Source organism: Pinus tabuliformis, chromosome 7 (genome assembly GCF_031772625.1).
Source record: "Pinus tabuliformis cultivar Carrire ecotype Pingquan chromosome 7, CPIR1, whole genome shotgun sequence".
In the NCBI taxonomy this organism is placed as follows: domain Eukaryota; kingdom Viridiplantae; phylum Streptophyta; class Pinopsida; order Pinales; family Pinaceae; genus Pinus; species Pinus tabuliformis.
In genome coordinates, this window is record NC_142293.1 from 1,261,867,891 (window position 1) to 1,262,012,069 (window position 144,179).

Genomic DNA, 144,179 nt, shown 5'->3' on the forward strand with positions numbered 1-144,179 from the left:
GTTTGATGAATTCCATTTTCAAACCCACCCTTAGAAAATTTGTGTTAGTATTTTTTGATGATATATTGATCTATAGCAAGTCTTGGAAGGATCATGTTCAACATGTTGACAGGGTGCTCAAACTGTTGGAGGAGAAACAATTGAAAAAACCTCCAAATGTTTCTTTGGAGTACAGGAGGTGGAATATCTGAGTCATATTGTATCTCATGAAGGTGTTAAGGTAGACCCTAGCAAAATTAAAGCCATTAAGGAATGGAAAATCCCCACATCATAAATCATCTACGAGGATTTCTCGGGTTGATAGGGTACTATCGCATGTTTATTAAGAATTATGGGAAAATAGCAACACCTCTAACGACATTACTGAAGAAAGATGCATTTTCTTGGACTCCAGAAGCAACAAAGGCCTTTAAATATCTTAAATAGGAAATGTGCCAAGCACCGGTCTTAGCTATGTCAGACTTCACAAAAAACTTTATTGTGGAATGTGATGTCCCGGGAAATGGAATTGGTGTTGTTTTAATACAAGAAGGAAGACCCATTGCCTCTGAAAGTCGTCCAATCAAAGAAAAGTATTTACACAAAGCTATTTATGAGGAGGAAATGTTGGAAATACTACATGCACTTAAGAAATGGCAACCTTACCTAATGGGAAGACACTTCAAGGTAAAAACGGATCATGATAGTCTTAAATACATTTTAGACTAAAGATTATCTTCAGAAGAGCAACAAAAATGGTTCACAAAGATGTTCGGTTATGACTTTGAAATCATCTACAAAAAAAGGAAGCAAAATGTTGTTGCAGATGTACTCTCAAGAAAGGATGAGGATGTGAAAGCATTGCTTTGTGCCATCTCTATCATCCAACCAGATTGGATAAAAGAAGCAAGCGATGAATGGAATAATGACGAAGAAGTGTGGGCACTCATTCAAAAGTTGCAGCAAGATCCCAGTACATATGATAAATTTAGCTGGAAATATGATTCGTTATGGTACAAAGATCATTTATACCCCTGTAAGAATTCCCAACTCAAACAAAATATTCTTCTGGAATTGCACACCTCTCCCTTAGGAGGGCACTTAGGATTTTTAAAAACTTACCATAGGGTTAAGAAAGAATTTTTTTGGGATGGCCTTAAATCTTATATTCAAAGGTTTGTGGCAGAATGTTTGGTTTTCCAACAAAATAAAGTTAAGACAATTAAGACCTCGGGTCTGTTACAACCTTTATCCATTCCAAGTCAACGTTAGGAGGAGGTTTCAATGGATTTTATCACAGGTTTACCCAAGTCCGAAGGAAAGAATGTCACCATGGTGGTAGTTGATAGACTTACCAAGTATACACACTTCTATGCATTATCTCATCCATTTAAAGCTCGCATAATTTTTACTGCATTTATGGAAACAATCCAAAAGCTACATGGAAACCCAAATATAATTGTAAGCAACAGAGATCCCATTTTCACTGGAAATTTTGGACTAAATTATTTTCTTATCTGGGTACTCAGTTAGTTCATAGTTCATCTTATCATCCTCAATCTGATGGGCAAACTGAGATAATGAACAAATGTTTGGTAGGATATCTTTGTTGCTTTGAATATGATAAAAAAACACAATGGGTCAAGTGGTTGCCTATGGCTGAATGGTGGTATAACACTTCCTTCCATATTGCAGCAAAAATGACCCCATTTATGACACTTTATGGGTATCATCCACCATCCATCACAACATCTTTAAGAGAAAATTCTAAGGTTCAAGCAGTGGAAGATCACATCGAGCATCAACAACAGGTTCTCCAACTCTTAAAGGATAACCTCACTTTGGTGCAGAATAGAGTGAAACAACAAGCAGATCAACATCGCAGTGAAAGAAGTTTTGATGTAGGTGACTAGGTATTTCTACGACTACAATCATACAAACAAATGTCCCTCAAGCAAGCTAAGAAGGATAATAAATTATCACCAAAGTATTATGGTCCGTACAAGGTGTTGCAAAATATTGGTGCCGTGGCATACAAATTGGAGCTTCCTACATCTTCTTGAGTGCACCCAGTTTTCCATGTTTCATGCTTAAAGAAGGTTATAGGTGACAAGCTCCAGTTCAAACAATATTTCCAAAACTTGATGAGGAAGGAAAAATCATATTGGAACTTGAAGCAGTCACAGAAACAAGAACTCGACAGCTACAAAGTCGATCAATTTTAGAGTATCTCATCAAGTGGAAGAGCTTACCTGCTGAAGATTCCACATGGGAGGATGAGAATTTTATACAGAAGCATCCAGAACTACTCAAGCATTGAGGACAACACTTTTTTGAAGGAGAGGGGCATGTTAGGTACCTATAATACTAGTGATTCCCCCATAACTATTCTCATTGTATCCCCTTATTGTTATTGTTGTGCCCCAGTTGTCCCCACATTATTATTATTGTGCCCCATAGAAGCCCACTATTGTTATTGTTCTACCCTTATATTATTATTGTTATGTTGGCTTTGATTATATTGTGACTCCTTAGACTTCTATATATAGAAAGGAGGTTTTTTCATTTGAATCATCCAAGAATTGTTCATTTGTGTAATGTAAAGGAGTTTTCCCCATCGAAGAGGCTTATTTTGAAGTCGTTTATATATATTTTCTTCTATTTTCTGAGTGGGTTGCATAACAAACAAGGACATATCAGATGATCATCAATCCAAGTTCAGAAGACTTATTTTAATCTATAATCATGGGTCTCCTATTCATACAGCTCAAAACCTCTGAGATAGACTCAATTTTACAATTATTACGCAAATAATAATAGGCGTTGGGATCTCATCAAGGTCTGTCCCTTTGAATGGGAGGCCTCTAAAATCATCCTCAATCTTGTAAATCATGCATCAAGACTATCATAGATCACAAAATCAAACTATATTAGGAAATCATATATCTATTACTCTCATGACAAGTCATCATCAGCTATTCAATTTGGCTTTACAATCATATATGAACATGTTGTCAATCATTCATCAAGGGTTAATGTAATACAATTAGGGTAGCTTACAAGAGTACCTCCATTCGATGTCACATCTCTATTATGTTATACAATCATTTCCATCAGTGTCTTATCATCAAATCAGAGCATCCAATATTGACACATTGTTAAATGTTTTTAAGTCATCATAGCAGTTACAACTTATCAAAGCCTTATCAAGATCAACATGAAGACAATTAGTAAATCCTGAGTATCAATATTACAACCACACTATATCCATCAGGGTTACGATACTCATTACAAGCATTGAAAACAATATCAAGTTACAATATATCAAATTCAATATTTCCAATTATGCTTTATCTTTAGAGAAAATTAGGATATCAAATATCGATGAGATTTAAACTATAAAAAAAGCATAAGTATATCAGATGTACTGGGGATCAAACTTACTCCAATATGTATCTAACCGGAATGCATTACACATAGAATACTTTATGAATCAAGACTTTTCTGAAGGGCACTATTCTAGTCATACCTCAGGGCTTAGCTTGCCATCCCAATATTACAGTTAAATTGTAACAAGTATACATACGTCGTAATATTCAGATACCTTAGCAACTTTTAGCACTTGATTAGCATATATACCTTTTCATCTTGCATATGCACAAAAATACTTTCCACTTGCTCCCTGAATAAATTTACATCAAGTTCCTTTTCTTGTTCTAGCTTCTTGTTCTTGCTCCAACTTTTCTCTTCTTGCACTATATCTCTTTTCCTACACTATTTAACCTCTGGATGATCCTCAAGAAAGATCTAATTATCACATCTTCATCAGGAAGTTGGATGTATTCAAATAAATATTCATGCAGGAAGGGCAAGCAATAATTAAAACGATAAATCTAAACAAGAGCAGTGTCATAAAGAAATAACATAAATCTAGAAGGTACTTATCTTTAAGGAAGCATTAAAAAAAATTTGAGGTCTAAAATGGGCCTCCTAAGGAATATTATAAAATAATAGTGGGAATAATAAAATAAGATTAGATTACATCATCAAATTTTAAAGGGGAAAAAAAAAAAAAAAAAAAAACAAAAAAACACTATTTTTTCAACTCGTATTTTCAATTTACCTCCCTACAATTTTACTTAGATTTCGAGCAAGAACACTCAATGGATGCGGAATTTGATTCCTCATCCAAGGATTACCCATGTTGCATACTTTTGATGGACCCTTCTACATGAAAAATGGAAAATGCACGAAAAAACGTGATTGCAATACCACTTTTCTTGTATTTCTCATTTTTCATGTAGCAAGGTCCATCAAAAGTAGGTAACATGGGTACTCCTTGGACGAGGAATCAAATTATGCGTCCAATGAGTGATCCTGCTAGAAATCTGAGTAAAACTGTAGGGAGGTAAGTTGAAAATACAAGTTGAAAAATACATTTCTATTTTTTATTTTTAATCTTTTTACTTTTTTACTCCAAAAATGGTGAATCATTCGCCATGGTTAACATCATCATCTTGAATCATTCTGGTTCTTATAAAGTTGATTTTGGTTGTACATTTTTTTAAGCCCATTTTTTACCTTAAAATTTCTCTAATGGTTGAATGAGGTGATCAACTCCCTCTTGATCCGCCCTCCAAGAGTCATTATTGTCCATCATCCACATGTCAATGTTGCCTTCAGAAGAATCCCTATCATGAGATCCCTTAGGTAATCAACATATATCAACAAAAGAGGAGATGCCTCATTTTGGCAACATCAATATTTTCAATCAACTTCATCGGCAGCTAGACCTAATTTTCAATAACATGTCATCTCCTATAGTGAAGCTATCCCATCTAGGGTTATATTGAATCTATCACAGGTGCTATAACAAATTCTCACTGATCATGCTAGGGTTTCAAGATTGTATAACTCAAGCCTTCATCATATACAAGCCCTTCACTCTCTAGGGTTTCTTCTAAACCCTAACATCATGTTATCCACTAAACCCTAATAACTAGGTTGCCTAGGGTTTCCTTCAAACCCTAGCATTCTTTTATGTCTCTTCTATCCCTTTCACTAATTCACTGGTTTCTTTCTAAGGGTGATCTCAATGACTTTTCTTCAACCCAACTTTGATAATATGTTAATTTTTCTTAGGGCTATATTGTTCTTTGCTTTAGGTAATTTCATTTCATCGTTTACATGTTACATTCACCCCCTAACATCTATTCATCATTGGAAATTATACAAAAATCACAATAACATCAGTGATGCAATGGAACAAAAAGGAACAACAAAAGAAAAACATGCACAAATAGGGACACCGGGATTTAGTTGGAGACCAGAGAAAAACCCCATAAAGGGGAAAACTCAAAATTTAATTCTTCTTCTATTAGAGATTCATCATTTTTTCAACTGAGATGCAAAGTACATCCATACATCATCACATCAGGGGCCACACTAGGCCATACGAACCACTTTCATCGGTTCACCCTAGGCCATGCTAACTGTTGTCATCGGGCCACCCTGGGCGATGCTAACGACTACTACAAAATATATAATGACATATATTGATACCTCTATTCTCTCTGCACTATAATGTTGTTATAAGATCATACCACTACTAAAATTGTATATATAAGATTCCATACCAATACAATGTTGCAACACCAATATCTTTTTCTACAATGCCATACTAATATTGTGCAAAGATACCATATGTAGAGGAACCATGCCATCGAGGATCCAAACATAATGCGTAGAGAGTGTCATACATAACGCGAAGATATATGTAATAAAAACACAGAGAAGTTGTATGTAGATGTCATATATCATTGTGTGCCATACTAACATTGTTTTACATCTATGTATGATTCCAAACCAATAGGGATATTATAAGTGACACAAATGTACCAAATCATACATACATAAGAGACCATGTACTAGTGAGAGACTACAATAATGTGTTAATTTGGCAGCTCGGGGACAAATTCCCTCCTTTGGAAAATCTTCCTCATTAAGAAAAACCCCTCCTAGCCCTTGGAAGAATTTAATTTGGTTAAGGAAAAACATGTTTTTAATACGAAAGGCCACATGTGCACAAAAGGAAAAATCGACCCAAAAAGAAATTGGACACTCTTGGATGGCTATAAATACAAGTCAGGTGACCCTCATTTGGAGATCATCATTAAGCATTTTTTTCTTCTCTCTTCTTTGATTTGGCTCGCGGATATTGGTCCATACAGGTCCTAGATTAGAGGGTCTGAAGTTTTCATGTGCAAATTAGGTTTTGTTTCACAGTCACAGGGTTATTACAGTAAATCTTCGGTTGTAGACACAAGCACATAAGCCTCTACGTGCGACTGAAACACTTCAGCCACACACATAATCATTTTCTCTGTGGATGATACCTAGGGTTTCAAGTCATAGTTGACCACAATTTCTCAAAGTTGATCACGAGCTTGTGAACAGTGTTTTTGATCAGTTGTGTTGTTGGGTTCATCTCTTGGATATTGTTTAGTTAGTTTTGTTGGATATTTTTGTTATTGAAGAATTAGATCATTGTACTCTCTCTTTGTTGAACATTTTGTGACAATCTAATAAGAAGAATAATTTGAAAGGGTTTTCCCCCTTGTGGGGTTTTTCCCTCGTCTCCTACCAATCCTGGTCTCTCTATGTGTGAATGATTTTCTTCTATTGTTCCTTTATGTTTTTTTCCATTGTTGATGATATTATTCTTTCTACATAATTGCATATGATGTAATGATGTTACAATGTTGTGGGGTGAATTCAATGTGTAAATGATGAAGTGCAATTATCTAAAGCAAAGAACAATATAGCCTTCAGAAAAATTAACATGGTATCAGAGCTGCGATGAAGAAAATTCATTGATATCACCCCTGTGAAGACACCTTTGATCGAAGCAAGAGAAGATGGAGGAGACTTGAAGGAAACCCTAAGCAATTTGGTTATTAAGGTTTAAAGGATATCATGAGGTTAGGGTTTGGAAGGAACCCTGGAATACAATATAGCCTTGAGTTCTGCAGTCTTGAAACCCTAGCAAGATCAATGAGAAGTTGTTCTAACACTTGTGACAGATTTAGTGTAACCCTAGTTAGGCTAGTCTCAATTAGGCCTGGTTGTTGATGAAATCGACGAAAATATTGTAGGCAACATTATTACATGGATAATGGACAATACTATCTTGAAGGTTGGTTCAAGAGGGAGATGATCACCTCTTGTCAAAGATAAGTACCTTTTAGATTTATGTCTTCATGACATTATTCTTGTTTAGATTTATTGTTTTGATTATTGCTTAGCCTTCTTTCATATTTGAGTATTTGAATACTTCTAACCTCTAGATGATATGTGATAAGCAGATCCCTCTTGAGGATCATCTAAGTTGTAGGAAAATATGGTTAGTGTAGGAAGTGAAGAGCTAGTACCAGAAAGGGAAAAAAGTACTTGAGGGAAGTTTTTGAAAGTCTTCAAAGTTACATACAAAAATTACAATATGCTAGTACTATAACTGCCAATGACAAATAAGTGTTACAAGTTGCAAAGGTATCTAAATATTACAAGGTATGTATAGTTTGTTGTTTTAGTGTTATGATTTAGCTGCAAGATTGGATGGAAAGTTAATCCCTAAGGTATGTAGAGAATATTACCTTCATAAATGACTAATGCATGCATATGAAAGTAAGTTTGATTTTTGGTACATGTGATATATTGGTTCTCCTAATATTTGGCAAGTATATTACATTTTATTAGACATGGTGGATTTCCAGATTTTATAAAGCTAGGTAGAAACATTGATTTTGATATATGGTAATGTGATATTATTGTTAATGCTTGTGATAAGCATGGTAACCCTGATAATAAAAGTAATACTTGGGATCTTCTTGATGACCTTGGTTAGGTTTTGATAAGCTCAGAAAATTTGACATTGTATGCCCTAACTTATGGTTGAGTAATGTGATAAAGAAAGTGATGGTGTGATTATGATCCTTGAAGTATAGAGATACACTTATATGACACTAATAATTGATGAATATTTGATTATATGTTCATTTGTGATAATAAAGCAACTAATGACAATTTGTTATGACTATGATTTACATATGTTTAAGATCCTAACTCTGTGATCTAACAATTTTGTTGATGCATAACAATATTATGATAGAAAGGTTGATGTCTTGATTCAGAGGGAGAAGTTCAATGAGATCCCAACACCTATTATTATTTGCAGTCAATGAACAAAAGACTCTTGATTACTGAAGCAAGGTTGTTGAACATGAATAGATGATCATCTAATGTTGTTAGTTTTGGCAAGTTCTGGTTTGAGCTGAGAGGGTTTCTCCTAGTCCAAGCCCCAGTTGTTGGGAGAAAGGCTTAAGGGTGTAGCTATAGGCCTCCCAACCACAAAAAAAAAACACCGGTTGAGCTTGTAGGATACAAAAACTAAAATCTTATGCATGAAACCAGGAACACACCAAGAGTATGAAAAATCTACAAACATGAAGGAGATGATAGATAGTTTTATGAGCAAGGAACAATGAGATCTACATAATGTTTGACTTGTTGCAGAGAATGTGAATGTCTTAACTTATCTTGTTTTTGAGGGGATCTGTAGTATGCACATCGGTATGTTTTTTTTCTTGATTTGATCATTGGAGCTAATATGACAGCACATGATTTCTCCTTAGTATGTAATGTTTTTTATTATAGAAATCTCACAATAAATGGATGGCAAAAACTTATATGGCTTATGAATTTAGTGGCAAAAATTATTCATATTATGATCATGTGGATGACTTGATAGAGTTTAGTTTGATATCACTTGGTAAATGACAGTTGTTGACATAACAATAATGTTGTAACCTAGTACTTGAGTATTAAATCTACCTAGATTGAAGAATTTGTCAGTGATATTTTTATGGATTTGATATCAACTCGATTTGGCATTTAAGGTTTGATAGGCAAACTTGATTGATTTGATTTGTTTGAGTATATTGGTTTGGTCAGTGTTATGTTTGCGGAAAGCATTGTATGCCTTGAAGCAAAATCCCCGATCCCGGTATGTCCACACTAATAGTTACCTAGTAAAGCTTGGAAGTAGCGTTGATCCGAATATCTACTTCAAGGTGATCCAACGTATGCCTTTGATCTTGATTTTATGTGTTCATGGTCTATTCGTGATACGTAATGAGCCTTTGATGATCAAAGTAAGAGGGAGTTGGCCTCTGAGTTCGAAATAAATGATCTTGGCATGTTGCATTACTTTTTGGAATTAAAATTTTGGCAAAGACCTAGATAAATCTTCCTTTCTCAATGAAAATATGACATGAAGCTATTGGGGAGATTTGGAAGGACAAAATACAAAGCCTTAGACACCCTGATGGAATTGAATTTCAAGAAATTATGCAGAGATGTTGCTTCACCTGACTTGGAAGATTCCTCTGAGTACCGAAAATTGATTGGGGCATTGATGTTCCTTGAGAACATGTGTCTGATATATGCTTTGCAATGAACATTTTGACTCAATTCATGACTGAGCCCCTTCATGTACATTGGGTCGTTGAAAAGCACATTTTGAAATATTGGCATAGGACGATCAATCTTGGTCTAAGATATACAACAAGCAATATACAATTGCATGGATGCATTGATGTTGACTAGGTTGGAAATGTTATTGATAAGAAGAGCACATATGGGTGTTGCTTTAGCTTAGGATCTGCAATGATATCTTGGATGAGCAGGAAATAGAAGTTTGTAGCTTTAAGGATGATCGAGGTTGAGTATAATGTTGCTAGCATGGTTATCTACATGACAATTTTATTAAGGAATCTCTTTGGAAAGTTGTTTGAGCAGGTTTTAGATATGACAATAATATGTTGTAACAACAAGAGTGGGATCTGATTGGCAGAGAATCCACTATATAGTTGGATATGAGATATCTTCATATATTGATACATTGCTTAATCTTGTGGTTGTTGCCTCTATGAGAGTGAGAAAGGATGAAGAAGGTATCCTTTTATGATATGTATTTGTTCTAACATAATATTTGATTTGATGACTTGCATGAACATGAAAACAAAGGATTGTTTCTCTTGGTAATGCATAAGGCAGTGTGACTGAACCCTTTACTGAATTGTTCGAGTCGATACTGGTTATCAGCACGTTGATATGTTTATGATCTACAAAGAGAAACATGGATTGATGAATGAGACCCCCCTGAGTAAGGGTTCAGGCTGATCGAGGACACTAAGCTAGTTGTCCCCCCCTGTTTGAGCTCGCGGGGTGAGAAATTGAGCCAAAAAACTCCCGGGGTCGAGGGAACTCTAGATAATAGGTGTGTGTGATCCCTACTCTTGTAGTAGGTCGGGTATCTCCCTTATTGTCACCCATAGGGTGTGCGTGATCCTTGTATGTTTTGACAAGTTGGGTATCTCCCCTATCTTGGTCTAGCAGGGTATAGCCCAGTTGGCATCATACCCACAAGTTGGGTTTCTTGGGATTATCCCTCCCCATTTGGTCAATGGGTTCAGGAGGATTGGGGGTGTGTGATCCTTACCTTTGGTAAGTTGGGTATCTCATCCAAGCTCAGAATGTGATGTAGGTGTTCTACCACATGACTCTTAAGGGTCATTGGGTGGAATATCAACATGCAATAAGATGGTTGTGATCCTTACCTTTGGTAGGTTGGGTATCTCATCCAAGCTCAGAATGTGATGTAGGTGTTCTGCCACATGACTCTTAAGGGTCATTGGGTGGAATATCAACATGCAATAAGATGGTTGTGATCCTTACCTCGTATAACAAGTGGTATCTTTCCCATTGATTGCATAATGGGATGGTTATGTTCCTTTCTTGGTAAGTGGTATCTCACCTATTGCTCGATGTAGGTTGGTAGTCATATGCTCCCTTATATGAGATGACTTGGGGTGAGAGTGTCATATAAGATCTTGCCCATTGTCGCAGACATGAGGTGAGAGTGTCCCATAGGATATTCCTCATTTTCCTTGGATTCCAGATTGAGTTGAGCTCCCTGATGTGGTTCAAGGTTGAGCAAGGCTCACTGATGTTCTTCTGGATTGAGCTAAGCTCTTTGATGTTGTTGGGGGTTGAGTTGAGCTCCCATATGATGTCGAATTCTTCTTTTAGATTTGAGAGTGTTCAACATATGAGCAAAGATAAGCTGAGATGAGCAGAGATGAGCCAAGTTGAGTAGTGACAACATTTGTTAATGAGATACTTATGATGGGACTTATGTTGAAGTCGATAATTTCTCCCTAGTTGAGAGGGAGTGTTAATTTGGCAGCTCAAGGAAAAATTCCCTCCTTTGGACAATCTTCCTCATCAAGGAAAACCCTTCCTAGCCCTTGGAAGAATTTAATTTGGTTAAGGAAAAATATATTTTAATATGAAAGCCCACATGTGCACAAAATAATAGGTCATCCCAAAAAGAAATTGTACACCCTTGGATGGCTATGAATACAAGCCAAGTGACCCTCATTTGGAGATCATCATCAAGTACTTTCTTCTTCTCTCTTCTTTGGTTTAGCTCGCACAGATCTGAAGTTGGTTCACAAATATTGGTTCAAGAAGTTCCAATATTGTAGTGTTCGAAGCTCACACGTGTAGATTAGGGTTTTGGTTAAAAGTCGCATGTTTGTTTAAGGAAATTTTCGGCTATAGTCACACGCACAAAAGCCTCTTCGTGCATCCCGAACTCTTCAGCCTCAATCATGATCATTTGTTTTGTGTCACTGAGACTTAGGGTCCTAAGTGACAGTGGACCACAATTTCTGAGAGTTAATCACAAATGTCGACATTTGACCGCAGGCTTGTGAACAATGTTTTTTATTAGTTGTGTTGTTGGGTTCATTTCTTGGATATTGTTTAGTTGGTTTTGCTGAATAATTTTGTTATTGAAGAATTGGATCATTGTACTCTCTCTTTGTTGAAGATTTTATGGAAATCTAATTAGAAGAAGAATTTGAAGGGGTTTTCCCCCTTGTGGGGTTTTTCCCTGGTCTCCTACCAATCTTGATGTCTTTATGTGTGAATGTTTTCTTTCTATTGTTCATTTATGTTATGTTGCATTGTTGATGATATTGTTCTTTCTACATCATTGCATATAATGTTATAATGTTGTGGGAAGAATTCAATGTGTAAATGATGAAATGAAATTATCTAAAGGAAATAACAATATAGCCCTAAGAAAAATTAACATAACGTAAATTCATTGCCATTACAGGAAATTAGCAAGAACGATGCCATAAGAGCGAAATCCATAAGTGTACGAGAGAGGGAGGTCATATTACATAGGTATGCAAAATCATGGAATGCAAGTCATTACAGAGATATTGTATCAAGAGCGAGGTCTAATGCCATTACAGTGAAACCATACATAGAGAGAGAGTTGCGCAAGACCATCTACGAGACTAATATAGCAAGTGTGAGTCTTGTAGCCACATGTCAAGAGCGAAGATCTAGTGGAGAATGCTAATCCTCAAGAGCGAAAGTCCTATGGCAAATGTGAGTCAAACCCTTGCAAAAAAATACAGAGAGAGGCCATATCCTAAATATCTTAGAACCATATATACCATCCGAATTGTGTTATTTGGAGATTACCTCAACAGGGTGTTTATACTAATTTTCTAATGCGAAAAGTTGCCTCTTGGAGGCAAGCTGACATGAGGCCGACTTGGGAAAATTCCAAATTTTCAAATTGATAATCTTTTGGTCCCAAAATGAATTTAATTGATAATTAATATTTGCTTGTTTGACTGAGTGCAAGATCACAATAGGTGGTGCAAGATGGGAATTTTTCCTTGGCTACCAATTTCAACAGATATTAAAAATAAATACCATCATGAGGTTACACATATAGCTTGCTTAGAAGGATTTTAATTGTACTCACTCATTGTATAAGCCACGATCGAGGTGTAGATTTGAATTTAATACAATATTCTCATCACGATTATTACCAAAAAAATAAAAAGATAATTTTTTTTATTAATATCACATATCTTTATTTGAAGATATTTAGTTTATAATACCACGATGTTTAAGACATGTTTTTTAAATATGTTTATGATATTAGGTTTAATCTTACTATTAAACTAACTTGCTTTTGTAAATAAACACAAGATTAGTGAGATCAGGTTTAATAGGATTACAGAGTTTTTTAAAGATAATATTTAGTTGAAAATGCAAAATTAAAATAAAATTGACTCTGTTGATGAGAAGGGTGGTGCTAATCAAATGGGTTCATTTAATTAAGGAAAATTAACCACAACTAGATCATATTCTGAATTGACCCTAGTATGTTATATGTGATGTAAGAAACTTGATGTATTACAATGATTGTTGTGCATATCTTGATTTCTTTATGCAATGTATTTCTCCAGATGAATTTGGAATAATCATCAACAACTATATCAATGGAGATTCATTACCAGTCTTATGTATTCCATTATCGTTCATGCCTATGTTGACACAACACAACATTCCTATAGATATCTATGATCATAGTATTTGGGAGTTCAATGATCATTCAAAATTGTTTTAAATCACCACAACAAGAAGTTTCATGATGTTTAGAATGATATTTGAAGTTTCATGATGTTTAAAATGATATCAGAGCAATCTGACATTTTGGAGAAGTTTTCAAAGAATTGTAATGCCTTAAAAATATACATTGTAATATCAAAACACATTTATATTTAAGTAAATGTCATAGAAATATTGTTTTTACTTCAATAAAAGGTAAATATGTTGTAATGTAAAAATGCATTTATATCATAATGGTAAAAAATACATTGAATGCTACATCTCTATACTAAGAGTTTCCATGAATTTTTGGTTGGTTATTATTTGTAACAAAATGGGATGATCTCAAGAAATAATATTGCTTAAGAAATGGCATTATAATTGAATCTATGTTTTATTTATGTTACATGTTTTAATTTTTTTTATTGTTTTAATTTTTTTATTGAGCCGACATTTAAATATTTACACTCATTTACAAGCACTACAACATCTCCCCCATACTAGACTATAAAGTACCTCTCAATGCAACAAAACGGCTTTGGCATCCTCTCCATAGCATTAAATTATGCACAATGTCTGATGAGAGTTATCATATTGTTTATTCATAAGTCGGTCTTATATTCATGTCGTCTCCATCATGTCAGTTGTTATGAAAGGACGTGTCTTTTGATTCAAAGTAAAATATGTATTAATAAGAACTCATGGACCTTCATTTCTTTAACCGGAATTCAGTCATCCATCACAGAGGCACATGAACAGTTCACAACACGTGAACTAGGAGCATTAAAGAAGATTCATGAAGGCTTTTTGGGTTAAAGATTATATCTATCATTTGGATCTGTAACAAGCATAGGGTCGTGCCTTTGGATCTGTTTTAGGAGCCTTCTAAGACATATATCCATGGATAGGTGACAAATTAAAGGCTTAGAAAATCACAGAATAAGGGATGGATCTCTTGTCTAGAAATGTCTCTCCTTACAGGCAGCTACAGAGCTAGACCTAGCTCAGATCTGAGATCTTTATAGCCTCGTGGAGCTCAAAACTATGGGTAATGTAGCCTCAGTGGATCCCATAACTGTGAGTATTGTAATCTCAGTGGAGCCCAGATCTATGGGCATTATAGCCTCAGTGGAACCCAGAATTATGGGTGTTGTAATCTCGGTGAAGACTAAGGTAGATCAGAGGCTTTGGCATCCTTCCCATATCATTAAATTCTGCACAATGTCTGATGAGAGATCATATTGTTTTTGTCACTAGACATAATGACTTTGTCAATGATCTTAAATTTGAATCACTATAGTGTTAGAGAGAACGGTGCATTTACCACTTTTTCTCAAAACAATTTACTCAAACTATCCCAAAGATTTTGGATGTTTGTTCAAGATCTTGATAGAATCGCCATATTTCGCTTGGCAATGCAATTTGGTATACAAAATTTGGCAGCTTTAGTTAGAACAATCAGCAGTTTGCCTGGTTTTAATAATCGTAATCATATACATATCCACATAATGCACAAAACATGAGCTCATGTAAATCAAGGATACTCGCAACACATGGAACATATTTAATAGCCGGTTAAAACATATTTCGTTAATGCACTCATGAGTCACTTGGAATTGGAATTATATAATTGTGCTTAGTGAACTATTTCTGACATCAGCTTCAATTAGTCAACATTTTCCATATTCTTTTGTCATCCTAGAAAAATTATACCAAAAAATCTATCCTGCATTTAAGACTTACGAATGAGTAAGTGCACCCCTTTTTTGGTTCGTTTGTACCGGGGCAGGAGCACGTCTCTCTGGTTATTAGAGCAAACTAAATTAACATATACAAAATTAGCAAAGTGCAAAAGTTATTGGTACCAATCAAGGAATAGAAGAGTTAGAGGAATAACCACCAAGAATAGAAGAAGAAAAGCTCGACTGCTACTGTTGCGTTCTATGGCTTTTATCAATTCCTTGTTTCCCTCTTTGACATTTGTTGTGGATTCAACTGCCTGACAAAAGAATGAAACTCATGAGCATTTCAAAAATAGAAATCCAGGGAGACACCATAGAAAGATAGTTTGTGTATGCATGTGGCGTGAAAACAAAGGAAAAACACGCTACAAATTGCACGCATTACTTCAACACATTACTCAAATGCAAATTAAAAGCCCATTACAACTCCATTTGATAGCCATAATTCATAATATAAAAAAAGGAAAATACATATTTAATTACCCTGTGTGTTAACCTTGTACATGATTCTTTAGAGTGTATAAAGAATTCATTAGACATTTTTGATCATGTATAATGCCCAAGAAAGGGAAATATGAGAAATCACGTAGTTTCATACATGGATCACTAGGCCCCACGCCCGCTATATCTATATAGTGAACTACATTGGTTGTACAAGCTATATCTCTCCATACATTGTAAAAGTCTTTCCATTGTTTCAGCAGGTTCTATTTTCTAAAAGACTGCAATTATCTACAAAGGCAACAAAAGCACTTTCCTGAAATGCTTTGTATTGTCAAACATGTACATTTACAACTACATAAAAAATGAACTCAAACATGAGATAATCTTCTTAGATCCCCAAATTTAACCTTCCATAAACTTTCCAATAAAAACAGTCATTCTCATGTAAAATGAGCAATTTAGCAAATGTTACTTATTTGAGTGGACAAGGAAAATACAGAACCAAAGATTCAGGCATAAGCCTGCAAGTTATAACTTAAGAGTAGCTATCAGTGTCCCAGTTTTCTGCACCTAGAGGCTAGAACACAGGCACAAAAACTAAAGTTTCGAGGATTAGTCTGTAATGAATTCTTAAGAAACAACCAAAAAGATTGTGATCCTCGAGTCATGTATTGTCTATACAGGTAATGATTGGTGTACTATTCCAGAACCTCGCTAGAGCTGTTTCTCGCTGTAGATGTGTTAGAATTAAAACTGTCAATGCCAAAGATATAGCAGCATCTTGGACCCAAAGTAGCATATATACTATATGATATCCTTGATATTTTTAACAGAAAATATTAATATACAGAATAAAAGGACATGCATTTTATAAAAAAAATGGGATGTGAGAACAACCACTATGAGCCAAGGCTGCAAGGCAAAAAACCTAACCTATCAAAACGTGTGATAATGGCATCCAATTTTAACGAGTCATAGTGAGTCCCACTGCTTATGACAGGTATCAATAAACATCATTGAAACGGGGTAATTGGCCTGAGTGAATGGACATATCAGGAAGCAGCTGGAATCGAACCTATTGCAAGAAGGGGTGTTGTTGTCTTCAAGAGGCAGCTTCCATCCTTCAGCTGCGTGCTCAGGATTTGATGTAATGGGTTCCCATCCATCATCATCCTGCATGGGTACTTCAGGATGCTCTGGTTCAGAGATGCCTATTCCATGAAATATGACCATAGGAATCAGATCAAGACAAGAAGACCAGGATGCCCTTGTCCAACAAGAAAGATCCATCAACCATGCCCTGAAACCTTAGGATGTGGAAAACAAGCCAAGGAGGTGGGTGTTCAAGAAGAATGAATGTCTATTGTTGTAAATATCCCTGTAGAAGAAGCTGGTTGCTCCATCACAAAGGCCACATCTCAAAATGAGGCTCAATTCCTGCCAAGGCACTCCAAAAGGTGAAACGGAAGAGAGAGTTCTGGCCAAATGGTTGTCTAATCAGCTCCTCCAACATGGCTCCATGTCAATACCTCGTGCAAATTCCCCCAATGTGCTCCATGAACTTCACTGTCTATCTTGTTAATTATGGTCAGCAAAGTAAAATAAACGTGGAAGATGAAGGCACTCTTGCAAGATGATCATCATAACCAATCCAGCATGCTAAGGAGCATCATCCTGAAGCAAAAACTATCACCCATCATCCAACAAATTGAATCAACATGTGAGCATCAATCATCAAATGAGGATGTCATTGTCTACAAACAATAACAAGGTGCATCTAATCTCCAAGAAAACAACCAAGATTACCAAGATCATCATCCTCATGCTCCATGAAGAAGGACCACTATCCTTGAGCAAAAAAGAAAGGTTTGTACCCCGGCAAATATGTCTCTACCGCTCATGTCAATATGATGCATAACAGGTTGCAATAATGTTCATATAGGTGGAGTGGACCAAGTGGAGCACATGGCTTAAGAGGAGCATTATGATCCTTGAGGGCTTGTAGGAGGAGCATTGGACACATCTCGTGAAGCACCCTTTGCATTGGACCCTTGCTTGTGTATGACATCACCTTGGAGCTTGACATGTGAACCATTTTAGTGTAGCACTTCATATGTGTGAGCCCATTTGTGGTTTTGTAGGTTGCTTGTAAGGGTTTAGGCTCACATATGTATTGTTATCTTCCCTTACCTCTCATACATATCGAAGAAGAATAAAGTCAGTTTACACCATCATCACTATACTCCTTTCATGAGAAAACACTAGGATTTATTTGTTGATATTCTAGGGCTCTAGCTAGAATAGCTTTTTTTCAATAGATAACTACTTCCAATGATTAGTTAGCATTAATTCCACATAGCATTCAATATCATTAAGCAGTTATACAAAAGAAAATTTCAACCAATATAACATGAAAGAGCAGTAGAGATAACCATGAGATAAAGACAAGAGACACAAAAATTAGGCTTGAGGACAAGGAAAAACCCACAAGGAGAAAACCCAGAAATCTTTCCTTACGAGAGATAGAGAATTCAAAGTTCATGAATATGTCAGAAACAACAACATCACAGCAATAGCCAAACCAATAACTAAGAACAAGATCAAGTGCCAAGCCCTCCTTTTGAATTTTGGCCCCCTTCTTTTGCTTGTAACTATGTTGGATCATATATAAACAAGACACCAATCGATGTACAAATGAGGAGAGGAGGTCTCCTTTATAGTCTTCAAAGGGGGTCGAATGGGTGCCTCTTAGGGGCACAACCGACTTGAACAATACGAAGCCAACTTAAGTAATTTGGAGGCATAAATTCAAATTCAACTTTTTTTTCTTTTCATGATGAAAATAGCGACCATGGTTAACATATTTCCAACATTATTATGGACAAGAGGGAGACCATCTTTGTTGGAGGATCGTTGTTAGATACTAGGATTTACCCTTGTAAAGAGGATATTGGAGATGATCTCACTATAGCATATCTTCATCATCTTGTGTTAGAGATGTTTTCTCTTGTCGTGGAGGTGTTACCACTCAAACCGGTAGGGGGCCTAAAAGGGGTTCCTAAGAAGGCAACTGTTAGGTCAAGGGCAACGATGGAGTCTTAGCCCACTGTCACCACAGCTAAGTCTCCTTTCCCTTTACATACTTTCAACGATGGGAGGAGTCCTGGTAGTGTAGGAATCACTTTGTAAAGTAGAGGTCAATGGATAGGTGAGAATTGACCTTAAAAACCCTTTCCCAAGGATGGAGTGAGGAATGAAACTTGCTTGCTCTTTAAGCAAGGGACTTGGTCCACCAGGGGTAAGGGGTGAGGGTTGGAGGGTTGAGGGAGAAAGGATAGGCTTATAAAGGAGTTTCTCAATCCCTATAGTCCTTGGAAACTTGGACTCCCAAATGGCCTTTGACAAAGTCTTTATTGAGAAGTGGGACCACACAGGGCCAAGTGGACCCAACCCAAGTTCGGGAATGCAATGTAGCAACCAATGATGTTCCTATTCTGGACAAGGTGAGGGGAAGGATCAAACAAGAATATTTACTTCAAAAGGTTGAATTGATCCTAGTGAGGTCTAGCCTTGGGGATGCCTAGGAAAAATTCGTTCCTAGATCTAGGGCTTGGGATTCTTGGAGATTCCACTGTTAGAATTGCCTCAAATTTGGAGGAGAGGGAAGGGACCCACTAGCGCAGTGGCCTGTAGGAGATCGAAATTTTTCCTTGGGTCAATTCCGGGGAAACTGATGCCCTAAGTGACCTAATGGGGCTAGACTTGGGGAAAAAGGGGAAAATGGTAAAAAAGAGGGTTAAAATGATCACCTTGTTAAGGGACCAGTGCCTAATTCACTTAGGGATATGGAGTCAAGGATGGTGATGAATAAGAACTTGGTTTCTTGATCAAGGAGACCCAGAAAGTCAACTTCATTCAATGTAAGAGAAAGAAAAGAAAAGTGACCTTCAAGCGTTTATGCTTTAAAGAAAACGATGCAAGCTTATCGAGACAAACAATCTCTAGGACATTTCATTCATATAACATTGGCCCATACATTAAATTAGCTAAAACATGCTTAATTCCACATTTCAGTTATGCAGCAACTAGACCTAATTTTAGCAGTGTGCGGCAACAAGAATAATAACATCAAAATTCGCTTACAACTTTATAGAGTATATCCAACTAGCATTTCATTCACAAGACCAAACTCCAAAATAAGATAAATAGCCCAAATCCATACGTCAAAATCCATCCATCTCCAAAAATATCCCCCAAGGAAAAAGTACGAAAATTCTCTATGACTAGAGAGATCCCAAATCAAGTGATGATCCAAATGAATGTATCTAACATAAATATATAGCCTCCTAAGGAGTTCAAATTCGCCTATGGGCCTACATTATCCCCTCATGATAAAATAATGTGCAAATAATAACCCCTATTGCTGACAAACCCACCAAACTAGCTCATAAGTGTAAAACTAAGCTCACAAAAGGCCAAATAACAATATGTGCATGTTGTAGGGCCCTCCAAAAGCTCGATTATCTTGAAGTGCCATATTGAGGAACAAATTCATCGGAATATTATGGACAAGGCGGTCGTCCCTTGTTCTCCAAGTAGTAGTCTATGAACATCCATGAAGATCCGTGGAGTGTTGTCTGCTGCTGTGGAGGCCCACGGCTCTCTATGCACACCCTACATGTCATTAAAATACAACCAGTCATTAAAATAATTGGGTAAGAGAGCTTACAAATCATGGATAACAAAGTGAGTACTTCATAATGGCATGCCCTTTCGTAGTGGGTCTTGGCATGTGTTAGTGCCTCCACGCTCCAAATGGGGTTAGCCAAGTACCTTATGAGGTGGTTTCAGCCCTTAGAGGGGATAGTATGTCCAAAGTACATCCCTCTAATGGGGGTTGCAAGTTACAAATAAGTAAGATGGAATAAGGAATGAGAAGGGCAGTTTTGGGCCACATAGTGGGGCATAGGGGTATCTAGAGAAGGGGAATCCCACGCCTAGGTATGTAATGTATAGGAGGGAGCAGTCGTGGTACATAAGGTGCCCCAACCTTGATTTTTTCACCCTTCTTTATATGCCTTTTTCCTTTTATGAATTTTCTTTAATTAACTGCTCGGGCCCAAAGGATAAGAGCATGATATGTAAGATATAACAGTGATTACCCCTTTTAGGTAGGGTGGTTCATTGCCTTCCAGGGGTTGGGACAATCATGGGTTCTTGAATGATAAAGGAGGCTCATCTAGGGCCTATTGAACCAAGGTGATGGCCATGGATTGGGGTAGAGCTCATGTATTGGCTTTTGCCCACGTGCTAACTATTTTGTCTCGGCCATCTTTTACATTTTGTGGTACAATTTCCTGTTAAACGTGGCCAATTATGCCTTTTCTTTTTCTTTTAATTGCTTCAACCTCTGAGGCATCATTGTAGGCCTAACCCAAGTTGGGGGCAATGGGAATGTGGATCCAGGTGGGAGAAATGATGAATGGGGGTATAGTGAGTGGAAAGGGAGTAATATGTGCGGGTAAAAGTGTAGGACCACGCACCCAAAGTTGTACCGCCCTAGAACCAAATGGTCAATAAAAGAGATCCCATGGGACTTAGATTCAAGGGTAGCAACCAAAAGATATCAAGGAGACAAGAGTACAAACTAAGCCAACTCTTTCCGCCAAATCCCCTTATCAATCCATACCCAGAAGTATCCATGATAAGTAAACCCAATACTCAAATATCAAATGACAAGACATACCTTTAGATTCCAGAGGTCCACCTTCAAACATACAATCAATATAGATGAGTGAGGGACCACATGGTTGGCTCAGGTGGCAGAGAAATAGTACAACGAGCTAATAGTAGCCATCAAGGGGCTGCTGACTGTAGGCTGAGGCTCATCATGGAGAAAAAATTTCTACTTGGGATATCACCCAAAAAGTGGTGGGTATCAAGACGCACTAGGGTTTGATGGATCTTTTGGAAGATATTAAATACTAGGGTTAGGGTTTCATCTCTTGAAAACATTGGAGCTAGGGTCTTGTGATTAAACCCTAGATTGCACTTGTTGAGAAGTGGAGGAGAAGAGATGTCTTGCCTAGGAGGACTTGTTGGTGTGATGCTATTGGAGCTCCTTGTTGTTGGCTACAATTTACTTGGTTTTCCCTAGCTAGAGAATAGTACCAGCCTTGGGATGAGGCTATTGTATTTAAATGAAATTCATATATATATATATATATATATATATAGCGAGAGAGAGAGAGAGAGAGAGAGGTCTGAAATTGTCTTGTTGCAAATTTGATTTCAAGCTATCATTGTCTTCATGTTATCTACTCACTTGGATTTCCTTCTTGATTGGGGTTGAAAACAAGTGAATACTAGTTGTTTCTATAAAATCTATTTCAAATCAGCCCTAAGGCTTCAAATTCATGGGGACTAGATATGAGAAACTTTTTGGAAAGAGGTGAGTCTCTAAATTTACATCAAAGTCTTGAGTGTTATCCAATGTTGAAATTCTGAAGTTCTATATTGCAACAATTACTTATTCCAAAACTTTTTTCTTTTGCAATATTAGTTAAGCAATTGTAGATAGTGTTAGTTTTTGTAGTATCGGATGTGTTCTAGCCACGAAATTTTGTGGAGAGGCCAAAATACACGAGATCTCCAAAACCCAAAAATTGTTTCTGAAAATTCCACCTAGAAATGACTTAAAGAGATTATTAGTCAGTATTTAAATATTTCCTAAGTCTAAAGTTAAGAAATATGATTAATTAATCAGAATTAATTAATTCATGGTGAGAATGTTCTAGAAAAGTGCATGGATCGATTTCTTGTTAATCATAGCCATCTATTAAGATTTAATCGTGGTCGTTGAAGTCTCAACGAAGGACTATAAGAAGAAGTCGATGGGGCTTGGGGAATATACACCAAATCAGTTGAGCATTCAATTTTGTTGGGAAATCGATTTCTAGAGTAGCAATTATGTGTTGCCAGAAGTGATTTAGTGAGATCAAAGCAGTGAGAGAGGGGTAGAGATAGTGACGCCAAAGGAAGATCTTCTAGTTTCTTTGAGTACATTGCAGAAAGGCGGTGATTGCCACAAAGAGGCAACGGAGAGCCCTTTTGGGGAGATTTCCGTTTTGCTAGGGAGGAGAGATTCTGAGCCAGGAACTTGGGCAGAGGGTCTGCAAGAAAAGGGTATCAATTTCCCAGACAATAGCTGACGAGACAGTGAGAGGAGAAGTAGTTATGAGCTTGAGGGACGTAGTAACTGCGTAGGTTGACATAGTGACTACACAGAAGGAGCAAGGAGCAGCTCAATTCAAGCCGAGGTCAATGTTGGATCGCCTATGGAGTGAGAAATTTCTCTCTCTAGTTATTATTGCTAATTATTTCTCTATTTGGATTGCTGGTTTGAGCATCCATAGTTTGTTCTTAGATTTCCACTACTTCATAATATTAAAACCCTCATTTGCTGCACCGGTTTTCCTGAGTTGGGTTTTCCGGGGACTTAGTCCAAAATTAACGGTGTATTTTGTGTGTGTGCACCTATTTCTTCCAGCATTTTCATTTCTTCTGCAGTATTTGTTTTGCGAAGGTTGCAGTGTATTTTTTTCGATATTTGTCGTAGCACACAACAAATAATTTGTTTAATTAAATTAACAAATAGAAGAAATAACATCAGTAGCTACAATAGGATTCAGGGTTAGCCGAATTTTCACATGGTATCAGAGCGCAGATTGTAAGCTGGAGAGCTCATTAACAGAAGGGAAGAGGAATTTCATAGCTCTGCGTAAGCAATAGTTCGAAACCCTCAGAGGCAGTGCAATTTCTTGGCCAGGAGGGTGAATTTCTTGACGAAAATCGATTTCTCTGAGAGAGCGATAGAGAAATTGGATTTCTCCAGTTCGAGGATTACCAGAGGCAGAGTGAGCAACTAGTATTTTCCTTGCAGAGCAGATCTCTAGCTGGATGCTGTATTTTGCAATAGTTACTAGTGCAAAATAGTGTGAGGAAGAAAGAGCACACACTGAGGGAAATTTTCCTCGGGAGACTTCTAGCTTCAAAAGTTCAGTTTTCTCTTGCAGATCAGTCGTTGTTGTGAGCAGATTTACTCACTCTAGTTGGGAGTGCATAGAGCCTAGCAACAGCTGAGTAGAAGAGGAGGAGGATTTTGACATTTTTTGAGATGGCCATAGATGGGCCGGATCCATGGAAGAGTAGCAGATTAGATCCAATTGCTGCAAATTTCTCACATGGATCAATATCCTTGTTGTGGGTGCCCAACAGAATTGGTAGCAGGAGGATCACAGTGTCAGCAGGTGCAGTCAGTCATTTTGATGATAGTTGCATCACTAGTTGCAGTCAGTACCTGAGAAACGGTTGCAAAACTAGTTGCAATGACACAAGTAGTGTGAATTGCCTAGTGGCAGTATGCAGGTGTAGTTCCTGCCAGGAGATTCCCAGCGCAAAGATATGCAGTCCAACTTCCAACGCAGGACAGTGTGAGTTTCCAGGAGGGAGCAGAGAGATTTCCCATAGGGAGATCGAGACTCAGAGGGAGTCTAGTTTCAAAGGGAGCAACCCTATGGAATATAGTACTTCAGGATCTGGGGAGATTAGACTCATTATTGGAGTAGTTGCAGCAGCACTGCAGAAAGCATCAACAGAGCAGTAACAACAACAGTATGAGTAGATTAGATTTCGCGATGTTGATAGCCATACCCCTAGGAGTCAAATGGGGTGACTTGGTATTGTAGCCTCAGAGTGCTACAGATGGGCAAGATTCTTGAGGAGGTCCACCTCTTCAATCAGTACCTTGCTGCAGGGACCCATAATATTTCAGTAGCAGGATGGATCAATGATAGTAGATGCAATCAAATGCCAGAGTGAGATGCAGAGTCTAGTTGCAGTCAGATACTGGGGAGTGTAGTGCAAATATGGCACAATGCAAAGTCAACAAATGCATAGATACCTCAATGACAACACATATAATAGCAACAGTCAAAGACTCAGGTGATAGATGCATCATATTGATCATAGTTGATTCAGTATTTAGGATGTTTTTTCAGTTGCAAATGTTGCAGTTGCAGCAACAACAGATGGAGAGGGAGTTGCAGTGTTGACAACAGTTCACCAGAGTCAGCAGCAGCACAGATGCAACACATATCAGAGTTGCGCAGTGGTTGGTGGGCAGCGGTAGCCAGACATCAGCACTGTAACAGGAGATGATGCGGAGACAGGTTGTTGCTACAGGGGGAAACAACACTAGAACACATTCCTCACTAAGAGGAAGTGTTAGTTTTTGTAGCATCAGATGTGTTCTAGCCACAAAATTTTGTGAAGAGGCTAGAATACATGAGATCTCCAAAACCCAGAAATCGTTTCTGGAAATTCCACCTAGAAATGACTTAATTAGATTATTAATAAGTTTTTAAATATTTCCTAAGTATAAAGTTAGGAAATATGATTAATTAATTAGAATTAATTAAGTCATGGTGAGAATGTTCTAGAAAAGTGCATGGATAGATTTCTAGTAAATCCTAGCCATCGATTAAGATTTAATCATGGTCGTTCAAGTTTCAACAAAGGATTATACGAAGTCGATGGGGCTTGGAGAATACACACCAAATCAGTTGAGCATTCGATTTTGCTAGAAATCAATTTCCAGAGTAGCAACCTTGTGTTCCCGGAAGTGATTCAGTGAGAGAGGGCAGAGATAGTGAGGCTGGAGGAATATTTTCGAATTCCGGCAAGTACATTGCAAAGAGGCAGTGAGATTTCCGTTTTGCTGGGGAGCAGGAGATATTTTGAGCTAGATGCTGGGTAGAGGGTTCCAAAGGCAAAGCGTATCAGTTTCCTAGACAACAGCTGACGATACAGTGAGAAAAGCAATTCCAAGCTCGAGGGACGCAGTAACTGCATAGCCTAACAGTGACTACGCAAAGTGAGCAAGGAGCAACTCAATTCGAGTTGAGGTCAATGTTGGATCGCCTGTGGAGTGAGAAATTTTTCTCACTAGTTATTATTGTCAGTGCTTTCTCTATTTGGATTGTTGGTTTGAGCATCCACAGTTTGTACTCAGATTCTCACTACTAAATAATATTAAAACCCTCAACTATTCCACTGGTTTTCCCAAGTTGGGTTTTTCCAAGGACATTGGTCCAAAAATAACGGTGTATTTTGTGTGTGTGCATCTATTTCTTCCAGTGTTTTTATTTCTTCTGCAGTATTTTTTTTTGTGAAGGTTGCAGTTTATTTGTTTTGATATTTCCATAGCACACAACAAGTAAATTGTTTAATCGAATTAATAATCAGAAGAAATAACATCAGTTGTTGCAATAAGATTTGAGGTTAGCCGAATCTTCACAGATAGAACATATACCATATAAACCACATGCAAAATAGAAGACAACCAAGAACACAAGGAGACAAGGGCAAAACCCAACCAGATTCTTCTTTTATTAGAAATCAATTGTTCAGCAAAGATATAGAATACAATGAGAGAAAGAAGAATTTTACCAAATATGTAGAAGATATCTGATAGCAGTAGCTAATGCAAACACTGAATCACATTGGCTCACCCAGATCTACTCTTACTCTTCAAGACTCTCTCTCTCTCTCTCACAATTCTTCTCTAGTCTCTCTAACTCTCTCTTTCTCAAGTTCGTACTTCTCCTTTTAGAATTCACAAGTGAGTAATAGAGAGGATGAGAGGCACAAATATATAGGAAGAGCAAGGAGGTCAAATTCATGAAGGAGTAACTCCCATGCCTTGAGGAGGAGTGACATATGACAAAATAGGAGTGTAACTTATGTCATAAGGAGATACGCTTGCATTAGTAACTCATGCCATCAAGAGGGAGTATACATCCCTTAGTAACTTATGCCATCAAGAGGGAGTACGCATGCCTTAGTAATTCAAGCCATTAAGGAGAAACATAACATATGCATTAAAGAGGTGTAAGAGGAATATTTTTATGATGAGCCAATAAAGTGTGTAAGAGAGTAAGAGGTGCGTAAGATCATTACAGAGAGAAAGGAAGAGAGAGTAACATATCATTGAATCAGAGAGAGTTCGATTTGCCATCAAGGAGAGAGAGAGATGTGAAGTGGCATGAATGAGTGCCAAGTAGGAGAGGGTGACATGGAATTTCATTTATATATATATATATATATATATATATATATATATATATATATATATATATATATATATAAACAATTGAGATTGATAAAGGATAAGTTAGGTGATTTTTCGTCATATATATAATTACCAATTAAAACAAGGTGACTTACTAATTTTGGAAAGTCATGGTTGCAATGATAAACATGACTATATTTTTATAAAGTCACTCTAGAATAGTCAAAAATGAAATTTTAGTCAAGGAAATTCATCCCTTAGCTGCCAATTTTCAACACTCCCTCTCAGTTAGGGAGGAATTTCTCCCTGACACGTGGATCTCTGCTTTGGAACAATGATGGTACAATCTAATGAAGAAGAATCATCATAGGGGAGATTCATCCATCACCCTATATTCACTGGGGTGGATAACCCACTTGACAAGTCTCATCTCTGCTTGGGGGATAACCTACTTGTCAAGGATCTCTCTCAACCAAGTCATATCTCTGCATGAGGGGATCCACATGTCAACACATGACGAGGATCTCGCACATCCAAGGCTCATCACTGCTTGGGGGGATCCACTTGTCAACACATGACAAGGATCTCGCATATCCAAGACTCATCACTGCTTGGGGGGATCCACTTGTCAACACATGACAAGGATCTCGCACAACCAAGGCTCATCATTCGTTACCACTATGAAAATTTGGAGACCCAAATCCCTAATGCAGCAAACTGATATTACTTCTCCTACTTGTTAATTCATGCAAGTTATTTATTGTGTTACACTGTAAATATAGAAGTAAATACGACTGCAACCTTCACTAATTAAATTATATGTGGAAACAAGAACTGAGCGAGAAGAAATAACCACACACAATTGACACCATTGATTTTGGACAAATGTCCTCGAAAAAACCTAATGTGGGAAAACCGGTGCAATAGCTGAGGGTTTGTATTATTATGCAGTAATTCTTAATACAATTCTTCGGATGCCCAAACTAGCAATCCTATATATAGATCTAACTGAACAAGAGATAGTGAGATGATCTCACCCTGTCACTGGAAAATCCGGCACTGATCTGCATTTGAGATGAGCCTTTCCGTTGTCTCTGTGCAGCACTGGATCACACCTATGCAGTTACTGTGTCACTGTTGTTGGGACTGTGCTGCACCTCCTCTTCATCTCCTACCAGCTGGAAACTTCGGCCCTCTAGCCTCCCGGTCTCACACCCCTGCTCCAACACTAGATCCCAACTGTTCCCCAGTAGAAATACAGACTCCCTCTGAAGCTCTGCGCTGCCTCTCCAGACTACTCTCTGCCCTCTCTGTCTTGCACTCACCGGAGCAGGAAAACTTCCTCCAGAAAACTATCCCTTCCCCTCACTGCAAGAATCTCCTCAATGATCTCTCTGGCTGCTCTGCGCGGCTCTCTTGAGAAATTGATCTCTTGATCCCGCTCGATGTATCTTCCAAATGCCCATCGAAGTCCTTATAATCTTCTCGTTGAGTAATCAACAACCTAGATTAAATTCTAATCAATGGCTCAGATCATATTGACTCGATCTCTGTGTTTTTCTAGAAGATTCACACCGAGTTTTATTAACACCCTTTAATTATTTTAATTGTTTAGACTTAGACATCCATTAAAAATAATTAATTATTTTAACAAAACTGTCTTTTGGTGGAATTTCCCAAAACGATTTTTGTGTAGTCTGGAATACATGTGTCCTAACCTCCTTACAAATTTTGAGGCTTAGAGCACATCCGATGCTACCAAAAATCAGCAACCACCCGCTTTAGAAAAGGTCACATCCATCAGTCCAAGTTTCTCTCTAAAAACCAAGAACTTCCCTTTCGACAAAGGCTTGGTAAGAATGTCGGTGATCTAGTCATCAATTGCTATATGATGGAGTCTTACTATTCCTCTGCACCATATCCCAAACATACTGATATTTGATCTCAATATGCTTGGACTTGTCATGGAATACGAGATTTTATGCATGTTGAATCCCACTCTTATTGTCACAGTAAATCACTGTTATGTCTAGAACATGCTCGAACAACTCTCCAAAGCAATGTTGCAGGAAGCGTCCCCCCCCGCGGTTCCAAGGCCCGAAGTGCGTGCCGTGTGGATGCATCCAGGAAGCGTCCTCGGAAGTGCGCTTTGTACGACACTTCGGCAGTATGAAGCATGGCACTTCGGAGGGCGAAGCGTACGCTTCCCGTACGCTTCCATACGATTCAGGAAAAGCGTTTAGAAAATCTTTTTTTTCAAAAAAAAAATTAATTTTAGGTGAGTTTGCTTGTTGGGGGTGGGTCCACCTTGGCTTAGGGTGAGGAATGAAGGCAAAAAAAATATAAAAAAAATATATATATATAAATATAGCAGATGCTCACTCATGGTAATGTTAAATTCTTAAAGTAAAAGTGACATTCTCCTTTATTTTTCATTTTCATCCTTTTACTTAAATTTTTAACATTACCATGAAATGACTCAAGATGTTTGAGAGTGGTTCCAACCTCATTGGACTTCATTTGGAGAAAATAGAATTTCATATCCTATTCAAAATTCAGCAGACTTAACAGTTTTCAAGAATTCAGGATCAATGGGATTGTGGCATTTCATTAGATTATATCAAGTATGAAGGTATGCGAGTAGCATTTAATCAAGAGCACCAAGCCCTATATGTACCCTAGTGTTGGTGGTGTTAATTGTTGAACTCCTTTGTCACGCAGCATGCCCTTAGCAAAAAAATACCTTTCAATCAAGTCAAAATCATCGATCAAGCATGTTAAGCTTTTTCTACCATATTTTAAGTCTTGAATTAGGTAGTTTGATCAAAATTGGGCATTGATGACTAATATCCCTAGACAATCGAGGTAGAGGCAAAGGCTAGACAAGAGGAGAAGAATCTAGATTCTAGATGGTTGATGCATCTAAATGGTTGATGCTCAAATAATTAATCATTAATGTACAATGGATGTTATATCTATCTTGATTTATGCAAAAATATGCATGTTTTCATGTCTTCTACAACTAATTTGGTATTTGGGATGTTTGTTTTGAGTATAAATGCAATATATATATATATAGCAAACGCTTCGCTTCCTAGATTTTTGGAAAATGACGCTTCCGCGTCCCCGCTTCCAAAAAATGTCCCCGCTTCGTGCAACATTGCGCCAAAGAGATTTCTCAGTTATACTGCCTCACAACTAGCCATGTTAGCAGCAATGTACTTAGCTTTAGCCATGCTAAGGGCTACAAAATTTTTCTTCCTGCTCATCCAAGGTATCATAGCAGATCCCAAGTTGAAGCAACACCCAGATGTGCTTTTTCTATTAGTAGAGTTACAAGCCCAATCAACATCTGAGTGTCCATGTAGTCTTATATCACCGATGGTATATTTCAATCCAAGATTGGTGGTCCCATGCAGGTATCTTAGCACATGATTTGCATCAATCCAGTGTGCATGAGATGGTTTAATCACATATTGGCTCAGAGTATTGACCGAAAAACATGTCTAGTCTAGTGTTCACTAAGAATAGCAGTGCCCCAATCAGTTGACGACAATGTTCCACCAAGACTCCGATGCGGGGAGACGCACAGGGGGGACATGTGGGAGTAACCTCAAATTTTAAATAAATTTCGGGGGTTGCAGGGGGACATCGGGGTATATCATGTGTATATATATATATATATATATATATATATACACACATATACACATATACGCATATACACATACACATACACATACACATACACACACACACACACACACACACACACACACACACACACACACACACACACACACACATATATATATATATAATTCAAGTTCATATTCATTGTTCAATACTGAAAGCATAAATATCAAAAAGGCTAATAGTAATATGGATACCAATACATTGAAAATTGAAATTTGATCCACACATGAAATTTAAATTCATAATTGAATTTAATAATGGCATACATTGATCCATCCTCAACATTCATTTTGATACATACATCATTCATATGACATACTCATTATTCATCCATACCATGAGATTCAATAAAAAAAATCAATAATGAAATATTCAAATACATTGATCCATATCATTCATCATTCTACAATCTGCATTGATTTAAAAATTAAATTCATCATTCATCATTCTAGAATCTAAATTGAAAGCAAAACATACTAGTATATTACCATATATTATACGCTAGACACTGAAGTTTTGAGGGGGGACGCCCAAACGCACCCCTTTTAGGGAGTCTTGTCCCCCACACTGGGGAAACACACTCCCCAAAAAAGGTGCGTGGAGAAACACACCCCCAATAGACTCCCCATCCCGGGTGCGTGGGGTGCGTGCACCCAACCCTGTGGAACGCATCCCCGTGGAACACTGGTTTACGATACTTAGAAGAATTTGCCAAATCAAGACCGATAGCTTCACCACATAGCTTCTTGAAGTTCATCTCCATTGGAGTATTCATGGATTTACATTCTATCATAGAAAATATTTCAAGAAGCTTCACAACATATTTTCCTTCAGAAAGGAAAATCTCACCAAGTTTCTGCCATACACCAAGACCTTGAAAGTAGTGCATTAAGTAGAGATCTTTTATTTCAAATTCGGAAGCTAACTCTCCCTTACACTAGAGAATAAGACGTTCACTACTTGTGAGAAATAAATCATCCACATATAATACTAAAATCAAAAGGCATACCTTGGACAATCTTGAAGTAAAGATTTGGATCTACATTACTTCTAGTAAAACCAAGCTTCATCAAGAATGTCAATGCGGGCACTGAGCTCTTTGCGCTTGCTTTAAATCATAACGGGCTTTCTTTGGTCTACACACGAGTTTTCTGGTTAGGTACTTCAAAGCCTTGTGGTTGCTCCACAAACACTTCTTCCTTGAGGTAGACATGCAGAAAAGTTGTCTTCACATCATTTGATGAAGAGACCATCCTTGGCTCACAGGTAGAGCCACAATGGATCAGATGGTTGTATAATGTGCAATCGGTGAAAAGATCTCATCATATCCCATTCCCTCTTTCTAAGAAAAACCTCTGAGCACAAATCTAGCTTTATACTTTTCAACACTGCCATCAACACCATGTTTAATTTTATACAACCATTTAGAAGACACAATATTTACATTAGGGTCTTGGAACCACTTCCCATACATCATTATGAATGATGGACTCATATTCTTTAGCCATTGCATCTTTCCACACTTGAGCCTTCACAACTTCTTCAAAAGTGCATGGTTCAGTTTGAATAATGTTGCTCATGATAACAACATATCCTTAGAACCGGCATGGTTTCTTGCTTTCTCTAAAGATTCCTCTAGGAGTAGCATGTTTATCAACATCTTGAAGGGTGTCACGAAGCCATAAAGGTCTCATTTTAGTAGGAGGATCAAAAGGATCCATGGGCTCCATGGTTCATCAGTTGTATTAGGTTCAGGCTCCAGATTTTCTTGTATCTCAAAAGCATCATAATGACTATCAACATTAGCAGGAGGAAGAGGAGTGTCTCTTGCCTTTCCAAGAGTTGCATCTTCATCAAACATTACATCTCTGTTAAACTCTGTATTTCTTGGTCCTGATACATATATTTTGTAAGCTTTAGAATTCTCACAATAGCCAACAAATGTACCTTTCTTACCTAAAGCTTCCAACTTGTTCCTCTTCTCTTTTGGGACATGGAAGTAGATAGGGCAACCAAAGATCCTCAAGTGCCCAACTTTGTGCTTTTTACCAGTGAAGACTTCTTCAGGAGTCTCATTGTTTAGAGCACGATGAGGAGATCTATTTTGAACATAGACAACTGTGTTCGTAGCTTCTCCCCATGGAAACTTTGGAAAAATCTGATAATGTAACATAGCTTTGACTGCTTCCATGATAATTCTATTCTCTCTCAGCCACACCATTTTGTTCATGGTTATATGGAATGGTGGTCCCTTTTTTGATTCTATCTTCTTTGCAAAAGTCAATGAAATCATTGGAAGTGAAATCTCTTCCATTGTCAGATCTGAAGATTTTAATTTGCTTTCCAAATTGTTTTTCTTCTAGAGCTTTGTAATCTTCGAACATGTTAAATTCTTGACATTTATTTTTTATAAAATAAATCCATGTCTTGCGAGAAAAAACATCCACAAAGATTATATAATACAAGTAACCACCCAGAGAAGTTATAGGTAGTGGTCCACATATATCATAATGTACAAGATGCAATATGATGCAAGAACATTAGACCAAGCTCGTGATGAAAAAATGGAGGGAGCTTAACAATGTGGTGCACTGGCCACACGTTGAGCTAGAAAATCGATTTTGCCACCTTTGATGAAATTTTAAATACTTAATGTAAATACGAAATTCGAATAAGTTGAAGAGTCTAGGAATGCAAGGGTCATTTTTGTTGTTGTCTTTTTGACTTCCCTCAGTTAGAGAGAAAGGGAAGCGAACTAGTTGCAAAGATTTGTGCAGAAAAGGAGGCATCGATTGGAGAAGAAGGGAGCTCTTCTCCTAACTCCGAGTCTGTAAGTTCGAAGTGAATGAAAAGAAGTTGCATTTGTGTGTACTCATAAAGTCTGTATTTTCCTTTCTTTGGTTCCCAATCGACCTATGCATGTGCCTTCACTTAAACATCAAAAGAATTTGTTCTGACCATTCATAAAATGCCTTGTGCGATCGAATTCAGCTTGGAATTGTAATTATATGTGTGTATTTCGCTTATTGTGACCTTTCAAACCAACCATATTTCGACACATTTTTTTTATTGGAGGGTGGCCCATTCATTAAATAAGGGAGAACCCGTGATGAGGAGAGGCAGGAGGAGATCATTCATGAGAGTGAGCGACGTGTTAAGACGGTTGAGAGTCAAGTCTACAGAAGACCGAGTCATTTTGTCTTCCAAGAGCCAAAAACAGAGTTTCTGGAAGCGCTACGAAAACATTTCGCAACGCCTACAGGTTTGTTTTTTAAAAATGCACTATGAAAATATTTCGCGCATTCTACAACCAATTAGTTTCCTGCACTGTGTTCGAGCTAGTTTCGTCTTTCAGTCTGCCCTGTGCCATCAATTTTTAGTATCAGAGGAGGTTTGAGCTAGAGCCACGTCTGTGGTAGAGCAATGTTTCACATTGGTGGTGTTGTCTAAGACAAAGGGAGATGGCGACGCGAGCAAGAAGAGCATGAGGTCGTGGAGGGAGACTAGTAGACAAGAGGACCCTGACGCTGGAGATGGCAGTAGATCAAAGGAAGAAGCTACAACAGAAAGGACAACACCTGTGGATGAAGCTCTGGAAGTGAAATTGTTGAGGTCAGTGTTAAGCTCAAGTTCGAGACCAAAACCTGAGTTGTCTACCTATGAAGGCAGCCTGGGTGTTAGGGTCCCACCCTAACCCCCTTATTTATGTAATGGGATCGAGTCTTAGTCAAGAGTCAATAAAGCCCATATTAATAATTGTAAGTCGTTAACCCGCAATTAATGACGGGACCACAGTTAGTTGCAAATGGGTCGTAGTATTAGATAGATGGTATTAATAAAACCCATGGTATTGATCCTTGGTATTGCATGTATTGATCCTTGGTAGAGATTCCCTGCGAGGAGCATCGTGTCTTATTTTTGTATCGAGCTCTGCTCTATTGGAGGTTGCCCCCTCGAAGAGGCCAGTGAACATTGCTTTCTGAATAATAAAATATTTGCTGTTATCTCTCACTGTTCTATGTTCTGGGTATCTTTCTTCGCCTATTCTGTATTTGGGTATCTTTCTTCGCCTATTCTGTATTTGGGTATCTTTTTGCAGGTTAAGAGCATAACAAGTGGTATCAGAGCACTTTCTAGGGCCGGTGGGATCTCCATTTCGCAGCAAATTTTTTTTTTTGGCTAGAGACGTGTTCCGGCGTCTTTAAACCATGGGATCTGTCGTTGAGCGCATAAACCTGCGGATTTGGGGAGGCATGCACACAGGAAATACAAGATGTGGTTACGCTTGTTGGACTCCCTTGTAACCCCTGTGGGTACCCCTTCGAGTAGTAACGCATTAGACAGAACCGCGTACGGACTGTCTTCCAAGTACCTTCTGGGTATATCGGAAGCCCCTTAGCTCCTCTGCAACCTCGCCATAGATAAACCTTCGACCGTCTTGCTGCTACAGTGCACCGAGAACAGCGCTTACCTTCTGGGTATATCGAAAGCCCCTTAGCTCCTCTGCAACCTCGCCATAGATAAACCTTTGGCCGTCTTGCTGCTACAATGCACCGAGAACAGCACTCGGAGAGATTACTTGCCCGTACGATAGGGTAGTCGGGTTGTACGGCTAAGGGTAGGGTTGATCCTCCTTAGTTAGAGCCCTGAAACATTGGGCCGAGTACTACTGTCAAACCCTTATGTATATTGCGATCTGTAGCACCTGACACTCCTCGAGACCATAGTTCCCTTTTCTATCTGGGGATCACGCATCATATCTGCCAGATCAGCGCTCAAAGAGGTGCAGCAGCAGCAGACATCAGTCCCGCAGATCTGAGTTAGCAGACTAACCATTCTGATCTATTAAATCCATCAGATCCACAGCAGCAGCGTGTTCCGCCGCCTAGAGCTATCCGATCCGCCATTCAGATCTCTCAGATCCACCAGATCTCAATAGTTGTCTGGGGTTCCTATACCGGGGTATAATTTTCGCAGGAATTTTGGCTGCATTGACATTTTGCGAATTTGGCGACTGCAGTATTCATAAGGAAGGAGTAAAACTCCATTAGGAATTTTCAGGAAAAAAAAAAGAAGAAAGAAAAAAGAAAAAAAAAAGAACACTATTGCTGAGGTTCATGAACTCAGTTCCAGGTGCATTTCAAAAAACCAAATACAATTTCACCCGCTTGCTTTCTGCATTTGAGCAATTCTTTTCTCCAAGTTCAATACACTGAGGTAGTGGTTAATACTTATTATGAGGTAGTGTATTACAAAGTCTTTTTATTTGTTACAATGGTTTTCTATTTTTCTAAAACCTGAGCAATGAATGATCTTGGATTTGAGTCTTTTGAGAGAAGTCTCCAAGGTGGTTATTGTTGTATTTGGGTTGGTGAGAACAAAGCATCAGTACTATCTTTATGTGACTATATCATTGGGTTCCTTGCTTGGCAGATTGGGTGACCTAGTTTTCTTACTAAGCTTGCTAGCTAGAGGTAGGTATGTTGTGTCGGGGCATTATGAAGAAGCTACGTGGAAGAAATATAACTCTCCTTCCTATACATTACTTGTAGAAGACCTGTGCTCAAAGGAAGGAAGCTAAAAGAGGGAACATTTTTTCCTTCATTAACATGACACAAAATTGTTTGATACTTCCATAACTCTCCTCAGACAAATTCAGGAGCTCCACCGGGACTGGAAATGGCGTTGGAGTTACAACAGATCGTGCAGGTTGACGTCCAGTGTGGTAACAAGTAAAATAGGGCAGAGCGGGGTGGAAACATATTATTGCTCTGTAGAAATCATGGAATAGAGAAAGAAAAGCTATGAAACTATTCCTCGAAGGGCAACATGGTCGCATCCCACTATATTTTCACACATAAATCTAATAAAATCACGCAGCCTTGTGTTGGAATCCAATATATAGAAATTCAAGGTGTAAATACCTCTGCAGGGCTCTCGTTGTAGAGATATGAATTAACATGGTCAAGAACCAGTGAAGCAGTTGTGGGTAGCTCTAAATCTACTCTCATATCTAGTACTATGACTCCATTTTCCATGAGTCTAGGGAAAGTCTACACATACCAAAAAAAAATAATCCTTTTTAGTAAAGATAATTGCTACAGTGATCAAGTGAAAGTAACTCACTCCTCAGTTGCATGCACTCTAGCCTATCTTTCATAGGGGGTTCGATTCATTATGATAGAATAATTCCAGATCCTAACTTGTTGTATAACCTACTTGCTATAGAAAGAATATGCTATGGAAAAGTAAGAGAGCCCAAGTTTGATAAACATATTCCAAGTTGAAGAGGCAGGCCTAGTAGCATAGTACCTCACAATCGTTTATGTAGTCTGCACTCGTTGTGATAGCAATCATCGTTTATGTCATCGTGTGAAAGTAGTCATCGTTTATGCCACCGCAACGTTACTATACACCTTCCTCTATGAAGGTTTGACAACCCCAGCATATACTACTGTGTAATTGTTCTTGCTAAGCATAAAATGTTCCTTAATTAAAGTTACATCACCATGGATACACAGTTGGAGTTGGCTGACAAAATATACAAGGACATATTTGGCTTGACGATTTCAGATTGCACACTTGGAGTTGTTCAGGATAACATCCAATGACATATTTCACGTGTCGATTTCCTTGGTTTTCGTGGGCATGCAAAGTGTAATCCATGCACGAAGGTGGGTTCTGTTTCTTTTTATGGGCATGCACATTAATGTGGTGGCTTTCATATTGACACATTCGAGGCTATAATTTCACTTTATAATATTTTAACCTCTTATAGAGGTGCAACTGATGTAATAAATGGCATGTTTGATTCCATTTCAATTCTTAGGAAGGAACGTTGGCCCTATCAAATGGCTAGGCAAGGACGCTGGCACGATCAAATGCTTAGCAAGGAACCAGAACTGGGGGTGCCACATTTATCTTATTTATTATACACTATCTCTCATTGCACTCCATTAGTCGAGGAGTCATGGTTTATATAGTCAAAACCTAATGAGAATGACATTTTTTCACCCCTCTGAACATTCACCTCAACGTTATGTTTGCTTTGATAGGTTAATTAAAATTTGATTCAAGATAAATGTAAACTCTTTTTTGTTTCCCTTTCGATATATGACATGTTACAACTACCTTATGGTACACCAGAGAAAGGATATATCTACGGGAAAGAACACACAATTATCCTCCGAGGACATGGTAGAATCCACAATTCAAAAGTTCCCATGCCAAACTCATGTGCAAGGAAACAATGGTCATTTTTAGACGTGACATAAAGATCGAGGCCTATGAAGGAAGAAGTGAAAAACGTGTAAGCGAGATTAAGAGATTCAGTTATATCCGCATATGCAAAAACGCTATTGAAAGGTTTCATTATACTTAATTTGTGATCATCTAACATTGCTCGGAATTATATTTCTACCAAATGTGGATTGATCAGATCTTTGAACTACAAAGAATTAATGGCACACACTTACAAGCAAGGATTCCCCTGCTTGAGTCATTGTGAAGCGCTAGGCTTCGTTTCAACTAACAAGCAACCCACTATTTACAATTTTAGATCTATTGGCTAGGGCTTGGTTTCAACTACCAAGCAACCCACTATTTACAATTTTAGATCTATTGGCTAGGGCTTGGTTTCAACTACCAAGCAACCCACTATTTACAATTTTAGATCTATTGGCTACGGCTTACTTTCAACTAACAAATAGCTCATTGTTCACAATTTCAAATATAGGGAGAAAACCATAATGGAATTCTAATAAAGTTTATATATGAATTTAAGATTATTTATAATTAAAATAAACAAAAATGGTTTTCTTACTTATATTTGAACAAAAAAAATCTAGGAATAGTTGAAGATTTAGCCTAGGCAAACTTTGGAGAAGAAAATTATTGACCAAAAAACAATTGAAGTAGCTTGAGAAAATGTAGTTCAACAACTTACCAAATTTTTTAGATAATTACAACACCTAAATCTTTGAAAAAACCGTAAATTAATTAGAATTACAATAACATCACATTAGATTACAATATCTCTTCTATACCTATCCACACAAACATTAAATAGTACTTTATTATTATTATATTAAACATAAATTAGAATAATAATTATGCATACTTCCAAATAAACCACCATAGATCCATCTTTACTCTGGATGTACCAAGCCCCGCCAGGGATCAAATCTTATCTTTTTTGACTTTATGCTAGTTGGCATATTAAGATATTTGATCCCTCTCGAGGGTTAGTAGATCTAGATTAAAGATGGATCTATGATGGTTTAATTTCACCCTTTATATAGTCTACATTCCATGTGAATACTATGGGTCAATACCATTGGTTCTCTATACCATGTGTCATCTTTATTTTTATTAATATTAATATTAGGGTTAAGAATGTTTTTTGCATAGTATTAATAATAATTTGGCGCATGGTATCTGGCCCATATGCTTCACCTAAATAAAACCTTTTTTTAGTATTTGTAAATATAAAGTGAGATCTACCCCATACTGGGTAAGTGAGATCTACCTCATACTGAATATCTACCAATTCACTATATACAATATAATTATAACAAATATACAATAATAACAATAACAATTTACTACATGCAAAGTAATTACAACAAAAAAAAAGTCACCTCATGCAAACTAATTACAACCGGAAAGTCACCGCATTCAAAGTGCAAAGGGTATACTACATAACATAATTATGTATACTCGTAACATATTTCTATCAATGTACTAACAATGTTACATTACTTATCACTCTCACATCCCATCGCCTATGTAAAATTGACTAATTTTTCCGTTTATTAAGCCAAAATAACGAGAAATTTTGTGTCATAAAAATTCCCATCCCATAGTATAATACTAAAATTTGCAAAAACTACTAAAATGCCTAAGGAAATGTGTATACTAAACATAGTGTTTGCATTAGACAAGAACATAAATAACCCAACGGATTTATACTCAAAGACTTAGACAACAATAGCGAGAATAATTCACAAAAATAGATAAATGGAGAAACAACAAGATTACTTAATCAAAAACAACAGAATAGATAAAACAATCACTGGAGAATAGAAATCACTTTGCATTACATAATAGGCTTGGGCCTTGGGTTGCTTTCATTGGCCAGAGAAATTACAAATTTATAGAAGTAGAAGAGGGATCTAAAATCCTATGTGTGATTCAGATGGAGATCTAGAATGATCTAGAAACCACTGGCAGTATAGGAGGATCTAGAATCCTGCATGTGATTCTAGAAACTAATAGTGGTGTAGAAAGATCTAGAATCCTCGAGATCTAAAAAAATCTGATCTAGAATCCTCTGTGAATTTGGCTTCACACTTAACAGTTTGCAGCAAATCTAAACCTAATGACATGCTATCAAATTCATGTTCAAACGAACCAAACCAAATTGCAGAAAGCAAAGTACTCTGTCATTGCAGAGTGATTTAACGATTAATTTTCAGAACGATTTAACGATTAATTTTCATTCGGAATGTTGAAAAGCTCACGCATCTGTTCAGCGGTTTTCCCTTTCAAGTCCAAAAGATTTGTGACCACCAGGTAGTGGGCAGCCTTTGTAACTTCAAACAGTATGGCGCGATCTTCTACAAGAGCTTTCACGAACTCCTCATCCCACGTTTTGACGGCATCAAGCGATACAGTGGGGGCATCAAGAACATGGTATCTGCAATATTGAATAACGCGACGCAGAATCTTGGCAGAAACGAGAGGCAAAGGAATGGTAATGTTGGTGCCCAAGTCCCCCATCATTCTCTTTATGATGCCTGAAGACGATGCCACCTCTGTTTCCACCTCAAATATTTTCCCATCGCAGCTCTGCAATTTCACAATATCATTGTTATTATTATTGCATACTTCCTCGGCCATCGGCGTGGTTGATTGATCCATGATCTGAGCAAGTGGACAGATAGGCACGATGAAGTGAAAAAGATTGGATTGCTCTGAGATTGCGATGAAGTGAAAAAGATTGGATGATAGTAGCGAGATTTTGTTACAATATTTATATAGAGAGGGGAATTCATATGAATGGAAAAAGTAACGATCACGGATTCTTCCATATTTATATAGAGAGGAATTCATATGAATGGAAACAGTAACGATCACGGATGGTACTCTTCCATATTTGCGGCCGACACAGGTGGCTGCCATGTAACGGCGGTTATTTAGGACCCTTGGGTTACAATGAGATCAATCGGTTAGGACCGCAGCTAATTTTTGGTTGCTGCGGTGGTTTGTTCCCATAGTTCCGAGGGAGGGTAATCTTCTTAACCGGATTCAAATTGGTCCTATGATTTTGACTCCTTGACATATGGGTAAAAGGTGCATATTCTCTTAGTGGGTAATCTTCTCAACCGGATTCAAATTGGTACTATGATTTTGAATCCTTGACATATGGGTAAAAGGTGCATATTATCTTAGTGGGAACTTTTCTTGGGGCATTGGATAAGGAAATCGTAAATTTGATTTGGTGAAAGAGTTAAAGCTATTAAGTTCAAGGTGATGGTTTTGGTGCCTTATGATATTAGAGTGCATGAATTATATGTGATAAAGTCTTTCAAAAGGTTTAAAATTCTTGAGGATTCTCCATTGTAATGTGTTGCAGAGTACTTTAGACTCATGGTTTATGCATATAGTTTTGGTGGAGAGTGGTATTAGAGTCCATGGATTACATGTCATGGAGTCTATTAAACGAGTTAGGGATTTCCCATTGTAATTTGTGGTAGAGGGCACATGATTGCATTTAAGCCATATAATAATAATACTAGTAGCTAGTTTTTCTCAGTTTGGGTTTTCTAGGGGTTGCTTCATGCCAAAGCATGCTTTCATTTAAGTCATAGGGATCTCGAGTTGAAATATGTTTTATGGGTTATTGTTGCTATAATAATTTTCTCTCACATTATCTTTAATAATAATAATAATAAATCTATAAGCTCGTTTTTTTGAGTTTACCTTTTCAAGGTTGAAATCTGTTTAATGTGTTATTGTTGTTATAATTATCTTCTCTCACATTATCTTTATTTCTAACACTTGAGTGAAACCTATTCACATATCACCTATTCACATATCATAATAGCCTGATCGACGTTGCCTTTGAAATCGTTGCTAGATTGAACAAAACCTTAGTCAACACTCAAGACACCCAAGTCTCGTGATTGACGTTTCCTTTGGAATCATTACTATATTTAGTTTTAATTGATTCATATAATATTTATTTAATTTTGTAAGAGGTTAAATATTCTACAATTTCCATTTATTCTAGATGATTGTTTTTAAAGTAAATCTGATTTCTTTGAATTCCACAAATTATGTTAAATGAGAAACTTCCTCCTTATTACTCTCTTCTCCATCAACCTAAGTGATGTTTCAAGATTTATATTGGTGGGAGGATATAGGGAAGTTGTTTTGTTGAGATCCCATGGGAAATGATCATGTTACCAAACCTATAACCAATATAAGCATCTATAGTGGCCAAGCATGGCCTTACCAAGATTAAAGGATATCCTACCATAGAAGACTTGGATTGAAGGACCATGAAGTCGATGGGATATCCCCATGAATGTACTACGATCACTACATCTTCCAAGATTACTTTTATTTTAATAGTTGATCTATCAACAATTTATAGCACTATGGGGGTCTTCCTGAGATCAAAAAGTACTAGAGATTCCATGGTTTCATGAATCATAACATTGATGGAATCCCTAAGGTCAATCGATGTGATTGTGATGAGAGTATGGTTGATATACACATTAACCACTAGGCTCCTAGGGTTTGAGTACTTTGTCATGAGAACTCCCCCATCATAAGGTATGATAGCTTTCCCATAACGTGAACAGTTTGAGGATCCTTTCCTTTTCTATTGGGCTTCCTTAGAAACAACTCCCTTATCAATTTCGACTAAGTAGGAATATCATTGATTTCTTGGAATAATGATATGCCAACACACATATTTGTAAGCTCACCTTGAAGATCAAATTCAGGATGACTAATTTGTTTCTCTAGGTACAATCTTTCTAGGTAAGGAGGAACCCATGGTTCTTGGTGAACTTGGTTTATTCTTGAGGTATCTAGAGACTGAACCGGTTCCATTTCTTTATTCAGAATTTCCTCATTGAGATCTTCAATATGTATAATAGGATGTTCTTTGTTTAAGGTCTTCTGTAATCTCAAGTGAATATCATGGCAATCTAAGGAAGAGAAGGAGTAAGTTGGGTAAGTTGTAAGCCCACTACCATGGCCTAGTTGGGATGCCTTACCATTATTGGGGATATAAACAAGGTAAGCAAGTAGTTGTGGTCAAGGAGGGATGATGTCAATGGTTGCATTAGTGTAGAGGGAAAATTTTGTACATGAGTTTGAATTATGGCCTATTGAGGCCCTCCAAAATTGGGATTCATCAACCCTTGTTTCCAATCTCACACTACTAAATATTGACCGAATTTACGATGACACTTTGTCATTTTTGCAGAGATGTTTCGTCACTATAATGAAAAAGGAGATTTGAGGAAACATCATTTTCAGTGCAGTTGTAATTTCAACATCTTCTTTTTCATCAAAATTATGATGATAGTAATCATCGACTGTCTGAAATCTGTTCATTGAATATACTCATCAACATTTTGTTGAAAGTTTGATAAATGCTCCTATATATTTGTTGCAAACCATCATCAGATGACCTGCTGAAAGTCAACTTTTTTTGAAAATTTTCCCATTGTGACAACATACTATGTTGTCAAAAATTGCATTAGAAGATTGTCGTCAGTGAGAATTTTACCGAAATATTTTCTGACAAATTTGCGATCGTTATGATGTTTGTGTTGTCCAAATGTGAGTCGGAAGATCAACAATGCTGCAAAATTTTCGGAAAGATATTACGACAAACCTACCATGGTTGCGATGTTTCTACCATTAGAAAGGGGGGTCAAAAGAATGATGTCATCATATATTTTTAAAAATATATTACAACGAACCTCCCATAGTTGCGACATTTGTGCCGTCGGAATGGGTGTCCGAACGCTGACACTAGGACATTGGAAGGCCAAGGGAATTTTGAAGGAAACGACATTATAAGACTGACATCATTGGAAATTAAAAAATGAACGAGCTTCCATCTAGATATTCAGAGGCTCTAAATAAAACTCTTTGTTAACTCAGGCACATATAAGATTAAATGTAGTTCAAAACATCACCTTATGTATAGTGGAATGGAGTTTTTTAGAGAATAGAAAAAGGTCCTATATAGTCCTTGATGCCAACATTGTTGTTAAAGTTTATGAAAATACTTATAAGAATGGTCCTCCACAAAAAAAAAAAAAATGCCTCTAATGTTATTTTTTAGAATGATTTACACAAACTGCTTCAAAATGACACTTTAAGGGAGTAACTAGAATGAGATGATTCATGACCATAACAATTACCCCATAAAAGTTTGAAATTCAATGAGTGCCTGAATCCCCTCCCTGTAATTGATTTCTAAGATAGTGGAATGTATGGTGAGCAGAAAAGGGTGGGCTTTACAATCAATCATAGTCACTTTGAAAATAATGGGGAATTAAGAGATCATTATACCTAACAAGCCCTTGTCAATATTGAGGTTGAGGCATAGATACATGGAAACCAACCTTTATATGAGAACTCTTTTATTTGAGTAAGGGAACAACAACTATAACTTAAGGTTGTAGTAGCAGTTCCATAAAATAATCCCTTGTATCTTGTTGGAGTGACTATGTGTTAAAGTTGCAACAATTGATGCTTAAGATTGCATGAGCTATGACTTGGGGATGTAGCATCTGCTACTTGGAATAATATATATATATATATATATATATATATATATATATATATATATATACACAAGAAAATATATATATTAAGATATCATTATACTTGAAAAATTCCTTTTCAATATTGAAGTTGAGGCATAGATACACAGAAACAACATTTATACGATAATTCTTTAATTTTAGTAAGGGAATAGCAATTGTAACTTAAGGCTGCAACAATGGTTCCATAAATAAGTTACTTGTATCCAAGTGCAACAATTGTGCATTAAAGTTGCAACAATTGTGGCTTGAGGTTGTAGGAGTTGCGACTTAGGGATGCAGCATCTACGACTTAGAATAAAATAGTGTATATATATATATATATATATATCATTATACTTGACAAGTCTTTGTCAATACTGAAGTTGTGGCATAGATACATGGCAACAACCTTTATACAGGAATCCTTTTATTTGAGTAAAAAAATAACAATTTCATAAAACAATGGTTGGCATTTAGTTTCAGTAAATGTGTGTTAAAGTTGTAACAATTTTGGTTTGAGGTTGTAGGAGATGTGAATTGGGGATGCAACGTTTATGACTTAGAATAAAACATATATATATATATATATATATATATATATATATATATATATATATATATATATAGCCATGACAATTCCTTTTCAATTCCTTTTTGTATCGAGTTGGAGCAATTGTGTGTTAAAGTTGCAACAATTGTGGCTTGAGGTTGCAAAAGTTGTAACTTAGGGATGCAACATGTGTGACTTAGAATAAAACATATTATATATATAGATATATAAACATATATATATATATATATATATATATATATATATATATATATATATATATATATATATATATATATATATATATATATATATATATATATATATATATATGCATGTGTGTGTGTGTGACGATAATATTTATTTTTTTTTTATTATTATTATGTTTTTCTCTTTTTAACTAGTGTGATAAAAAATAAAAATACCCAGTCGTAGGTGTGGGTGCATTTGGAAAGGTATGGAGACTAATCGATTCAGAAGATACATGGCATCAACACCCAACTCCATGTCTATTTTTTGAATATGGAAAACACATAATAAGAGATTCATACCTAGATAGATTAACAAACTCTGCAAAGTGGTATTCACCTATAAATTCCAATTTTCTTCTCTCTTAATCAATTGTAGCATCATGTTTGGCTTTGAGCATGGTTAACCCTTTCTTTGACATCAATGACAAACCTCTCAACAACACCATGAAAACTACAAAAACCCTTGCTACAATTATAAAGCTCGATTTGTCCAAAGCCTTTGATAGGGTAATTGGATGTATTTGATGCTCATTATTCTTTGATCTAGTTTTAATTTAGAGTTTTTTCAATTGGATTGGCGTTTGTCTAAGCTCATCATATTTATATGTAGTTATCAATTGGGTCAAGCTTTATATTTTTCAAATCGTCTAGGATACTACGATGCAAGTTTGTACCTCGAATCCTTTGATGTTTCTTATTATTAACAAGGACCTCAACAATTCTAGAAGGCAATCAGAGGAGCTTTATAAGCCATTAGCAAATGCTATTATTTTGATCACTCAGACATTTACATATGCTATTGTTTAAAAACCTTCTATTGGTGGATGATGCTATTCTATTTCGTGCAGGATATAGTAAAGAGGCCTAGTATGTGAAGCTTCATTAGAGCTCTAAACTCATTTGGGGTTGCATTGGGCATAAAATTAAACTTACACAAGTCTACCATCTCTTTCAATGATTTGAAGGATATGTTAGAAAGAGAAATCAACCAAGTGCACTCATTTCAAATACTTGGGATTTATGCTAAGATTTAATGACTAGAGGTATGAATATTGGTTCTTTCCATATCAAAAAGTGGGGAAAATAATCACAAGATGGTTATCCTTGGGTGCCACATTAACCTTAATAGATTCCATACCACAATATTACACTACAATAAAAAAGGACATTGGTGAGGGTCAAAAAATGTCACCATAAGATCATTAGTGACGGTCAAAAGAGCCTCTGTCACCAAAAATTGAACATCACCAAAGGTGGCATCGCCAAAAGTCTAGATGTTGTGGTGACATTCAAGGTTCATCATCAATAATGATTTATAATGACAGATAGTGACCATCACCATTTCATATGAGTAATGGTGACGAATCTTGGCCTCTGTTACAAAAAAAATTGAACATCACCCAAGGTGGTGTCACCAAAAGTATAGGCGATGTGGTGACATTTAAAATCCATCACGAATAATTATTATAATGGCATACACTGACCCTCACCATTTCATATGAACAACAACTATTTATAGTGATGTTCATTTCATGGTTGTCACTATTGATGCATATATATCGTGGCGTTCGTTGACCATCACCATAAGATCAATAGTGATTGTCAAAAGAGACTATGTCACCAAAAACTTATTGTTGTCATTCCATATCAATATCAGGTGATGATGGAATCGAACCACCAACCTCCTGCTTGTAAAGCAGGTGCTCTTCCATTGAGCTAGCACCCTTTAAAAAATTAGACTTTAGAAAATTAGACCTTGAAGTTTTATAAGTTATAAACTCTACAAATTTCATTAAATTATAAACAATTTTAAAGTCTTAGCAATATTTTACTAAACAAGTGAAATAACATCGAAGCTACATGCATCTACCTAATGGTTATGGAAGTTGTGAAAAATGGGTGGAAGGAAAAATGGTTATATATAAAATACTCGAGAGCGAGTTTCTCATTCCCTCACTAGTTCAAAGCTTTTGGAACTGGGTGGCATGATTTCTATTTCCCTGGAAGCCAAGATACATATTTTCGTGTTGATTTGAGTTATGTGTTCATAAGGGCTTGGTTTTCCTTTTTCAAAGTTGGACATGTTGATGCATCTTTCTAGGTTATTTTGCTGCCAACCTGGACGAGTTTAGCCACTATTTGGATGCCATAATATTGTTGTGCGTTGAGGCTACATATGACTCTAAAGAAGCTCGCTTTTGTGTCTACTGGGAGTTGTGTTGGGACATGAGCCTTTGTTGGTCATTTGGGTATCTGTGGTCTCTTTCTAGTGACAAAATCCACTAATTATTCTCAATTATCAACTACTAGATTAAGTGGTCTATTGTACCTCGGAGTTCTTGTTTCATATTTTGCACCTGGGCAGTATCTTTTTCCTTAAATAAACGTTGGGATGTAACTCAAGGTGGATTGATATCTATTTTTGTGTCTTTATTATTGGTTACCTCTATGATCTATTCATTGTCTATTCAAGTTTTCAAATGAGAATAAACTAGTCTGTGAGAAAAAATTGTTGTATGACAACATTAATTTAATTTCTGAAAATATAAGTTTGTCTTAAAGGTTTGTTGATACATGTGAGGTCCTAAATACATAACCCAAAGGCATAAATTATAAATTTATCACCTATAGCAGCATATAACCAAACTTTTTGATGAAAAGCATCATTGAAAAGGACACTCAAACTTGGAAATTTTTATAGAAAAATTGGAAGTATTCTTAAAGTGGGATATTATAGTGGTACCAGATCTAATTTTCTTAGCTAGCAATGGGTCTCAAACCAAGAAGTATCAACAAAGGGGAGGGAATTCCAAAATGTTTTCAAATCAAGAAAAAATCTCATAGAAATTCGATGAATATAGTGATGTTTTCCTAAAGATGATAGAACTTATGGAAGCATGGGTATCATCAAAGGCAACAAGGAGGAAAAATGATTTCAGAACTAAAGACTTAGCACACATAATCGAAGGGATAGATAAAAAGGAGACAATAGTGGAGGATCGAGAGGCAGATGAAGCTTTGAAAAATGAATTTGAAGGGAGAAAAGGAATAGTGAATGGTGATTTTGCATAAAGCTATGCTTAGAAAACATTTCACTTGAATGGAAAAGTGCGTGGTCAAGTGACAAGACATGATTTTTATCCTGATATTAAGGTTTTCACTACCAGTTCTACCGTCGGGGAAACTTCTAAACTCCCACAACTGACTAAGAAAGTAAAAAATTTGAGCCTACAAATATTTGATCAAATTCAATTTTCTATCCATGGAGCATTAAGTAACATTTCACTTGAATGGGAAAATTCATGGTCAAGTGAAAAGACATGAGTTTTATCCTGATATTAAGGTTTTCACTACAAGTTATACCATCAGGGAAACTTCTAAACTACCACAACTGACTGAGAAAGTCACAAATTAGAGCCTACAAATCTTTGATCTAATTCAATTTTCTATCCATGGAGCATTAAGTAAGAACCCTTGTCATCTCAACCATTATGATTTTCATAGGGAGCGGAAAGCTAACATAAGAGAAACTCTAAACTTGTCCTAACCATAAGCTATGGATCTAAGATAGGGGAACAATATTCCAAACTGTCTAAAAGCACAACCACAGTTTTTGATAGGGGTAAGAATGTAGTTGAGAGTAAGGAGAAACATAAGGGAAGATGGGGTCACAAGTTGAATGGACCATCTCAAAAAGGGAGTCACTGTGGCCACAAAAAAATGAGTTCTCTTCGAAGGCAACAAAAATCCATTTCAAGGCCTCAGGGGTTTGTTTCCAACATGGAACAATGATATGAAGATGGTGTTGCATCTATTGCATGTAGATTAGGATGGGTAATAAAAGTCATTGTTCTTGCCATTGTTTTTCGAGAGTCATGTATGCCTAGATCCCCAAATAATTTGATCAATGATGATGATGATGGTGTTTCTTGGATAAGCCTTGGTGGTGAGAATCCCTCGATTCGAAGAAATTCATATTCCCAGACAGGACGAGCTCTAGAGCTCAAATCATTGACATCTTTCAGACAAACTCCAGCTAGTGAACTCTATTAGATTGCACCACAATGGGTATTTGAATACAAAAGGCTTGTGTAGGATAACAGTAGGCAGGTTTGGAAGGTAGCACATGATGATATGGCTAATCTTTCTTTTACTATTGGGATATGTTTTGGTCCACATTTGACATTTGTAATAGGTGCATGGTGGTTAGGTCAGTTTGATCCCTCCACAAAATTATCTAAAGTTGTAAAGCGATGCTTCTAGGTGGCCTTTCCAGTCCAAGAGAAAAAATTAGAAGCTATGATTTTCTGTGGTAATGAGATTTTTCACTACTTGGATGAGAACTTGAAGCTTATGCCACAAACAATATATGACAAAATAGCTCTAATAGAAGAATTGAAAGAAATGCATGAGATTTTGTGTCATCCTCTTTGCTTGCATTATCATCTCTTCTTGATGTTTTTATTGGGACATATATACAAAGGTCAACTTCTGAAAATGGAAGTTTTTCTAATGGTATTCATCTAAAGAATGTTATAAAGGCAAGATCTGGAGCTATCAAAGCAGCAGAGAGGATTTGTTGTACTCACAAATTCTTTCAGAGAATTTTGAAGTCACAAAGTTGTAGAGTTCATAGGGTTGTCTACCAAGTGTTGTTGAGTTTTGTGAAGTACGTTCCCCAAGTTTTTAGCAAGGGAGACATGAAATTCCAACAAGTATTGTCCTTGGACCATTTCAAGAAAGCATCCAACTTGTCATTCTTCTATGTGGAATATGTTGTTGTTATTTACAGGAAAGTTTACGGAAGCTTGGAGGGTTGCTCATCTTCAGAAAGTCATATTACCTCGAGTATGGTGTTTTCTTAGACCTGATTGCTATGGGTCAAAACAAGTGTCATATCCCTGCCTGCTACCTATGTTAGGCTCTGTTCCTCCTAGTACAATTTCGAAAGAACAATTCTTTATTGATTTCTTTCGAGGCCTTTGGGAAGGGAATTCTATGTGTCTTAATCCACCGGCTAATCGAGTTGCTCTTTTTAGAGCCATGAAAGAATGATTTATGTGGACTGTAAACAATGCATCAAGGTATGTCAAATATGGGTTACGCTCTATTGAAGTTTTTCATGTTAGACTTATTGAATACATTATTTTTAATCTTTTATCGTATGGCTACATCACAAAGGAAAATTATATATCAATAACGAAGCACTAGTGGGTAAAGATGATGCTTTAGCCACAAAGAGTATCCAAACTGCAACACAAAACATCCAAGTTAAGCCACTTCCCAATTATTCCAAGAGTTTCATGCAGGAGTCGAGGAACTATATTATTGAAATTTTATCAAGCATCTCTACTTTAGATCTTAGCTTGCTTCATGCCTTCAGTGATCAGTTCCAAATATAATCGCTAAAAATCATTCAGCTATTTGGAGATGGTGCATCACTTGAATGCAATTGGCGCATGGATCAATTTTTAGAATTTTTCTCTTTATTGGGAACATGTTTGATGGACAAGGCTTTGGGAAAAGAGGAAAAACCCTTGCAATCCTGCAAGCCATGACTGTGGGTATTACTCACAATTCCCATATAAGTATGCTTCCTTGTGGTTACTCATCAAATTTGGGGCCATGTCTATCAATGATACTTCATGCAACATTTAAAGTACCAGAACTAAGACAAAAGACACATATATTTTCTCCAAGGGGACGAAGCTTGATGGGGCGCCTTGATGATAGTAAAGCATTGAAGCAAAGAGAGATGTTCATTCAAGTTTCTTGCACACCGGGAAATAATAGATTCCATGATTCATGGTATTTTTCTTTCACTCAAAACCACCGGAGCTCTAGAACAAATCTCAAGGAAAAATAGTTGTGGTCAAAAAATTGTGCCTTCACCCATGTGATGTAAAAAACATGTATGTTGTGAACACTCTCAAACTTCATCATATGGTCGATTACATATTTTTTCTGCAACAAGGTGAAGGGTCTCATCCAGATAAGTGTTCAGGAAGTGATTTGGATGGTGGTTTATATTATATAAGCCTGGACAAGTTCCTAATTCCATCTCAACAGAACTGGCCCAAGGACTATAACGCTCCTCCTATAGGCTTATTAGATCATGGTGTTACAATTGAGGAAATTCAAAAATATTTTTCAAATCTTATGCTTAATGAAACATTGGGAGTTGTGGCTAACAGTCATATTGTGTTTATTGATTACAGTAAAGAAGTATTGAATCTATGGATAAAAACTTGTAGGAAAGATGTGTCAACATTGTATTACTTCCTCCATGGTGGTATGATCCCTAATAATATAATATTTGATGGAAACAAGGAATTTAAAGGAGTTGCAGTTCAAAAAGGGTGGTAATAGAATTGGACTTCTAGTATTTCTCATAATGTCAACAAGGATGCTGCCAATAAGATAACAACATTGACATTTCAACCAATTTCATGACATCTCAAAAATTGTTTGGTAGCTTGGGGCACCTCTTCTAAAAATCGTTTGGCAGCTAGACTTATTGAATGCATTATTCTTAAGCTTTTATGGTATGGTTACATCACAAAGGAAAATTATATATCAATAATAAAGCACTAGAGGATAAAGATGGTGCTTTATTCACAAAGAGTATCCAGAATGCAACACAAAACATCTAGGTTAAGTCGCTTCCCAATTATCCCAAGAGTTTCATGTAGGAGTTGGGGAAATATATTATTGAAATTTTATCAAGCATCTCTACTTTAGATCCTAGCTTGCTTCATGCCTTCAGTGATCAATTCCAAATAGAATCACTAAAAATCATTCATCTATTTGGTGATGGTGCATCACTTGAATGCAATCAATGGATGGATCAATTTTTAGAATTTTTCTCTTTATTGGAAACATGTTCGATGGAAAGGGTTTTGCCCAACAGAGGCAAAGCCCTTGCAATCCTGCAAGCCATGACTGTGGGTATTACTCATAATGCCCATATAAGTATGTTTCCTTGTGGCGACTCATCAAATTTAGGGCCATGTCTATCAATGAAACTTCATGCAGTGGCTAAGTTACCAGAACTAAGACAAACGACACATATATTTGCTCCAAGGGGACGAAGCTTGATGGGGTGCCTTGATGATAGTAAAGAATTGAAGAAAAGAGAGATGCTCGTTCAAATTTATTGCACGCCAGGAAATAATAGATTCCATGATTCAGGGTATTTTTCTTTTACTCAAAACCATCAAAGCTTTGGAATTAACAAAGCTCAAGGAAAAATAAGTGTGGCCAAAAAATTGTGCCTTCACCCAGGTGATGTACAAAACCTGTGTGCTATGAACACTCTCAAGCTTCATCATATGGTCGATTATATATTTTTCTTGCAACAAGGTGAAGGGTCTCATTCAGATAAGCGTTCAGGAAGTAATTTGGATGGTGGTTTATATTATATAAGCTTGGACCTTCAAAAAATCTTGTCGTTTTGGTAGTAATTGTTATCACCCCAAGAAACTCACCTAGGTTGTATATTAGTGATGCTCAAGAACATTAAAAATTCAACAGTTTTGTTGGATAAAATGATGGATAAATGGAAGATGTGCAGCACCTTTAAGCCAGATAACCACTCCTATTATGATTTGCCCCAGACATGGGTGAAGATCCCCAAACTACAAGGCTTTCAACCACTAACTACTCGCAGCTTAAAGTAAAAGTGATGATGGAGAAGACTGATTGCACCAGCAGATACACAGTGCTCTGTGATGGCCAGCTGCAACTGGTTAGAGGATCTGTAAGACTATTATTCAATAAACAGTGAGGATGACAACTCTCTGTTATTAGAACAATAGCAACCTGTAAACAATTTTCAATGAACCACTAAATTTTAACATAGAGGTGGGATGACAGCCCTTCAAATGCCAAATATTCACAGCACATCAACAAAATGCAAAGCAGGATGGTGGGCTCCAGTATTGTAGCAATAATGCTACAACTCCTGGAGCTTCCTGTCTCTTAATTTTATCAACCCGGTAGTTCGTACAAACTTGGAAGTGACGGTGCTGTATGCACAAGTACTAGCTCTTGTCGTAGCTGTCACTTGGTCAGCTGGCACAAGTCCGCTAGGGCTCAAGCCAACTTCTATAGGCTCACAGAAGAAGCTTTATGAATGATGGACGAAAGCTAACTCAAGGGAGACTAGTCTAATTGCAGAAAGTAACTGGAAGCCAATAAAGCATGAAAACCCTAGTAAACCCTAATTTGACTAGCTAGACCCTTACAATGCAAAATTGTGAATGAAACTACTACCGATGATGCCATTACTTGCAGTGAACTGAAATACATGCATCTAAGCTACTTGCATCTGAAAAATCATGTTTTTGTACTTTTTCATTAAGTGGTTGGATTTATTGTGATGATGCTTTTGATTAGGGTTTGGTTGTGCAAGAGCAGTTGGAATGGAAGGAAAGAATGGGCAAGGTTCGGATGGCTAAGGGAGGTCCCAGAGGGTCTCCAGCATCAGTCCACAGAAGCCTACCATGTTCGGATGCTCAGCAACCGAGTTTGCAGGTTTCTACAGGAAATCTGCAGGGGATCCTACAGGAAACTCAGGGGTTTCTACAGGAAGTCTGTGCAATTCTACAGGATGATTGGCCGTGGAAGTTTTGGAAGATGGTGAAGTTTTGGAGTGGTGTGGAAGGATCGGTGAGATGGAGATGGAGCTGGTGATGGCTCAGGAGCAGAGAAATCAGATGGAGGAAGAGTGCATGCAGAGGTTTGATGATTGGAAGGATGGGATCAACGAAAGTGTAAGTAGATGGAGCTAAGTGAATAATGGATGAGTTGGAGGGTAAATGAGGTGGACAGAGGCTGAATAGGACTTGAGGAGAGATCAAGATGAAGAAGAAGAAAGTGGAGTGATAAGGAGCACCGTAAATGAAACAAATGACTTATGCACCAAAACGAGAAGTTCATTAACCTATGATAACTGTGCCATGAAACCTATGAACAGAAATGGAAAACAAGAAATGAAACTTATGCGTGGAAGTGAAATGTAGAAGTACGGTTCAATGTCAAAAATGCATGGATGGATCTTCAATGAAAATGTTTATGTTGCAGCTTGCATGGAAAAGAGAAGAACTGCGTTTCTTTTTGGTGGTTGGTCATGGACTGCACCCCAATCCCTAACAGAGATGGCAGTGAGCCTTTACAACCTTTTTGCTGGAGCTCCAATGATTTATAACTATCCTCCCATCGAACTTAAGCAACTGAAAGCACATCACCATAAACTAATCCTATCTGAACTTATGAAAAAGACTAAACTAACAAACTGTAAATTCGAATTGCATGTGAAAGTAAACAAACTCAAAGTGTTGGAACGAAATGCAAACACATTACAACACCGAGGAGATCTATTGCTCTCAGGTTGGGCCCTAACCTGAGAGCTATAGCTCCCTTAGAAACTCAGAATGAGACCAAAATCTGACTGCCTTTATTCATAAACGAAAGTCTGATGACATGCCAAAATGGCTTACAAAACCGAGTTGTAGCTCGTACTTCCAAATTACAAGAATAATCCCAAGGTTCAAAAAGCTTCTATCCAAGGCTACGGCCTCAGTATTTATGCAAAAACTATCATCCAACAGGTGTCCTTGATTTTAGGAGCTCGGCTGTCCAACTGAAGTTTGACTGTTGATCCTGTAGGATAGTCATAACTACTGTTCCTGTAGAACAGTTATAACTGTTGTTCCTATAGAACAGCTGGCTGCTTCTAAGCTCGGTGGGGAGATGGATTGGAGCTCGGAGCTATGGTGGGAATCACGAGGAAGGTCCCCAAGACCGTGGACATCCTCTCCTAAAAACCAGCAGTGCCACCTCATTGTCTCCTTGTCTCCTTTCTCGTTGTCTTTTCTCCCTTTTAATGCCAAAAACCTGAAAGCATCATGCATTAGTCACGTAGATAGAATGTCTACCCTTCTTCCTACAAACAACACGAATAAACCAAGAAATGAATGCATAAGCAATAAAAAATGAATGGTTTGAGCAGAGCAAGTAGGCAAAATGAGCCCAAATTGTACCAAAAATTGGGGCTCATCATCACCCCCCAGCTAAACTATTTGCTCATCCTTGAGCAACTTAGCCCAAATCTTCATCCTTCATTGCTTTCACTGCTTCCCTTGTATCCCAAGCCTCTGTGGTGGTTTCTTCTCTGTGGATATAAAACCCTGCTTTCCTGTTCACCTCTTCCCATTGTTGATTGTCATCCTCCTCTGTATTGCCTTCAGTCAGTCCTAGCAGTAGTGGTGGGCTGAGTTTAAGGCCAATCCAGCTGGCCTGGAGGCTTTGCATGGACTTCTTGTAAATTTCAACCCTTGCCAAAGCTTCCCTCATCCGAATGGGTGTGTGGTACTCTCTGATTTTCAAGCTATGTGCCAGGGTATTCCATCTGCGTGCACATGCATGGGCAGCACTTTCCCCCAACAACCTTTCCATGTCTTCAAAGTGGGCTATGGCTTGGGCCTGTTGGTCCATAAATCTCAAGGAAGCTGTGGGATCTGTAGCCAACTGTTGGTGGGCTGAGATGAGTGCCACCGGATCCTCTACTTCTGGTCGAATGAACAGTGGTTCACTTACTTCTCGGTTCATGACCGATTTTGCTTCAGCTGCTCTCTGATCCTCATGGTTTAACCATGAGGCGAACGCCATCAATTGCATATCACCCAAGGCAACATTGGGATCCCAGGAGACTTCATTAGGAAAAGCCAAATTGTGGAGGTAAAACTCTGCTAATTTGGCTTTGTCCTCAGACGAACTAGTACTGCACAACTCAGAAAATTGTTGTGGATCTTGGATATGTGAAATACCTCTTTGTGCCAGGGTGTTTATTTGGAACTACAGCCATTGATCTTTTAAGAACAATCCATAGGATTTTGCAGGTGTTCTGCACTGAATTGCCTTCATGGCCCAACTGGCCATACAGGCCAATTGTGCTTCCTTTTGTTGCAGCTGTTCTCGTAGGGCTTGCACTTCGATTTTTGTTTGTTGTTCTGTTTCCTGTAGAAGTGTCATTGGCCCTTCAAGACTGGTGGTCAGCTCCTTTTTTCCTTCTTGTTCATTTGTGATGTCCTTGGAGGATGTTCCTGCCCCTGCCTTTAGTTCCTGTAGCTGCAATTTCAATTTCTGATTTTCTTCCTGTAGAAGCACACGTTGGAAATTCGCCACATGTTTGGCCATGGTGAATTCACTCCTGACCTCCCTGAGTTGATCTTGTAGAGGGCCTATGTCCGCCACCCCCTTTGATTTGGCGATTTGCATCCATGTGTGGGAACGGACTCTTTCTTTCTCTAGTTCAAAAAATAAAGGTACAGTAAATTTCTGTGGTATGATTTTGCCTGCCTCTAAAAATGTGTAGTATGAATTCAGATTAGGTGAAGGGCTAGGTTCTGGTATATGTTCCCTTTCTATCTCTTCAGGTGGTTCTACCTCACCCTCCCTTGGTGGTGATGAGAGTCCTTCTCCTTCCTTCTTTTCCGTTTCCTGTAGTCGGGCCAGAGTATCCTGTAGAACATTTTCTGCTTCATGTAGCCGTGTTTGTTCAGTCAACAAGTCTAACCTTTCTTGCCATGTATTTTTCTTTGGACTCCCTTTCTCGTAGGTGACTGTGATCCTGGAGGGTGACTTTCCTTTGGGAGAAGCAGGTGTATCTTCGATGACAACCGGGCTGCTGGATTGAGCCTGTGGCTTGCCCGTCTTTATCCTAACACTTCTTCGAGCCTTGAAGTATAGAGGGGTCTCCCTCTTCCTCTTTCCTTTTGGCTTAGGTGGCATGCTAAGGCCAGCTAATATAGCTGCTGCCTTTCGTTCCAGAATATCCACCTTTCTCTCCTTGGGTTTCACCTTTTCGGGGCTTCCTGTAGAAGCCTGTTTCTGTAATTTCGGGCTTCCTGTAGAAGCCTGTTTCTCAGTGATTTTTGGGCTTCCTGTAGAAGCCTTGGTCTTTGCTTTTGGGTTTCCTGTAGAAGCCTGCTTCTCACTGATCTTCGGGCTTCCTGTAGAAGCCTTTGTTTTTGTTTTTGGGCTTCTTGTAGAATCCTGTTTTTCAATGATTTTCGGGCTTCCTGTAGAAGCCTGTGTTTGTGTTTTCGGGCTTCTTGTAGAAGCTTGTTTTTGCTTTCCTGTAGACACAGGTGTCTCCACCTCGGCTTGCTTGCCTGCTTGAGTTTTACTTTTTGCTTTGGGTGCAGGTGCTGTTGAGGTACTTGGGCTGACGTGGACCACCTCTGCTTTGTCCATTCTGCTCTTCATCCTCTTTTCCCTTGCTGACAGGATAAGTGTGTCACCCTTTTCTTTGTCCTCCTTTCCCTCATGCTTCTTCCTCTGTTCTCCCTTCTGTACTGTTGTCGGGGTCTCTTGGCCTTCTTCTATCTGTTCCTCGACCACTGCTTCTTGTTCCTCACTGCTGGAGGAACCCGTTTCTTCGATCAACATTTTAATATCCCCATCTTTTGTTAAATTCCGGAAGGATTCCCATGAAAGGGGGACCTTATATGAGTGCAATGCATCTTCTACAAGCAGCTTGATCAGCCCATGGTGGGCTATCTGATCTGGTATTCCCTCTCTCAGCTTTGTAGCACACTCCATTAGAGACTGCAGGAGGTAATAAGGGATGCTCAGTTTTTGTTCTACAGGAAGGTCAATTCGGGGCCTCAACTCAGTGAGCAGCCGAAAGTGATATGCATATACGATGCTGAAACGGCCTTCACAAGTAATATATTTCATGATTTGCAAACTGACTTCATTCCAAAGTGGTGACAGGCTCGTTCTTCGCACCCCGTTTTTGTCCTCCAAGAATTCTTCCTCAGGTGGGAAGAATTCCTTCTTTGCCTACTGACTCAGCTTTCTCTCCTCTTTATCCCACGGCAGACCCATAGGAAGTTCTGTGATCCAACTGATATGTTTTGGGGTGAGTTTGAGGCTTAGACCTTTGAAGTTTACTGTGGCCAGTGTCTGAGATTTAGGCTTCAGAGCCTGCAAGAATTCTTCGGCCACTTCATCATCGTAACCCTGTAGCTTATCACAAAAAGGCATCCATTGTGCTCTGGTGAAGAGCTCTACCACTGCCGGGTTTCTCCTTAGTTTAGTTGAATCAGTGGGCTCCCGTCTTATAAACCCACCCGACATGATGAACACGGTCGTTTTAATTAAAGGTGGCAGATGCAAAAGAGATTTGGTCTATGAAGACAGAGCATGCACATACAAAATTTCAACACAGTCTACTTATACCAACATCCTGTAGAACGGTAGGAAAGGCACAGCAAACAAAGATTCCACCAATATCTTTATGACCCGACTGTGGACGATGGTCTTGCCACTCCTAATAACCAGTTACATTAAGAGTTCAGGGTTACCTCTTTAATTTGCCACCTTTTTCGTGAGGCACGCGCTTTCCTGTAGATGACTGTGTTCCTGTAGACTGCGTTCCTGTAGACTGCGTTCCTGTAGAACTGCGCTCCTGTAGAACTGCGTTCCTGTAGAACTGCGTTCCTGTAGAAGCCGTGCGCAATTCTCGGGGAGGACTGTAGTTGGCCGCGCTCGAGGTGTGCTTTACCGGCGTTCTGGTAGCCAACAGCTCGGCGTATCAAAGTGCAGAGGAGATCATAATAGCCACCCGAGTTTGAAGTGTTGGATTATAAATGTAGGCGCATGATCTAGCCGATTAGATTTTGAATCGGCGCAATCCGTGGCGCGGGGGATGAGCTGTCCCCGCCGGACCGTTGGGCGACGTCATCCATCATCCGCCTTCGTATTCGCTTGCTGCCACATTCATTCCCACAGATTTGCCGCCGCCTTTTCTTGTTAAACTCATGCTCTGACGAGAGTGTTCTCACGTGCGTGCAGTTCATTCTCGTTGTCGTGGCCGCCACCCACATATCCAATTACACTTTAACTAGCCGACGTGGCCAGTCGACTGGCCATACGGCCGCTCAACCATTCAATTTTACGCCATGCAAACAATTTCAAAGTAAGATTCATGCGATTTGATGGAAGGAAGGGTTGAGACACTTACCTACGTGGCTGCACATGATTTTTCAGTTCTTGGACGATGGTGAGCGGATCTACCTGCTGCATGCGACTTACACAGACCTGGAGGCTCGTGGTTACAGGCTGCCGACGATGGGGTGGATGTTTTGCTTGCATGCGCCCGCGTTTCATTTCAGATGGCGGTGCTGAGAATGGTATCCACTTGAGCAGGTTGAACTGTTACAGGATCCCCGCGAGGGGTCTCGTAACAGTCCTTTCTCCTTGGGTGCATCCTGCACGATGGCGGTTCTGGCCTTTCAATCACGTTCCCGGAGCTCTTTGATGTCTGCGGTATGAGATCCAGCATTTGTTTAGCTTTGAAAATGGCTTTTCCCGCGAGAACTCGTCGATTTTCTTTGGTGGTGCAGGGATCTTGGCCGCATGTCGACAAGGATGGTGGAGCGAGGTGACAGCAATGTGCAAGGGTGCCAACAGAGGCTTGCATGCATCCAAACCAATCCATAGTCGCGAAATCTCTTTTTAAGATGAATTCTGGCCGTCCAAAACTCCTACAGGAAGTTTCCTGTAGAACACAGAGCTTCCTGTAGAAAGTTCGGCCTTCCTGTAGAAAGTCTGCACTTTCCTGTAGAAAATCCGCGCCTTCCTATAGAAAGACTGCGCCTTCCTGTAGAAAGACAGCATCTTCCTGTAGAAAGACAGCATCTTCCTGTAGAAGATTCAAACCTTGATAAAATTGCACATACCTTGAAAAAAACATGGGTACTCTTGGAGGAGGTGCTGGTGAGGTTCCTTGACAGTATGATAAGGACCCCTGGCTGTGAGTTGAAGGGCTTCCTCTTCTCCATAGAGCATCTGCAACCTGCATGCAATTTTACCATATTTTGCTTATTGTTTTTTTTCTTTTTTCTTTTTTCTTCTTTTTTTTTTGAAAGATAACAGGGGCGCCTCAAAGAGGTTTTCACCCGTGCTATCTGCCCTGAGCACCTCAGAGAGGTTTTCACTCAAGGATACTTTTCACCTTTTCTTCTTTCTTTTTTTTTTGAAAGGCAATAGGGGCGCCTCAATGAGGTTTTCACCCCTACTACCTGCCTTGGGCGCCTCAGAGAGGTTTTCACCCAAGGATCTTTATTTATTTTTTCTTTTTTTCTTTTTTTTTCTTTTTTTCTTTTTTCAGATATTCTTTCTTCAGGGTATGCCAGAGGCAGAGGCAAAACCCTTCTCTATGACCAATACCGATTTCTCTATAGTCTTGATGAACTCTTGTCTTGAGAGAGGTCTCTTGTAGATCTTCAAACGATGCCCATTGACAAGCATGGGAATGGCTTCCTCATCAATGGTTCGAATGAGGACAGATCCATTGTCATGGCATTTCTCCACTGTATATGGTCCTAGCCATCTAGTTCTCAGCTTCCCCTTGAAATCTTTGTATCTTGAGTCATACAACAAAGCCCAATCTCCCAGCTGAAATTGCTTGTCATGGAGATGTTGGTCATGCCACACCTTTCGCTGAAGTTGAACCACTTCTGAGTGAAGGAGGGCCTGCATGCGGTGCTCATCCAGGCCATTTAGCTGCAGCAGCCTTTCTTGTTGTGCATGGCTGAGATCTAGGTCCAGCTGAGTTGCCATCCTCAAAGTGTTGTATTCAAACTCAATGGACAGTAAAGCTCTCTTCCCATAGACTAGCTCATACGGTGTGAAGCCGGTGGTGGTCTTCCAAGTGGTGTTGTAAGCCCATGTGGCTTCAACCAGGCGATCTGCCCAGTCCTTTCTGCTGCTGCTCACCACTTTAGTCAAGATCCCCTCTAATGCTCTATTGGTGACTTCCACCTGCCCATTTGCTTGAGGGTGATAAGGGGTGGAGGTCCTATGCTTGATCTTGTGATGAGCTAGGAGATCTTCAACCAGGTTGGAGGTGAACTGGCTCCCTTGATCAGTGACCAGCTCTCTTCGATAGCCAAACTTATAGAAGATGTTCTCTCTTAGGAACTCGGCCACCTTTTCTTCTGTTGCTGCTTTGATTGCTTTGGTCTCTGCCCACTTTGTCAAATAGTCAGTACACACAATGATGTAAGTCCTTTGCCTCGAAGAGGGGTTGATTGGGCCCACAAAGTCCATGTCCCACTTCTCAAATGGCTCAAGAGTCACTTGAGGTTCAAGAGGCATCTCATCCCTTTGGGTCGGTTTCCCCATTCTTTGGCATTGGTCACACTGACTGACATATCTTCTGACATCTTGATGAAGTGTGGGCCAATAGTAGCCTACCTGCAGGATCTTGAAGGCAGTTCTCTTTGCTGCAAAATGTCCTCCACAAGGCCCATCATGACAAGTGAGGAGGATGTCAAAGACTTCCTCCTCCCTTACACAACGCCTTAAGATCTGATCGGGGCCAAGCTTGAACAGATTGCCCCCGATCCAAGTGAATGAGGCACTTTTTCTGATGATTCTGCTCTTCTCTCTGGAAGATAGGTGTGGAGGGAACTGTGCTGAAACAAGATAGTTTGCTATATCAGCAAACCATGGAGAGAGTACTGAAATAGCAAACAGATGTTCATCAGGCATCTGATCGTCCACTGTTCCATCCTCATCTGCAGACAAATCCAATCTAGATAAAAAGTCAGCAACAACATTTTCTCTACCTGGTTTATCAACAATGGTTAGATCAAACTGCTGCAATAAACGTAACCATCTAATAATACGAGCATTCACATCTGGTTTATTCATTAAATATCTAATAACAGCATGGTCAGTATGTACAAAGGTCTGGTAACCAGTAATATAATGTCGGAACTTGTTCAATGCATGGACCACAGCCAAGAATTCTTTCTCGGTTACAGTGTAATTCAGCTCAGCTTTGGACAAGTTTTTGCTAACAAAGTAAATGGCATATGGAAGTTTCTGCTCAAATTGTCCGAAAGCTGCAGCTATGGCTTTGTTCGAGGCATCGGTGTGGATGTGGAAAGGTAGGGCCCAGTTTGGACCTCTCAGGATTGGGGCTGACACCAACTTGTCCTTTAATTCATTTAAAGCCCTCTGACAATCGTCAGTCCAATTAAACTCCACATCTTTTGCCAACAGACCAAACAATGGCGAGGCTAGCTTGCTGAAATCTTTAATGAATCTCCGGTAGTATCCTGCTAATCCCAAGAAACTCCGGACATCCTTGACCTTTTGAGGAGGTGGAACCCTCTTGATGAGAGCAATTTTGTTAGGATCCACCTGCAATCCTTGGCAAGAAATGGTATGGCCTAGCACGGTCCCTTCAGTCATTAGGAATTCACATTTTTCAGGACTAAGGGACAAGTTCATCTCGGTGCATTTGGTTAGGAATTTCTCTAGGTTGGACAATGCTTCCTGGAAGTTGGCCCCATAAGGAGTAAAGTCATCCATATAGATTTCTACTGCATCATGGACCAGCTCCGAGAAGATGCTCAAGACAGCTCTCTAAAAGGTAGCAGGAGCATTGCATAGCCCAAAGGGAAGGACTCGATAGGCAAAGGTACCCCAAGGACAAGTGAAGGTGGTCTTATCTTGGTCTTCCGGGCTGATTTGGATTTGATTGTACCCGCTAAACCCATCCAGGAAAGAGAAGAACTTCTTTCCTGCCAGTCCATCCAACATTTGATCTATGAAAGGTAGAGGGAAATGGTCCTTCTTGGTAGCTTTGTTCAGTTCTTGGTAGTCCACACAGATTCTCCATTTCCCATTTTTCTTGGGAACCAACACTAGAGGGGACACCCATTCACTATCTGAGATGGGGTAGATGAATCCAGCATCCAACAGTTTTTGCAATTCTTCCTTGACAATGTCCTTAAGGGCTGGATTCATTCTCCTCTGAGGTTGCCTAACCAGTTTACAATCCTCTTTGATGTATATATGGTGGGTACAGACTGAAGGATGGACTCCTCTCATTTCCCTATAGCTCCAAGTGAAAGCATCAAGGTGGTTGGCCAACAGACTACACAGCTCCTTTTCCTGGGAAGGAGATAGGGAGGAGCTGATCTTCAATGCTTTCTCAGGGCCGAACTCCACATTCTTGACTCTGGGAGTAACAGGGTTGGTTGTACAAAGATCCACTAAGGTGCTAGCTTGGGCATCCTCCACCAACTTCTCTAAGGGTAGTGCACTGGAAGGTGGATTCTGGATCAGGGCCTCGATCAAGTCATCCTCGGTTGGGGGGTCTTTTCTAGTGGTATCTAAGGTGCACAGAGGTGCTGAGTACACCTCATCTTCCTCCCCTTCTTCCAACCAGAGTGGTAAGTCATGCTCTAAGGAGGGTTGGGCAGGAGGGTATAGGACTAGCTGCTTGGACATGGGACCATTTTTGATGGTCATGTTTCCTGCACAACTTATGTAAGCATCTGCAGTAGCTAACCAAGGCCTTCCCAAAATGAGAGGATATCCAGTAATTTTGGCCTTTGGTTGCAGAACCAGGAAGTCTACAGGGTATTCCCAAGAGTCAATAGAGACCAAGACATCCTCCACAATCCCTTCGGGAGTCACGGTGGAGCGATCTGCTAATTGCAGTACTGTCGAGGTCTTCCTCAAGGAACCCTGAAGATTAAGCTTAAGCATGGTATCACTGGTCATCACATTAATGGCAGCCCCCAGATCAATCAAGGTGTGAGGTATAATGGTGCCATTGATGTGAACATCTACTACAGGACTTCCAGGATCTAGGTACTTTGGGCAGATGACTTGTCCTAGCATAAGGTCAGACAGTTGTCCTATGACATTGATAGTTGAGGCATCTTTCTTCCGTCTGCCTGGGTGTTTGAAACACTTCTCCTTAACCAACTTGTTATATATTGGCACATCCTTGATGGCTTGGAGAAGTGGTATTTTTACACACAACTGCTTGAGCTCACCCAAAAGCTCTTCCTCCTCTGGGTTGGGTTGTGTGGTGGCTGTTAGTCTCTCAGGAAAGGGTGGAATAACCTTTGGTTCACTTTCCTGTTTATCTTCCTCATCCTTTGGGGGAGGAGGTTGGCGATCTGGTAGAGTCTTTCCAGATCGAAGATTGATCTCCTGGATCTCCACAGCATAGGTAGGGCATGAGGTTTCCCCAGTGTATACCTGCTAGGCCTTTCTATTGTTGGGGTTCGGGTTCGGTTGAGCAGGCATTTGAGGCTGCCTTGGAGGAGCAGGAGGTAATGGCTGAGGTTGAACTGGTGGTGGAGGCAAGATGGCAGGAGGAGTGTTGTATTGGGGCCTCCACCCCGACTGAGGTGCATTCCATTGAGGCTGTGGCTGGGCATGTGAGTGGTATGAATGAGAAGTAGGTTGAGAGGGGTACTGAGGTGGATAAGACCATGGAGGAGGCATGGACCATGAAGGATGAGCAGGGGGACCCCAGGAAGGCATAGGAGTCGATTGGTTGGGGCTGTAATAAGCTTGAGATGCCCCTTGCATCCCCTGCTGATAAGGTCTAGATCCCTGTGGCCTCCTTTGGTTGAGGTAATAGAGAGGCTCTGTGGGAGCTTTTGTCCCTTGGTACATGGCTTTAAACCCAGGTAAGGTTGGACACTGATTTGTGGGATGGTCCTCCTCACAAACGAAACACACTTCGACCGAATGCAATGGACATTCGTTCTTAGGGTGCCTCCTTGTGCACCTAGGGCAGAAGACAGCCAAGGCTCTCTCAGCCTCTTCTTTCTTTTGCTGAATCCTGAATGTGTCAAGCTGCATGGCAATGGTTTGTCTCACCTCACTCTTAAGATCTTCTAATTGATTTGCAAGCTCATGTTTAGAGAAAGGGACACTAGTTGCGAGGTGGTTTCCTCTACCTCGTTTCCAAGCTGCCCTGGAGTGGTTTCTAAACACTGTCTTGATGTCCTCATAAGGCAGTTGGTAAATGTCCCCCCCAGCTAACATGTGAAGGGTATCTAACAGGTCTTCAGGGACTCCTCGGAGCAGGACCAACTTGAGGGATTCAGGGTCAACCGGTCAAGTGTGCACCTGGCCCGCTTATAGCTTAGTTGGAACCTCTCCTCATAATCCTCTAAGGACTCATCATTTCCCATGGACATCCGAAAGATTTCCCCCTTTGTTTCCTTGGACCTACAGTAATCCTGGTACTTAGTGTTGAAAGCTTGCTGCATCTAAGCCCAAGTGGTGATACTATTCCCAGGTAAGCCCATGAACCAGCGTAGTGCTGCATCCTTGAGAGTGGAAGGGAAAAGTTTGAACTTTTGCTCATCTTCAGTATAGTCATAGGTTCTACAAAGGACAGCAAACTCAAACAGGAAGGTGTCTGGATCTTCAGTGGTCAGCCCATGGAAGTGAGGTAAGGCAGAGGAGCTAATGTTCTTCATTTTCATCTCTCCATTGGTCTCTCGGATGGGGAAGGCACCTTCTATTCTCTCATCTTCTCTTCTATTGTCAGCCATAGCTTCAGATGGATTGGTCTCTAACTCTTCTTCTACTATAGGGTCTTTGGATATCTCAGGTTGTTCACCTATAGGTTCTTCTGGGTCACTGTCACCAAAGAAGAGAGAAGGGTGACTCAGTGATGTGGTGGGGGTGTTTGGTAGGAATTTGCCTGATCTATCTCGGTTCCTACGAGGCATGAAATGGAAAAGACTTTCTTTTTCTTTTTGATTGCTTTTGCTTTGCTTTTCTTTTGGTACCTGCAGAACTGAGACAGATTGATCTACAACTAACTATGAAAGATGCAAAATTAACTGAAAGTAGGAAAGAACTAATCTACTTTGCTCAAATGAAATTGCAGAAAGGAAATGCTAGTCTACGCTTGCAGAAAGGAAATGCTAATCTATGAAAGCAGGAAATGCTAATCTATGAAAGCAAGAAATGCTAATCTATGAAAGCAGGAAAAGTCTATACTACTTTTGCAGAATGCAAATGAAGTAAACTACTCAGCAGAAGGCAAGAGTAAGGAAATAGAAGAAAAGCAACAATTACTAATACTCTGACGCTTCCCCGGCAACGGCGCCAAAAAACATGGTGGGCTCCAGTATTGTAGCAATAATGCTACAACTTCTGGAGCTTCTTGTCTCTTAATTTTATCAACCCGGTAGTTCGTACAAACTTGGAAGCGACGGTGCTGTATGCACAAGTACTAGCTCTTGTCGCAGCTGTCACTTGGTCAGCTGGCACAAGTCCGCTAGGGCTCAAGCCAACTTCTATAGGCTCACAGAAGAAGCTTTATGAATGATGGACGAAAGCTAACTCAACGAAGACTAGTCTAATTGCAGAAAGTAACTGGAAGCCAATAAAGCATGAAAACCCTAGTAAACCCTAATTTGACTAGCTAGACCCTTACAATGCAAAACTGTGAATGAAACTACTACCGATGATGCCATTACTTGCAGTGAACTGAAATACATGCATCTAAGCTACTTGCATCTGAAAAATCATGTTTTTGTACATTTTCATTAAGTGGTTGGATTTATTGTGATGATGCTTTTGATTAGGGTTTGGTTGTGCAGGAGCAGTTGGAAAGGAAGGAAAGCATGGGCAAGGTTCGGATGGCTAAGGGAGGTCCCAGAGGGTCTCCAGCATCAGTCCACAGAAGCCTACCACGTTCATATGCTCAGCAACCGAGTTTGCAGGTTTCTACAGGAAGTCTGCAGGGGATCCTACAGGAAACTCAGGGGTTTCTACAAGAAGTCTGTGCAATTCTACAGGATAATTGGCCGTGGAAGTTTTGGAAGATGGTGAAGTGTTGGAGTGGTGTGGAAGGATCAGTGAGATGGAGATGGAGCTGGTGATGGCTCAGGAGCAGAGAAATCAGATGGAGGAAGAGTGCATGCAGAGGTTTGATGATTCGAAGGATGGAATCAACGAAAGTGTAAGTAGATGGAGCTAAGTGAATAATGGATGAGTTGGAGGGTAAATGAGTTGGACAGAGGCTGAATAGGACTTGAGGAGAGATCAAGATGAAGAAGAAGAAAGTGGAGTGATAAGGAGCAGTGTAAATGAAACAAATGACTTATGCACCAAAACGAGAAGTTCATTAACCTATGATAACTGTGCCATGAAACCTATGAACAGAAATGGAAAACAAGAAATGAAACTTATGCGTGGAAGTGAAATGTAGAAGTACGGTTCAATGTCAAAAATGCATGGATGGATCTTCAATGAAAATGTTTATGTTGCAGCTTGCATGGAAAAGAGAAGAACTGCGTTTCTTTTTGGTGGTTGGTCATGGACTGCACCCCAATCCCTAACAGAGATGGCAGTGAGCCTTTACAACCTTTTTGCTGGAGCTCCAATGATTTATAACTATCCTCCCATCGAACTTAAGTAACTGAAAGCAAATCACCATAAACTAATCCTATATGAACTTATGAAAAAGACTAAAATAACAAACTGTAAATTCGAATTGCATGTGAAAGTAAACAAACTCAAAGTGCTGGAACAAAATGCAAACACATTACAACACCGAGGAGATCTATTGCTCTCAGGTTGGGCCCTAACCTGAGAGCTATAGCTCCCTTAGAAACTCAGAATGAGACCAAAATCTAACTGCCTTTATTCATAAACGAAAGTCTGATGACATGCCAAAATGGCTTACAAAACCGAGCTGTAGCTCGTACTTCCAAATTACAAGAATAATCCCAAGGTTCAAAAAGCTTCTATCCAAGGCTACGGCCTCAGTATTTATGCAAAAACGATCATCCAACAGGTGTACTTGATTTTAGGAGCTCGGCTGTCCAACTGAAGTTTGACTGCTGATCCTGTAGGACAGTCATAACTATTGTTCCTGTAGAACAGTTATAACTGCTGTTCCTGTAGAACAGCTGGCTACTTCTAAGCTCGGTGGGGAGATGGATTGGAGCTCGGAGCTATGGTGGGAATCACGAGGAAGGTCCCCAAGACCGTGGACATCCTCTCCTAAAAATCAGCAGTGCCACCTCATTGTCTCCTTGTCTCCTTTCTCGTTGTCTTTTCTCCCTTTTAATGCCAAAAACCTGAAAGCATCATGCATTAGTCACGTAGATAGAATGTCTACCCTTCTTCCTACAAACAACACGAATAAACCAAGAAATGAATGCATAAGCAATAAAAAATGAATGGTTTGAGCAGAGCAAGTAGGCCAAATGAGCCCAAATTGTACCAAAAATTGGGGCTCATCACAGGCAGAGCCTAGAACATAGAAGGAGTGAAAAGCGAGCAGGTGATAGCGAAAGAAGCTTGTATTAATGGAAATCAACACCAGAAACTGCAGGTCTCATAGTATTAACAGTCTCCAGAAGTTAAAAGGCTACAATAAGCTCTCATTCATCAAAACATTCATCCCCTGATTACATCTCTGTTCTGGGTATATATAGAGTTTGTTTACAAAATTTCTCTACTGGTTATGCGTGCAGGAATCAATAAATGAGGGCCAACAACATTTACATTCAGGAATGGGCCCTTGATACGAATCTGGCTGTGCTGTAAATGGATTTGCCTCCCTCTGGCTCTCTGCGGTCCTTCTTTGGGCAGGTGGAATGAAATATGGGTAAAACCCATAACCATTGAATGCTTTGATTCGATCGGCGGTGTCCTGCTCCTCCTCGGCCATACTGTTGATTAAATGCTGCTGCTGAATCATTGAATGGCTTTAATATGACTGCTGCTTATTAAACAGTGGAATACTGTCAAACTACTCATTCCCGCCCATTAATGCTTCACCTGAACTTCAAAAGGTTCATTCATGGCTTAATCATTTATCGGGTCCGTCATTTGGGCTGCAATGCATACCTTAGGCTGGCCGATCCTTTGTTTCTTTATACTTGGGAATACACGAAGAAATGCTACAAAATCATAAAACAATGGCTCTGGCGGACCGGAAATATTATACCATTTTTCTTTAGGAACCCATCAGGTCCGGGCCTATCGCATCGCAAACATACCCTTGAAAAGGCCTCCTTTTTATTTTCTTTATACAAAGAAAATACATGAAAACAATGAAAAAGTGACGGGTGCGGATTTGAAACATTATGCAATGGAGTTCTGAATGGCCATCGGGTCCAGCCCATCGGGTGAAGTCTTGTCGCTGCCACTGCCTCCTGCCGATGCGATACCGTCGGGGACCCGATATAATATAAAATGCAGCGCTGTATGGCTGTCGAATCCGGCCCATCGGCGATTGCACCCGCCCCTTTGACAATGCGGATAGCGATACGCCGATGCGATATCGGCGATCGCTCATCGGCGAATAATAAAGCCCAACTCCTTTGTAAGTCCTCCATTGCGATACGCCGATGCGATATCGGCGATCGCTCATCGGCGAAGTCTCATGTCGCTGCCACTGCCTCCTGCTCCGATTGCGATATGCCGACGCGATCTGGACCGTTGATCGGCCAGATCCAACGGCTGAGATTGAAGCGGATCCTTAAGCCTGCAATCTTGGTTTTTGCATAGTTTTTGGGGTATTTCCGCCTCCCGATAGTGTATTTCTACCCACCAAAGGGCTTTTCTCTTGCAACTTTTTCAATCGGTGGAAAGCTTTTAGCCATAATTTGAGGATTTCGACAGCATCAATGAATCCTTTGGCATGATTATAAGCATTTTTGCAGCCTCTGAGAGCATTTTGAATCCATTTTTGATTTCTTGTTCAGTAAAGCTAACACTGGCTCCTTCTGGGGATGAGATCCTCCCTGTGAGGTCTCAAGAACCCGCAGATCGATGCCTTTCCAGCAGCAAACAAATTAGCCAAAATTCCTAGTGTTCCATTGGGCATGGAGTCTATTACAGCTACACAAAAAACTGATAAAAGCATAATATTTATAGCTTTTAAGGCCAAAAGACCTTAAATCACATAATTCTTTAGAAACCGCCCATTAACTGGGCCATCAAAGACTAGTTCTCCTCCCATACTTTTCAATATGAAGGTATTGTTTCCTTGAATCTGTGAAATGATGAAAGGGCCTGTCCAGAGAGCATCAAACTTCCCATGATTGCCTTTCTTTTCTTTAAAAGCATCCCATTTCATGACCAAATCCCCAACCTGAAAATTGTTTCTTTTTGTCTTCTTGTCAAAGGCTTCCTTGACCTTTTGTTGATGTGTTGTAGCTTTTTCAATCAGCTGCTCTCTGATCTGATATAATTCTGTTAAATCAGTGATTCTATTGGCCATATCATCTTCTTCATTATGCGTTGTTTGGAGCAACTTTGCCACAGGGAGGGTAAGTTGAATTGGAAAAATAGCATCAGTACCATATACCAGCTTGAAAGGAGAGCAGCCTATAGATCTTTTGATGGTCACTCTATCTGCCCAAAGTGCATATTTGAGCTTGGCATCCCAATTCTTCTTATTTTCCTCTAACAACTTCTTTATAATCCTGATCATACTTTTATTAGAGGACTCTGCTAGACCATTCCCTTGGGGGTAATAGGAGGTGGAATGAACAAGCTTAATGCCCATTGAATCACACATTTCCACCAACTCCTTAGCCTTGAAGGCTGCTGCATTATCTGTTATAAGCTTATGTGGGCAACCAAATCTGCTGAAAATGTTTTCTGATAAAAATTTCATTACCACATTATGATCAGCCTTCCTTGTTGGGATTGCTTCAATCCATTTTGTAAAATAATCAGTGGCGACTAATATCCACCTGTGCTGGCCACTGGAATGTGGGTTGATTTCACCAATGAAATCCAAGCCCCACTGCTGAAAAGGTCCTTTTGCAATGATTGGCTTTAGGGGCAGGGATTTCAACTGTTGCTTCCCTTCAAATCTCTGGCACCTGTCACAAGATTTAACAAAAGCAAATACATCAGAAAATAAAGAGGGCCAATAATACCCGGCTCTGAGAATCTTTTGGGCTGTAGTTCTCCAATAATGATGTCCTCCACACATGTTGTCATGGAACTGTTGCATAACTTCTATTGACTGTTGTTTATCCAGGCATCTTAAAAGCACTCCAGATGGATCCCTCCAATAAAGCAAGCTACCATTGATGCAATATTTCGCTACCTTGAGCTTTAGCGTTCTTGCTTGACTTTGAGAAAATCCTGAAGGAACTTCTAGCTTTAGCAGGAAATTAATTATTGCAGCATACCAGCTACATGAAGCTAGGTTTTTGGCCACTGATTGTCCTCTTTGCATTTCAGTTGTTTCATGCTCTTCTATTAGACCATTTTCTGCTACATTGAACAAGAAATCAATGTCCAAAGACCTGCAATTTTCTTTAGCCAACAGTTTAGCAAGCCCCTGACCTCTAACCAGCCTGGTGGGCTTCAGCTCTATGTTGAATTCTATCATTTTTGCAATCCATTTCGCTCTTTTTCCATTAGCATCAGGCTGTATTAAAACATCCTTTATTGCAGCAGAAGGCACGTATGCAACTATTTTGGAGTGCAAGATGTAAACTCTAAAAGCCTTCAAAGATTTGATAAGGGCATAAGCCTACTTTTCAATGATTTCATACCTTAGTTCAGCATCCCTCAGATTTTTGCTAAAGAAGGCAACTGGATGCTCTTGGCCTACTTCATCTTGCTGCAATAGGACAGCTGCAATGGTATCGTTAGAGGCAAATGAGAACAGATGAAACTCCTTGCTATAGTTAGGACTTATTAAAGTAGGAGCTTGCACAATAGCCATTTTAATGGACTCAAAAGATCTTCTAGCCGCATCAGTCCACTTCACCTCTGCTCCCTTTTTCAACATGGAGGTTATGTGCTTGCCTAGCTCTGCAAAATTAGGAATGAACCTCCTTACAAAGTTGATTTTTCCAAGAAAAGACTGTATATCTTTCTTTGATCTTGGAAGAGTCAAGGACTAAATTGCTTTGACTCTTTCTGGGTCAATCTGAACACCTGTAGCAGACACTACATGTCCCAACATTTTGCCTTCTTCTAAAGCGAATTGGGATTTTTTGGGATTGAGTGAAATCCCAAATCTTATGCACTTCAAAAACACCTTTCTTAAATGCTGTAAATGATCATGGTGGCTGCCAGAATAAACAGTTATGTCATCAAGATATATCAACACGAATTTATCCTTTTCACCCACAAAAGCAATATCCATAGCGCGCTGAAAGGTGGCTCCAGCATTCATTAGCCCAAATGGCATTTTTGCATACATGAACGTGCCCCAAGGAGTGGTAAATGCTGTCTTTTCTTGATCATCTGGATGCACAACGATTTGATTGAAGCCTGAAAACCCATCTATGAAAGACATCACCTTGGCACCTGAGACTTGCTGCAACAAATGCTCCATTTTTGGCAAGGGATAATTATCTTTTTTGGAGCATTTATTTAGATTCCTGAAATCAACGCACAGTCTGATTTCTCCATTCTTCTTCCTCACAACAACCAGATTGGCCACCCATTTAGAATATCTGAGAGGCACTAGAATCTTAGCAGCCATCAACTTTTTAATTTCTTTCTCAACCAGAGGAAGGAGCACAGGATTCATTGGCCTCAGCTTTTGTTTGAAAGGAGTAGCGCCTTTCTCAAGTGGAATTTTGTGCTGAATAATATTCTTTTCATATGTTTTCAAATCACTGTACTCCCAAGCAAACACATCAGCAAATTGCCTCATTAATTTGCAATATTCAGCACTCTGATCAGCAGATAGATTAGTGGACAAATTTATGAATTTGGGCTGACCTGGACCTCCTATATCATGCTTGCAAACTTCAGACTGATCTTCTTTTTGGGCAGCTTTGTAAGGCACATCATTGTGGTCAAAAAATCTCTCAAGAGGAATTAGACCCTTAGGAATATGGTTACTAGGAAGTTGGACTATGCTATTCTTGCCAATTTTATTTCTAAGCTGGGACTTGGGATCTTCTAACAAAGCATCATTGTTTTGGTCAATTTGCATTTCAGAGAACTCATCAATGACTTGAAGGAACCTACTTAATTCATCATCATCATCAAAAACCTTCCAATGGTGTACATTATCAGGCACAGAGGGTCTATACTTCATTTGTACCTCATAAACTTGTTTGGGAGGCGATGGAAGGATGAACAAACTAGCAGAGACAGCAAGGGAATCAGCAAGCTGATTTTGGGCTCTAGGAATATATGAAATGCAGAAAAAATCAAAGAACTCTTTGACTCTCCATACCTCATCTCTATAATCTTTCAGCCTTGGATGCTTTGCTTGGAACGTTCTGTTTACTTGCTGAGTTATTAGATCAACATCTCCAAATACCTTCAGATTTTTTATTCCTCTATCTTTGGCCTCATGAAGGCCCAACAGCAGTGCTTCATATTCTGCTATGTTGTTTGTCACCTGAAAAACTAGCTTTAGAGATAATTGAATTGTTTCTTGTTGTTGAGACACTAGCACCACCCCTGCTCCTGCAGTCTCCTTGGTACATGCTCCATCAAAAAACATTTCCCAAATCTGACCACCCGTATCATGTTCAGCCTGAGCTGTTGGTTTCCGGATATGCAATGCAGCCTTCTGAGATTCTTCTATTTGGAGGATGCAAGCTCCAAAATCAGTGTCCACTGCATATATGGGATGGTTTGTAGGATTCTTCTCATCACTAATAACATATGCCAGCTGTGCTTCTCTATATAACCTCCTGCTTTCTCCTCCAAACACTGGAACAGTTGCATAAGATAGATCATTCTGCAATGTCCCTCCTAGTCTCTTAATCCACCCTCTAGACAACAGCATACCAAACTTAGGAGGAACATCGGCCACCACTATATCCATCATCATACTTTTCATGGGCAGCTGGGTTAGGGTAATGGCCATATCCTTAATTAATCCAAGGCATTTTACCTTCCTTGAATCAAACGAGAATAAATCATGATAGGGTCTAGTGATATCAAGGCCTAGCTCTTCCATGACAGTTTTAGGCATTAAATTGTGACTGGCCCCTGTGTCTAGCAGGCAATTGTGGAGAATTTTATCATGGATAGTTAATGAAACATAGAAATATGGAGAACTATTATCAGCAGGTTCAACCATGGGGCTAAGCACGATAGCAGGCTTGTCATCTTGCAAATTGACAGAATCAATGGAGGTTTGTTTAGGCTCTAGTTCAAGGGCCTCAAGGATGGGCTTCCTAAATAATTCACTCTTCACCAACTCTGCCAGAGGCATAGATATTTTCAATTTCTGAATTTCTGACTCAAAACTAAAAGAAGGGAATACTTTATCAGCAGTTTTTACCTCTTGAACTGGAGCTTTGAGGGTGACCGGATCAGCTGCTGGTCTTCTTTGCCTGCTATTGTGTGGCATTGCTTGAGCAGCTGTTTCTTGTGCCACATTTTCTTTTACATTCTTTGCATTAGATCTTAGAGTATATCTTTGCAGCTGCTCACCAGATTGCAGAACGGCACCACTGTCCCACCTTTGGCTGTTTTGCTCTTGCAGCAATGACTCTTCATATTAGGCCAATGTTAAAAATGCAGCACTACCTTTATCCTCCAAGCAGTGAATTTCATCCTCATCTTCTTCATATTGTTCCCCCTCCATGACTGCATTCTAAAAGGGAGCTTTTACTTTATGATCTTCTCTTGCTTCTTCACCCCTTTGTATAATCTGTAGCTGCTCATTTGCTTTTCTGAATGGGTTTGGATTTCTTGGAACAAATGTGTTTTGCTGCCTTGTTTTGCCTGAAGTCTGTTCAACCTTTAACTTAGAAATTTCAGCAGCCAATGACTCTATCATTTTGGTCATTTTGGTCATTTTGTCTAACTTAGGCTCGGAAGTTGATGCAGTGGAAGAAGAAGCCTCACCTCTCGGCCTTCTTCTATCAACTTGACTCTTCAACTTTTCTGCTGCCATAATATTGGATTCCACCTCCAGGGCTGCTTCTTGCATATCACCCAGAGTAGCACATCGTCTTTCTCTGAGCAATAAGCAGAAATCAGAGTCAAAAGCATTGGCATATGTGAGTTTGGCAGCAGTGGGGGTAGGCTTTACCTCAACTGGAATTTTATTATACATTCTATTAAATCTTTTATTGAAGTTAGGCAAAGACTCACCCTTTTCTCTTTTCAAGTTTCCAAACTCTGTATGATAATACAACAAGTCCTTCTTATCTCCCCATTTCTTCAAGAATTCCTCATCTAATGCTTCTATATCTATTATAGATCTCTGGGGTAATTCTCTAAACCACTTCCTAGCCTCTCCATCAAGACTCTGGACAAAAACTCTCATCCATACATCATTCTCACTTATGTCTAAATTATCAGCATAATTGTAAAAAGCTTCAAGATGTTCTTCTGCTGTCACTCCCTCTGTTCCAGTAAATTTGGGCATATATTTTTGATATTCTCCTGCAGGCATGGCATTTAGAGGTGTAGGAAATATCAAAGGTCCATATCTAGCAGCAACAATCCTTTCAATCCTAGTAGGTGCTTGCTGCCCTGCCATGTTTGGAATATGCGGAAGAATACTAACAGATGGAGCAGTATGAGATAATGTAATGGGTGGGAAAGATATTGGGATGTTCTGGACAGTATGGGAAAGTTTCTTCGGACTCAGATTCAAAGGGGAACTAAATGGAGAAGGAGCTTTATGAATCTCTGCAGGTATTTCTTCCTTAACGATACTAGGCTCTAAGTCTTCAAATTGTGTATCTTCAACTAAAAACTCCTCATGCAGAGACAAATAAGACTTCTTGGGCTTATCTGATCCTGATGCTCCTTTCTGCGATGTTTTCTTCGGGTTAACAATCTTTTCAGGGTCAGGCACTGGAACAACTGGAGATTTCTGCGTATTTCTTCTAGTATGCCTCACAAACTGCGCCAGAACTTCAATGTGGAGTCGCCAAAGAATGGCCTTCCTCCAGTGGAGTCGCTAGACAGATGATTACAACCAAAATCTGTGTTCAAAACTTTGTCTGTCATCAAAGTTTGAAGTTGTGTCGTTCTCCCAGGGAAGCTGAGCTTCGATTCTCCTGTCCCCAGCAACAGCGCCAATTAATGTTATCACCCCAAGAAACTCACGTAGGTTGTATATTAGTGATGCTCAGGAACATTAAAAATTCAACAGTTTTGTTGGATAAAATGATGGATAAATGGAAGATGTGCAGCACCTTTAAGCCAGATAACCACTCCTATTATGATTTGCCCCAGACATGGGTGAAGATCCCCAAACTACAAGGCTTTCAACCACTAACTACTCGCAGCTTAAAGTAAAAGTGATGATGGAGAAGACTGATTGCACCAGCAGATACACAGTGCTCTGTGATGGCCAGCTGCAACCGGTTAGAGGATCTGTAAGACTATTATTCAATAAACAGTGAGGATGACAGCTCTCTGTTATTAGAACAATAACAACCTGCAAACAATTTTCAATGAACCACTAAATTTTAACATAGAGGTGGGATGACAGCCCTTCAAATGCCAAATATTCACAGCACATCAACAAAATGCAAAGCAGGCAGAGCCTAGAACATAGAAGGAGTGAAAAGCGAGCAGGCGATAGCGAAAGAAGCTTGTATTAATGGAAATCAACACCAGAAACTGCAGGTCTCATAGTATTAACAGTCTCTAGAAGTTAAAAGGCTACAATAAGCTCTCATTCATCAAAACATTCATCCCCTGATTACATCTCTGTTCTGGGTATATATAGAGTTTGTTTACAAAATTGCTCTACTGGTTATGCGTGCAGGAATCAATAAATGAGGGCCAACAACATTTACATTCAGGAATGGGCCCTTGATACGAATCTGGCTGTGCTGTAAATGGATTTTCCTCCCTCTGGCTCTCTGCGGTCCTTCTTTGGGCAGGTGGAATGAAATATGGGTAAAATCCATAACCATTGAATGCTTTGATTCGATCGGCGGTGTCCTGCTCCTCCTCGGCCATACTGTTGATTAAATGCTGCTGCTGAATCATTGAATGGCTTTAATATGACTGCTGCTTATTAAACAGTGGAATACTGTCAAACTACTCATTCCCGCCCATTAATGCTTCACCTGAACTTCAAAAGGTTCATTCATGGCTTAATCATTTATCGGGTCCGTCATTTGGGCTGCAATGCATACCTTAGGCTGGCCGATCCTTTGTTTCTTTATACTTGGGAATACACGAAGAAATGCTACAAAATCATAAAACAATGGCTCTGGCGGACCCGAAATATAATACCATTTTGCTTTGGGAACCCATCGGGTCCGGGCTTATCGCATCGCAAACATAACCATTGAAAAGGCCTCCTTTGTATTTTCTTTATACAAAGAAAATACATAAAAACAATGAAAAAGCGACGGGCGCGGATTTGAAACATTATGCAATGGAGTTCTGAATGGCCATCGGGTCCAGCCCATCGGGTGAAGTCTTGTCGCTGCCACTGCCTCCTGCCGATGCGATACCGTCGCGGACCCGATATAATATAAAATGCAGCGCTGTATGGCTGTCGGATCCGGCCCATCGGCGATTGCACCCGCCCCTTTGACAATGCGGATAGCGATACGCCGATGCGATATCGGCGATCGCTCATCGGCGAATAATAAAGCCCAACTCCTTTGTAAGTCCTCCATTGCGATATGCTGATGCGATATCGGTGATCGCTCATCGACGAAGTCTCATGTCGCTGCCACTGCCTCCTGCTCCGATTGCGATACGCCGACGCGATCTGGACCGTTGATCGGCCAGATCCAACGGCTGAGATTGAAGCAGATCCTTAAGCCTGTAATCTTGGCTTTTGCATAGTTTTTGGGGTATTTCCGCCTCCCGATAGTGTATTTCCACCCACCAAAGGGCTTTTCTCTTGCAACTTTTTCAATCGGTGGAAAGCTTTTAGCCATAATTTGAGGATTTTGACAGCATCAATGAATCCTTTGGCATGATTATAAGCATTTTTGCAGCCTCTGAGAGCATTTTGAATCCATTTTTTATTTCTTGTTCAGTAAAGCTAACAGTAATTATCAAACAAAAACGAGTTTTTGTCATTGAAGAACTTGTCAATTTTGGTAGTACCAAAGGTGAGTCCTGTAGTGAGCATGAGTCTTGTATCCACATTCCAAAAGTGAAGGTCCTGTGGAGAATGCGACTCCTCAAGAGCGAAAGTCCCACAGTGAATGCAAGTCTAACCCTTGCAGAAAGTACAAAGAGAAGCCACATCTGAAATATCTCAGAACCATATATACCATCTGAATTGTGTTATTTGGAGATTATCTCAATGAGGTATTTATACTAATTTTCCAATGTGAAAGGTGCCTCTTGGAGGCAAGCCGGCATGAGGTCAACTTAGGCAAATTCCAAATTTTCAAATAATAAAATTTCCCTCCAATTTGACGTTGACTTAAATGAGGACATTGATAATCTTTGACCCCAAAATGAATTTAATTGATAAATAATATTTGTTTGTCTAACCGAGTGAAACATTAGAAGAAATTTCAACCTAAAAGTGGCCTCCTAAGGAAAAATAATAAAATAAAAGTTATGAGTTTTGGAGGCAAAAGAAAAAAACAATTTTTTTCATTGTATTTTTTGGCTTATCTCCTTACACATTTACTCAAATTTAAAGTGTAGGCACTCATTGGATGTGGAATTAAATTCCACATCCAACGAGTACCCATTATACATATTTTTTAGAAGACCTGCATTGATAAAATTTGAAGATACACTAAAAAAACGTGTTGAACACATTTTTTTAATGTATCTTCATTTTTTATCAATGCGGGTCTTCTCAAAAGTATGCATAATTGGTACTCGTTGGATGAAAAAAATGATTTCGCATCCAACGAGTGTCTACACTTGAAAATTGAGTAACATATAAGGAGATAAGCAAAAAATACAATTAAAAAGGTAGTTTTTTAATTTATTTTCCCTTCAAAATATTTACATGTACCTCATTTTAAATTTAAAGGATTTTGATTTGCTTACATATTATGTATGTGAAAATTTCATCGGCACTTTTAGGCTAAAATTTCCTCTAATGAGATCACAATAGGTGGTGCAGGATGGGAATTTCTCCCTAGTTGCCAATTTCAATACTCCCTCTCAGCTAAGGAGGAATTTCCATTTGCATCAAAAGTCTCATCTCATATGAGATGTCTCAATCATAACATGTGGAATTATTTCATAAAATAATAATACAATCAAAGGTTGTGGAGATCGAACCTCAAACCCTCCATCTCAACTATATCAACAAAGCATCCATCTCATCACATTTCGTCTCAATTTCCTTTGATCATCAATTGAACAATTTTAATCCAATAGAAGAAGAAGAAGAATCATCATCGGGGAGCTTCGACTACCACCCTATCAACTCAATCATCATCATTGGGGAGCATCCAACTTCCATCCTATATCCAATCATTAATATAGTCATCTGAAGAAGAATCATCACATGGGATTTCCAACTCAACCCTCATCACAGGGGGTTCCAACTCAACCCTTTATCAATAGGCGATATATACTTACTAGAAGGGCAAAGATCACACTCTGTCATATTGACCTGGTACAATAGGCGAGATCTACTCAAGGATCACACTCTATCCTATCATTTAGTGATAATAGGTGATATTGACTTGAGGATCACACTCTGTCCTATTGTCTCTTGATCCTCCATCGAGACCCTTAAGATTCAAGTGATATAACACCTACATCCAAGACTTGAGCGAGATCAACTTACCACATGGTTAAGGATACACAACCTATCTCAAGTCACCTCAACCCATTGGCCAGATGGGGAGGTCCAATCCCAACAAGCCCAACTTGTGGGTAGGATGCCAACTGGGGTATACTTTGTCAAAGCAACAATAGGTGAGATCGACTTACCATAGGGGTAAAGATACACACCCTATCCTATTTTCCAGAGGTACCTCAACCCCAGGAACCCTTACTGCTACATTCCTACCTTGGGAGATCAACAGGGTGAAAAGCATGCTCAATGTTCTCGACCAGCCCAATGCCCTTACCCGGGAGGGTCACATCCATCAATCCATGTTGCTCTCTAAAGATCAAAACATATCAAAGTTCTCATATCTGGTATTGGCTCAAACAACTCACTGAAGAGTTCAACCATACTTCCTTATGTAGTACTTTCGAACAACAATCTTTTGTTTTCCAATTCATATAGGACATTGAATCAAATATAATGTTAGAGAAAATACATATCATAAAGAAAAGAATACTATATTCATCCTTTCTCCCTATTACGCAGGGAGGCATCAACCACAAGCCTAAGATTATCTCATACAACAACATTCTCTCAATCCATGAAGATGTATATGTCTCAACTATGTGTGTTTGTGTGTGTTGACTTTGTTTAGCTCAGGATGCATCCATGCAACACAAGGATCCATCAGATCTAGAAACAATAATCCGTTAAATGAATCTAGCATGCCATATTTCTGACAAAACACTTCTACATGAGAAGAGGTTCATGAAACTGCGTGGGGTTAACTAGTCCTGTTAGCAATGAATTGCTAGTACATAACATTCATTAACAATGTTAGGTCCCTATAATACTATTAATTCCCCCATTACTATTGTCATTGTAGCCCCTTATTTTTATTGTTGTGCCCTAGTCGTCCCCACATTGTTATTATTGTTCCCCATAGAAGCCTACTATTGTTATTGTTGTGCCCTTATATTATTATTGTTATGTCGACTTTGATTATATTGTGACTCCTTAGACTCCTATATATAGAAAGGAGGTTTTTTCATTTGAATCATCCAAGAATTGTTCATTTGTATAATGTAAAGGAGGTTTCCCCCTCGAATAGTCTTATTTTGAAGTCGTTTAACTATCTTTTCTTCTATTTTTTGCGTTGGTTGCATAACATTCAGTATCAGAGCTTTGGATTGTAGGGTTTCTCTGCTCCAAACAAATCATCATGGAATTCTCATTATAAAAAAATTTATACGATCTTTCAAAAGCTGAAAGAAAAACCCATTTGAGCCAAAATCTTGATGAACCTCGAGTCTAAATTTCGGTTCTTGTCTCGCTATATTTTCAGAGATATGATCCAAGGAACTTAGGATTTTTGCAAGATCCTGAATTACAACCCAAACAGGTGACCTTTGGAAAATCGTCATAAATTTGTCTTTGAGTATCAAATTGAAATTTCGTAAGAAGTTACAGAAAGCGAATGGACTGTAGTTTTTTGTGCATCATTTTTAGGTCCTAAGGTTGAAACAGTGACACGTGGAACTTCGTACAAGTTATCTCTACTAAAAAAGTGTATAATTAGGTCATATTGGGAGATTGGGCATAACTCTTTATTGGAGAATCCAATTTAGATCAGACTGGTGGCGTTGGAAAGAGGACTCAGAGGGCTACCATAGTTTGCAATTTTAGACCTTGGAAATGTGAAATATCAAAGTTAAATCAAATTGAATATCAAGCTCCCACAAATTAAAAAAAAAAAAAAAAAAGGTGTGTAGTCTTTATAAAAATTTGCATAAGTTTTGTTTGAAAACTTAGTTTTAAGTGATTAAAAGGGAATAAGGAAGAAAATTATCATTAGTTGATGCCTCGAAGAAAGAAAATGGCAACACCTAGTAAGCAACCCAAAATCTCTACTATGACACATGAAGAGGAGGAAGAAATGCAACAAGATATATCAAAATTACGAGACCAAGTGCAACAAATTTCTCTCACAAAAAGTAACAGAAGCTAAGATGGATGGCTTGAAAGACAACATTGAAGATTGGAAGAAAGACATGGAAGGTTGGAAGGAAGGTTTGACAAAGTTTCTACAATAAAGGCTTCCTAATGGCGAAAAGGTAGTACAACAAACTCATAATGAGAACAAAAGAAATGTTAATCATGATTCGAAAAAGGACAACATTGAAGATTTGAAGAAAGACATGGAAGGTTTGACAAAGTTGCTACAAGAAATTCTTCCTAATGGCAGAAAGGTAGTAGAAGAAACTCATGATGAGAACAAAAGAAATGTTACTCATGATTTCATAGACTCTAACGTTGGAATAAAGACCCACCATGTTCCAAAGATCGATACGAGGATGTTTGATGGCAAGGATCTTGTAACATGGATACTACAGATGGAACAATATTTCGATCTCCATATTGTAAAAAATACATAAAAGGTACGCATTGCAACTTTATATTTGGAACCCAATCAGTTTGTATGGTATCAATGGCTTTTCTCTCGTAAGAAAATTATCACTTGGTCAATTTCTATAGACAAAATGATAACACATTATAAGGATACAAAGAGCAACAACTTCTTTAGCCAACTGATAAATCTCAAACAAAAGGGTTCAATGGTAGAGCACATTGAGGACCTCCAAAAATTGAATATAAGGGTAAATGATATTCCATAGGAGCATAAGATTGTTGTGTTCATAGGGACTTTAAAGGATAGCATCCAACATGAGGTTCACCTTTGGGAACCTGATTCATTGGAGAAGGCATTCAGGTTGGCAAGAAAAGTTGAAAGCAAAATTATGGCAACAAGGAAGCCTACCACTCACAACTATAAAGATGGAAGTGTTGTTGCCCCTAGCCTTCCACGACCTACAAGGTCGATACTACAACGATTGGAAGAAAAATTAGCAAAGGGGCTTTGTTACAGTTGTGATAGCAAATACACTAAAGGTCATAAGTGTGCTGAGAAGAAATTATTTTACATAGATTTTGAAGAGGAGGAAGAAAATGAACAATAAATGTCAAAAGAAGAGGATATACATCAGGAATCAACCCTAGAGAAAGAAGAAATGAATCCAACCATACCTTGCAATGTATTGGCAAGAATTACTACTCCTCAAACTCTCAAGATAGAAGGACATATCAAGAAGAAAAAGGTAGTAGTGTTGATTGATTCGGGTAGCACCCATAATTTTATTCATTGTAAGATAGCAAATGAATTGAATTGCTTCCTATATCCAGCACCAGAATTTCAAGTGATGGTTGCAAATGGAGGAATCGTAAATTTCTTTGGAAAGTGCCATAATATCAAGCTATGCATGGGAGAATATGTATTGAATAGTCCTATGCTTTCTATTCCAATGGGTGGTGTTGATGTTGTACTAGGAGTCCAATGGCTACAATCTTTGGGTACGATAGCTTTTAATTTTCAAGAACTTTTAATGAAATTTTGTTGGGAAGGAAAGGAACTTGAATTAAGGGGTATCACAAGGAAACCGAGAAAGATAATTAGCTCTAATGGCATGACAAATATTATAAATAAATAATAACGGGGCGTAATTGCACAATTATGTTCACTAGAAGTTCCCACATTGAAATCATATATTTCTCCAGATCTCTAAAAAGTCTTGCACGATCATTCCAAGGTGTTTGAGACTCCCAAAGGCCTCCCACCTATTTGTGATCATGATCATACTATTCATTTGATTCCAGGAAGTGTTCCTCCAAACACCAGGACTTACAGATATCCCTATGCCCAAAAGAGTGAAATTGAACGTATGGTTGCAGAAATGTTAGAGGTTGGTATAATTCAACCTAGTCAAAGTTCGTTCTCTGTTCCAGTAGTATTGGTGAACAAGAAGGATTGATCATGGCGCATGTGTCTGGATTATAGGGAGCTCAAAAAGTTCGTTATTAAAGATAAATTTCCATTCCTGTCATTGATGAATTATTGGATGAATTACATGGAGCAATTTACTTCACCAAGTTGAATATTCGCTCATGATATCATCAAATCAGAATGAAGACTGAAGGCATTCTGAAAACAACATTTAGAACTCATGAGGGTCATTATGAATTTTTGTCATGCCTTTTGGCTTTACCAATGCACCTTCTACATTTCAAGGTTTGATGAATTCCATTTTCAAACCCTTCCTTAGAAAATTTGTGCTAGTATTTTTTGATGATATATTGATCTATAGCAAGTCTTGGAAGGATCATGTTCAACATGTTGACAGGGTGCTCAAACTATTGGAGGAGAAACAATTGCAAAAACCTCCAAATGTTTCTTTGGAGTATAGGAGGTGGAATATCTGAGTCATATTGTATCTCATGAAGGTGTTAAGGTAGACCCTAGCAAAATTAAAGCCATTAAGGAATGGAAAATCCCCACATCATAAATCATCTGCAAGGATTTCTCAGGTTGACAGGGTACTATCGCAAGTTTATTAAGAATTATGGGAAAATAGCAACACCTCTAATGACATTACTGAAGAAAGATGCATTTTCTTGGACTCCAGAAGCAACGAAGGCCTTTGAATATCTTAAAGAGGAAATGTGCAAAGCACCGGTCTTAGCTATGTCAGACTTCACAAAAAACTTTATTGTGGAATGTGATGTCTCAGGAAATGGAATTAGTGTTGTTTTAATACAAGAAGGAAGACCCATTAACTTTGAAAGTCGTCCAATCAAAGAAAAGTATTTACACAAAGCTATTTATGAGAAGGAAATGTTGGAAATACTACATGCACTTAAGAAATGGAAACCTTACCTAATGGGAAGACACTTCAAGATAAAAACGGATCATGATAGTCTTAAATACTCTTTAGAACAAAGCTTATCTTCAGAAGAGCAGCAAAAATGGGTCACAAAGATGTTCGGTTATGACTTTGAAATCATCTACAAAAAAAGGAAGAAAAATGTTGTTGCAGATGCACTCTCAAGAAAGGATGAGGATGTGAAAGCATTGCTTTGCGCCATCTCTATCATCCAACCAGATTGGATAAACGAAGCAAGGGATGAATGGAAGAATGACGAAGAAGTGTGGGCACTCATTCAAAAGTCGTAGCGAGATCCCAGTACATATGATAAATTTCGCTACAAATATGATTCGTTATGGTACAAAGATCATTTATACCTCTATAAGAATTCCCAACTCAAACAAAATATTCTTTTGGAATTGCACACCTCTCCCTTAGGAGGGCACTCAGGATTTTTAAAAACTTACCATAGGGTTAAGAAAGAATTTTTTTGGGATGGCCTTAAATCTGATATTCGAAGGTTTGTGGCAGAATGTTTGGTTTTCCAACAAAATAAAGTTGAGACAATTAAGACCTCGGGTCTGTTACAACCTTTATCCATTCCAAGTCAGCGTTAGGAGGAGCTTTCAATGGATTTTATCACAAGTTTACCTAAGTCTGAAGGAAATAATGTCATCATGGTGGTAGTTGATAGACTTACCAAGTATACACACTTTTGTGCATTATCTCATCCATTTAAAGCTCGCATAATTGTTACTGCATTTATGGAAACGATCCAAAAGCTACATGGAAACCCAAATATTATTGTAAGCAACAGAGATCCCGTTTTCATTGGAAATTTTGGACTGAATTATTTTCTTATCTGGGTACTCAGTTAGCTCATAGTTCATCTTATCATCCTCAATCTGATGGGCAAACTGAGATAGTGAACAAATGTTTGGAAGGATATCTTTGTTGCTTTGTATCTGATAAAAAAACACAATGGGTCAAGTGGTTGCCTCTGGCTGAATGGTGGTATAACACTTCCTTCCATATTGCAGCAAAAATGACCCCATTTATGAAACTTTATGGATATCATCCACCATCCATCACAACATCTTTAAGAGAAAATTCTAAGGTTCAAGTAGTGGAAGATCACATCGAGCATCAACAACAGGTTCTAAAACTCTTAAAGGATAACCTCACTTTGGCGCAAAATAGAGTGAAAAAACAGGCAGATCAACATCGCAGTGAAAGAAGTTTTGATGTAGGTGACTAGGTATTTCTACGACTACAATCATACAAACAAATTTTCCTCAAGCAAGCTAAGAAGGATAATAAATTATCACCAAAGTATTATGGTCCGTACAAGGTGTTGCAAAAGATTGGTACCGTGGCATACAAATTGGAGCTTCCAGCATCTTCTTCAGTGCACCCAATTTTCCATGTTCCATGCTTAAATAAGGTTATAGGTGACAAGCTCCCGGTTCAAACAATATTTCCAAAACTTGACGAGGAAGGAAAAAGCATATTGGAACCTGAAGCAATCATAGAAACAAGAACTCGACAGCTACGAAGTTGATCAATTTTAGAGTATCTCATCAAGTGGAAGAACTTACCTGCTGAAGATTCCACATGGGAGGATGAGAATTTTATACAGAAGCATCCAAAACTACTCAAGCATTGAGGACAACACTTTTTTGAAGGAGAGGGGCATGTTAGGTCCCTATAATACTAGTGATTCCCCCATTACTATTGTCATTGTATCCCCTTATTGCTATTGCTGTGCCCCAGTTGTCCCCACATTGTTATTATTGTGCCCCATAGAAGCCCACTATTGTTATTGTTGTGTCGTTATATTATTATTGTTATGTCAGCTTTGATTATATTGTGACTCCTTAGACTTCTATATATAGAAAGGAGGTTTTTTCATTTGAATCATCCAAGAATTGTTCATTTGTGTAATGTAAAGGAGTTTTCCCCCTCGAAGAGGCTTATTTTGAAGTCGTTTATCTATATTTTCTTCTATTTTGTGAGTGGTTGCATAACAAAGAAGGACATATCAAATGATCATCAATCCAAGTTCAGAAGACTTATTTTAATCTACAATCATGGGTCTCCTATTCATCCACCTCAAAACCTCTGAGGTAGCCTCAATTTTACACTTATTATGCAAATAATAATAGGTGTTGGGATCTCATCAAGGTCTGTCCCTTTGAATGGGAGGCCTCTAAAATCATCGTCAATCTTGTATGTCATGCATCAAGACTATCATAGATCACAAAATCAAACTATATTAGGAAATCATATATCTATTACTCTCATGACAAGTCATCATCAGCTATTCAATTTGGCTTTACGATTATATATGAACATGTTGTCAGTCATTCATCAAGGTTTAATGTAATACAATTAGGGTAGCTTACAAGAGTACCTCCATTCGATGTCACATCTCTATTATGTTATACAATCATTTCCTTAAGTGTCTTATCATCAACTCAGGGCATCCAATCTTGACACATTGTTAAATGTTTTTAAGTCATCATAGCAGTTACAACTTATCAAAGCCTTATCAAGATCAACATGAAGACAGTTAGTAAATCCTGAGTATCAATCTTACAACCACACTATAGCCATCAGGGTTACGATACTCATTACAAGCATTGAAAACAATATCAAGTTACAATATATCAAATTCAATATTTCCAGTTATGCTTTATCTTTAGAGAAAATCATGATATCAAATATCGATGAGATTTAAACTATAAAAAAAAGCATCAGTATATCAAATGTACTGGGGATCAAACTTACTCCAATATGTATCTGACTGGCATGCATTACACATAGAATACTTTATGAATCAAGACTTTTCTGAAGGGCACTATTCTAGTCATACCTCAGGGATTAGCTTGCCATCCCAATATTACAGTTAAATTGTAACAAGTATACATACGTCGTAATATTCGGATACCTTAGAAACTTGTAGCACTTGATTAGCATATATACCTTGTCATCTTGCATATGCCCAAAAATACTTTCCACTTGCTCCCTGAATAAATTTACATCAAGTTCCTTTTCTTGTTCTAGCTTCTTGTTCTTGCTCCAACTTTTCTCTTCCTGCACTATATCTCTTTTCCTACACTCTTTAACATCTAGATGATCCTCAAGAAGGATCTAATTATCACATCTTCATCAGGAATTTGGATGTATTCAAATAAATATTCATGCAGGAAGGGCAAGCAATAATTAAAATGATAAATCTAAACAAGAGCAGTGTCATAAAGAAATAACATAAATCTAGAAGGCACTTATCTTTAAGGAAGCATTAAAGAAATTTTGAGGTCTAAAATGGGCCTCCTAAGGAATATTATAAAATAATAGTGGAAATAATAAAATAAGATTAGATTACATCATCAAATTTAATAAAATAATATTAGATTACATCATCAAATTTTAAAGGGAAAAAAAAACCACTATTTTTTCAACTCGTATTTTCAATTTACCTCCCTACAGTTTTACTTATATTTCGAGAAAGAACACTCATTGGATGCAGAATTTGATTCCTCATCCAAGGAGTACCCATGTTGCATACTTTTGATGGACCCTTCTACATGAAAAATGGAAAATGAACGAAAAAAACGTGATTGCAATACCACTTCTCTTGTATTTCTCATTTTTCATGTAGCAAGGTCCATCAAAAGTAGGTAACATGGGCACTCCTTGGATGAGGAATCAAATTATGCATCCAATGAGTGATCCTGCTAGAAATTTGAGTAAAACTGCAGGGAGGTAAGTTGAAAATACAAGTTGAAAAATAGATTTCTATTTTTTATTTTTTATTTTTAATCTCTTTACTTTTTTACTCCAAAAATGGTGAATCATTCGCCATGGTTAACATCATCATTTTGAATCATTCTGGTTCTTATAAAGTTGATTTTGGTTGTACATTTTTTTAAAGCCTATTTTTAACCTTAAAATTTCTCTAATGGTTGAATGAGGTGATCAACTCCCTCTTGATCCAACCTCCAAGAGTCATTATTGTCCATCATCCACATGTCAATGTTGCCTTTAGAAGAATCCCTATCATGAGATCCCTTAGGTAATCAAACATATATCAACAAAAGAGGAGATGCCTCATTTTGGCAACATCAATATTTTCAATCGACTTCATCGGTAGCTAGACCTAATTGTCAATAACATGTCATCTCCTATAGTTAAGCTAGCCCATCTAGGGTTATATTGAATCTATCACAGGTGCTATAACAAATTCTCACTGATCATGCTAGGGTTTCAAGATTGTATAACTCAAGCCTTCATCATATACAAGCCCTTCACTCTCTAGGGTTTCTTCTAAACCCTAACATCATGCTATCCACTAAACCCTAATAACTAGGTTGCCTAGGGTTTCCTTCAAACCCTAGCATTATTTTATGTCTCTTCCATCCCTTTCACTAATTCACTGGTGTCTTTCTAAGGGTGATCTCAATGACTTTTCTTTAACCCAACTTTCATAACATGTTAATTTTTCTTAGGGCTATATTGTTCTTTGCTTTAGGTAATTGCATTTCATCGTTTACATGTTACATTCACCCCCTAACATCTATTCATCATTAGAAATTATACAAAAAGCACAATAACATCAGTGATGAAATGGAACAAAAAGGAACAACAAAAGAAAAACATGCACAAATAGGGACACCGGGATTTAGTTGGAGACCAGAGAAAAAACCCATAAGGGGGAAACTCAAATTTAATTCTTCTTCTTATATTAGAGATTCATCAATTGTTCAACTGAGATGCAAAGTACAACCATACATCATCACACTAGGGGCCATGCTAGGCCATACGAACCACTTTCATCGGTTCACCCTGGGCCATGCTAACTGTTGTCATCGGGCCACCTTGGGCGATGCTAACGACTACTACAAAACATATAATGACATATATTGATACCTCTATTGCTCTGCACTATAATGTTGTTATAAGATCATACCACTACTAAAATTGTATATATAAGATTCCATACCAATACGATGTTGCAACACCAATATCTTTTTCTATGATGCCATACTAATATTGTGCAAAGATACCATATGCAGAGGAACCATGCCATCGAGGATCCAAACATAATGCGTAGAGAGTGTCATACATAACGCGAAGATATATGTAATATAAACACAGAGAAGTTGTATGTAGATGTCATATATCGTGTGCCATACTAACGTTGTTTTACATATATATATGAAGCCAAACCAATAGGGATATTATAAGTGACGCAAATGTACCAAATCATACATACATAGGAGACCATGTACTAGTGAGAGACTACAATAATGTGTTAATTTGGCAGCTCGGGGACAAATTACCTCCTTTGGACAATCTTCCTCATTAAGAAAAACCCCTCCTAGCCCTTGGAAGAATTTAATTTGGTTAAGGAAAAATATGTTTTTAATATGAAAAGCCACATGTGCACAAAAGAACAAATCGACCCAAAAAGAAATTGGACACTCTTGGATGGCTATAAATACAAGTCAAGTGACCCTCATTTGGAGATCATCATTAAGCATTTTCTTCTTCTCTCTTCTTTGATTTGGCTCGCACGGGCCTGAAATTGGCTCGCGGATATTGGTCCATACAGGTCCAAGATTAGAGGGTCTGAAGTTTGCATGTGCATATTAGGGTTTTGTTTCACAGTCACAGGGTTATTACAATAAATCTTCGGTTGTAGACACAAGCACATAAGCCTCTATGTGTGACTGAAATGCTTCAGCCACACACATAATCATTTTCTCTGTGTGGATGATACATAGGGTTTCAGGTCATAGTTGACCACAATTTATCAAAGTTGATCACAGGCTTGTGAACAGTGTTTTTGATGAGTTGTGTTGTTGGGTTCATCTCTTGGATATTGTTTAGTTAGTTTTGCTGGATGTTTTTGTTATTGAAGAATTAGATCATTGTACTCACTCTTTGCTGAACACTTTGTGACAATCTAATAAGAAGAAGGATTTGAAAGGGTTTTCCCCCTTGTGGGGTTTTTCCCTCATCTCCGACCAATCCTCGTCTCTCTATGTGTGAATGATTTTCTTCTATTGTTCCTTTATGTTTTGTTCCATTGTTGATGATATTATTCTTTCTACATAATTGCATATGATGTAATGATGTTACAATGTTGTGGGGTGAATTCAATGTGTAAATGATGAAATGAAATTATCTAAAGCAAAGAACAATATAGCCTTCAGAAAAATTAACATGGTATCAGAGTTGCGATGAAGAAAATTCATTGAGATCACCCCTGTGAAGACACCTTTGATGGAAGCAAGAGAAGATGGAGGAGACTTGAAGGAAACCCTAAGCAATTTGGTTATTAAGGTTTGATGGATATCATGAGGTTAGGGTTTGGAAGAAACCCTAGAATACAATATAGGCTTGAGTTCTACAGTCTTGAAACCCTAGCAAGATCAATGAGAAGTTGTTCTAACACTTGTGACAGATTTAGTGTAACCCTAGTTAGGCTAGTCTCAATTAGGCCTGGTTGTTGATGAAATCGATGAAAATATTGTAGGCAACATTATTACATGGATAATGGACAATACTATCTTGAAGGTTGGTTCAAGAGGGAGATGATCACCTATTGTCAAAGATAAGTACCTTTTAGATTTATGTCTTCATGACATTATTCTTGTTTAGATTTATTGTTTTGATTATTGCTTAGCCTTCTTGCATATTTGAGTATTTGAATACTTCCAACCTCTAGATGATATGTGATAAGCATATCCCTCTTGAGGATCATCTAAGTTGCAGGAAAAGATGGTTAGTGTAGGAAATTAAGAGCTAGTACCGGAAAAGGAAAAAAGTACTTGAGGAAAGTTTTTGAAAGTCTTCAAAGTTGCATACGGAAATTACAATATGCTAGTACTATAACTGCCAATGACAAATAAGTGTTACAAGTTGCAAAGGTATCTAAATATTACAAGGTATGTATAGTTTGTTGTTTTAGTGTTATGATTTCGCTGCAAGATTGGATGGAAAGTTAATCCCTAAGGTATATAGAGAATATTACCTTCATAAATGACTAATGCATGAATATGAAAGTAAGTTTGATTTTTGGTACATGTGATATATTGGTTCTCTTAATATTTGGCAAGTATATTACATTTTATTAGACATGGTGGATTTCCAGATTTTATAAAGCTAGGTAGAAACATTGATTTTGATATATGGTAACGTGATATTATTGTTAATGCTTGTGATAAGCATGGTAACCCCGATAATAAAAGTAATACTCGGGATCTTCTTGATGACCTTGGTTAGGTTTTGATAAGCTCAGTAGATTTGACATTGTATGCCCTAACTTATGGTTGAGTAATGTGATAAAGAAAGTGATGGTGTGATTATGATCCTTGAAGTATAGAGATACACTTATATGACACTAATAATTGATGAATATTTGATTACATGTTCATTTGTGATAATAAAGCAACTAATGACAATTTGTTATGACTATGATTTACATATGTTTAAGATCCTAACTTTGTGATCTGACAATTTTGTTGATGCATAACAATATTATGATAGAAAGGTTGATGTCTTGATTCAGAGGGAGAAGTTGTCAATGAGGTCCCAACACCTATTATTATTTGCAGTAAATGAACAAAAGACTCTTGATTATTGAAGCAAGGTTGTTGAACATGAATAGATGATCATCTAATGTTGTTAGTTTTGGCAAGTTCTGGTTTGAGCTGAGAGGGTTTCTCCTAGTCCAAGCCCCAGCCGTTGGCAAAAAGGCTTAAGGGTGTAGCTATAGGCCTCCCAACCACAAAAAAAACACCGGTTGAGCTTGTAGGATACAAAAACTAAAATGTTATGCATGAAACCAGGAACGCACCAAGAGTATGAAAAATCTACAAACATGAAGGAGATGATAGAGAGTTCTATGAGCAAGGAACAATGAGATCTACATAATGTTTGACTTGTTGCAGAGAATGTGAATGTCTTAACTCATCTTGTTTTTGAGGGGATCTGTAGTATGCACTTCAGTATGTTGTTTGTCTTGATTTGATCATTGGAGCTAATATGACAACACATGATTGCTCCTTAGTATGTAATGTTTTTTATTATAGAAATCTCACGATAAATGGATGGCAAAAACTTATATGGCTTATGAATTTAGTGGCAAAAATTATTCATATTATGATCATGTGGATGGCTTGATAAAGTTTAGTTTGATATCGCTTGGTAAATGATAGTTGTTGACATAACAATAATGTTGTAACCTAGTACTTGAGTATTAAATCTACCTAGATTGAAGAATTTGTCAGTGATATTTTTATGGATTATGATATCAACTCGATTTGGCATTTAAGGTTTGATAGGAAAACTTGATTGATTTGATTTGTTGGAGTATATTGGTTTGGTCAGTGTTATGTTTGCGGAAAGAATTGTATGCTTTGAAGCAAAATCCCCGATCCAAGTATGTCCACACTAACGGTTACCTAGTAAAGCTGGAAGTAGCGTCGATCCGAATATCTACTTCAAGGTGATCCAAGGTATGCCTTTGATCTTGATTTTATGTGTTCACGGTCTATTCGTGATAGGTAATGAACCTTTGATGATCAAAGTAAGAGGGAGTTGGCCACTGAGTTAGAAATAAAGGATCTTGGCATGGTGCATTACTTTATGGGATTAAAAGTTTGGCAAAGACCTAGATAAGTCTTCCTTTCTCAAGGAAAATATGACATGAAGCTATTGGGGAGATTTGGAAGGACAAATTACAAATCCTTGGACACCCTGATGGAATTGAATTTCAAGAAATTATGCAGAGATGTTGCTTCACCTAACTTGGTAGATTCCTCTGAGTACCGACAATTGATTGGGGCATTGATGTTCCTTGAGAACATGTGTCTGATATATGCTTTGCAATGAACATTTTGAGTCAATTCATGACTGAGCCCCTTCATGCACATTGGGTCGTTGAAAAGCACATTTTGAAATATTGGCATAGGACGATCAATCTTGGTCTAAGATATACAACAAGCGATATACAATTGCATGGATGCATTGATGCTGACTGGGTTGGAAACGTTATTGATAAGAAGAGCACATATGGGTGTTGCTTTAGCTTAGGATCTGCAATGATATCTTGGATGAGTAGGAAATAGAATTCTATAGCTTTAAGGACGATCGAGGTTGAGTACAATGTTGCTAGCATGGTTATCTACATGACAATTTTATTAAGGAATCTCTATGGAAAGTTGTTTGAGCAGGTTCTAGATATGACAGTAATATGTTGTAACAACAAGAGGGGGATCCGATTGGCAGAGAATCCCCTATATAGTTGGATATGAGATATCTTCATATATTGAGACATTGCTTAATCTTGTGGTTGTTGCCTCTATGAGAGTGAGAAAGGATGAAGAAGGTATCCTTTTATGATGTGTATTTGTTCTAACATAATATTTGATTTGATGTCTTGCATGAACAGGAAAACAAAGGATTGTTTCTCTTGGTAATGGATAAGGCAGTGTCACTGAACTCTTTAGTGAATTGTTCGAGTCGATACTGGTTATGAGCACGTTGATATGTTTATGATATACAAAGAGAAACATGGATTGATGGATGAGACCCCCCTGAGTAAGGATTCAGGCTGATCGAGGACACTAAGCTAGTTTCCCCCCCTGTTTGAGCTCGCAGGGTGAGAAATTGAGCCAAAAAGCTCCTGGGGTCGAGGGAACTCTAGACAATAGGTGTGTGTGATCCCTACTCTTGTAGTAGGTCGGGTATCTCCCCTATTGTCACCCATAGGGTGTGCATGATCATTGTATGTTTTGACAAGTTGGGTATCTCCCCTATCTTGGTCTAGCAGGGTATAGCCCAGTTGGCATCATACCCACAAGTTGGGTTTCTTGGGATTATCCCTCCCCATCTGGTCAATGGGTTCAGGAGGCTTGGGGGTGTGTGATCCTTACCTTTGGTAAGTCGGGTATCTCATCCAAGCTTATAATGTGATGTAGGTGTTCTACCACATGACTCTTAAGGGTCATTGTTGGGAAGATCAACATGCAATAAGATGGTTGTGATCCTTACCTCGTATAGCAAGTGGTATCTCTCCCATTGATTGCACAATGGGATGATTATGATCCTTTCTTGGTAAGTGGTATCTCACCTATTGCTCGATGTAGGGTGGTAGTCGTATGCTCCCTTATATGAGATGACTTGGGGTGAGAGTGTCATATAAAACCTTGCCCATTGTCCCAGACATGCGGTGAGAGTGTCCCATAGGATATTACTCATTTTCGTTGGATTCCAGATTGAGTTGATCTCCCCGATGTGGTTCTAGGTTGAGCAAGGCTCATTGATGTTCTTCTCGATTGAGCTAAGCTCTTTGATGTTGTTGCGGGTTGAGTTGAGCTCCCATATGATGTCGAATTCTTCTTTTAGATTCGAGAGTGTTCAACATATGAGCATAGATAAGCTGATATAAGCAGAGATGAGCCAAGATGAGTAGTGACAACATTTGTTAATGAGATACTTATGATGGGACATATGTTGAAGTCGATAATTTCTCCCTAGTTGAGAGGGAGTGTTAATTTGGCAGCTCAAGGAAAAATTCCCTCCTTTGGACAATCTTCCTCATCAAGGAAAACCCTTCCTAGCCCTTGGAAGAATTTAATTTGGTTAAGGAAAAATATATTTTAATAGGAAAGCCCACATGTGCACAAAATAATAGGTCATCCCAAAAAAAAATTATACACCCTTGGATGGCTATGAATACAAGTCAAGTGACCCTCATTTGGAGATCATCATCAAGCATTTTCTTCTTCTCTCTTCTTTGGTTTAGCTCGCATAGATATGAAGTTGGTTCACAAATATTGGTTCAGGAAGGTCCAATATTGTAGCATTCGAAGCTCACACATGTAGATTAGGGTTTTGGTTAACAGTCGCATGGTTGTTCAAGGAAATTTTCGGCTATAGTCACATGCACAAAAGCCTCTTCGTGCAGCCCGAACTCTTCAGCCTCAATCATGATCATTTGTTTTGTGTCACTGAGACTTAGGGTTCCAAGTGACAGTGGACCACAATTTCTGAGAGTTAATCACAAATGTCGACATTTGATCGCAGGCTTGTGAACAATGTTTTTTATCAGTTGTGTTGTTGGGTTCATTTCTTGGATATTGTTTAGTTGGTTTTGCTGAATAATTTTGTTATTGAAGAATTGGATCATTGTACTCTCTCTTTGCTGAACATTTTATGACAATCTAATTAGAAGAAGAATTTGAAGGGGTTTTCCCCCTTGTGGGGTTTTTCCCTAGTCTCCGACTAATCTTGATGTCTTTATGTGTGAATGTTTTTTTTCTATTGTTCATTTATGTTCTGTTGCATTGTTGATGATATTGTTCTTTCTACATAATTGCATAGGATGTTATAATGTTGTGGGAAGAATTCAATGTGTAAATGATGAAATGCAATTATCTAAAGGAAAGAACAATATAGCCCTAAGAAAAATTAACATAATGTAAATTCATTGCCATTACAGGAAATTAATAAGAACGATGCCATAAGAGCGAAATCCATAAGTGTACGAGAGAGGGAGGTCATATTACATAGGTATGAAAAATCATGGAATGCAAGTCATTATAGAGATACTGTATCAAGAGCGAGGTCTAATGCCATTACAGTGAGACCAGACAGAGAGAGAGAGTTGCACAAGACCATCTACGAGACTACTATAGCAAGTGTGAGTCCTGTAGCCACATGTCAAGAGCGAAGATCCTGTGGAGAATGCTAATCCTCAAGAGCGAAAGTCCTATGGCAAATGTGAGTCAAACCCTTGCAAAAAAATACAGAGAGAGGCCATATCCTAAATATCTTAGAACCATATATACCATCCGAATTGTGTTATTTGGAGATTACCTCAACAGGGTGTTTATACTAATTTTCTAATGCGAAAAGTTGCCTCTTGGAGGCAAGCCGACATGAGGCTGACTTAGGAAAATTCCAAATTTTCAAATTGATAATATTTTGGTCCCAAAATGAATTTAATTGAAAATTAATATTTGCTTGTCTCACTGAGTGCAAGATCACAATAGGTGGTGCAAGATGGGAATTTTTCCCTGGCTGCCAATTTCAACAGATATTAAGAATAAAGACCATCACGAGGTTACATATATAGCTTGCCTAGAAGGATTTTAATTGTACTCACTTATTGTATAAGCCACGAACGAGGTGTAGATTTGAATTTAATACAATATTCTCATCACGATTATTACCGAAAAAATAAAAAGATAATTTTTTTAATTAATATCACATATCTTTATTTGAAGATATTTAGTTTATAATACCATGATGTTTAAGACATGATTTTTAAATATGTTTATGATATTAGGTTTAATATTACTATTAAACTAACTTGTTTTTGTAAATAAACACAAGATTAGTGAGATCAGGTTTAATAGGATTACAAGTTTTTTAAAGATAGTATTTAGTTGAAAATGCAAAATTAAAATAAAATTGACTCTGTTGATGAGAAGGGTGGTGCTAATCAAATGGGTTCATTTAATTAAGGAAAATTAACCACAACTAGATCATATTCTGAATTGACCCTAGTATGTTATATGTGATGTAAGAAACTTGATGTATTACCATGATTGTTGTGCATATCTTGATTTCTTTATGCAATGTATTTCTCTAGATGAATTTGGAATAATCATCAACAACTATATCAATGGAGATTCATTACCAGTCTTATGTACTCCATTATCGTTCATGCCTATGTTGACACAACACAACATTCCTATAGATATCTATGATCATAGTATTTGGGAGTTCAATGATCATTCAAAATTGTTTTAAATCACCACAACAAGAAGTTTCATGATGTTTAGAATGATATTTGAAGTTTCATGATGTTTAAAATGATATCAGACCAATCTGACGTTTAGGAGACATTTTCAAAGAATTGTAATGCCCTAAAAATATACATTGTAATATCAAAACACATTTATATTTAAGAAAATGTCATAGAAATATTGTTTTTACTTCAATAAAAGTTAAATATGTTGTAATGTAAAAATGCATTTATATCATAATGGTAAAAAATACATTGAATACTACATCTCTATACTAAGACTTTTCATGAATTTTTGGTTGGTTATTATTTGTAACAAAATGGGATGATCTCAAGAAATAATATTGCTTAAGAAATGGCATTATAATTGAATCTATGTTTTATTCATGTTTCATGTTTTAATTTTTTTTATTTCTAAGTCAACTTTTTGTTATGTTTTAATTTTTTTATTGAGGCGACATTTAAATATTTACACTCATTTACAAGCACTACAACATCTCCCCCATACTGGACTATAAAGTACCTCTCAATGCAACAAAATGGCTTTGGCATCCTCTCCATAGCATTAAATTATGCAGAATGTCTGATGAGAGTTATCATATTGTTTATTCATAAGTCAGTCTTATATTCATGTCGGCTCCATCATGTCAGTTGTTATGAAAGGACGTGTCTTTTCATTCAAAGTAAAATATGTATTAATAAGAACTCGTGGACCTTCATTTCTTTAACCGGAATTCAGTCATCCATCACAGAGGCACATGAACAGTTCACAACACGTGAACTAGGAGCATTAAAGAAGATTCGTGAAGGCTTTTTGGGTTAAAAATTATATCTATCATTTGAATCTGTGACAAGCATAGGGTCGTGCCTTTGGATCTGTTTTAGGAGCCTTCTAAGACATATATCCACGGATAGGTGACAAATTAAAGGCTTAGAAAATCGCAGAATAAGGGATGGATCTCTTGTCTAGAAACATCTCTCCTTACAGGCAGCTACAGGGCTAGACCTAGCTCAGATCTGAGATCTTTATAGCCTCTGTGGAGCTCAAAACTATGGGTAATGTAGCCTCAGTGGAGCCCATAACTGTGAGTATTGTAATCTCAGTGGAGCCCAAATCTGTGGGCATTACAGCCTCAGTGGAACCCAGAATTATGGGTGTTGTAATCTCGATGAAGACTAAGGTAGATCAGAGGCTTTGGCATCCTTTCCATAGCATTCAATTCTGCACAATGTCTGATGAGAGTTATCATATTGTTTTTGTCACTAGACATAATGTTGACATAATGACTTTGTCAATAATCTTAAATTTCAATCACTATAGTGTTAGAGAGAACTGTGCATTACCACTTTTGCTCTAAACAATTTACTCAAACTATCCCAAAGATTTTGGATGTTTGTTCAAAATCTACATGGTGCAACTTTGAATTTGAGAGAGCAAAGGCCAATGATAGATTGGGCTTTGTAATCTTTGCTATACCATTCCAATGTTATATTTAGATTTGCAAATGATTACTTATTTCTTTTTACTATTCCTCACAAGTTCTTGTTCATCAACTGCATCTAGATTTTGACTTTCAAGTTATGGGAATTGTAACTAGAATATTTTTCTATGATATTTCCATACTAAATTCCTAGATAAAGAAAACAGAGTTCTATAGAAAAAGTGATCAAAGACAAATTATAATATAACATGAAATCTTAAAGTGAATTTACTACCAAAGTAAGCATTATATCCTATCAATTTAAATGTTTGGTTAGGTTATTAAGCATTTTCATTTTGTTTATGAAAGCACTAAAAATTAAATATGGATTTTGACAATTCAACGAATTTAGTATAGTTTTGTGATCTTTGTAAGAAATTTTCATTAAATTTGATGGGTAAAATTTGATATCATTACATTTTCAAAATTGTAGATCATAATATATTACCACCATTTTCTTTGCTCAATGAAAATTTGATTTGGCTAGGTCCTTGGATGAATCCTCTTTGTTTGGTTAAATATATTTTTGTGTAACTTCATATAAAGTTTGTTTCCCTAAAAATGATAATGTTTTCCTTGGTTTCGAGGTTGAATAATATTACGGTTGTTCCTTCCAATTAATATATTAAAAAAAAATGTAGCAAGACCCTCTTTGAAGTAATTTGAAGACCAAAATTAACACGAAGACTTGGGAAGGGTTATGTGAAAACAGAATAAAAGCTATTTTTTTAAAGCTACATATGGAATAAAAAGTGAGTCAATTCCAATATGTTATTTTAACCACACATTGTCCTTCCCTCCTCAACTAAACATTTAAGGATATAATATTACTATTTATTTATTTAAGTCATATGTGTGCTTATTTAGATTTACTATCAAATTGTTCGGAATAAAAAAAATCTGCAAACCTTGTAAATAGGTATCTATTTGGGTCTTAGACCTAAAGCGAGTCAATTCCAATATGTTATTTTAAGCACAAGTTGGCTTTCCCTCCTAGACTAAACATTTAAGGATATTATAATATTATTGTTTATTTAAGTTATGTGTGCCTGTTTAAATTCAGTCAAATTGTTGTGAGCAGCGTGGTCAATTAATTGTATAAATTTATCAATTTTATTGTACTCTTACGCCTATCTCAACAATACCAAATAAAGGATGATAAAACACTAACACTTCTATGATAAATAGAGCACTGTCTTACTCTTACTTATACCTATATCTCATCACCTAGTTCAATCATGTTTTTAGTAAATTTTCTTCTAAATTTGTTTTCATAATAATTTATTAATACAAATATTTATTATCAATCACTTAATGGTAAAAAAACATTATACATATCAAATTATGTTAAATAAGGATTTGAACCCTATTTTCTTATAGTGTATATCATTTGAAATATATGTCAGTTTTTATTAAGACCAGTAACAATGACTTTTGAAACTGGTTGATATTCTGTTAACTTCAGCTAAATGCTGACACAATAAAAAAGAAATCCAAACATCTGCGTAAAATATAAATTGCTAAGTGGGTTGTAATGTGAACGCTAATTATTTTTGTGACATATATTTTCCCACACCACAAGGGAAAAACCATGATTTGGCCTTATTTTGCCCAGGCTGCTGGATGGCTTGAAAAGCACCACCTTCACCATTAATTCACAGTCCAATTAGTGAAAATTAAATTAGTCGATTTGTGGCTAATTCAATTTAAGCCCAATTTATCTAATATTTCGACCTCAAATCATATGCAAATGCAGCAATTAAGGATAAAACGTTGTTTGCAATGATACTAACCCGCCCTTTACATTATTTCCAGGGAAAAAATTAACGATAGTAGCACATAACCTGGTATGAATGGAAGCCACTTGAGACTTCAATTTGCAGGAGTCGTCTAACATTTCAGACGTTTTTATTCGTGATTTCTAATGGAAATCAGAAGCAAATTTATATTAAGTGAGTCATTCCTTACATTTGATGATGTGACGTGTGCTGAATAATTTGTGACTATCTCAATTGTCACTAACCAAATATGCTAAATGGACGAAAAAGTTATTCGACATTTGTCATTTGTCAATTCCTTGTTTCCCTCTTTGACATTTGCTGTGGCTTCAACTGCCTGACAAAAGAATGAAACTCATGAGCATTTCAAAAATAGAAATCCAAGGAGATACAATAGAAAGATAGTTTGCGTATGCATGTGGCGTGAAGACAAAGGAAAAACACGCTACAAATTGCACGCATTACTTCAACACATTACTCAAATGCAAATTAAAAACCCATTACAACTCCATTTGATAGCCATAATTCATAATATATAAAAAAAAAGGAAAATACATATTTAATTACCGTGTGTTAACCTTGTACATGATTCTTTAGTGTATAAAGAATTCATTAGACATTTTTGATCATGTATAATGCCCAAGAAACGGAAATATGAGAAATCACGTAGTTTCATACATGGATCACTAGGCCATCTAATCAGCCACGCCCGCTATATCTATATGGTGAACTACATTGGTTGTACAAGCTATATCTCTCCATACATTGTACAAGGTTTCTTGACCCCAAGGCTCTTGATATGACTACATACAAAATGAACTAAAACCTGAGATAATCTTCTTAGATCCCCAAATTTAACCTTCCATAAACCTTCCAGTAAAAACAGTCATTCTCATGTAAAATGAGCAATTTAGCAAATGTTACTTATGTGAGTGGACAAGAAAAATACAGAACCAAAGATTCAGGCATAAGCCTGCAAGTTATAACTTAAGAGTAGCTATCACTATCCCAGTTTTCTGCACCTAGAGGCTAGAACACACAAAAACTAAAGTTACGAGGATTAGACTGTAATGAATTCTTAAGAAACAACCAAAAAGATTGTGATCCTCGAGTCATGTATTGTCTATACAGGTAATGATTGGTGTACTATTCCAGAACCTCGCTAGAGCTGTTTCTTGCTGTAGATGTGTTAGAATTAAAACTGTCAATGCCAAAGATATAGCAGCATCTTGGACCCAAAGTAGCATATATACTATATGATATCCTTGATATTTTTAACAGAAAATATTAATATACAGAATAAAAGGACACGCATTTTATAAAAAAAATGGGATGTGAGAACAACCACTATGAGCCAAGGCTGCAAGGCAAAAAACCTAACCTATCAAAACATGCGATAATGGCATCCAATTTTAACGAGTCATAGTGAGTCCCACTGCTTATGACAGGTATCAATAAACATCATTGAAACGGGGTAATTGGCCTGAGTGAATGGACAGATCAGGAAGCAGCTGGAATCGAACCTATTGCAAGAAGGGGTGTTGTTGTCTTCAAGAGGCAGCTTCCATCCTTCAGCTGCGTGCTCAGGATTTGATGCAATGGGTTCCCATCCATCATCATCCTGCATGGGTACTTCAGGATGCTCTGGTTCAGAGATGCCTATTCCATGAAATATGACCATAGGAATCAGATCAAGACAAGAAGACCAGGATGCCCTTGTCCAACAAGAAAGATCCATCAACCATGCCCTGAAACCTTAGGATGTGGAAAACAAGCCAAGGAGGTGGGTGTTCAAGAAGAATGAATGTCTATTGTTGTAAATATCCCTGTAGAAGAAGCTGGTTGCTACATCACAAAGGCCACATCTCAAAATGAGGCTCAATTCCTGCCAAGGCACTCCAAAAGGTGAAAAGGAAGAGAGAGTTCTGGCCAAATGGTTGTCTAATCAGCTCCTCCAACATGGCTCCATGTCAATACCTAGTGCAAATTCCCCCAATGTGCTCCATGAACTTCACTGTCTATCTTGTTAATTATGGTCAGCAAAGTAAATAGACGTGGAAGATGAAAGCACTCTTGTAAGATGATCATCATAACCAATCCATCATGCTAAGGAGCATCATCCTGAAGCAAAAACTATCACCCATCATCCAACAAATTGAATCAACATGTGAGCATCAATCATCAAATGAGGATGTCATTGTCTACAAACAATAACAAGGTGCATCTAATCACCAAGAAAACAACCAAGATTACCAAGATCATCATCCTCATGCTCCATGAAGAAGGACCACTACCCTTGAGCAAAAAAGAAAGGTTTGTACCCCGGAAAATATGTCTCTACCACTCATGTCAATATGAGGCATAACAGGTTGCAATAGTGTTCATATAGGTGGAGTGGACCAAGTGGAGCACAAGGCTTAAGAGGAGCATTATGATCCTTGAGGGCTTGTAGGAGGAGCATTGGACACATCTCGTGAAGCACCCTTTGCATTGGACCCTTGCTTGTGTATGACATCACCTTGGAGCTTGACATGTGAACCATTTTAGTGTAGCACTTCATATGTGTGAGCCCATTTGTGGTTTTGTAGGTTGCTTGTAAGGGTTTAGGCTCACATATGTATTGTTATCTTCCCTTACCTCTCATACATATCGAAGAAGAATAAAGTCATTTTACACCATCATCACTATACTCCTTTCATGAGAAAACACTAGGAGTTATTTGTTGATATTCTAGGGCTCTAGCTAGAATAGCTTTTTTTCAATAGATAACTACTTCCAATGATTAGTTAGCATTAATTCCACATAGCATTCAATATCATTAAGCAGTTATACAAAAGAAAATTTCAACCAATATAACATGAAAGAGCAGTAGAGATAACCATGAGACAAAGACAAGAGACAAAAAAAATTAGGCTTGAGGACAAGGAAAAACCCACAAGGAGAAAACCCAAAAATCTTTCCTTACGAGAGAGACAGAATTCAAAGTTCATGAATATGTCAGAAACAACAACATCACAGCAATAGCCAAACCAGTAACTAAGAACAAGATCAAGTGCCAAGCCCTCCTTTTGAATTTTGGCCCCCTTCTTTTTCTTGTAACTATGCTAGATCATATATAAACAAGACACCAATCGATGTACAAATGAGGAGAGGAGGTCTCCTTTATAGTCTTCAAAGGGGGTCAAATGGGTGCCTCTTAGGGGCACAATCGACTTGAACAATACGAAGCCAACTTAAGTAATTTGGAGGCATAAATTCAAATTCAACTTTTTTTTTATTTTCATGATGAAAATAGCGACCATGGCTACCATATTTCCAACATTATTATGGACAAGAGGGAGACCATCTTTGTTGGAGGATCGTTGTTAGATACTAGGATTTACTCTTGTAAAGAGGATATTGGAGATGATCTCATTATAGCATATCTTCATCATCTTGTGTTAGAGATGTAAGGAGAATAGTACACTTCTCTCTCTCTCTCTCTCTCTCTCTCTCTCTCTCTCTCACACACACACACACACATATTTTTAATTTTTCTCTTGTCTTGGAGGTGTTACCACTCAAACTGGTAGGGGGCCTAAAAGGGGTTCCTAAGAGGGCAACTATTAGGTCAAGGGCAACGCTGGAGGCTTAGCCCACTGTCACCATAGCTAAGTCTCCTTTCCCTTTACACACTTTCAACAATGGGAGGAGTCCTGGTAGTGTAGGAATCACTTTGTAAAGTAGATGTCAATGGATAGGTGAGAAGTGACCTTAAAAACCCTTTCCCAAGGATGGAGTGAGGAATGGAACTTGCTTGCTCTTTAAGCAAGGGATTTGGTCCACCAGGGGTAAGGGGTGAGGATTGGAGGGTTGAGGGAGAAAGGATAGGCTTATAAAGGAGTTTCTCAATCCCTATAGTCCTTGGAAACTTGGACTCCCAAATGGTCTTTGACAAAGTCTTTATTGAGAAGTGGGACCACACAGGGCCAAGTGGACCCAACCCAAGTTCGGGGATGCAATGTAGCAACCAATGATGTTCTTATTCTAGACAAGGTGAGGGGAAGGACCAAACAAGAATATTTACTTCAAAAGGTTGAATTGATCCTAGTGAGGTCTAGCCTTGGGGATGCCTAGGAAAAATTCGGTCCTAGATCTAGGGTTTGGGATTCTCGAAGATTCCACTGTTAGAATTGCCTCAAATTTGGAGGAGAGGGAGGGGACCCACTAGCGCAGTGGCCTGTAGGAGATCGAAATTTTTCCTTGGGTCAATTATGGGGAAACTGATGCCCTAAGTGACCTAATGGGGCTAGACTTGGGGAAAAAGGGGAAAATGGTAAAAAAGAGGGTTAAAATGATCACCTTGTTAAGGGACCAGTGCCTAATTCACTTGGGGATATGGAGTCAAGGATGGTGATGAATAAGAACTTGGTTTCTTGATCAAGGAGACCCAGAAAGTCAACTTCATTCAATGTAAGAGAAAGAAAAGAAAAGTGACCTTCAAGCATTTATGCTTTAAAGCAAACGATGCAAGATTATCGAGACAAACAATCTCTAGGACATTTCATTCATATAACATTGGCCCATACATTAAATTAGCTAAAACATGCTTAATTCCACATTTCAGTTATGCAGCAACTAGACCTAATTTTAGCAATGTGCGGCAACAAGAATAATAACATCAAAATTCACTTACAATGTTATAGAGTATATCCAATTAGCATTTCATTCACAAGACCAAACTCCAAAATAAGATAAATAGCCCAAATCCATACGTCAAAATCCATCCATCTCCAAAAATATCCCCCAAGGAAAAAGTGCGAAAATTCTCTATGACTAGAGATATCCCAAATCAAGTGATGATCCAAATGAATGTATCTAACATCAATATATAGCCTCCTAAGGAGTTCAAATTGGCCTATGGGCCTACATTATCCCCTCATGATAAAATAATGTGCAAATAATAACCCCTATTGGTGACAAACCCACCAAACTAGCTCATAAGTGTAAAACTAAGCTCACAAAAGGCCAAATAACAATATGTGCATGTTGTAGGGCCCTCCAAAGGGTCGATTATATTGAAGTGCCATATTGAGGAACAAATTCATCGGAATATTATGGACAAGGGGGTGGTCCCTTGTTCTCCAAGTAGTAGACATATGGTGCCCCCAGTGGATCTAAGGGTACATCAATGACCCCATGGGTCTCCATATGAATCAGAGATGCCTGTAGATTCAATGCAATGGTCCAAGTGGTGGCATGAATGTTGCCATGACATCGTACAAATGCTAGGACACCTGCCAAGAGTGTGGGACCCCTGTGGGGGCTTATTGGGTATAGTGTACCAAGCATATCACCATCAGCCCAAAAGTGGATCGCTAGTAGTCTCTGAACATCCATGAAGATCCGTGGAGTGTTGTCTGCTGCTGTGGAAGCCCACGGCTCTCTATGCACACCCTACATGTGCCAATGTAGACCTCTAGGGGTTAGGATCCCATACAAGGAGACCAAACCTAAATGGAAACCACCGATAATCTTGCATAAGATCCAATGCGTCCCCTACGCTTCCAATACAACCAGTCATTAAAATAATCGGGTAAGAGAGCTTACAAATCATGGATAACAAAGTGAGTACTTCATAATGGCATGCCCTTCCGTAGTGGGTCTTGGCATGTGTTAGTGCCTCCACGCTCCAAAGGGGGTTAGCCAAGTACCTTATTAGGTGGTTTCAGCCCTTAGAGGGGATAGTATGTCCAAAATACATCCCTCTAATGGGGGTGGCAAGTTACAAATAAGTAATATGGAATAGGGAATGAGAAGGGCAGTCGTGGGCCACATAGTGGGGCATAGGGGTAGCTAGAGAAGGGGAATCCCACCCCTAGGTATGTAATGTATAGGAGGGAGCAGTCATGGTACATAAGGTGCCCCAACCTTGATTTTTTCACCCTTCTTTATATGCCTTTTTTCCTTTTATGAATTTTCTTTAATTAACTGCTCGGGCCCAAAGGATAAGAGCATGATATGTAAGATATAACAGTGATTACCCCTTTTAGGTAGGGCGGTTCATTGCCTTCTAGGGGTTGGGACAATCATGGGTTCTTGAATGATAAAGGAGGCTCGTCTAGGGCCTATTGAACCAAGGTGATGGCCATGGGTTGGGGTAGAGCTCATGTATTGGCTTTTGCCCACGTGCTAACTATTTTGTCTCGGCTACCTTTTGCATTTTGTGGTATAATTTCCTGTTAAACGTGACCAATTATGCATTTTCTTTTTCTTTTAATTGCTTCAACCTCTGAGGCATCATTGTAGGCCTAACCCAAGGTGGGGGCAATGGGAATGTGGACCCAGGTGGGAGAAATGATGAATGGGGGTATAGTGAGTGGAAAGGGAGTAATATGTGCAGGTAAAAGAGCAGGACCACGCACCCAAAGTGTACCACCCTATAACCAAATGGTTAATAAAAGAGATCCCACGGGACTTAGATTCAAGGGTAGCAACCAAAAGATATCAAGGAGACAAGAGTACAAACTAAGCCCACTCTTTCCGTCAAATCCCCTTATCAATCCATACCCAGAAGTATCCATGATAAGTAAACCCAATACTCAAATATCAAATGACAAGACATACCTTTAGATTCCAGAGGCCCACCTTCAAACATACAATCAATATAGATGAGTGAGGGACCACATGTTGGCTCAGGTGGCAGAGAAATAGTACAACGAGCTAGTAGTAGGCATCAAGGGGCTGCTGACTGTAGGCTGAGGCTCATCATGGAGAAAAAATTTCTACTTGGGATATCACCCAAAAAGTGGTGGGTATCAGGAGGCACTAGGGTTTGATGGATCTTTTGGAAGATATTGAATACTAGGGTTAGGGTTTCATCTCTTGAAAACATTGGAGCTAGGGTCTTGTGATTAAACCCTAGATTGCACTTGTTGAGAAGTGGAGGAGAAGAGATGTCTTGCCTAGGAGGACTTGTTGGTGTGATGCTATTGGAGCTCCTTGTTGTTGGCTACAATTTACTTGGTTTTCCCTAGTTAGAGAATAGTACCAGCCTTGGGATGAGGCTATTGTATTTAAATGAAATTCATCTATATATATATATATATATATATATATAGAGAGAGAGAGAGAGAGAGAGAGAGAGAGAGAGAGAGAGAGAGAGCTCAGAAATTGTCTTGTTGCAAATTTGATTTCAAGCTATCATTGTCTTCATGTTATCTACTCACTTGGATTTCCTTCTTGATTGGGGTTGAAAACAAGTGAATACTAGTTGTTTCTATAAAATCTATTTCAAATCAGCCCTAAGGCTTCAAATTCATGGGGACTACTTATGAGAAACTTTTTGGAAAGAGGTGAGTCTCTGAATTTACATCAGAGTCTTGAGTGTTATCCAATGTTGAAATTCTGAAGTTCTATGCTGCAACAATTACTTATTCCAAAACTTCTTTCTTTTGCAATATTAGTTAAGCAATTGTAGATAGTGTTAGTTTTTGTAGCATCGGATGTGTTCTAGCCACGAAATTTTGTGGAGAGGCTAAAATACACGAGATCTCCAAAACCCAAAAATTGTTTCTGAAAATTCCACCTAGAAATGACTTAAAGAGATTACTAGTCAGTATTTAAATATTTCCTAAGTCTAAAGTTAAGAAATATGATTAATTAATCAGAATTAATTAAGTCATGGTGAGAATGTTCTAGAAAAGTGCATGGATCGATTTCTTTTTAATCATAGCCATCTATTAAGATTTAATCGTGGTCGTTGAAGTCTCAACGAAGGACTATAAGAAGAAGTCGATGGGGCTTGGGGAATATACACCAAATCAGTTGAGCATTAAATTTTGCTGGGAAATCGATTTCTAGAGTAGCAATTGTGTGTTGCCAGAAGTGATTTAGTGAGATTAAAGTAGTGAGAGAGGGGTAGAGATAGTGACGCGAAGGAATATCTTCTAGTTTCGGCGAGTACATTGTAGAGAGGCGGTGATTGCCACAGAGAGGCAACGCAGAGCCCTTTCGGGGAGATTTCCGTTTTGCTAGGGAGGAGAGATTCTGATCCAGGAGATTGGGCAGAGGGTCTGCAGGAAAAGGGTATCAATTTCCCAAACAACAGCTGACGAGACAGTGAGAGGAGAAGTAGTTGTGAGCTTGAGGGACGTAGTAACTACGTAGGTTGACATAGTGACTACACAGAAGGAGCAAGGAGCAGCTCAATTCAAGCCGAGGTCAATGTTGGATCGCCTATGGAGTGAGAAATTTTTCTCTCTAGTTATTATTGCCAATTATTTCTCTATTTGGATTTCTGGTTTGAGCATCCATAGTTTGTTCTTAAATTTACACTACTTCATAATATTAAAACCCTCAGTTGTTGCACCGGTTTTTGTTGGGTCCCTATAATACTAGTGATTATGATGCGGGAGCATGTGACTCAGAGGGGAAAAATCTTCCAAATTATGCAAAAAATCCAAAAAAAAATTTACAGGCAAGGGAGTGGGGTCCTTTAGCCTGCAATTTCTATGTTTTCTTAGTTAAAATAGAATAAATTCTAGCAATAAATCATGCTATTTGTAACAGAGCTTTTCAAGCTTTAAATCATCCTGTAAAGCATGCTTTTCTTTGTATCGGATAAGGACGAGAGGGCCTATCCTTAGTTATAAATAAAATGGCAGCAAAGCTCTCATCAGACAGAGGAGAGGGATGAGCGCCTTAGCTTTATTTTGAAATTTTTGTTCTCTCGGTGCTTCTTATTTAATGACTCTGTAGAGTGCTTGCATAGTTTAATTTTAAGGCGCATTAATATGGTTGAACCGGTGACTCGATCTCCTCACGATGCCCATACTCCATATTAATTATAAGAATTGATTTTCCTTTCGATTTTCCTTTCGTTCATGTTCATACAGGCATGGATTCCAATTGTGCATATGCCTCGGTCCATACCAAGAGCTCTTGCGATCTCCATTTGATGGCTGTAGCAGATTAAAAGTCTATGACCATAAGCTCTTAACATCGTGGTTATAATCTATACCGGCGTAGGAGACTTTGGAAACCGGTGGTTGCGTGCTCTGTTCATAAAACCTGTGGCGAAGGGAGTATAGCGTGATAAAAAGGGTGAGTTCCAAATTGGAACCGAACCGATATAAATTGGAGTCTATATATTTCGCGGAGTCTGTCATCGCGGAGACAGCGAAGTTGTCATTTGTATCAACTGTCGAAAAGCGGAACTAGCGAAGTCTTAATCACTGATTATAGGTGTTTCGGGTCCGCTCAAGAGACTTCTGTTTGAGCGATTGCGATTTGGTTATACATCGGCCGAACCCTAAGTGCGGAATTATATAAAGCGACGTAGATTTGGTTATACATCAGCCAAACCCAATTGAAGTGCGGGTATATATGAAGCGATGCATACATGTATACCGACCGAAAGTAATATAGAGGGAAGAGGATATATATATGGCTATCACTCCACGATATGCGAGTCTTTGCCTATCGTAAATTCCATTATATGTTGCGTGGGCATATAGATAAGTGGATACATATATTGTATATGTAAATCCACCAAAAAGGATATCGCTTTTAAGCGTCACCGAGAGCCACGGTTAATTAGTGGAGCATGATATTGGGATTTTGAAATGAACCTTCAGATTAATGACTGATGCGCCCAGTCCAGAAGAAAAGGAAATTAACCAAGGCATAGAAGAACTTGCTGACAGATTTGGGAAATTGACTCTAACGCCTGCACCCTCGCCATCATTAGTGGTATCAGAGCCCACAACTGACATTGAATTGAATCTCAGGAGCAGAAGAAGGATGGCTTTCAGAGTTGGAAGAGGACGAGGACGTGGTGGAAGAGGACAACTTGCTGCAAATGCTGAACAATTGGAAACGGTAGAAGAGCTGCGAGCTAGAGTGGATGCATTAACTTCAGATAGAAATATAGATGATGGAGATGTCAGTGAGCCCGAAATTGAAGCTGCTGAAGAGGAGGAAGTTGTACAGGTTACTCCTGAGATGAGATTCTTTCAGTCAGTGTTAAAATCCACAGCCAGGCCATGGAACCAATTAGTACCAGTATATCAAGGAGGATTAAATCCAGAAGAATTGATCGACTGGATCAACAGCATGGAGAAATTCTTCGATTACGAGGAAACAGAGGATGAAAAGAAAGTAAAGTTTGTTGTCACCAAGTTAAAAGGCCATGCAGCACTCTGGTGGGATGGTGTGCAGGCGGAAAGGAAGAGACTTGGTAAGCAGCCAATCAAGAACTGGAGCCGGATGATAGCAAAGTTAAGAGGTAAATTCCTGCCAAGTAATTATCAACAAACGTTGTTTAGACAAATGAAAAATCTTAGACAGAGAGCTTTAACAATAAAAGAATATACAGAAGAGTTTTATAAAGTGAGTATAAGAGCTGGAGAAGCCCAAGACATAGATGAGAAGGTGGCTAGATATATGAATGGCCTCAGGATGGACATTCAGGATGAGATAAGTCTGTTGTCTCCTAAAACAGTAGAAGAAGCTTATCAGATAGCGCTGAAAGCTGAGGAAAAACTCATAAGGAAGCAATCTGCCAAAGGGAGAGGGAGTTTTTCCAGAGGAAGAGGAGGCAGAGGAAGAGGTAGAGAAATAAGATGTTACATGTGTAACAAGCTGGGACACAGAGCTTTTGAGTGCCCAGAGAATGCAGACACAAAGCAGAGGAATGCAATTGTTGCTACAGCTGAAGAAGAAGCACCAACGGCAGCAATAGTAGAAGAAGAAAACACACTAGAAAGAGGAGAATCTCTGGTGGTTAATAAAGTTTTACTTAAACCAGTGAAAGAGGTGGCTGCTGAACCGCCACAAAGGAAAACTTTGTTCAAGACAGTGTGCAAAGTCCAGGAGAAATGTTGCCAGATGATCATTGATAGTGGCAGCACTGATAATTTGGTCTCTACAAAGGTAGTGGAGAAATTGAAGCTGAAGACAATGAAGCATCCAACACCTTATAAGGTGTCATGGTTACAAAAGGGACATCAACTGTTGGTAAGTGAACAGTGTGAAGTGGAATTTCAAGTGGGCAAGTACAAGGATAAAATTGTTTGTGATGTGATGCCTATGGACGTGTGTCACATATTGCTTGGGAGGCCTTGGCAATATGATAGAGGAGCCATACATGACGGGAAGAGAAACACCTACAAGTTTGGGAAAGATGGTGTTAATCATACATTGTTGCCTTTGCAATAGGAAGACGTACCGGAACAGAAGACTGATATAAAAACTTTGTTACTTGGAGGGAAGGAGTACTTGAAGAAGATTGAAGAAAATGAGGTAAATTTTGCCGTAATTTGCAAGCCCAAGGTAATATTGAATTCTACTAAAATTTCTGAATTATCCATTGAAATTCAAGAAATGCTGGAGAATTATTATGATATTATTGTTGATGATTTTCCTAATGAATTACCGCCAATTCGAAAAATCAGTCATCATATAGACTTGATTCCTGGAGCAAGTCTACCTAACAAAGCAGCATATAGAATGACTCCTACAGAAAATGAGGAAGTTAAGAAACAGGTGCAAGAATTGCTTGACAAGGGGTTGATTAAAGAAAGTCTGAGTCCTTGTGCGGTGCCAACAGTGCTGAGCCCGAAGAAAGATGGAGGCTGGAGAATGTGTACAGGTTCAAGAGCCATCAATAAGATTACAATTAGGTACAGATTTCCATTACCCAGAATTGAAGATTTAATGGATTGCTTGTCTGGCGCAAAATATTTTTCAAAGTTAGATCTTAAAAGTGGCTATCATCAGATAAGGATAAGAGAAGGGGATGAATGGAAAACCGCTTTTAAGACCAATGAAGGATTATATGAATGGAGAGTGATGCCTTTTGGGCTGTCCAATGCACCAAGTACATTTATGAGGCTTATGAATGAAGTTCTTAAAGAATTTATTGGTAAATTTGTAATCGTATATCTGGATGATATATTAGTCTATAGCGGATCCAAGGAAGAACACTTGAGGCATTTAAATTATGTTCTACAGAAGCTGCTGAAGGATTGAAGATGGATCCAGAAAAGATCAAAGCAATTGTGGAGTGGCCTTCACAATTGGTGTACTTGGGATTTGTTATCTCAGCTGAAGGATTGAAGATGGATCCAGAAAAGATCAAAGCAATTGTGGAGTGGCCTTCACCCAAGAGTATTTTTGAGGTAAGGAGTTTTCATGGTCTTTCTAGTTTTTACAGAAAATTCATCAAGAATTTTAGTAAGATTAATGCACCTATTATTGAGACCATCAAGAAAGATAAACAGCCATTTAAGTGGACTGCTGAAGCAGAGAGAAATTTTCAGCTGTTAAAAAGGAAAATAAATGAAAAGCCTGTTTTGGTTCTTCCTGATTTTAACAAAACTTTTCAAGTTAAGTGTGATGCCAGCGCAGAAACAATTGGAGTTTTGAGCCAAGAAGATAGACCAATAGCTTACTTCAGTGAAAAGTTAAATGATGCAAAAAGAAAGTATTCTTCTTATGATAAAGAGTTTTATGCAGTTGTATAGGCACTAAAGAAGTGGAGGCATTATTTAATGTCGAAAGAATTTATTCTTTACTCAGATAATCATGCATTGCAGTTTATAATGCAGCAGCCAAAACTCAACCAGAGACATGCTAAATGGGTAGAATATCTTCAAGGCTTTCATTTTGTGTTGAAACATATAACTGGACAGTCAAACAAAGTTGCAGATGCCTTAAGTAGGAGGAGTGTATTGCTGCAAGAAAGTCAAATCCAAGTGTTGGGTTTTGATTTTCTTAAAGAATTATATAAAACCGATTCAGATTTTAAGGAGGCATTTGAGGCTTGTGAAAATCCTGTTTTGGCGGACAGGAGCAAGTGGCTGGATTATTTTATACAAGATGGACTGTTATTTAAGAAAAATCAGCTGTGCATACCCAACTGTTCAATGAGAGAGAATTTAATCAAAGAGAAGCATAGTGGAGGACTTGCAGGACATTTTGGTAGAGAAAAGACCTTTGAACAGCTCAACAGATTTTACTTCTGGCCGAAAATGAACTCTGAAGTAGAGAAGTATGTAAGAAATTGTAAAGTATGTCAGTATGCAAAAGGAAGGAGCCAGAACACAGGGTTATATATTCCATTGCCAATTCCAGATAGGCCTTGGGATATGGTAAGTATGGATTTTGTGCTAGGATTGCCAAAGACTCAAAGAGGCTATGATTCAATTTTTGTAGTAGTGGACAGATTTTCAAAAATGGCACACTTTATTCCATGCTATAAAGCTAGTGATGCTTCCCACATTGCTAACTTGTTTTTTAAAGAAATTGTAAGATTACATGGATTGCCCAAAAGTATTGTTTCAGACAAGGATTCAAAGTTCGTTGGACATTTCTGGAGAACACTATGGAAGAGGCTGGGAACTAAATTAAATTTCAGTTCTGCCTATCATCCACAAACCGATGGACAGACTGAAGTTGTGAATAGAAGTTTAGGCAATCTTTTGAGAAGTTTTACTGCAGAGCATCCAAAGCAATGGGATCAAGTGTTACCACAAGTTGAATATGCATATAATGATTCACCGAACAGAAGTACAGGACAAAGCCCGTTCCATATTGTTTATGGAATGCACCCAAGGGGAATATCTGAATTGAGGAACTTGGGAAAAGAAGAAATGAGAAGTGCAGAAGGTGAAGACTTTGCTTCAAGAATGCAGGCAATACATGAACAGGTGAAACAACAGTTACAGGACAGCAACATTCAATATAAAATCAAAGCAGACATGAAGAGAAGAGAAATGAACTTTGAAGTTGGAGACTTGGTTTTAGCACACCTCAAAAAGGAGAGATTTCCAAAGGGAGCATATAATAAGTTAAAATCCAAGAAAATTGGACCATGCAGGGTACTAAGGAAATTCTCTGCAAATGCTTATGAGATTGAATTACCACCCAGTGTGGGGATATCACCAATTTTTAATGTTGCAGACCTGTACAAGTATGAGAATGAAGCTGCAGATGATAAAGCACAGGATCAAGAGACTCCAGAGATTGACTGGGTAAAACAGTTACCCACAGCCAAGAATTTACAGCCAGAAAGAATTCTAGACAAGAAAGTGTACAAGAAGACAAGGGCACGAGAATATTTCCAGTATCTGGTGAAATGGAAGGGACAGCCGATCACTGAAGCTACTTGGGTTACAGAAGACATTCTACAGAAATTGGGCAAATCTGTAGATGAGCTCATGGACAGGAGCCCATGAAGAATTTTGTCCTCAGGAGTCTGATGCGGGAGCATGTGACTCAGAGGGGAAAAATCTTCCAAATTATGCAAAAAATCCAAAAAAAAAATTACAGGCAAGGGAGTGGGGTCCTTTAGCCTGCAATTTCTATGTTTTCTTAGTTAAAATAGAATAAATTCTAGCAATAAATCATGTTATTTGTAACAGAACTTTTCAAGCTTTAATTCATCCTGTAAAGCATGCTTTTCTTTGTATCGGATAAGGATGAGAGGGCCTATCCTTAGTTATAAATAAAATGGTAGCAAATCTCTCATCAGACAGAGGAGAGGGACGAGCGCCTTAGCTTTATTTTGAAATTTTTGTTCTCTCGGTGCTTCTTATTTAATGACTCTGTAGAGTGTTTGCATAGTTTAATTTTAAGGCGCATTAATATGGTTGAACCGATGACTGGATCTCCTCACGCTGCCCATACTCCATATTAATTATAAGAATTGATTTTCCTTTCGATTTTCCTTTCGTTCATGTTCATACAGGCTTGGATTCCAATTGCGCATATGCCTCGGTCCATACCAAGAGCTCTTGCGATCTCCATTTGATGGCTGTAGCGGATTAAAAGTCTATGACCATAAGCTCTTAACATCGTGGTTATAATCTATACCGGCGTAGGAGACTTTGGAAACCGGTGGTTGCGTGCTCTGTTCATAAAACCTGTGGCGAAGGGAGTATAGCGTGATAAAAAGGGCGAGTTCCAAATTGGAACCGAAACGATATAAATTGGAGTCTATATATTTCGCGGAGTCCATCATCGCGGAGACAGCGAAGTCATTTGTATCAACTGCCGAAAAGTGGAACTAGCGAAGTCTTAATCACTGATTATAGGTGTTTCGGGTCCACTCAAGAGACTTCTGTTTGAGCAATTGCGATTTGGTTATACATCGGCCGAACCCAATTTAACTGCGGAATTATATAAAGCAACATAGATTTGGTTATACATCGGCCAAACCCAATTGAAGTGCGGGTATATATGAAGCGATGCATACATGTATACCGACTGAAAGTAGTATAGAGGGCAGAGGATATATATATGGCTGTCAGTCCACGATATGCGAGTCTTTGCCTATCGTAAATTCCATTAGGCATATAGATAAGTGGATACATATATTGTATATGTAAATCCACCAAAAAAGATATCGCTTTTAAGCGTCACCGAGAGCCACGATTAATTAGTGGAGCATGATATTGGGATTTTGAAATGAACCTTCAGATTAATGACTGATGCGCCCAGTCCAGAAGAAAAGGAAATTAACCATAATTGCCTATCGTAAATTCCATTAGGCATATAGATAAGTGGATACATATATTGTATATGTAAATCCACCAAAAAAGATATCGCTTTTAAGCGTCACCGAGAGCCACGATTAATTAGTGGAGCATGATATTGGGATTTTGAAATGAACCTTCAGATTAATGACTGATGCGCCCAGTCCAGAAGAAAAGGAAATTAACCAAGGCATAGAAGAACTTGCTGACAGATTGGGGAAATTGACTCTAACGCCTGCACCCTCGCCATCAGATTACCCCATTACTATTGTAGTTATACCCCTTATTTATATTGTTGTGCCCCTATTACCCCCATGTTGTTATTTTTGTGCCCCATAGAATCCCTCTATTGTTATTTTTGTGGCTTTATATTATTATTGTTAGGTCGGTTGGATTATATTGTGACTCCTTAGACTCCTATATATAGAAAGGAGGTTTTGTCATTTGTATCATCCAAGAATTGTTCATTTATGTAATGTAAAGGAGGTTGCCCCCTCGAAGAGGCTGAATTCTAAGGCGTTGATCTATCTTTTCTATCTTTTCTTGAGCTGGTTTCATAACATTTGGTATCAGACTTTGGATTCTAGGGTTTCGCTGCTCCAAACAGATCATCGTGGCATTTTCACTATAAATGTTTTTCTATGATGTTTCAGAAGTTGCAAAAAAAAACCCATTTGAGAAGAAATCGCGTTGAACCTTTGGTCCGAATTTCAGAGCATTTCGCGCGATATTTGCGGAGATATGATCTGAGGAAGTTGGTCTTTTTGCAGACTCCTGAATTACATTCAAAACAAGTGACCTGGGGAAAATCGTCATAACTTTCTCTCTGGGGATCAGATTGAAATTTCGTAAGAAGGTACAGAAAGAGGACAAACTGTAGTTTCTTGTATGTGTGTTTCAGATTCAAAGGTTGAAACAGTGACTCGTGGCACATCGTACAAGTTCGCTCTACTGAACTAGCCTAAAAACAAGTCACTGTGGGAGATTTCACATAACTCTTCCTTAGAGAATCCAATTTGGGTCAGACTTGTGGCCTTGGAAATAGGACGCAGAAGGCTACTATGGATTGCAATTTCAGAACTTGATGATCTGAAATTACAGAGATACATCAGATTCAATATCAGGCTTCTATAAAGTGAAAAAAAGTTGTGTAGTTTTTTTTTTAATTTTTGTGTAAGCTTGGTTTAACGGAATTCAAAGGGCATAGTAAAGCATTATTATCGGTAACTGATGCCCCAAGGAAAGAAAATGCAAACACCTAGTAAGGAACCTGAAATCTCTAGCATGACTCATGAAGAAGAGGAAAAAATGCTACATGATATATCAAAATTACAAGAACAAGTGCAACAAATGTCACGCTCACAAAAGCTAACAGAAGCTAAGCTAAGTGGCATAGAATCTAAGATAAATGGAGTGGAATCTAAGATAAAGGGCATGGAAGCTAAGATGGATGATTTGAAGACAGATTTGAGGACAGATTTGAAGACAGACATGGCAGATTTGAAGACAGATTTGACAAATTTTCTACAAGAAATACTTACTAATGGTGAAAAGGTTGTAAAGGAAACTCATGATGTGAACAAAAGTAATGTTAATCATGATTACATAGACGCTAATGTTGAATCGAAGACCCACCATATTCCAAAAATCTGTATGAGGAAGTTTGATGGCAAGGATCCTGCCACATGGATATTACAGATGGAGCAGTTCTTCGATCTCAATAATGTGCAAAACATACAAAAGGTACGTATGGAAACTGTATACTTGGAACCAAATCAGTTTGTATGGTATCAATGGCTTTGCTCTCGTAAAAAATTGATCACTTGGGCAATTTTTACGGAAGAATTGATAGCACATTATGAAGATACAAAAAGCAACACTTTTTTTAGCTAATTGATAAGTCTCAAACAAAAGGGTTCAGTAATGGAGCACATTGAGGAGTTCCAAAAATTGAACATAAGGGTAAAAGATATTCCAGAGGAGCATAGGATTGATGTGTTCATAGGGTCTTTAAAGGATAATATCCAATATGATGTTCGTCTTTGGGAACCTGATTCATTAGAGAAGGCATTCAGGTTAGCAAGAAAAATGGAAAGCAAAATTATGGCAACCAGGAAGCATACCACTCACAACTATAAAGACGGAAGTGTTGTTGCCCCTAGTCTTCCACAACCTATAAGGTTGACACCACAACAATTGGAAGAAAAAAAAGCAAAAGGGCTTTGTTACAGTTGTGATAGCAAATACACTAAAGGTCATAAGTGTGCTGAGAAGAAATTATTCTACATAGATTGTGAAGAGGAAGAAGAAAAGGAGCAAGAAAGGTCAAAAGAAGAAGATATACTCCAGGAACAAAGCCTAGATGAAGAACAAATAAATCCGACCATATCTTGTAATGCATTGGCGGGAATTACCACTCCTCAAACCATCAAGATAGAAGGACAAATCAAGAAGAAAAAAGTAATAGTGTTGATTGATTCAGGAAGCACCCACAATTTTATTCGTTGTAGGGTAGCAAACGAATTGAATTGCTTCCTATATCCAGCACCAGAGTGTCAAGTGATGATTGCAAATGGAGGAACAATAAATTTCTCTCGAAGGTGCCATAATATCAAGCTATCCATGGGAGAATATGTATTGACTAGCCTAATGCTTTCCATTCCAATGGGAGGTGTTGATGTTGTACTAGGAGTCCAATGGCTACAACCCTTGGGTACAATAGCTTTTAATTTTCAAGAACTTTTCATCAAATTTTCTACGGAAGGAAAGGAAGTTGAATTAAGGGGTATTATAGGGAAACCAGGAAAGATAATCAGTTCTAATGGTATGAAAAAGCTTCTAAAAAAGGAGCAAAGAGGTGTAATTGCACAATTATGTTCGCTAGATGTTTCCACATCGAAATCATCTATTTCTCCAGATCTCCAAAAAGTCCTGGAAAATCATTCCAAGGTATTTGAGACTCCCAAAGGTCTCCCACCTATGCGTGATCATGATCATGCTATTCATCTGATTCCAGGAAGTGTTCCTCCAAACATCAGGCCGTACAGATATCCCTATGTCCAAAAAAGTGAAATTGAACGTATGGTTGCAGAAATGCTAGAGGCTGGTATAATTCAACCAAGTCAAAGTTCTTTCTCTGCTCCAGTAGTATTGGTGCACAAGAAGGATGGATCATGGCGCATGTGTCCGGATTATAGGGAGCTCAACAAGCTCACTATTAAAGATAAGTTCCCCATTCCTGTCATTGATGAATTACTGGATGAATTGCATGGATCAATTTACTTCACCAAGTTGGATCTTCGTTCGGGATATCATCAAATCAAAATGAAGATTGAAGACATTCCGAAAACGGCATTTAGAACTCATGAGGGTCATTATGAATTTTTGGTCATGCCTTTTGGCCTTACTAATGCACCTTCAACATTTCAAGGTTTGATGAATTCAATTTTCAAACCATTCCTTAGAAAATTTGTGTTAGTATTTTTTGATGATATACTAATCTACAGCAAGACTTGGAAGGTTCATGTTGAACATGTTGACAAGGTGCTACAACTATTGGAGGAGAAACAATTATATGCAAAAAGATCCAAATGTTTCTTTGGAGTCCAGGAGGTGGAATATTTGGGTCATATTGTATCTCATGAAGGAGTTAAGGTAGACCCTAGCAAAATTAAAGCCATTAAGGAATGGAAAATCCCCACATCCATAAAGCATCTGCGAGGATTTCTTGGGTTGACAGGGTATTATCACAAGTTTGTTAAGAATTATGGGAGAATAGCAGCACCTCTAACAACATTATTGAAGAAAGATGCATTTCCATGGACTCCGAAAGCAACAAAAGCCTTTGAACATCTTAAAGAGGCAATGTGCCAAGCACTGGTCTTAGCTACACCGGACTTCACAAAAACCTTTATTGTGGAATGTGATGCTTCAGGAAATGGAATTGGTGTTGTTCTAATGCAAGATGAAAGACCCATTGCTTTTGAAAGTCGTCCAATCAAGGGAAAGTTTTTAAGAAAAGCTATTTATGAGAAGGAAATGTTGGCAATACTCCATGCACTTAAGAAATGGCGACCCTACCTAATGGGAAGACACTTCAAGGTAAAAACGGATCATGATAGCCTTAAATACTTTTTAGAACAAAGATTATCCTCTGAAGAGCAACAAAAGTGGGTCACAAAGATGTTGGGTTATGACTTTGAAATCATCTACAAAAGAGGGAAGCAAAATGTGGTGGCAGATGCACTCTCAAGAAAGGATGAGGATGTGGAAGCATTGTTGTGCGCCATTTCTATTATCCAACCAGATTGGATAAACGAAGCAAGGGAGGAATGGAAGAATGATGAAGAAGTATGGGCATTTATTCGAAAGCTACAAGAAGATTCCAGTACGTCCGATACATTTAGCTGGCAAAATGATTCATTATGGTACAAAGATCGCTTATACCTCTGTAATAATTCCCAGCTAAAACAAAAGATTCTTATGGAATTGCACACTTCTCCCTTAGGAGGGCACTCGGGATTTTTAAAAACTTACCACAGGGTTAAGAAGGAATTTTTTTGGGATGGCCTTAAACCAGATATTCAAAAGTTTGTGTCGGAATGTTTGGTTTACCAACAAAATAAAGTTGAAACAATTAAGACACCGCGTCTATTACAACCTTTATCCATTCCAAGCCAACGTTGGTAGGAGGTTTCAATGGATTTTATCACAGGTTTACCCAAGTCTGAGGGAAAGAGTGTCATCATGGTGGTAGTTGACAGACTTACCAAGTATGCACATTTTTGTGCATTATCACATCCATTTAAAGCCAGTACAGTTTCTACTGCATTTATGGAAACAATTCAGAAGCTACATGGAAACCCAAAGATTATTGTAAGTGATAGAGATCCCATTTTCACTGGAAATTTTTGGACAGAATTATTTTCTTGTTTTGGTACTCAGTTAGCGCATAGCTCATCTTATCATCCTCAATCTGATGGGCAAACTGAGATAGTAAACAAATGTTTGGAAGGATATCTTCGTTGCTTTGTATCTGATAAACAGACACAATGGGTCAAATGGTTGCCTTTGGCTGAATGGTGGTATAACACTTCCTTCCATACAGCAGCAAAAATGACCCCATTTATGGCACTTTATGGATATCAACCACCATCCATCACATCATATTTAAGAGAAAATTCTAAGGTTCAGGCAGTGGAACATCACATCGAACATCAACAACAAGTCCTCCAACTCTTAAAGGATAACCTCGTGTTGACACAAAATAGAATGAAACAACAGACAGATCAACATCGCAGTGAAAGAAGTTTTGATGTAGGTGATTGGGTATTCCTATGGCTACAACCATATAAGCAAATGTTCCTAAAGCAAGCTAAGAAGGACAATAAATTATCACCAAAGTATTATGGTCCATACAAGGTGTTGCAAAAGATTGGTACTATGGCATACAAATTGGAGCTTCCTGTAGCTTCTCGATTGCACCCAGTTTTCCATGTTTCATGTTTAAAGAAGGTTATAGGTGACAAGCTCCCAATGCAAACAATATTGCCAGAACTTGATGAGGAAGGAAAAATTATATTGGAACCGGAAGCAGTCACAGAAATAAGAACTCGACAGCTACAAATCGGTCAATTTCAGAGTATCTTATCAAGTGGAAGAACTTATCCGCTGAAAATTCCACATGGGAGGATGAGAATTTTATGCAGAAGTATCTAAAACTACTCAAGCGTTGAGGACAACACTTTTTTGAAGGAGAGGGGCATGTTGGGTCCCTATAATACTAGTGATTACCCCATTACTATTGTAGTTATACCCCTTATTTATATTGTTGTGCCCCTATTACCCCCATGTTGTTATTTTTGTGCCCCATAGAATCCCTCTATTGTTATTTTTGTGGCTTTATATTATTATTGTTAGGTCGGTTGGATTATAATGTGACTCCTTAGACTCCTATATATAGAAAGGAGGTTTTTTCATTTGTATCATCTAAGAATTGTTCATTTATGTAATGTAAAGGAGGTCGCCCCCTCAAAGAGGCTGAATTCTAAGGCATTGATCTATCTTTTCTATCTTTTCTTGAGCTGGTTTCATAACAGTTTTCCTGAGTTGGGTTTTTCGGGGACTTAGTCCAAAATTAACGGTGTATTTTGTGTGTGTGCACCTATTTATTCCAGTGTTTTCATTTCTTCTGTAGTATTTGTTTTGCGAAGGTTGCAGTGTATTTTTTTCGATATTTGTCGTAACACACAACAAATAATTTGTTTAATTAAATTAACAAATAGAAGAAATAACATCAGTAGCTACAATAGGATTCAGGGTTAGCCGAATTTTCACATGGTATCAGAGCGCAGATTGTAAGCTGGAGAGCTCAGTAACAGAAGGGAAGTGGAATTTCATAGCACTGCGTAAGCAATAGTTCGAAACCCTCAGAGGCAGTGCAATTTCTTGGCCAAGAGGTTCAATTTCTTGACGAAAATCGATTTCTCTGAGAGAGCGATAGAGAAATTGGATTTCTCCAGTTCGAGGATTACCAGAGGCAGAGTGAGCAACCAGTACTTTCCTTGCAGAGCAGATCTCTAGCTGGACGCTGTATTTTGCAATAGTTACTAGTGAAAAATAGCGTGAGGAAGAAAGATCACACACTGAGGGAAATTTTCCTCGTGAGACTTCTAGCTTCAAAAGTTCAATTTTCTCTTACAGATCAGTCGTTATTGTGAGCAGATTTACTCACTCTAGTTGGGAGTGCATAGAGCCTAGCAACAGCTGAGTAGAAGAGGAGGAGGATTTCGACATTTGTTGAGATGGCCATAGATGGGCTGGATCCATGGAAGAGTAGCAGATTAGATCCAATTGCTACAAATTTCTCACATGGATCAATATCCTTGTTGTGGGTGCCCAACAGAATTGGTAGCAGGAGGATCACAGTGTCAGCAGGTGCAGTCAGTCATTTTGATGATAGTTGCATCACTAGTTGCAGTGAGTACCTGAGAAACGGTTGCAAAACTAGTTGCAATGACACAAATAGTGTGAATTGCCCAGTTGCAGTATGCAGGTGTAGTTCCCGCCAGTAGATTCCCAGCGCAAAGATATGCAGTCCAACTTCCAACGCAGGATAGTGTGAGTTTCCAGGAGGGAGCAGAGAGATTTCCCATAGGGAGATCGAGACTCAGAGGGAGTCTAGTTTCAAAGGGAGCAACCCTATGGAATATAGTACTTCATGATCTGGGGAGATTAGACTCATTATTGGAGTAGTTGCAGCAGCACTGCAGAAAGCATCAACAGAGCAGTAACAACAACAGTATGAGTAGATTAGATTTCGCGATGTTGACAGCCATACCCCCAGGAGTCAAATGGGGTGACTTGGTACTGTAGCCTCAGAGTGCTACAGATGGGCAAGATTCTTGAGGAGGCCCACCTCTTCAATCAGTACCTTGCTGCAGGGACCCATAATATTTCAGTAGCAGGATGGATCAATGATAGTAGATGCAATCAAATGCCAGAGTGAGATGCAGAGTCTAGTTGCAGTCAGATACTAGGGAGTGTAGTGCAAATATGGCACAATGCAAAGTCAACAAATGCATAGATACCTCAATGACAACGCATATACTAGCAACAGTCAAAGACTCAGGTGATAGATGCATCATATTGATCATAGTTGATTCAGTATTTAGGATGTTTTTTCAGTTGCAAATGTTGCAGTTGCAGCAACAACAGATGGAGAGGGAGTTGCAGTGTTGACAACAGTTCACCAGAGTCAACAGCAGCACAGATGCAACACATATCAGAGTTGCGCAGTGGTTGGTGGGCAGCAGTAGCCAGACATCAGCACTGTAACAGGAGATGATGCAGAGACAGGGTGTTGCTACAGGGGGAAACAACACTAGAACACATTCCTCACTAAGAGGAAGTGTTAGTTTTTGTAGCATCAGATGTGTTCTAGCCACAAAATTTTGTGAAGAGGCTAGAATACATGAGATCTCCAAAACCCAGAAATCGTTTCTGGAAATATGATTAATTATTTAGAATTAATTAAGTAATGGTGAGAATGTTCTAGAAAAGTGCATGGATCGATTTCTAGTAAATCCTAGCCATCAATTAAGATTTAATCATGGTCGTTCAAGTTTCAACAAAGGATTATACGAAGTCGATGGGGCTTGGAGAATATACACCAAATCAGTTGAGCATTCGATTTTGCTAGAAATCGATTTCCAGAGTAGCAACTGTGTGTTCTCGGAAGTGATTCAATGAGATCGAAGCAATGAGAGAGGGGCAGAGATAGTGAGGCTGGAGGAATATTTTCCAATTCCGGCAAGTACATTGCAAAGAGGCAGTGAGATTTCCATTTTGCTGGGGAGCAGGAGATATTCTGAGCTAGACGCTGGGTAGAGGGTTCCAAAGGAAAAGCGTATCAATTTCCCAGACAACAGCTGACGATACATTGAGAAAAGCAATTCCAAGCTCGAGGGACGCAGTAACTGCATAGCCTGTGGAGTTGAGGTCAGTGTTGGATCGCCTGTGGAGTGAGAAATTTTTCTCACTAGTTATTATTGTCAGTGCTTTCTCTATTTGGATTGTTGGTTTGAGCATCCATAGTTTGTACTCAGATTCTCACTACTAAATAATATTAAAACCCTCAACTATTGCATTGGTTTTCCCAAGTTGGGTTTTTCCAAGAACATTGGTCCAAAAATAACGGTGTATTTTGTGTGTGTGCATCTATTTCTTCCAGTGTTTTTATTTCTTCTGCAGTATTTGTTTTGTGAAGGTTGCAGTGTATTTGTTTCGATATTTCCATAGCACACAACAAGTAAATTGTTTAATCGAATTAATAATCATAAGAAATAACATCAGTTGTTGCAATAAGATTCGAGGTTAGCCGAATCTTCACAGATAGAACATATACCATATAAACCACATGCAAAATAGAAGACAACCAAGAACACAAGGAGACAAGGGCAAAACCCAACCATATTCTTCTTTTATTAGAAATCAATTTTTCAGCAAAGATATAGAATACAATGAGAGAAAGAAGAATTTTACCCAAATATGTAGAAGATATCTGATAACAGTAGCTAATGCAAACACTGAATCACTTTGGCTCACCCAGATCTACTCTTACTCTTCAAGACTCTCTCTCTCTCACACAATTCTTCTCTAGTCTCTCTAACTCTCTCTTTCTCAAGTTCGTACTTCTCCTTTTAGAATTCACAAGTGAGTAATAGAGAGGATGAGAGGCACAAATATATAGGAAGAGCAAGGAGGTCAAATTCATGAAGGAGTAACTCCCATGCCTTGAGGAGGAGTGACATATGACAAAATAGGAGTGTAACTTATGTCATAAGGAGATACGCTTGCATTAGTAACTCATGCCATCAAGAGGGAGTATACATGCCTTAGTAACTTATGCCATCAAGAGGAAGTACGCATGCCTTAGTAATTCAAGCCATTAAGGAGAAACATAACATATGCATTAAACAGGTGTAAGAGGAATATTTTTATGATGAGCCAATAAAGTGTGTAAGAGAGTAAGACGTGCATAAGAGCATTACAGAGAGAAAGGAAGAGAGAATAACATACCATTGAATCAGAGAGAGTTCGATTTGCCATCAAGGAGAGAGAGAGATGTGAAGTGGCATGAATGAGGGCCAAGTAGGAGAGGGTGACATGGAATTTCATTTTAATAGATATATATATATATATATATATATATATATATATATATATATAATAAATAAAAAATTAAACAATTGAGATTGATAAAGGATAAGTTAGGTGATTTTTCGTCATATATATAATTACCAATTAAAACAAGGTGACTTCCTAATTTTGGAAAGTCATGGTTGCAATGATAAACATGACTATATTTTTAGAAATTCACTCTAGAATAGTCAAAAATGAAATTCAGTCAAGGAAATTCATCCCTTAGCTGCCAATTTTCAACACTCCCTCTCAGTTAGGGAGGAATTTCTCCCTGACACGTGGATCTCTGCTTTGGAACAATGATGTTACAATCTAATGAAGAAGAATCATCATAGGGGAGATTTATCCATCACCCTATATTCACTGGGGTGGATAACCCACTTGACAAGTCTCATCTCTGCTTGGGGGATAACCTACTTGTGAAGGATCTCGCTCAACCAAGTCATATCTCTGCATGAGGGGATCCACCTGTCAACACATGACGAGGATCTCGCACATCCAAGGCTCATCACTGCTTGGGGGGATCCACTTGTCAACACATGACAAGGATCTCGCATATCCAAGGCTCATCACTACTTGGGGGGATCCACTTGTCAACACATGACAAGGATCTCTCACAACCAAGGCTCATCATTCATTACCACAGTGAAAATTTGGAGACCCAAATCCCTAATGCAGCAAACTGATATTACTTCTCCTACTTGTTAATTCATGCAAGTTATTTATTGTGTTACACTGTAAATATCGAAGTAAATACGGTTGTAACCTTCACTAACTAAATTATATGCGGAAACAAGAACTGAGAAAGAAGAAATAACCACACACAATTGACACCATTGATTTTGGACAAATGTCCTCGAAAAAACCTAACGTGGGAAAACTGGTGCAACCGCTGAGGGTTTGTAATATTATCTAGTAATTCTTAATACAATTCTTTGGATGCCCAAACTAGCAATCCTATATAGAGATCTAACTGAACAAGAGATAGTGAGATGATCTCACCCTGTCACTGGAAAATCCGACACTGATCTACATTGGAGATGAGCCTTTCCGTTGTCTCTGTGTAGCACTGGATCACACCTATGCAGTTACTGTGTCACTGTTGTTGGGACTGTGCTGCACCTCCTATTCATCTCCTACCAACTGGAAACTTCGGCCCTCTGGCCTCCCGGTCTCACACCCCTGCTCCAACACTAGATCCCAATTGTTCCCCAGTAGAAATACAGACTCCCTCTGAAGCTCTGCGCTGCCTCTCCAAACTACTCTCTGCCCTCTCTGTCTTGCACTCACCGGAGCAGGAAAACTTCCTCTAGAAAACTATCCCTTCCCCTCACTGCAAGAATCTCCTCAATGATCTCTCTGGCTACTCTGCGCGGCTCTCTTGAGAAATTGATCTCTTGATCCCGCTCGATGTATCTTCTAAATGCCCATCGAAGTCCTTATAATCTTCTCGTTGAGTAATCAACAACCTAGATTAAATTCTAATAAATGGCTTAGATCATATTGACTCGATCTTTATGTTTTTCTAGAAGATTCACACCGAGTTTTATTAACACCCTTTAATTATTTTAATTGTTTAAACTTAAACATCCATTAAAAATAATTAATTATTTTAATAAAACTGTCTTTCGGTGGAATTTCCCAAAACGATTTTTGTGTAGTCTGGAATACATGTGTCCTAGCCTCCTTACAAATTTTGAGGCTTAGAGCACATCCGATGCTACCAAAAATCAGCAACCACCCTCTTTAGAAAGGGTCACATCCATCAGTCCAAGTTGCTCTCTAAAAACCAAGAACTTCCCTTTCGACAAAGGCCTGGTAAGAATGTCGGCGATCTGGTCATCAATTGCTATATGATGGAGTCTTACTGTTCCTCTGCACCATATCCCAAACATAGTGATATTTGATCTCAATATGCTTGGACTTGTCATGGAATACAAGATTTTATGCATGTCGAATCCCACTCTTATTGTCACAGTAAATCACTGTTATGTTTAGAACATGCTCGAACAACACTCCAAAGCAATGTTGCAGGAAGCGTCCCCCCCCCTCCCCCCCGCGGTTCCAAGGCCCAAAGTGCGTGCCGTGCAGATGCATCCAGGAAGCGTCCTCGGAAGCGCGCTTCGTACGGCACTTCGGCAATACGAAGCATGGCACTTCGGAGGGCAAAGCGTACGCTTCCATACGATTCAGGAAAAGCGTTTAGAAAAAAAAAATCAAAAAAAAAAATAATTTTAGGTGAGTTACAAGCCCAATCAACATCTAAGTGTCCATGTAGTCTTATATCACCGACGGTATATTTCAATCCAAGATTGGTGGTCCCATGCAGGTATCTTAGCACATGCTTTGCATCAATCCAGTGTGCATGAGATGGTTTAATCATATATTTGCTCAGAGTATTGACCGCAAAACATGTCTAGTCTAGTGTTCACTAAGAACAGCATTGCCCCAATCAGTGGACGACAATCTTCCACCAAGACTCCGGTGCGGGGAGACGCGGGTGCGGGGAGACGCACAGGGGAGACATGTGGGAGTACCCTCAAATTTTAGAGAAATTTCGAGGGATGCAGGGGGACATCGGGGTATATATATATATATATATATATATATATATATATAAAATTCAAGTTCCTATTCATTGTTCAATATTGAAAGCATAAATATTAAAAAGGCTAACAGTAATATGGCATACATTGATCCATCCTCATCATTCATTTTGATACATACATCATTCATATGACATACTCATTATTCATCCATACCATGAGATTCAATAAAAAAAATCAATAATGAAATATTCAAATACATTGATCCATATCATTCATCATTCTACAATCTGCATTGATTTAAAAATTAAATTCATCATTCTAGAATTTAAATTGAAAGCAAAACATACTAGTATATTACCATATACTATATGCTAGATACTGAAGTTTTGAGGGGGGACGCCCAGACGCACCCCTTTTAGGGAGTCTTGTCCCCCACACTGGGGAAACACACCCCCTTGCATCTCCCCAAGACTCCCAAAAAAGGGTGCGTGGGAAAACACACCCCCAGTAGACTCCCCGTCCCGGGTGCGTGGGGTGCATACACCCAACCCTGTGGAACGCATCCTCGTGGAACACTGGTTGATGATACTTAGAATAATTTGACAAATTAGGACCTACAGATTCACCACATAGCTTCTTGAAGTTCATCTCCATTGGAGTATTCACGGATTTACATTCTATCATAGCAAATATTTCAAGCAGCTTGACAACATATTTTCCTTGAGAAAGGAAAATCTCACCAAGTTTCTACCATACACCAAGACCTTGAAAGTAGTGCATTAAGTGAAGATATTTTATTTCAAATTTGGAAGCTAACTCTCCCTTACACTAGAGAATAAGATGTTCACTACTTGTGAGAAATAAATCATCCACATATAATACTAAAATCAAAAGGCATACCTTGGACAATCTTGAAGTAAAGATTTGGATCTGCATTACTTCTAGTAAAACCAAGCTTCATCAAGAATGTCAATGCGGGCATACTGAGCTCTTGGCGCTTGCTTTAAATCATAACAGGCTTTCTTTGGTCTACACACGAGTTTTCTGGTCAGGTACTTCAAAGCCTTGTGGTTGCTCCACAAATACTTCTTCCTTGAGGTAGACATGCAGAATATTTGTCTTCACATCATTTGATGAGAGACCATCCTTGGCTCACAGGTAGAGCCACAATGGATCAGATGGTTGTATAAAGTGCAATCGGTGAAAAGATCTCATCATATCCCATTCCCTCTTTCTAAGAAAAACCTCTGAGCACAAATCTAGCTTTATACTTTTCAACACTGCCATCAAGACCATGTTTAATTTTATACAACCATTTAGAAGACACAATATTTACATTAGAGTCTTGGAACCACTTCCCATATATCATTATGAATGATGGACTCATATTCTTTAGCCATTGCATCTTTCCACACTTGAGCCTTCACAACTTCTTCAAAAGTGCATGGTTCAGTTTGAATAATGTTGCTCATGATAACAACATATCCTTAGAACCGGCATGGTTTCTTGCTTTCTCTAAAGATTCCTCTGGGAGTAGCATGTTTATCAACATCTTGAAGGGTGTCACGAAGTCATAAAGGTCTCATTTTAGTAGGAGGATCCAAAGTATCCATGGGCTCCATGGGTTCATCAGCTGTATTAGTTTCAGGCTCCAGATTTTCTTGTATCTCAAAAGCATCATAATGACTATCAACGTTAGCAGGAGGAAGAGGAGTGTCTCTTGCCTTTCCAAGAGTTGCATCTTCATCAAACATTACATCTCTGTTAAACTCTGTATTTCTTTGTCCTGATACATATATTTTGTAAGCTTTAGAATTCTCACAATAGCCAACAAATGTACCTTTCTTACCTAAAGCTTCCAGCTTGTTCCTCTTCTCTTTTGGGACATGGAAGTAGATAGGGCAGCCAAAGATCCTCAAGTGCCCAACTTTGTGCTTTTCACCAATGAAGACTTCTTCAGGAGTCTCATTGTTTAGAGCACGATGAGGAGATCTATTTTGAACATAGACAACTGTGTTCATAGCTTCTCCCCATGGAAACTTTGGAAAAATCTGATAATGCAACATAGCGTTGACTGCTTCCATGATAATTCTATTCTCTCTCAGCCACACTATTTTGTTCATGGTTATATGGAATGGTGGTCCCTTTTTTGATTCTAGCTTCTTTGCAAAAGTCAATGAAATCATTGGAAGTGAAATCTCTTCCATTGTCAGATCTGAAGATTTTAATTTGCTTTCTAAATTGTTTTTCTTCTAGAGCTTTGTAATCTTCGAACATGTTAAATGCTTGACATTTATTTTTTATAAAATAAATCCATGTCTTGCGAGAAAAAGCATCCACAAAGATTATATAATACAAGTAACCACCCAGAGAAGTTTTAGGTAGTGGTCCACATATATCATAATGTACAAGATGCAATATGATGCAAGAACAATATACCAAGCTCGTGATGAAAAAATGGAGGGATCTTAACAATGTGGTGGACTGGCCACACGTTGAGCTAGAAAATCGATTTTGTCACCTTCGATGAAATTTTAAATACTTAATGTAAATACGAAATTCGAATAAGTTGAAGAGTCTAGGAATGCAAGGGTCATTTTTGTTGTTGTCTTTTTGACTTCCCTCAATTAGAAAGAAAGGGAAGCGAACTAGTTGCAAAGATTTGTGCATAAAAGGAGGCATCGATTGGAGAGGAAGGGAGCTTTTCTCCTACCTCTGAGTCTGTAAGTTCGAAGCGAATGAAAAGAAGTTGCATTTGTGTGTACTCATAAAGTCTGTGTTTTCCTTTCTTTGGTTCCCAATCGACCTATGCATGTGCCTTCACTTAAACATCAAAAGGATTTGTTCTGACCATTCATAAAATGCCTTGCGCGATCGAATTCAGCTTGGAATTGTAATTAGATGTGTGTATTTCGCTTATTGTGACCTTTCAAACCAACCATATTTCAACACATTTTTTTATTGGAGGGTGGCCCATTCATTCAATAAGGGAGAACCCGTGACGAGGAGAGGCAGGAGGAGATCATTCATGAGAGTGAGCGACGTGTTAAGACGGTTGAGAGTCAAGTCTACAAAAGACCGAGTCGTTTTGTCTTCCAAGAGCCAAAAACAAAGTTTCTGGAAGCGCTACGAAAACATTTCGCAACGCCTACAGGTTTGTTTTTTAAAAATGCACTATGAAAATATTTCGCGCGTTCTACAACCAATTAGTTTCCTGCACTGTGGTTGAGCTAGTTTCGCCTTTCGGTCTGCCCTATGCCATCAATTTTTAGTATCAGAGCAGGTTTGAGCTACAGCCACGTCTGTGGTAGAGAAATGTTTCACATTGGTGGTGTTGTCTACGACAAAGGGAGATAGCAACGCGGGCAAGAAGAGCACGAGGTCGTGGAGGGAGACCCATAGCTAATGTAAAACTCCAAGAAGAGATGCAAAGGTTGCAAGCTCGTTTAGAGGCCATGGAGACTAGTAGGCAGGAGGACCCTGACACTGGAGATGACAGAAGATCAAAGGAAAAAGCTACAACAGAAAGGACAACACCTGTGGATGAAGCTTTGGAAGTGAAATTATTGAGGTGAGTGTTAAGCTCAAGTTCGAGACCAAAACCTGAGTTGTCTACCTATGATGGCAGCCTGGGTGTCAGGGTCCCACCCTAACCCCCTTATTTATGTAATGGGATCGAGTCTTAGTCAAGAGTCAATAAAGCCCATATTAATAATTGTAAGTGGTTAACCCGCAATTAATGACGGGACCACAATTAGTTGCAAATGGGCCGTAGTATTAGATAGATGGTATTAATAAAACCCATGGTATTGATCCTTGGTATAGCATGTATGAGTCATATATAAAGGATAGAGACTCCCTGCGAGGAGCATCGTGTCTTATTTTTGTATCGAGCTCTGCTTTATTGGAGGTTGCCCCCTCGAAGAGGCCAGTGAACATTGCTTTCTGAATAATAAAATATTTGTTGTTGTCTCTCACTGTTCTATGTTCTGGGAACATTTTTTCCTTCATTAACATGACACAAAATTGTTTGATAGACAAATTCAGGAGCTCCATCGAGACTGGAAATGGCGTTGGAGTTACAACAGATCGTGCACGTTGACGTCCAGTGTGGTAACAAGTAAAATAGGGCAGAGCGGGGTGGAAACATATTATTGCTCTGTAGAAATCATGGAATAGAGAAATAAAAGCTATGAAACTATTCCTCGAAGGGCAACATGGTCGCATCCCACTATATTTTCACACATAAATCTAATAAAATCACACAACCTTGTGTTGGAATCCAATATATAGAAATTCAAGGTGTAAATACCTCTGCAGGGCTCTCGTTGTAGAGATATGAATTAACATGGTCAAGAACCAGTGAAGCAGTTGTGGGTAGCTCTGAATCTACTCTCATATCTAGTACTACGACTCCATTTTCCATGAGGCTAGGGAAAGTCTACACATACCAAAAAAATCATACTGTAATCAAGTGATCTGCATAATAATTGCATCAATCCTTTTTAGTAAATACAAGTATTAGGTTTAAGAGAAAGAAAAGTCTGCATCATACCTTTGGATGGGGAGAGCTAAGGAAGCTTTGGTTCTCGAATATTTCGAGAAGTAAATGCAGCTATGAATATTTCCTTGGAGATCTTGGTTGGATACATCTCCATCACATATGATAATGGACATTCGGCCAAGATATGACCTACAAGAGTACCGGCCACACATTTTATCCAAAGACTTTAGTGCCCGTCAAAGGCCATGGTAAAAGAAAGAACAGCACTGGAACAACCCATGATGAAAATCAGTACTTTTCAAAGACCAGTTTTCGTATAATAGAAGGTTTCAAGTAACCTTTCAATTCAATGAACCAGGTCCCCAGATTTCTTGTCAAAGGTTTTCGATCCAAAACCTTAGTCAAGAACCAACCGTTTTATCCATGAAATTACCAACCCTTTTAGTGTTGTAATTATCTAAAACTTATGTTCACATTTAGGTTTAGGGCTAGTGACCCAGGTCTCAAAGCCCGACACCTTGCTTTTTAACTTCCCATGGTGTAAGAAAGACAAATCCCCACAGCGAAAAATACTCATTAACATCAATTGTTCCTCTTGGGGAGCGAAAAGCATGGAACTGAAGGAACAAAATGGGGTACTCGCTTAGCGATTCGCTCTGCCCCCTTGGGCTAGGAGAAGGCGATAATAAGGTAAGGCATTTATTATTCTCTTTTTTTAATGAATGTTATATTTTTTTTCCTTTGCTAAATTGTGACCATCTTGCAGGTGAAGGTGAAGGCTAGACTATCAAAGCCTCGTCAAAAAGGAAGATTATGGAAAAATGGTGTTCGCGGGGGTTATCAGGCTGGGCGTGGTCGTGGTAGTACGCGGGGTGGCAAGATTTCATGGGTTCGTGCCCCTACCAGTTTTGAACCTCTGAGGTTTGGCGGTGGTTTCTTCCGTCGAGGAGGTCAAATTGGCGGTCGTGGAGTAGAGCGTTTTCTGCAACCCAATTCATATCCACATGTATCAGAGAGACTTCCAAGCAGGCATGACAAGTTTCATTCATGGAAATGTTTGATTATGTTTATTAGCTTGTTTTGTGTTGTTGATGGGCGTAAATGTCTGTGTTGTTTGGCATAAATTTGTTTAACACCAGCATATCTGAGTAACTCGGGGGGATTATGGAAGACGGGATAATTATAGAGATAGTTATGCAAGTCGCGGGTCTAGTAGCTTATATCCAGACAATGCACCTCCTCGAGACGTGTCACATAGACCTCCCCTATCAGGGAAGCTGGGGCTGCATCTATATTTGCCTTTGTTGGTGGGGCATGCACAAACAAATGCAAGAGCATAATATCTAGTATAGCCAGTTGCTACAGTGATCAAGTGAAAGTAACTCACTCCTCCTCAGTTGCATGCACTCTAGCCTAACTTTCAAAGGGGGTTCGATTCATTATGATAGAATAATTCCAGATCCTAACTTGTTGTATAACCTACTTGCTATAGAAAGAATATGCTACGCGAAAAATGAGAGAGCCCAAGTTTGATAAACATATTCCAAGTTGAAGAGGCAGGCCTAGTAGCATAGTACCTCACAATCGTTTATGTAGTCTGTACTCGTTGTGATAGCAATCATCGTTTATGCCACCGCATCGTTACTATACACCTTCCTCTATGAAGGTTTGACAACCCCAGCATATACTACTGTGTAATTGTTCTTGCTAAGCATAAAATGTTCCTTAATTAAAGTTACATCACCATGGATACACAGTTGGAGTTGGCTGACAAAATATACAAGGACATATTTGGCTTGACGATTTCAGATTGCACACTTGGAGCTGTTTAGGATAACATCCAATGACATATTTCACGTGTCGATTTCCTTGGTTGTCGTGGGCATGCAAAGTGTAATCCATGCACGAAGGTGGGTTCTGGTTCTATAAAGTTATATTGCTAAGCTATGCATACTCAATGTTTTTTTATATAGCTAACCTATGCATACTTTCATGTTAAATGGTGTTTGGCGGGGAGTGTGAATGTAACTTCTACTAATTTGTGCCTTGCAATGCTATCCATTGCAAACGACCATTTAAGAACTTATTTCTCTCAAAGGCTGCTTTCCGGGATTGTCAAATGTGAAAGTGGCATCGTTCCTTCATTGATTCGTAAAATTGACGGGAAATCTCCCTTTTTGTTTTTCCATGCTCGTTATTAAACGAAAGTTTTTTATTATTTTCTTCACAGATTCAGATAGTAGTAGCCGCATTCTGAAGCGCTAGGGCTTCATTTCAACTAACAAGCAACCCACTATTTATTTTTAGATCTATTGGCTAGGGCTTAGTTTCAACTAACAAGCAACCCACTATTTACAATTTTAGATCTATTGGCTAAGGCTTAGTTTTAACTAACAAAGAGCTCATTGTTCACAATTTCAAATATAAGGAGAAAACCATAATGGAATTCTAATCAAATTTATATATGAATTTAAGATTATTTATAATTAAAATAAACAAAAATGGTTTTCTTACTTATATTTGAACAAAAAATCTAGGAATGAATTTAAGATTATTTATAATTAATTGAACAAAAAAATCTAGGAATAGTTGAAGGTTTAGCCCGGGCAAACTTTGGAGAAGAAAATTATTGAACAAAATACAATTGAAAGTAGCTTGAGAAAATGTAGTTCAACAACTTACCAATTTTTTTAGATAATTACAACACCTAAATCTTTGAAAAAAACCGTAAATTAATTAGAATTACAATAACATCACATTAGATTACAATATCTCTTCTATACCTATCCACACAAACATTAAATAGTACTTTATTATTATTATATTAAACATAAATTAGAATAATAATTATGCATACTTCCAAATAAACCATCATAGATCCATCTTTACTCTCAATGTACCAAGCCCCGTGAGGGATCAAATCTTATCTTTTTTAGCTTTATGCTAGTTGGCATATTAAGATATTTGATCCCTCTCCAAGCTTAGTAGATCTAGACTAAAGATGGATCTATGATGGTTTAATTTCCCCCTTTATATAGTCTACATTCCATGTGAATACTATGGGTCAATACCATTGGTTCTCTATACCATGTGTCATCTTTATTTTTATTAATATTAATATTAGGGTTAAGAATGTTTTTTGCATAGTATTAATAATAATTTGGTGCATGGTATCTGGTCCATATGTTTCACCTAAATAAAACTTTTTTTTAGCATTCGTAAATATAAAGAGAGATCTACCCATATTGGGTAAGTGAGATCTACCTCATACTGAATATCTACCAATTCACTATATGCAAAATAATTATAACAAATATACAATAATAACAATAACAATTTACTACATGCAAAATAATTACAACAAAAAAGTCACCTGATGCAAACTAATTACAGCCGGAGAGTCACCACATTCAAAATGCAAAAGGTATACTATGTAACATAATTATGTATCCTCGTAACATATTTCCATCAATGTACTAACAATATTACATTACTTATCACTCTCACATCCCATCGCCTATGTAAAATTGACTACATTTTTGGTTTATTAACCCAAAATAACCAGAAATTTTGTGTCATAAAAATTCCCGTCCCAAAGTATAATACTAAAATTTGCAAAAACTACTAAAATGCGTAAGGAAATGTGTATACTAAACATAGTGTTTGTATTAGACCAGCCCATAAATAACACAACGGATTTATACTCAAAAATTTAGACAGTAATAGCGAGAATAATTCACAAAAATAAACAAATGGAGAAACAACAAAATTACTTAATCAAAAACAATGGAATAGATAAAACAATTACTCGAGAACAGAAATCACTTTGCATTACATAACAGGCTTGAGCCTTGGCTTGCTTTCCTTGACCAGAGAAATTATAAATTTATAGAGGCAGAAGAGGGATCTAAAATCCTATGTGTGATTCAGATGGAGATCTGGAATGATCTAGAAACCACTGGCAGTATAGGAAGATCTAGAATCCTGCATGTGATTCTAGAAACTAATAGTGGTGTAGAAAGATCTAGAATCATAGAGATCTAAAAAATCTGATCTAGAATCCTCGGTGAATTTGGCTTCATACTTAACAGTTTGCAGCGAATCTAAACCTAAGGACATGCTATCAAATTCATGTTCAAACGAACCAAACCAAATTTCAGAACGCAAAGTACTCTGTCATTGCAGAGTGATTTAAAGATTAATTTTCAGAATGATTTAACGATTAATTTGCATTCGGAATGTTGAATAGCTCGCGCATCTGTTCAGCGGTTTTCCCTTTCAACATATCGGCAATAGTTTCACACATCAAGTCCAAAAGATTTGTGACAACCAGGTAGTGGGCAGCCTTTGTAACTTCAAACAGCATGGCGCGATCTTCTACAAGAGCTTTCACGAACTCCTCATCCCACGTTTTGACGGCATCAAGCGATACAGTGGGGGCATCAAGAACATGGTATCTGCAATATTGAATAACGCGACGCAGAATCTTGGCAGAAACGAGAGGCAGAGGAATGGTAATGTTGGTGCCCAAGTCCCCCATCATTCTCTTTATGATGCCTGAAGTCGATGCCACCTCTGTTTCCACCTCAAATATTTTGCCATCGCAGCTCTGCAATTTGACAATATCATTGTTATTATTATTGCATACTTCCTCGGCCATCGGCGTGGTTGATTGATCCATGATCTGAGCAAGTGGACAGATAGGCACGATGAAGTGAAAAAGATTGGATTGCTCTGAGATTGCGATGAAGTGAAAAAGATTGGATTGCTCTGAGATTGCGATGAAATGAAAAAGATTGGATGATAGTAGCGAGATTTTGTTACAATATTTATATAGAGAGAGGAATTCATATGAATGGAAAAAGTAACGATCACGGCTCGTACTCTTCCATATTTGCGGCCGACACAGGTGGCTGCCATGTAACGGCGGTTATTTAGGACCCTTGGGTTACTATGAGATCAATCGGTTAGGACAGCAGCTAATTTTTGGTTGCTGCGGTGGTTTGTTCCCATAGTTCCGAGGGAGGGTAATCTTCTTAACCGGATTCAAATTGGTCCTATGATTTTGACTCCTTGACATAAGGGTAAAAGGTGCATATTCTCTTAGTGGGTAATCTTCTCAACCGGATTCAAATTGGTATTATGATTTTGACTCCTTGACATATGGGTAAGAGGTGCGTATTATCTTATTGCGAACTTTTCTGGGGTCATTGGATAAGGAAATCGTAAATTTGATTTGGTGAAAGAGTCAAAGCTATTAAGTTTAAGGTAATGGTTTTGGTGACTTATGATATTAGAGTGCATGAATTATATGTGATAAAGTCTTTTAAAAGGTTTAAAATTCTTGAGGATTCTTCATTGTAATGTGTTGCAGAGTACTTTAGACTTATGGTTTATGCATATAGTTTTGGTGGAGAGTGGTATTAGAGTCCATGGATTACATGTCATGGAGTCTATTAAAAGAGTTAGGGATTTCCCATTGTAATTTGTGGTAGAGGGCACATGATTGCATTTAAGCCATATAATAATAATAATAGTAGCTAGTTTTTCTAAGTTTGGGTTTTCCAGGGGTTGCTTCATGCTAAAGCATGCTTTCATTTAAGTCATAGGGATCTCGAGTTGAAACATGTTTTATGGGTTATTGTTGCTATAATAATTTTCTCTCACTTTATCTTTAATAATAATAATAATAAATCTATAAGCTCGTTTTTTTGAGTTTACCTTTCCAAGGTTGAAATCTGTTTAATGTGTTATTGTTGTTATAATCATCTTCTCTCACATTATCTTTATTTCTAACACTTGAGTGAAACCTATTCACATATCATAATAGCCTAATCGACGTTGCCTTTGAAATCCTTGCTAGATTGAACAAAACCTTAGTCAACACTCAAGACACCCAAGTCTTGTAATTGACGTTTCCTTTGGAATCATTACTATATTTAGTTTTAATTGATCCATATAATATTTATTTAATTTTGTAAGAGGTTAAATATTCTACAATTTCCATTTATTCTAGATGATTGTTTTTAATGTAAATTTGATTTCTTTGAATTCCACAAATTATGTTAAATGAGAAACTTCCTCCTTATTACTCTCATCTCCATCAACCTAAGTGATGTTTCAATATTTATATTGGTGGGAGGATATAGGGAAGTTGTTTTGTTGAGATCCCATGGGAAATGATCATGTTACCAAACCTATAGCCAATATAAGCATCTATAGTGGCCAAGCATGGGCTTACCAAGATTAAAGGATATCCTACCATAGAAGACTTGGATTGAAGGACGATGAAGTCGGTGGGATATCCCCATGAATATACTACGATCACTACATCTTCCAAGATTACTTCTAGTTTGATAGTTGATCTATCAACAATTTATAGCACTATGGGGGTCTTCCTGAGATCAAAAAGTCCTAGAGATTCAATGGTTTCATGAATCATAACATTGATGGAATCCCTAAGGTCAATCGATGTGATTGCGATGAGAGTATGGTTGATCTACACATTAACTACTAGGCTCCTAGGGTTTGAGTATTTTGTCATGAGAACTCCCCCATGATAAGGTATGATAGCTTTCCCATAACGTGAACAGTTTTAGGATCCTTTCCTTTTCTATTGGGCTTCCTTAGAAACAACTCCCTTACCAATTTCAACTAAGTAGGGATATCATTGATTTCTTGGAATAATGATATGCCAACACACATATTTGTAAGCTCACCTTGAAGATCAAATTCAGGATGACTAAGTTGTTTCTCTAGGTACAATCTTTCTAGGTAAGGAGGAACCCATGGTTCTTTGTGAACTTGGTTTATTCTTGAGGTATCTAGAGACTGAACCGGTTCCATTTCTTTATTCAGAATTTCCTCATTGAGATCTTCAATATGTATAATAGGATGTTCTTTGTTTAAGGTCTTCTGTAATCTCAAGTGAATATCATGGCAATCTAAGGAAGACAAGGAGTAAGTTGGGTAAGTTGTAAGCCCACTACCATGGCCTAGTTGGGATGCCTTACCATTATTGGGGATATAAACAAGGTAAGCAAGTAGTTGTGGTCAAGGAGGGATGATGTCAATGGTTTCATTGTTGTAGATGGAAAATTTTGTACATGAGTTTGAATTATGGCCTATTGAGGCCCTCCAAAATTGGGATTCATCAACCCTTGTTTCCAATCTCACACTACTAAATATTGACCCAATTTATGATGACACTTTGTCATTTTTGTAGAGATGTTTCGTCACTATAAAAAAAAGGAGATTTGAGGAAAGATCATTTTCAGTGCAGTTGTAATTTCAACATCTTCTTTTTCATCAAAATTATGATGATAGTAATCATTGACTGTCTGAAATCTGTTCATTGAATATACTCATCAACATTTTGTTGAAAGTTTGATAAATGCTCCTATATATTTGTTGCAAACCATCGTCAGATGACCTGCTGAAAGTCAACTTTTTCTAAAAATTTTCCCATTATGACAACATACTATGTTGTCAAAAATTGCATTAGAAGATTGTCGTCAGTGAGAATTTTACCGAAATATTTTCTGACAAATTTGCAATCGTTATGATGTTTGTGTTGTCCAAATGTGAGTCGGAAGATCGACAATGCTGCAAAATTTTCGAAAAGATATTACGACAAACCTACCATGCTTGCAATGTTTCTACCATCAAAAAGGGGGTCAAAAGAATGATGTCATCATAGATTTTTTAAAATATATTACAACGAACCTCCCACAGTTGCGATGTTTGTGCCGTCGGAATGGGTGTCCGAAGGCTGACACTAGGACATTGGAAGGACAAGGGAATTTTGAAGGAAACGACATTATAAGAACGACATCATTGGAAATTAAAAAAAAATGAACGAGCTTCCATCTAGATATTAAGAGGCTCTAAATAAAACTCTTCGTTAACTCAGGCACATATAAGATTAAATGTAGTTCAAAACATCACCTAATGTATAGTGGAATGGAGTTTTTTAATAGAATAAAAAAAGGTTCTATATAGTCATTGATGCCAACATTGTTGTTAAAGTTTATGAAAATACTTATAAGAATGGTCTTCCAACAAAAAAAAAACAAAAAAAATTGCCTCTAATGTTATTTTTTAGAATGATTTACACAAACTGCTTCAAAATGACACTTTAAGGGAGTAACTAGAATGAGATGATTCACGACCATAAAAATTACCCCATAAAAGTTTGAAATTCAATGAGTGCCTGAATCCCCTCCCTGTAATTGATTTCTAAGATAGTGGAATGTATGGTGAGAGGAAAAGGGTGGGTCTTACAATCAATCATAGTCACTTTGAAAATAATGGGGAATTAAGAGATCATTATACCTAACAAGCCCTTGTCAATATTGAAGTTGAGGCATAGATACATGGAAACCAACCTTTATATGAGAACTCTTTTATTTGAGAAAGGGAAAAACAACTATAACTTAAGGCTGTAGTAGCGGTTCCATAAAATAATCCCTTGTATCTTGTTGGAGTGACTATGTGTTAAAGTTGCAACAATTGATCTTAAGGTTGCATGAGCTATGACTTGGGGATGTAGCATCTGCTACTTGGAATAATATATATATATATATATATATATATATATATATATATATACACAAGAAAACATATATATTAAGATATTGTTCTACCTGAAAAATTCCTTTTCAATATTGAAGTTGAGGCATAGATACACAGAAAAGACATTTATACAATAATTCTTTTATTTTAGTAAGGGAATAGCAGTTGTAACTTAAGGCTGCAGCAATGGTTCCATAAATAAGTTACTTGTATCCAAGTGCAACAATTGTGCGTTAAAGTTGCAACAATTGTGGCTTGAGGTTGTAGGAGTTGCGACTTAGGGATGCGGCATCTACGACTTAGAATAAAATAGTGTATATATATATATCTATATATATATATATATATATATATATATATATATATATTAAAATATCATTATACCTGACAAGTCTTTGTCAATACTGAAGTTGTGGCATAGATACATGGCAACAACCTTTATACAAGAATTCTTTTATTTGAGTCAAAAAATAACAATTTCATAAAACAATGGTTGGCATTTAGTTTCAGTAAATGTGTGTTAAAGTTGTAACAATTTTGGTTTGAGGTTGTAGGAGATGTGAATTGGGGATGCAACGTTTATGACTTAGAATAAAACATATTCTATATATATATATATATATATATCCATGACAATTCCTTTTCAATAGTGAAACTGAGGCACAGATACATGGCAACAACCTTTCTATGAGAATTCTTTTATTTAAGGGAATAATAGCTCTAACTTAAGGTTGTAGTAACAATTCCATAAAACAATTTTTTGTATCGAGTTGGAGCAATTGTGTGTTAAAGTTGTAACAATTGTGGCTTGAGGTTGCAAAAGTTGTAACTTATGGATGCAACATGTGCGACTTAGAATAAAACAGATTATATATATGCGTGTGTGTGTGTGTGACGATAATATTCATTTATTTATTTATTATTATTATGTTTTTATCTTTTTAACTAGTGTGATAAAAAATAAAAATACCCAGTCGTAGATGTGGATACATTTGGAAAGGTATGGAGACTAATCGATTCAGAAGATATATGGCATCAACACCCAACTCCATGTCTATTTTTTGAATATGGAAAACACATAACAAGAGATTCATACCTAAATAGATTAACAAACTCTGCAAAGTGGTATTCACCTACAAATTTCAATTTTCTTCTCTCTTAATCAATTGTAGCATCATGTTTGGCTTTGAGCATGGTTAACCCTTGCTTTGACGTCAATGACAAACCTCTCAACAACACCATGAAAACTACAAAAATCCTTGCTACAATTATAAAGCTTGATTTGTCCAAAGCCTTTGATCGGGAAATTGGATGTATTTGATGCTCATTATTCTTTGATCTAGTTTTAATTTAGAGTTTTGTCGATTGGATTGAAGTTTGTCTAAGCTCATCATATTTATATGTAGTTATCAATTGGGTCAAGCTTTATATTTTTCAAATCATCTAGGATACTACGATGCAAGTTTGTACCTCGAATCCTTTAATGTTTCTTATTATTAACAACGACATCAACAATTCTAGAAGGTAATCAAAGGAACTTTATAATCCATTAACAAATGCTATTATTTTGATCACTCACACATTTACATATGCTATTGTTTAAAAACCTTCTATTGGTGGATGATGCTATTCTATTTCGTGCAGGATATAGTAAAGAGGCCTAGTATGTGAAGCCTCATTAGAGCTCTAAAATCATTTGGGGTTGCATTGGGCATAAAATTAAACTTACACAAGTCTACCATGTCTTTCAATGATTTGAAGGATATGTTAGAAAGAGAAATCAACCAAGCGCACTCATTTCAAATACTTGGGATTTATGCTAAGATTTAACGACTAGAGGTATGAATATTGGTTCTTTCCATATCAAAAAGTGGGGAAATAATCACAAGATGGTTATCCTTGGGTGCCACATTAATCTTAGTAGATTCCATACCACGATATTACACTACAATAAAAAAGGACATTGGTGAGGGTCGAAAAATGTCACCATAAGATCATTGGTGATGGTCAACAGAGCCTCTGTCACCAAAAATTGAACATCGCCAAAGGTGGCATCATCAAAAGTCTAGATGTTGTGGTGACATTCAAGGTTCGTCATCAATAATGATTTATAATGACATATAGTGACCATCACCATTTCATATGAGTAATGGTGACGAATCTTGGCCTTCGTTACAAAAAAATTGAACAGCACCCAAGGTGGTCTCACCAAAAGTATAGGTGATGTGGTGACATTCAAAATCCATCACGAATAATTATTATAATGGCATACACTGACCCTCACCATTTCATATGAACAACAACTATTTATAATGATGTTCATTTCATGGTTGTCACTATTCATGCATATATGTCGTGGCGTTCGTTGACCATCACCATAAGATCATTGGTGATTTTCAAAAAACCCTATGTCACCAAAAACTAATTGTCGTCATTCCATATCAATATTAGGTGACGATGGAATCGAACCACCAACCTCTTGCTTGTAAAGCAGGTGCTCTTCCATTGAGCTAGCACCCTTTAAAGAAATAGACTTTAGAAAATTAGACCTTGAAGTTTTATAAGTTATAAATTCTACAACTTTCATTAAATTATAAACAATTTTAAAGACTAAGCAATATTTTACTAAACAAGTGAAATAACATCGAAGCTACATGCATCTACCTAATGGTTATGGAAGTTGTGAAAAATGGGTGGAAGGAAAAATGGTTATATATAAAATACTCGAGAGCGAGTTTCTCATTCCCTCACTAGTTCAAAGCTTTGGGAACTGGGTGGCATGATTTCTATTTCCCTGGAAGCCAAGATGCATATTTTCATGT

At 38.2% G+C, this 144,179-nt stretch overlaps 1 pseudogene; it reads right to left on the bottom strand.

The window, feature by feature from the left end:
• Positions 1-40,023: 40,023 nt before the first annotated feature.
• On the bottom strand, positions 40,024-40,434 carry LOC149252010 (uncharacterized; annotated as a pseudogene).
• Positions 40,435-144,179: the final 103,745 nt, after the last annotated feature.